The sequence below is a fragment of the Ovis aries genome, chromosome 13 (genome assembly GCF_016772045.2).
Source record: "Ovis aries strain OAR_USU_Benz2616 breed Rambouillet chromosome 13, ARS-UI_Ramb_v3.0, whole genome shotgun sequence".
Taxonomy (NCBI): Eukaryota; Metazoa; Chordata; class Mammalia; order Artiodactyla; family Bovidae; genus Ovis; species Ovis aries.
In genome coordinates, this window is record NC_056066.1 from 68,252,716 (window position 1) to 68,396,894 (window position 144,179).

The window sequence follows — 144,179 nt, forward strand, 5'->3', positions numbered from 1 at the left end:
TTTATTTGGATGGTATCTGGAATAGTCTTTGTATTATTAGAAGTTAAATTGAATGGGAAGATTAGACAGTTGTTTTAAGAAGACAGATGTCTCATCACCCACCCAGGTTAAAAGATAAATGGTCCAAAAATGAAATTATATCCCTTTAGTTCTTTAGTCAAGAGGAGAGTCCTCATTCTAATGGGTAACAAGAGTCCCAGAGGCCAGGACTGGGCCCAGGTTGGGCTTGTAGTGAGAGAAGAAACCACGGCAGACTGAGCCTTGTCCACTGATGCCAGAGTCTGATGTGGCTGCCACGTGTGCATGTCTGTGCAGACTCACATCAGGGAAACAGTCAGTTCAGAGGAACTAGCCAGGCATCTCTTCAATGAGCCTATTAGGATGGTGACTTCTTTTTCAGAGAACAAAGCCCTCTTAAATTTGTTAGTTTATTTGTTCAAGAGACAAGTAAATGGTTTTGAAAAATCTGTGTGAGATTTTAATCTGGTTAATTGTCTTTAAATACCTCTTGCCTGGGGATATTAACCTTTTCAATACTAGAGTTAGTCAGGAAAATGCAGGGAATGAGAAATCATTTTATAAGATAATAATGATAATATTTATGTACTGGGGACAAAACTAAGACCTTCCAAACATTGATTCATTCAGCTCTTAAAGCAACTCTCAATGTAGGTTCTACAATTATCCCCAAGAACCAAAGACTCTGAGAATTTAGGTAGCTATGCAGGGCTACAACTAGTAAGCATCAGAGCCACAGTTCAAGTCCAAGAGGAGAAACCAGGATTCACAAACTGACTGGGGTTGGGCTTACCCTGAAGGATATGACCTCTAGGATGAGGATGAACAAAATCTGGGTTCTCTTACCAAAGGAGAAGAAAAATGGCTGGACAGATAATTGACAGTGTTGCTAAAAGTGGGAAACAGTATGGCACCCATTTATTCAAGGTAAGGTCTGAGGTATTGATGCCAAGGGCTGTGAGAATGCACAGTAATTGGAACTTTTGTATATTGCTGGCAGGAGTGCAAAGTTGGTCCAGCCTCCCTGGGAGATGGTGTGGTGGTTTCTTAGAAAGTTACACACTCACCATGGCACTTAGCCCCACTCCTAAGTGTTTACCCAAGAGAGATGAAAAGAGATGTTAACCCTAAAACCTGTGTGTGAAGGTTTATAGCAGATTTATCATGCCAAACTGGTAACAACCCAAATGTCCTTCAGTTTGTGCATGGATAAACAAGCTGTGGTATGTCTACACAATAAAATATTGTTCAGACATGAGGAGTGAATAGCTGATACATTTAACAACATAGATGAATCTCAAATACATTCTGCTAACTGAAAGCAGCAAGACTCACAAGGTGAAGCTGCATGATTCCAACCAGCAACAGGCAGGAAAAGGCAAAACCATAGGAACAGAAACCAATCAGTGGTTTCCAGGGATAGGGGTAGGGTTGTCTACAAACAGACACAAGGGAATTTGGTGGGGAGTGGCAATGGAGCCATTCTGTATCTTGATGGTGGTGGTGGTTACACAACTGTGGATTTACCAGATTTCATTGAATTGTACACCAAAAGGTAAATTTCACTTTATATTAAAAATGTACCTTAATAAGTTTCGCTATGGTGAAGTCATGGGTATTTGTATCTTGGGATACCCGAAGAAAGACTATCTCCCAAGCTGTTATCTGAAGGAGCCACCCAGTTCAGAAGGACAGTATGCAATTCCAGAAAGCAGGCAAAGGGGGTTCCATGGTAAGCCCACCAATCAGACCTCATGCCTGCCTCACAGAGTCCGGGCTTTTGATACCAAGATAAAGTCTGTACCTCATGTGTGGTTGGTCAAGTCCTTGTCAAGAATGGTTCAGGAACTGGAGAAACGCTGAATCTGCAAACAGGTGATGAGATAAAGTCCAGCTGAAGCAGTCCGGAGAAGCAAAACCTGACAGCTGATGTCCTGACCGAGGGCCTGTATTTCCCAGTCTCCCCAGTATGAGATACAGGCGATGATGTAAGATAAGAAACAGAGATACAGGCAATATGAAGCAGGGATGTGCTCAGGCACTCTCCCTGTTGGGACAGTATTTCTATGAGCCAACAAGGCGTGACCATTTCTGACCAGGAAAGTGCCTTCCGGTAACAAACTAACTTCTATGCACACCACTCAATACGCTTGCTTCATCTTAGTCAGTTAAATTCTCCCTATTTCCCTTCTCCAGTAACTGACAAGAATCTGTTTTCTCTTTATTCCATGTGAAGGAGAGGGATTTTGGAGGCTGAGAGCGATACGATTGGGATTTGATGTCGCCATCCTCATAACTCAGGTTCGCCACTTCTGTCCCCATGACTGCTGGGCCTTGGGAAAACCTCTAACCTCAGATTTTCCCCAAACGCATAATAAGGAGAAGGGTCTTTACTTATTTATGATGAACTCTGTTACTTGCATGAGAGATGTTCCAATGTAAGTGTTATTACAAGGTCCAATTTACTGTCCAGAAAGGAGCAATCCTGATAGAAATCTTTCATTTAATTAAAATTGATTTTAAAATTGCCTGATCAATAGTGAGTTAAAAATTCATCCTGGCTCAGTGAGGGGTGGGGGAGAGGTCCTGAATGTCTTGAGTGGAGGGGTTTTGGCTTGAGAGGCGGGCTGGGCTTCACTGGCCTTGCTTAATTGGCCAAAGTCTGGTGCCTTCCCCTGTGGTCCAGATGGCCAAGCCCTCCTTGAGAGAGAGAGGACGCATGGAAGAATCAACTCTCATTTCTTGCTTTTTGAGCAGGAAAGCTCTAAAAGTGCAACCAGCCATTCTAGTTAAGCCTGAGCCATTTCATTTACTGGGAACCAGTAAAAAATTTTACTTCCTTACTTTTGGACACATTTCCTTAAAAGTTGCCTCCTACAGGTACTGAAGGTCCTTTCTCTGTATCCAGTCACTTCTGTCAGAGAAACTGGCACTGTGTCCAGCGCTCCTAACCCCTCCCCCTCCACGTGCCATCATCTGCTGAAACTTGTCAGTTCAACACCTGCCTTGTCTGTCCTTTTCCATCCCCATGGCTCCTGCCTTGGGTCAAACCCCCTTCACCTCTCACCTGAACATTTTAATAGATGCTGTGCTCGTCTCCCTGGCTATAGTTGCCCACCTGTCTAATCCACTCTCTGTGCTCTGACTTGAGACATCTCTTTGAAGCAAGGTCATCTTGGGTCACTGCTCCTCAAAAGTCTATGATGATTCCAATCTTGATGCAGAATTAAGTCCAAATGTCCTAGAGGGCATCCTGAGACATCTATAATCAAGCAAGTAATGCCCTTTCCAGCAAGTAATGTCCTTTCTAGCAAGTAACATCCGCTACATGTCTCCCAGGAGGATATTATTCTCTCCTCTCCTTCCAGATTCCACCCTCAGCACTCTGAGAACCCACCACACTCTCCCAGTCTCTGTGGCTGTGCTCACACTAGTCTGTCTCCAACATACATTTATTCTCTTGACGAGCGTTCATATGCTATGTGAGTTGGGGAGACGTGGTGTGTCTGATGGAGGAGGCCCCTGCTCTCCTGGAGCTGACATTCCAGTAAGGAGGTAAGCTATTTGAAAGTAGATAAAGAAATGAAGTAGTAGTAGTGTTATGAAGACTGTAGTAGTGTGCTTTAGTTGCTAAGTCGTGTCCAATTCTTTGTGACCTCGTGGACCGTAGGCCACCAGGCTCCTCTATCTATGGGATTCTCCCAGCAGGAACATTGGAGTGGGTGGCCATTTCCTTCTCCAGGAGATCTTCCCCACCCAGGGACTGAACCCACATCTCCTGTGTCTCCTGCACTGGCAGGTTCATTCTTTACCACTGTGCTACCTGGGAAGCCCACAGAATGTGGTACTTTTGTGAGTGAAGTCAATATGGTGAAGATAATGCAGGCTGGAGGCAGGGCTGAAGGTGTGGTATCCAGTCATGGAGGCAGGATGAGATTTCAAAGTGAGAGCCTTTAACCTGAATTGGGAAGGATATGGACATGGGTTGGGGGGTGGTGTTTTTAAGACTTGTTAGCAGAGCAGGCCACCCCACTCCAGTACTCTCGCCTGGCAAATCCCATGGACAGAGGAGCCTGGTGGGCTGCAGTCCATAGGGTCGCTAAGAGTCGGACACGACTGAGTGACTTTACTTTCACTTTTCGCTTTCATGCATTGGAGAAGGAAATGGCAACCCACTCCAGGGTTCTTGCCTGGAGAATCCCAGGGACAGGGGAGCCTGGTGGGCTGCTGTCTGTCTATGGGGTCACACAGAGTTGGACACGACTGAAGTGACTTGGTAGCAGCAGCAGAGCAGGCAGAGGGGACAGTGATTCTAGAAAGCCAAGGTGGGAGAGACAGTATACTCTAGGAAATCCAATGCATTTAGAATATAGGGATTCTTTTTTTTTTTTTTTTAATATCAGGGGATGAAGGTGGGAAGTCAAGTGCCAGGTCATGTGGGACTATGCAGGCCATGGAAGGGGTCTGGATTATACCCCAACTGTGTTGGTTTCCTGCGTGTGTGTGCTAAATCACTTCAGTTGTGTCTGACTCTTTGCAACCCTATAGACTGTAGCCCCTCAGGCTCCTCTGTCCATAGACTTCTCCAGGCAAGAACACTGGAGTGGGCTCCCATGCCCACCTCGAGGGGATCTTCCAGACCCAGGCATTGAACTTATGTCTCTTCGGTCTCCTGCATTGACAGGCAGGTTCTTTTACCAGTAGTGCCACATAGGAAGCCTCCTGGGGCTGCTGAAACAAAGTATTACAAACCAGGTGACTTAAAACAGTAGAAATGTGTTGCGGCCCAGTTCTGAAGGCTGGCAGCCTGAAATCAAGGTGCTGGCAGGGCTGTACCCTCTCCAAAGCCCTAGGGGAGACTTCTTCCTTGCCTTGTCCAGCTTCTGGTAGCCCAGGCACTTCTTGGTGACTACATCTGTTTCCAAACACCCTTTTTCTCATAAAGACACCAGTCGCATTGGACTAAGGCCCACCCTAATGACCTCATCTCCACTTCCTTAAATCTGCAAAGAATCTATTTTCAAATAAAGTGATGTCACTTTCACAGGTTCTGGGAGTGAGGACATCAACACACACACACACACACACACACACACACACACACACACACATATATATACACTGTTCTTCTTCTTTTTTTTTTTTTTCATTGAGGAGGTGGGGAACACAATTTGACCCATAACCCAAAGTGATAGGGGAAGCTTTTAAAAGATTTCAGGAGTGGGCAACTCTTTCTATTTCACTTTGAGGATAATCCCTTTGGTTTCTGGTAGAAAATGAAGCAGGTGAAGCCAGGGATTAGACTTCCAGGTGTGAGATGATGGTGGCAGCTGACTTGGAGATAAGTGGGTGTATCCAGACATGTTTGGCCCCAAACAGACAGGACCAGTCGTGCACATTCTAAATGTAACTTACATTCTAAACCCTCCACGATGCCCTGCAAGTCATTCCTGTTCTTTGTGCTTCCCTAGCCTTTGGCTGTACCTTTACTTGACCTGTATTCAGTCTTACCCAGTTTTAGAATTATATACAGTGCTGCCTCTAGGAAAAAGGGAGCAGCTGTTAAAAGCTGCACTTACAGAGCTGCTTGGAAGGCTAAGAGTTTTTCCACAAGGGAGGGGCCTTGAAGGTAGAAGGAATAGCAGGTTCTGGGTTTAAAGGGAAGGAAAGGTTAGTCTGGAACCAGGCTGCCTGCTGAGGGGTTTTACATTGATCACCTGGGAAAGATGTTCCTGAAGATCGAGATAGCACATAACGTATGACTGTCTCGGGTTTGGGTCTTCCCTGGTGGCTCAGTGGTAAAGAATCCACCTCCCAGTGCAGGAGATTTGGAGACACAGGCTCAATCCCTGGGCTGGGAAGACCCCCTGGAGAAGGAAAGGGCAACCCACTCCGGTATTCTTGCCTGGAAAATCCCATGAACAGAGGAGCCTGGCTGATTACAGTCCATGACGTTGCAAGGAGTGGGGCATGGCTGAGCACTGCACTGCAGAGTTATATATGAAGGAAGACTGTCAGGAGTGAAGGCCCATGTTATATAGGAGGGCACTTGGCTAAATGAGAAAGAGGGAAGAGATTGCACACACCGCTGTCCTGAAGTGGGATTGTAGAAGAGTTGGGACTTTCATGGAGAGACTTCCTGGGCCAAATCCAAAGATTCACATCTGAATATTGTGGAGAGGGGAAGTAGGAAGAGCCCAAGGATGTGGAGCTCCTTAGACACCCAGGAGTGAGTAGCTGGGGGCTCAGGGGGCACAGCGCTGCTCAAAAGGAAGAAGAGAAAGGGCTTATACTCTCTTTTGCTTATACTATAGTCTGCCTAGTGGTCATCTGAGTTAAATTCACCCATTCCAGTCCATTTTAGTTCGCTGATTCATAGAATGTCAACATTCACTCTTGCCATCTCCTCTTTGACCACTTCCAATTTGCCTTGATTCATGGACCTGACATTCCAGGTTCCTATGCAATATTGCTCTTTATAGCACTGGACTTTGTTTCTATCACCAGTCACATCCACAGCTGGGTATTTTCGCTTTGGCTCCATCCCTTCATTCTTTCTGGAGTTATTTCTCCACTGATCTCCATTAGCATATTGGACACCTACTGACCTGGGGAGTTCCTCATTCAGTATCCTATGATTTTGCCTTTTCATGCTGTTCATGGGGTTCTCAAGGCAAGAATACTGAAGTGGTTTGCCATTCCCTTCTCCAGTGGACCACATTCTGTCAGACCTCTCCACCATGACCCACCCATCTTGGATTGCCCCACGGGCATGGCTTGGTTTCATTGAGTTAGACAAGGCTGTGGTCCTAGTGTGATTAGATTGACTAGTTTTCTGTGAGTATGGTTTCAGTGTGTCTGCCCTCTGATGCCCTCTTGCAACACCTACCATCTTACTCGGGTTTCTCTTACCCTGGGCGTGGGGTATCTTTTCACGACTGCTCCAGCAAAGTGCAGCTGCTGCTCCTTACCTTGGATGAAGGGAATCTCCTCACTGCCACCCTTCCTGACCTTCAACGTGGGATAGCGCATCTAGGCCCTCCTGCGCCAGCGCAGCCACCACTCTTTGGATGTGGGTTGATCTTCCAAGCAGGCACCCCTGGCCTCGGGCGCAGGGTGGCTCCTTCCTGGCCGCTGTCCCTGGCCTGGTAGGCGAGGTGGCTCCTTCAGACCGTTGCCCCTGAGCTCGGACACGAGGTGGCTCCTCCTGGCCTCCTCCCCTGACCTCGGACTCAGGGTAGCTCCTCTCAGCCGTGCTGAGTGCTCTGGCCATCGCAGTTACCATTATATCTACTACTGTGGGCAGGAATCCCTCAGAAGAAATGGAGTAGCCTTCATGCTCAGCAAAAGAGTCCAAAATGCAGTACTTGGATGCAATCTCAAAATGACAGAATGATCTCTGTTCGTTTCCAAGGCAAACCATTCAATATCACCATAATCCAAGTCTATGCCCCAATCAGTAATGCTGAAGAAGCTGAAGGTGAACGGTTCTATGAAAACCTACAAGACCTTGTAGAACTAACATTCAAAAAAGATGTCCTTTTCATTATAGGGGACTGGAATTCAAAAGTAGGAAGTCAAGAAACACCTGGAGTAACAGGCAAATTTGGCCTTGGAATGCGGAATGAAGCAGGGCAAAGACTAATAGAGTTTTGCCAAGAAAATGCACTGGTCATAGCAAACACCCTCTTCCAACAACACAAGAGAAGACTCTACACATGGACATCACCAGATGGTCAACACCAAAATCAGATTGATTATATTCTTTGCAGCCAAGGATGGAGAAGCTCTATATAGTCAGCAAAAACAAGACCGGGAGCTGACTGTGGCTCAGATCATGAACTCCTTATTGCCAAATTCAGACTTAAATTGAAGAAAGTAGGGAAAACCACTAGACCATTTAGGTATGACCTAAATCAAATCCCTTGTGATTATACAGTGGAAGTGAGAAACAGATTTAAGGGCCTAGATCTGATAGATAGAGTGCCTGATGAACTATGGAATGAGGTTCGTGACATTGTACAGGAGACAGGGATCAGGACCATCCCCATGGAAAAGAAATGCAAAAAAGCAAAATGGCTGTCTGGAGAGGCCTTACAAATAGCTGTGAAAAGAAGAGAAGCAAAAAGCCAAGGAGAAAAGGAAAGATATAAGCATCTGAATGCAGAGTTCCAGAGAATAGCAAGAAGAGATAAAAAAGCCTTCTTCACTGATCAATGCAAAGAAATAGAGGAAAACAACAGAATGGGAAAGACTAGAGATCTCTTCAAGAAAATTAGAGATACCAAGGGAACATTTCATGCAAAGATGGGCTCGATAAAGGACAGAAATGGTATGGACCTAACAAAAGCAGAAGATATTAAGAAGAGGTGGCAAGAATACACAGAAGAACTGTACAAAAAAGATCTTCATGACCTGGATAATCACGATGGTGTGATCACTCATCTAGAGCCAGACATTCTGGAATGTGAAGTCAAGTGGGCCTTAGAAAGCATCCCTATGAACAAAGCTAGTGGAGGTGATGGGATTCCAGTTGAGCTGTTTCAAATCCTGAAAGATGATGCTGTGAAAGTGTTGCACTCAATAAGCCAGCAAATTTGGAAAATTCAGCAGTGGCCACAGGACTGGAAAAGGTCAGTTTTCATTCCAGTCCCAAAGAAAGGCAATGCCAAAGAATGCTCTACCACACAATTGCACTCATCTCACATGCTAGTAAAGTAATGCTCAAAATTCTCCAAGCCAGGCTTCAACAATACGTGAACCGTGAACTTCCTGATGTTCAAGCTGGTTTTAGAAAAAGCAGAGGAACCAGAGATCAAATTGCCAACATCCGCTGGATCATGGAAAAAGCAAGAGAGTTCCAGAAAACATCTATTTCTGCTTTATTGACTATGCCAAAGCCTTTGACTGTGTGGATCACAATACACTGTGGAAAATTCTGAAAGAGATGGGAATACAGACCACCTGACCTGCCTCTTGAGAAATCTGTATGCAGGTCAGGAAGCAACAGTTAGAACTGGACATGGAACAACAGACTGGTTCCAAATAGGAAAAGGAGTACGTCAAGGCTGTATATTGTCACCCTGCTTATTTAACTTCTATGCAGAGTACATCATGAGAAACACTGGACTGGAAGAAACACAAGCTGGAATCAAGATTGCCAGGAGAAATATCAATAACCTCAGATATGCAGATGACACCATCCTTATGGCTGAAAATGAAGAGGAACTAAAAAGCCTCTTGATGAAAGTGAAAGAGGAGAGTGAAACAGTTGGCTTAAAGCTCAACATTCAGAAAACAAAGATCATGGCATCCGGTCCCATCACTCCATGGGAAATAGATGGGGAAACAGTGGAAACAGTGTCAGACTTTATTTTTTTGGGCTCCAAAATCACTGCAGATGGTGACTGCAGTCATGAAATTAAAAGATGCTTACTCCTTGGAAGAAAAGTTTTGACCAACCTAGATAGCATATTCAAAAGCAGAGACATTACTTTGCTGACTAAGGTCTGTCTAGTCAAGGCTATGGTTTTTCCAGTGGTCATGTGTGGATGTGAGTGTTGGACTGTGAAGAAGGCTGAGAGCCAAAAAATTGATGCTTTTGAACTGTGGTGTTGGGTAAGACTCTTGAGAGTCCCTTGGACTGCAAGGAGATCCAACCAGTCCATTCTGAAGGAGATCAGCCCTGGGATATCTTTGGAAGGATTGATGCTAAAGCTGAAACTCCAGTACTTTGGCCACCTCATGCGAAGAGTTGACTCATTGGAAAAGACTCTGATGCCGGGAGGGATTGGGGCAGGAGGAGAAGGGGACGACAGAGGATGAGATGGCTGGATGGCATCACTGACTCGATGGATATGAGTCTAGCTGAACTCCGGGAGTTGGTGATGGACAGGGAGGCCTGGTGTGCTGCGATTCATGGGGTCGCAAAGAGTCGGACAGGACTGAGTGATTGAACTTCACTGGTAGTGTGCCTGTGGGATAATCTAGGACAGGCAGGTATATCTGCTTTATATCTTGTGATGAATTGTTATCACATATATTTGTAGCTCTGGGGTCATAAGGAGAAGGTGAACAGCCCATAGATTCTAGCACTTTTAGAGCAGACAGTGGCCATAGTGGCTGTGGTTAGACGTTACCCTCAAGCACAAGCATGGAACCCTGATGAGCAATCAGCACAGAGGAACCAGATAGATCTGCCTATGTGATCCTGCAAGAAGCTTGTTGGATGCCTGAGAAAATCTGGGAGAAGCTAGTGGGCATGGTCATTTGCCATGTCCAGGGCATGAACTCCCTTTGATGCTGGGCATTCCCCACTGTACGAGACTTGGGGAAAGACCCAGCCTTCCTCTGCCTAGAGAATCACAAAGGACATGTACTCACTATCCCTGCTTCTTTTAAGGCAGTGCTGGGGTGCATGACCTCTGCTAAGCCAGATGTACTGTTTCAAGGCTTTGTACCGGGATGTGGGGAAACTAAGACACAGTGGCAGCAGAGAAGCTACTTTGGGGTGGGTGGTGATGGCAATAGCAGCAGGAGAAACATCCAGTTCTAAGAGCAGAGGAGCTGGCAGCCTTGCTGTCCTCAGTGTTTTGTGGGGGTGGTAGTGGGGTTACTGAAGTATGGCCATAGGTTGGACGAAAAGTGCTGCCCACTCAAACCATAGCAAATCCTTAGAACCTGTGGGTGTTGCCTTGTATGGTAAAATTGGAGATTGATGTAAGGATCTTGAGAGGAGGTATTTATCCTCTATTATCCACCTGAGCCCTAAATTCCATGAAATGCGCTGTTATAAGAAAGAAGCAGAGGGTGTTTTAAGAGAGCTACACGGAGGAGAAGGTGATGTGGCCAGCATGCAAACACTGGAAGGACATGGCTATAAGCCAAGAAGTGCCTGGAGCCACCAGAAGTTGGAAGAGGCAAGGATTTTCCCTGGAGTGTTGAGGAATTTTTTCAACTTGAAACACACATTAAGTTTTGACTTCTGGCCTCCAGGACTGTTGGAGAAAATATTCCTGTTGTTTTAAGCTACCACATTTGTAATACTTTATTAAAGCAGCTAAGAAATAAATATAGGCTGTATAGCCAACCTTCCTCCTATTTGATTTCTATGCTTGGTCGTTCATTGTCTGATGGACTCTTGGTTCTGTCTTCCCTGATTTGAACAGAGGTGATGACAGCTTTGGCTGTCCCTGTGCCTTTGGCTAAAAGGCACGAGAATGGAGAGCTTGCTGTCAGCCCCTCCAGCTGGCAGCCTATCACGTGTTTTCTGGACTGAGTTTGGTGTCATGTACTGAGATGTGAGTGTGGCTTCAGCATGTGAGAGGGAATGACTCTGTGGTCTGGGACAACCAAGAGGAGAGCATCATGAGGGTTAGAGCTGGTCTGTGCAACCGGAGTATGTGGGTGTGAGCTCGCGGTCTAGCACTCACCAGCTGTGTGACATTGAGCAGGTCATTTAAGCTTTCTGAGCGTCTCCATCTACGGGGGATCTTGGTTAAGGGGCTTGTCTGAGTTTATGCAGATAGTAAGTACAGTAGTCCAGCTTGGATCTGACTGATTTATTAATCATTTGTAGGAAAATATTTATTGAGCCAGTATTTTGAGCAAGTTATTGTGCCAGATATGGAGGGGGATGTTTTTACTGTTATCAGGGAAGGAAGAGCTTAAACAAGTAGTCATGAGTGTGGTGCTACTATAAAGGAGAAGCAGAGGGGTCTTTAGCTCCAATACTCTGGCCACCTATTGCCACGAGCTGAGTCACTGGAAAAGACCCTGATGTGGGGAAAGATTGAGGACAGGAGGAGAAGGGGGAGACAGAGGATGAAATAGTTGGATGGCATCTTCAACTTAATGGACAACAGTTTGAGCAAGCTCTGGGAGTTGACGATGGACAAGGAAGCCTGGTGCGCTGCAGTCCATGAGGTCGCAAAGAGTAGGACATAACTGAGCGACTGAACAATGAGAGGGATCTTTTGGAAGCATATAGAAGGGAAGACAAGAAATGGGGATAAAAAATGGCTTAACTAATATTCTAAGATCCTCTATTTTATCTATTATTATCTAAAATGCAGAAAAGTTTAAGCACAAAGCTGCTAATTTCAGTGTTATTCACATAATATCTGGAAGTTGGAAGCAACCGAAGTACACACCACAAGGGAATAACTAAATAAACAATGTCAAATTGTGGCATACAATAAGAGTCACTTAAAATGGTGTTAATTGAGTTTCTAATGTTATGAGAAAATGTATAGTAAATGTGTAAAAGAATAAAGGTCATGAAGTTGTTTTTACAGTGTAATCTCGCACATACTTGGGAGGATGAAAAGGAAAGAGCCTAGGTCATTTCTGAGTGGTTCTGGAAGTGGTGGCTAATTAAAAAACTTTTTCTTTTATTTTCAAACATTTCCTAAATTCTCTAGCAAACCGAAGCCAAAATAATAAATAAAGCCTCGCGAAGTATTCCTACTTTTGTTGGGCACCTACTCTCATGTCATGACCATTTGAAAGAGTGTCAGTCGCTCGGTTGTGTCCAACTCTGCGAACATATGGACAATAGTGCACCAGGCTCCTCTGTCCGTGGGACTCTCCAAGCAAGTATGCTGGAGCGGGTTGCCATTTCCTTCTCTAGGGGATCTTCCCAACCCAGGGACTGAACCTAGGTCTCCGGCATTTCAGATGGATTCTTTACCATTTGAGCCACCAGGGATGCCCTTATGACCATTTATGTGGCACTAAAAGATTTAGGAGGGAATCAGAATCCATGTCGAGGACTTACCTGGAAGGACCTGCCACCTTTTTCAAAAACCCAAACAAGTACATGCTGCTATAGAAAATAGGGTAGTGCTAATGGATAATTAAAAAAAAAATCAGGCAATTTATTAAGTTTGAATGTTAACAACTTGCCTTAAATAAGCATTTATGACAAGCTAGATTCTGTTGTAAGCACTTTTCATAAATCATCTCCTTGTATGGTGGGGACTAACGTTACCCCACCTTGCAGATGTGACTGTTGAGGCTAAGAGAACTGAGAACCTGAGCAGATGTCACACAACCAAGAGGTGGAGTGGTATTACAATCCGTGCATGTTTGATATCAAAGCCTGTGCTCTTCATGACTCTGCAATGTCTATGAACAACTTCGTAGAGAAGATGGAAGTTGAAGTTGTCCTTAACAGATGGTAGAATTTATAGAGACACAAAGAAACTACTGTGGGGGGTGAAACATGGGTGAAGCAGGTTTCCTCTGGACACTGACTGGGTTCTACTCTGAGCAAGGTGCAAAGGAGAAATGTGTGGCACCATCTCTAGGGGGCACATTCATTCAGTGAATGCTTGTCCAGTTCCTGCCACATGCCTTACACTGTGTGGAAGGAGAGTCACGGGCCTTGCTCTCATGGAATTTGCAGGCTAGTGGGCAATATTGACACTAAATATTAAGAAAATCTATGAAGGAAAGGAATGTTCTAGTTGAGGAAAGTGAAATGGCCATAAAAATGTCACCAGTGAACACATGTATCAAATGATGAACAGCAGAAAGAGGCTGGGAACTGGCTTCGGGGCCTATATTAAAGGCTGACTTTCAACTTGACAGAGGACATTTGGGCTCCATTCACAGCAACCCTCAGAACAGATCAAAATATTGTTAATAAAAGCTGGAAATTTCCACCAGGCAGTTTGCTTAGCTTCATCTGAGTCTATATCTCCTAGTCCTTAAAAATGGGGATAATAGTATCTAAGTTATGGGGCGGTTGTATGAATGGAAGGGGATACGGCACATGAAGAGTCTGGCATAATAATCATAGCGTGATTTATAGGAGTGAAAGTGTTAGTCACTCAGTTGTGTCTAACTCTTTGCCACCCCATGAACTGTAGCCCGCCAGGCTCTTCTATCCATGAAATTCTCCAGGCAAGAATACTGGAGTGGGTAGCCATGCCCTTCTACAAGGGGTCTTCCCAACTCAGGGATTGAATCGGGGTCTCCTGCATTGCAGACAGATTCTTTATGATCTGAGCCAATGGGGAAAACTTTAATCTTCCATCACGTGCCTGGCACAGAGCTCCTAAATCCTTGGACTTTCCTATGATGAGCTCTATAAAGGTGTCTTGAGGTAACCTAAGGCTGAAAGCTGGTTGCCAGGGAACCAACCAAGGGATGAGAGGGTTGAAACTTTCAGTACCTACCCTATCACCCCTCTGGGGAGGGTGGAGGAGATGGAGGTTGAATCAATTGTCAGTGGCCAATGATTTAATCATTTATGGGTATGTAAAGAAGCGTCCACACAACCTCAGAAGGACAGAGATTGGAGAGCTTCTGGGTTGCTGTACATGTGGGGATGTGTGAATGATAAGTCTGGAGAGGGCATGGAAACACTATACCCCTTTCCCCATGCCCTGCCCTATGTATGTCTTCTATCTGCCTGTTCCTCAGTTATATCCTTTTACAACAAACCAGTAATCTAGCGAGCATTCTAATAAGGTAAAATTTTTCTGAGTGCTGTGAGTCGCTCTAGCAAATTAATAGAACCCAAGGAGGGGCTCTTGAGAACCTCTGATTTATAGCCAGTTGGCCAGAAGTACAGGTGACAAACCTGGAGTAGTGACTGGCATCTGGAAGGGATGGGCGGGCTTGTAGGACTGAAGCATGAACTTGTGGAATCTGATTTATCCCTAGGTAAGCAGTGTCAGAATTGAGTTGACCTGGTTGATCTGTAAGACACCTGGTTGGTATCCGAAGAATTGCTTGTTGGTATGAGGACCATCCCCCATCAGAATTGGTACCAGAATCTGTTTAGCCTGGTGTTTAGAAAGTGCTTAACAATGTTGGGTATTATTATTGCTTTAGAAAGACGAGCTACAGGCATGGGAGGCATTGCAGCTTAGAAATCTATCTTTGCTTTCCTTTTTGCTGATAAGAACGTGAACTTTCTCCTGTTAGTTTTTGGTCCCTCATGGAATGATAAGTGGTAGATCCATTCCCTCACAACTAATGCTCCAGGGAGTTGGTATCTGCTAAGAAGAATTTGGGCCAGACATTATGTTTTATTATTTTGATGATGATGATGTTATTGGTTGTGTTTGTAAACCTTCATCCCATTCATATATTCTCTGCTCATCTTCCAAAATTGGCTTTGCAAACAAAAGCACACAGATAACCACCAATCCATAAAAATGACTATAGCCAGAGTGTCATTCTTTGTCTTTACCTGACCTGGGTAGGCAGATCATGGTGACTACAGATCTTCAGGTAGTTCCCGCCTTTCAGAGGGCACCTGGATCCCGATTCACCTTGGGTCAGCATACATCTGCCATTCAACAAACATGGTCTATATGGTTTGGTCATAACTAGATCAGACAAATAAACCAAAATAGCTTGCACAGAAAAAAGACTGGAAGAAAATGTAGTCAAGTTTTTCTCTAAAGTTCATTGTGATGAAGAATTGCTTGACAACAACGCATAAGTTTAGTTTTTCTTCTAAAACTTTCTAGAATGAGCCTGTAGTGTATTTATTTATAATATGGAACAATCCCTTTATGCATAAAAGAAAGATTAATTAATTGAAAGAAATTAATGAATTTCTAGGCTTCCTTGATGTCTCAGTGGTACAAAGTCTGCCTGCAATGCAGGATACGTGGGTTCGATCCCTGGGTCGGGAAGATCTCCTGTAGGAAGAAACAGCTACCCACTCTAGTATTCTTGCCTGGAGAATCCCATGATCAGAGGAGCCTGGTGGGCTATAGTCCATAGTGTCACAAGGAGTTGGGGACACCTGCAGTAACTGAGCATGCATGCATAATTGTCTTCCACTGCCCAGAGGCAAACGTGAGAACTCCCTGGAAGAGGTTAGCTGGAGAGAAGTACCAGATGATTTTTTGCTCTCAGAGACTGATTTGTTGGTTTCACTTTTTGAGAATGTTATGCCAACCTCTCTGACTTACATCCTGATGCCCTGTTCACCTCTCACCAGCAACAACTTTAGGGGCAAATGACAGGGGATGCTACATAAGTTAGTATAACCCTCAGTGTGAAAATGATTTGAACTCCAGATCCCAGGCAGGTATTTGGGATTGTGGATTTCATCCCATGCTCTCTTGTTCTGCTCTTTGTAAAGAAGGTGAGTTGCTCACTGGTATTAATCTCTCAGTCCTGTACATCCTTCTGGGCTCTATGCTAAAGAGGAAACATTTTTAACAGAAGGGGCTGCGGGAGCAATGCTGGCTGGGGATATTGCCAGGGGTCAGAGCAAAGCAGCTGAGCTGACTCAGCCTCTGATAACACATCTCCTATCGGCCCATTTGCTTATCCACAGACTGACTCCAGGACTCTCATGTGACCAGGGGCAGATTCACTCAAGGCCCTCAAAACCTCAGCCCGATTCTCTTCTCCCCCATCCCTGCCACGTAATTTCTCATGGTGGAAAAGCAGGTTGTGTTTATTTAGATAAAGATGTATTACTCTAATAGAATTACTAATTATGTCCCAACAACTTTTTCCTTAAACAAAACATTCCGCAGTTGGGGCTGGAAAGCATTAACGAGAGGAGGAGGAGGAGGGAGGAGGCCAGGGAAGGCGTGTTTTTCTTTCTCCCTGATTGATGATGGCGTGATAATCTTGGCCAGCTCACAAGTTGCTCTTTCCCGTGGATAACTGGATCCTGCTTTGGCAGCTCTAATTTGAAGCAAATTTTGCTCTAATCAATCTCCTCCTCCGTGTTAATGTTTATTAAAAGTCAGTCACAGCACATTCAGAGGCCTCCAACACCCCGGCCCCCGCCCCCAGGGCCAACTCCAGGTTACTGGGAGGGAGATGGCAGCTCCTACCTCTGCCTGGCTTTTCTGAAGCTTGCACGAAATAGGAGGATGGTGGGATGGGAACTGTGGCTCCCTAATGAAGTCTGCAGACAATGCTGATTGGGGAGTTGCTGGGAAGGCAGATGCCACTTAAGGACACAGCGATACCCAGAGTCTTCCCATCTGAAATTCTTTGGGGGAAGATGAGGATAAGAGACTGATTACATTGAAGCAGGAAGCATCGCAAACCCTCATTGGCTTTCCCCCTTATCTCCTGCCTACGTCTTCCCTTAGCTCTTTCTTTCTACTGGGAGGAGGATCCCTGCCATCTTGCCTACTCATTTAGCCAACTGTCTTAGGTTGGGCTTCCCGGAAGCAAACCCTGAAATAAGAATGTGAGTGTAAGTAGTTGATTTGGGATGGGGTACCAGGAAACACTCCAGCAGAAGTGGGGGGAGGGCAAAGAAGAAGAGAGAAAAATAGAAAGTCAACATCTCCTTTGACAGATTTTGAAGTCTTATTTTACTTTGTTAAAACAATTGTTTTAATCTATTTATTTGTTTTTGAGGCCATACATGTAGCTTTCAGGATCTTAGTTCCCCAACCAGAGATTGAACCCATGCTCCTCTGCAGTGAAAGTGCCCCTGAGTTCTAACTACTGGACCACCAGGGAATTCCTTGAAATCTTATTTTAATTGGCATTTCTTTGCTACTGAATGTTTTCCTGCCTTATCTGTTAACCACTTTTTTGTCTTTTTGTGAGTACATGTATATTTGTGATTGTGTATCCTGTTTATACTCTTACTCACTCATCTGCTGGAGTCTTAGTGATTTCTTATCAAATTGTATGAATTGTTCATATATCAAAGGCACTTATAATTTTTTCTATTTTGAAATAACTCTAAACTTACAAAAAAGTTTCAGATAGAGTTTTAAAAATAATAAGATTCTTAAAAAAAAAATTATGTGGAATTCTTGCAAATGTTGCCCTCAAGTTCAGTCTATCTTTTCAGTTTTAGGATTTTCCTTCAATTTGAGACCTAAAATTTGAGCTTACTGGGCATTCTTTTTGGGGTTGATCAATTCTTTTTTTTTTTTTTTTCCTTAGTTGAGGTATAGTTTATTTGGTGGCTCAGCGGTAAAGAATCTGCCTGCCAAGCAGGAGACATGAGTTCCATCCCTGAGTTGGGAAGATCCCCTGGAGAAGGAAATGGTAATCCACTCCAGTATTCTTGCCTGGGAAATTCTATAGACAGGGGAGCCTGGTGGGCTACCTTGCATAAGTTTGCAAAGAGTCAGGCACAATTTAGTGACTATACAACAGTAACAACAAAATAGTTGACTTACAATATTGGTTTTAGGTGTACAATATAGAAATTCAATATTTTTATAAACTGTACTCCATTTAAAGTTATTAGAAAATATTGACTATCTTCCCTATGCTGTATATTACATCTTTGTATCTTTATTTTATTCCTAGTAGTTTGTACATCATAATCCCAAATGCCCAACAAGTTATTGTTGGGGGCAACTGGGCTTATTCTTACTAGAAATTTCTGAGAGACTACAGAGCTCCTGCCTGGAGCACCCAGGATTGAGGGCTCTGGGGTATTTTCCACTAACTTCTCTCCATCACTAACTGAGGGTTGTTCCTGAGGAATTCATTCCTTGGCACCCTGGCCTGTCCTGCGCATGGAGACATGCCCAGAGTGGGAAGATAGAGTGTATGTAGGTGTCACTACTTCTCCCATTAAGCACAACAAAAAATCCTGGACATTGTGTATAAAATAAATACACGGATATTTGGAAAGAAGAGAAGACTGGCTAAAACCTCAGAACCCGAGGAAGGACATGGTGGTGAGCTCCTTTGAGTTTCTTTCCACCTCATATACTCTAGACATGGCGGTGAAGAAGCTGGAAACATCAACACCTGCTCTCTCTAGCCAGAGGCCAAGAAGACACAGACTGTCAAGATGTAAAACTTTCAGACAATAACTGCTTCAGTCAAACACTACAGAGGACGACACAAAGGCTGGTGGGGAGCATAGACTCCCATGCATGGGTGGCAGTAAGAGGTGTCCCAGTACCTCCACTGGATTGATGTCAGAGGAGATCAGATGGGGAGCTGGTCCTTCCATCCCTGCCAGTCTGTCATGGATACCACGCCTTCCACTGTCATCTCCATGGAAACCTCATCAGGGGTAGAATCCCTGTTTCTGCCCAGCTTTTGGCTATTACAAATAAAGCTGATACGGACATTCATGCACAACTGTTTGTGTGAATACATGTTTTCAGAGATGAGGAAATGACAAGGAATACAAAAGAGAATTCTGTCAATAAACTGCTTGACCCTAGATCAAGCTATTCTTGAAGCCATCTACACCCCTTTAAACTTCTTGGTCACTAAGGAGTTTGCATTACTTGTTTTACATTATTAAATGCAGTGACTTTTGAGCAAATGAGTTTGAACTGGGTGGGTCCACTTCCATGTGGATTTTTTTTTTCAACAAATACATACTATAGCACTATACAATCTGCAGTTGATTGAATCTGCAGATGAGGAAACATCGGTATGATGGTTTCCTCATCATAGAGAAAACTCTATCTCTATAGAGTAAAACTCTATCTCTATCTCTATAGAGGATAGTAGGCCCTCTCATCAGTAGAGAGGGCCTACTATAAAGTTGCATGTGGATTTTCAACTGTGCAGAGGGTCAGCTAAGTGAAATAAGCCACACACAAAAGAACAAATACTGTATGATTCCCATTTACATGAGGTATCTCAAGTAGTTAAATTCATAGAGACAGAAAGTAGAATGGTGCCTGGCAGGGAATAGAGGAAGGAGGTAGTGGGGAGTTGTATTTTAATGGATACAGTGTATCAGTTTGGGAAGACAATAAAGTTCTGGGGATGAATAGTGATGAGGTTGCCCAACAATATGAATGTACCTAGTACCGCTAAATTATACACTTAAAATGGTTAAAATTTAAATTTTATATTATTTTACTACCTGGCGAGTGAATAGGTAAACAGATAATTAACAAAGAGCAAGTTGACATTTCCAGAAAGATCGGGACTTTCTAAGATAAATCAGGATACATCCAAAATCAAATAGCCGCCATCATGACATCTTTCAAAATCCATCAGGCAGCTCTAAAGGATGCTTTGAAAAAAGATTCCGATCTTTAAGGGGTGTCTAAACCTTCTTTCATGAGAAGCTGAAGGTATGAAAGGGAGAATGATAAATTTACTATACAGAAGAGAATGTCAGAAAATTCTAAGGAGAGTCAGCCTGAGTTTTTGGGTAGACATTGGGAACCGAGAGTGTGAGAGCTTGTGCAGCAGGTCCTGGAGGAGACAGTATGGTGGGAGCTTGGGATTCATCAACATACAGAGGCCACATAGAATGAGTGAAAAACCAAGTTTTGAAATCAGTGATTCATGTGACTGAGTCAAATATTAAAAACTCTCGAAAAATAAGGAGATGAAATATACGCTAAACTCACTGACAAAGATTGAATAAATGATGTTCTTAAAATTATATGCAAAGTCTCTAAACTGATAAAACTTTACACAGAAAAACAAAACAAAGACAGAAAACAGAGATAACAGCTTCTATGGGTACTTCAAGTTCTCTTAGCATTGCATCAAGGGGGAAAAAAATTCTCACCAAATATTTGAGTTAGAGAGAATTTACCCTGTAAAGGGCTTCCCTGATATCTCAGTTGGTAAAGAATCTGCCTGCAATGTAGGAGACCCCGGTTCAATTCCTGGGTTGGGAAGATCCGCTGGAGAAGGGATAGGCTACCCACTCCCATATTCTCGGGCTTCCCTTGTGGCTCAGTTGGTAAAGAATCCACTTGCAATGTGGGAGACCTGGGATCGATCCCTGGGTTAGGAAGATCCCCTGGAGAAGGGAAAGGTTACCCACACCAGTATTCTGGCCTGGAGAATTCCATGGACTGTATAGTCCATGGGGTTGCAAAGAATTGGGCATGACTGAGCAACTTTCAGTTTCACCCTGTAAAGTAGAAAAGAATCTTTCAAAACCAGGTGACAAGCTCAGCAATGTACATGATGAGCTGGGCACCTATAACACGCAAGTCAAAATTCTTTCAGAAAAATTTGAAACCATCTCTGGCTATTACGGAAGCCAGCTTATTTCCCATGAGAGAAAAGCTCAGATAATGAAAGCTCTGTTGGCTGAAAGACACCTTCATAACTTAAGAAAACAGTATACATCCCAGAGACAAAAAATATTGAGAGATATTCAAAGGTTTTGAAAATTATTCTTATATCTTTTTGAGGCAAATGAGCATTTGGCAGAGGTCCACTAGGACTGCCAAGGAACCTTCTAGATAACCAGATTCCTGATCTGGAGGAGCATCAGGCTGTGAAAGGTGGGGATTCAGTCTCCAGCCTGATGTGTGATAAATGCTATTTTCTCAGATCCCTAGGAGAAAGAGCCCTGATCAGGTCAGTTCTATCCTGAAAAGGAAGCTCCTCCCTGAGGAACAAGAGAGGTGTCCTGGTGCTTTAGATTCATCCCTCCTACTAGAACAGATGAAGAACTGACGCTTTTGAACTGTGGTGTTGGAGAAGACTCTTGAGAGTCTCTTGGACTGCAAGGAGATCCAACCAGTCCATTCTGAAGGAGATCACCCCTGGGATTTCTTTGGAAGGAATGATGCTGAAGCTGAAGCTCCAGTACTTTGGCCACCTCATGCGAAGAGTTGACTCACTGGAAAAGACTCTGATGCTGGGAGGGATTGGGGCAGGAGGAGAAGGGGACGACAGAGGATGAGATGGCTGGATGGCATCACTGACTCAATGGACATGAGTCTAACTGAACTCTGGAAGTTGGTGATGGACAGGGAGGCCTGGCGTGCTGCTATTCATGGGGTTGCAAAGAGTCAGACACGACTGAGCGACTGAACTGAACTAAACTGAACTAGAACAGAGTGTTGGTGGCTCAGGCTCTGATCTTCCACCTTATCCCCTTGTCACATGTTAAATGTTCCAGAGGGACCCCAGGAGGCGGCTCCTGAGAAGATACCTCTTTTCCTCCCTCCCCTCACATTCTAGACCAGAGAGAAATCCTCAGCCAATCTTTCCCATAGAGGGACTCTTGGCCTACACATCCTCACTGGCCCCAACAAGGCCTCTGCACAAACGCTGTCCACAGAACTGAAAGCAAGAGTGAGTCATCTCCAAGGCTGGTGGACTACAGTCTGTAGGGTCACAGAGAGTTGGACGTGAGTGAAGCAACTGAGCATACGTGCACGATAGTTGATTTACAATGTTGTGTTAGTTTCAGGCGTATAGCAAAGTGATTTAGTTATCCATATACATATATTCATCCTTTTTCAGATTCTTTTTCCATACAGGTTATTACAGAATATCTAGCAGACTTCCCTGTGCTACACAGTAGGTCCTTGTTGGTAATCTATCTTATATATGGTAATGAGTGTATGTCAATCCCAAGCTCCTGATTTATTCCTCCTCCACGCCCCACCCCCCCCCCCCCACCACACACACATTTCCCCTTTGGTAACCCTAAGTTTGCAGGGATTGTTTATTTTAGAGTAAAGACAGAATTCTTGCTGTGTTTCTGGATCATCTTAGTGGATATATTAACAACAAAAATGCTGTGTGTTGTCTGGCCTGTCCTTTGATACAGAGGGAGCCTCATTTACTACTGACCTTTCCTTCCTGCCCAGCACATAATTGGGAGAATAGAGAAATAAAACTGGGTGAATCCAGTGGGAAGAGCTCCTGAGATCTCAGACCTGGGCAAACTTATAAATAAGGCTGCCCTCTGCCTCCCCGTGCAGGTTCCACACACCTGCGGGTACCTCCTGGGGGTCCCACCTTGGATCCTGGCTATCCCTGGCTGGCCACCTGGCTTGACCTAGAGACTGCTCCATCCTGTGTGTATGCGGGTTTCAGGCTGCCTGACCATGGCCGGCCTGTGTTTCCTAATTCTCCACAGTAATATGAATCATGCGGATGGCTCGGGAAACCCAAGGTTGTGGAAAAAGCAGGAGCTGCTGAGGGTGGAGACATGGGAGGGTGGCCACTGGTTTCCTCTGCTGCAGTGTTGAGTCTCAAAGGGAGAGTTGCTTTTGTGTTAAAGGGAGCACTACGGGGTCTCAGGGATCCATGTCACGCCATCTGAGTGGAGAGACCTTGTAAAGAGGAGGCAGGCGCATATAAGCACTGACAATCAGCTCTTGTAAGGGTGTCATAACTAGCACTCGTGGGGAACTCAACTCACAAAGAATGGAGTTCCATACACACTTTATATCTTCTCCTAGTTTATCCTGTTGACCCCTTTATGGCTGCCCTGTAAGACAGACATTGCACTTAGAGGTGAGGAAACTGACGTTCTAACAAGTTCTGAATCACACAGTATAGAGGGGTGGCTGACAGCCGGCTCCCAGCCAATGTCTGAGAACTAATCTTACTTCTGACACTTCCCAGTTGGGTACCTTTGGACACATGACTTAATGCTTCAGGTCCTGGACAGTCTCATCTGTGAAACAGATGAAGGATGCTGTGTGCTGGGCACAGAGTAAGCCCTGCATGTAAGCTGTTGTTTCTATCATCACATTCAAAGAAAGCAGCAGGCCTGACACTGAATCTGAGACATCTACCCTCATATCCATCCACTTTCTACTCTTTGAAAAACTGTTTTGCCTGTGTTTAATCTGTGCTTGGTTTACCAGTTGCTTCTAAATTTGCCTTTGCCTTTTTGCTTTAGGATCTGCTTCTGGGAGAATCCTGACTAAGGCACTATCCATCTTCTCTGAGCTTAGCCAACGGAAGAGCACAGTATCCTAAAGGACTAGGTAAGAAGGGGGTGAGACAGTTTTGGAACTTCTGACAAGTTCTGGTTAATGGCTGTGATAGCATTTAAGTCCCTGTTTCCAGGGAGTCTGGCTCTTCCCAGAGAAATTTGGTTCAACTCTGCAAACATTTCTCCTACTCATTAAGACACCTACCACTAAAACATCTGGTCAATTAAATTCAAAACAGTCAAACTAGTTGTTGGCATTGTATGGCCAAACATCTGGACCAACGGCATTTTAATTGAATGTTTTGATGTCATGTGGTCTTCTTTTCAAAGCCAGTCCCCAAATAGAAGTTACATACCTTAAATTTCTAGGCCAAATTGTCTGGGCTGGGTTTGCTGTCTCAATCCACTTGCAGAAAATTTGCTAAATTCTGATATTATAGTTACAGCAATGGTATATCTTGGATTTTCCCCAATAGCCCTGATTTCTTTTTTAAAATCCATCCTTTTGCTGGCCAGTTGACACATCCCAGTTTTTTGTCACAGTCCATATTTACATGGAATCCCCAAAAGAATGAGAAAGCCTACATCGAAATTTTGGATCTGGTTCCATTTACTCTAAAACATACAATGACACTTTTCATCAGGTGTCCCATTGATAAAACAGAGGAGTCACTGTGTCATTTTCTGCTGCTGGGGGAAGGCATTCTGGGTAAATCTACCATGTGTTAGAGATGTGTGAACACACACACTTATAAACACACTGTGTCTCTGTGTTCAAGAACACACTATTGTCATGAATCCTTGCCAACCCCTTGTAGATACACAATACAATATCAGTGCCTTGGACTGTGGGTCTAGTGGTTTATACAGAGGGGTGGCTCTGCAGGAGTAGCCTGGTGGCTGCTAAGGACAATGCCGGAAGGCACCTTTTGGTCGACTTCTCAGACTGCAAGGGAGCAATCCAGCTTCTTTCCACATCTCACTGTTTTTCACCCCGAGAGCCCACACAACCCCTGTTGAAATCCCTCTTGTCATGCTTTCCTGACCCAGCCAAACCCTTTATCCTGGCACAAGAAGTCTCTGGCAGAGGGTCATGTAATGCTTAAAAAAAAATTTCTCTCAAACACAAGAAATGAAAAACAAAGACGAAAGCCCTCTGTGGACATCTGTTCTGATGCGGCAGCCAACAGCAGGGCCTGCGTGGTGCCAGCGCGGTCGCATGGCCGCAGACCACAGGCAGAGTGTGTGCGGTGCCAGCACTAACGATCCGGGCTTCCTGCAGAGAGATGCTAGGCCGTTCCCCTAATTAGGATCCGCTTGGGGCCGCCTGAGCTGGGGCGGTCAGGACTTTTCTGTGGCCCTTCTGTCCCTCCGTGGTCTTCCTCCTGTGCAGCAGAGTCCCATCGTGAGCATTTTTCATCGTAGCCCATTTAAAGTAACAGAGAAAGAACAGTCGGCTCCCGGGGATGCGCTGGAGGAAGGGATGCGAAGCCAAAACTCATAGCACCGCTGATGGAAGACGTCCCGGCCACGCCCCCTTGGAAGGATGTGTTTAATATCTTTACCTGTCAGGGGCCAGCAGAAGACCCTGCCCTGAGTGGCGCCCAGAGATCCAGCCACTGTTACGGGAGACCCAGCCAGGGCACTTTCTCAGTTCCTAGACCCAGCGCGTCATCAGCCTCTGGGTGGAGGTGACCCACGGGTCTGACCCTGGCCCGCAGATGGGTGTGGACCAGACCACACCCACTTATAGAATGGGAGGGGCTCTGACTGCAGCACAGCCTGGAGAAGGATGCTTCTCCCACAGCCTAAACATCTCATGGAGGAAGTTTGGAAATTTGTGGATTTTCCATGAGTGCTTTGGCTCTGATTTGGGCTCTTGGGAGGCAGGAGGAACAGGCGGTCAGAAGAAGTGTATATGGGGTCATCTGGAGGAGTTAGCAAAAGGTGATACATGAGAATAATTCTGGACCACAGCTCAGAGGCCTTGAACAAGGAAAGCAAGATTGGGAGCCGACTTGAGGCCGGCCTCATGTGTGCCTTGCTTACTGTAATGGCGTCAGTGCTTAGCTAAGTGAGGTGCAGGCTAAGTGAGCTCATCCATGAAATGGGCATCATGGGAGTGGCCACCTTTAAAAATTTTGGGGGGCCTACCTCTCTGCATATGGATTCTTATTAAATAGTTCACAGACCAGGAATTTAATCTGTGGCCTCTACACTGAAAGGTGGATCTTAACCACTGTACTGCTGGAGAAGTCCCTTAGTGGCCACCTTTGAGCTATGTGGGTCTCAGTTGCTTAGCACTGAGCCTACACAGGTTACTACTACTACTGCCACTGAAGTTAAACACTGGAACAGGGGGCAGCAGATGTTTATTGTAAAGGCCTGGAGAGTATATATTTCAGGTTTTGCAGTACCTGCAGTCTCTAAGGCAAATTACTGAACTCTACTGTTCTAGCATGGAAGCAGCCATTGACAGTCTATGGAGACATGAGGGTTGCTGTGTTCCGATAGAACTTTCTTTATAAAAATAAGCTGTGTGTTTGATTTGACCTGTACACCATGGTTTGTTGACACCTGTTCTGGGAAGTGAAAAAGGTGAGGAAACAGCTCTCCACAGAGAGAATACAGACATAAATATATCTAGATTCAAGGGAAGTTCATAGGGCTTCCTTGCTAGCTCAGTGGTAAAGAATCTGCCTGCAATACAGGAGATGCGGGTTCGATCCTAGGGTCAGGAAGATACCCTGGAGAATGAAATGACAACCCACTCCAGTATTCTTGCCTGGGAAATCCTTTGGACAGAGGAGCCTGGAAGGCTACCGTCCATGGGGTCTCAAAAGAGTGGGACATGACCGAGCAATTAAACAACAGCAACAACAAAAGGAAGCTCATATATATATATACATGGAGAACACTTCCTTCCCTGATGAACCTGGTGAATTCAAATACATAGCCCTACGCCTGGGAGACTGATGGCATGAAGGATGCACAGAGCAACCTCCCTACAGCTCCTGAGTTGCTGCCAGAAATAGAATTTACACATATCTAGTCTTGACTAATCCACATGGGCTCAGTAAGTGAACAGATTATTCACGTATACAGTCAGTGGTGGGTGGAGGCATTAGAAGCTTGGCTTGCCCCTTGGAGTTCCCTGACATGTGTATTCATGAAGGCCCCAGATCACTCTAGAGGAAACTGGAAGTTAGGAGACTTTGAAGTGAGATTAGGTCCATATGTACGCACTCAACAAACCTTGCCTCCTATCGGTTAGGTGCCAGGTGTTGTACCACGTGGGGGACATAAGGATGTAGATAAGATCTTATCTCAGACTTAGAAGAGCTCTCAGCTTAGTTATGGGGACAGACAAGAATGGGGAATTAATTACAATGTTGTTGCTCTTCAGTCGCTAAGTTGCGTCTGACTTTTTTGTGATCCCATGACCTGTAGCCAGGCTACTCTGTCCACGGGATTTCTCAGGCAAGAATACTGGAGTGGGTTGCCACTTCCTTCTCCAGGGGATCTTCCTGATCCAGGGACTGGACCCGCGTTTCCTACTTGACAGGTGGATTCTTTACCACTGAGCCACTTGAGAAGACCGATACCATGCAACCGATGAAAGGTAGGTGGTAGGTCCACAGGGGAGGGAGTGGTCATCTGGGCTTGGGTTGATTATTTCCCAGGAGATGATGTTTGAACTCCATGGTGGAGGATCATCACACTTGGGCACATACGCTGTCTTTAGAATTTATTTTTTTCTTTGCAGGGAGGATACAGTAGGGAAGTGTTGGGAGAACAGTTTTCCTTGGTTCTCCCACTGAGACATTTAAAAGGTAAGGAGCACAGTGTCAGGAAAAATGCCTTTTCTCTCAATCAGTGTGGTTTGTCTGACTCTAAGCAGGCTTTGGAATGAAGAAGCAGGGAGGGTGAAATACTGAGTAGAAAGTGACTCTTGTCTCATGACTTTGATGTTGATTTATAAGTCCATTCTTTTGTGAGAAGAATAAAATTCAGATGTTGATCAAAACATGTAACAGGATTTATGCATGTGCTAAGCCGCTCAGTCATATGTGACTCTTTGCAACCCTGTGGACTGTAGCCTGCCAGGCTCCTCTGTCTATGAGATTCTCCAGGCAAGAATACTGGAGTGAGTTGCCATGCCCTCCTTCAGGGGATCTTCCTGACCTGAGGATCAAATCAGCATTTCTTACGTCTCCTGCATTGGCAGGTGGATTCTTTACCACCAGCACCATCTGGGAAGCCCTGTAACAGTATTTATGCTGCAACCTTAAAGGTAGATGGGTGCTTGCCTCATGATGAAGAATAAAGATCTTGTGACTGAAGGTTTCTATTTAGGAAATTTAACAACCAAGGATAAGCTGACTATTTTCCTTGGTTTTGTCACCTGCTTCCTTTGGCAGTACCTTCAGGTCATCTTTAAACTCATCATCAATGACATCTATTCTAAGCCAACAATGGCTGTGTTACTCTGGCTTAAAACCATCAACTGGAGCCTTTTGTCTGCAGAATCAGTCCCGCTAAGGCTCTGTACAGTCTGCCCCTCCTGCAGTTCTAGTCATACTAAACAGGTATCATGTCATGAATATCCACCATAAGTTACATTCTCTCAGCCATTTGCTGATATGAGCTGTCTGAGCTCTACCATAATTGGAGGGAGCTCAATCAGCTTGGTTGTATGGAGAAGCAGCTGAGGCTCTGGGAGATGGAATAACTTGCCTGAGGTCCACCAAGTAGTCATGTAATTTAACCAAAGATCTGCCTGAACCCCACGTCTGTGCCTCTTCTCCAATATCTTCTGCCTAGAGCATTTTTCATCCCATCAGTTCAGTTCAGTCACTCAGTTGTGTCTGACTCTTTGCGACCCCAGGGACTGTAGCATGCCAGGTTTCCCTGTCCATCACCAACTCCCGGAGCTTGCTCAAACTCATGTCCTTCGAGCCAGTGATGCCATCCAACCATCTCATCCTCTGTCTCCCCTTCTCCTCCAGCCTTCAGTCTTTCCCAGCATCAGGGTGTTTTCAAGACTCAGTTCTTCGCATCAGGTGGCCAAAGTATTGCAGTTTCAGCTTCAACATCAGTCCTTCCAATGAACATTCAGGACTGATCTCTTTTAGGATGGACTGGTTGGATCTCCTTGCAGTCCAAGGGACTCTCAAGAGTCTTCTCCAACACTACAGTTTAAAAGCATCAATTCTTTGGCGCTCAGCTTTCTTTATAGTCCAACTCTCACATCCATGCATGATTACTGGAAAAACCATAGCCTTGACTAGATGGACCTTTGTTGGCAAATAATGTCTCTGCTTTTTAATATGCTTCTAGGTTGGTCATAACTGTTCTTCCAAGGAGTAAGCGTCTTTTTATTTCATGGCTGCAGTCACCATCTGCAGTGATTTTGGACCTCTCCCCAAATAAAGTCTGTCACTGTTTCCACTGTTTCCCCATCTATTTGCCATGAAGTGATGGGACCGGATGCCATGATCTTCGTTTTCTGAATGTTGAGCTTTAAGCCAACTTTTTCACTCTTCTCTTTCACTTTCATCAAGAGGCTCTTTAGTTCTTTACTTTCTGCCATAAGGGTGGTATTATCTGCATATCTGAGGTTATTGATATTTTTCCCGGCAATCTTGATTTCAGCCTGTGCTTCATCCAGCCCAGTGTTTGTCATGACGTACTCTGCATATAATTTAAATAAGCAGGGTGACAGTATACAGCCATGGTGTGCTCCTTTTCCTATTGGAACCAGTCTGTTGTTCCATGTCCAGTTTTAACTGTTGCTTCCTGACCTGCATATAGGTTTCTCAAGAGGCAGGTCATGTGGTCTGGTATTCCCATCTGTTTCATCCCATATCCCTCCTGAAAAACAAAGCATTCCTCAGGGTTTAGTTTGAACATGTCCTCAACTCTCTAGCCATTTTGATTTCTCTCATACTTTCTTTGCTGAGTTCTAGACGGAGGAGCCTGGTAGGCTGCAGTCCATGCGGTCTCGAAGAGTTGGGCATGACTGAGTGACTTCACTTTCACTTTTCACTTTCATGCATTGGAGAAGGAAATGGCAACCCACTCCAATGTTCTTGCCTGGAGAATCCCAGAGCTGGGGGAGACTGGTGGGCTGCTGTCGTCTATGGGGTTGCACAGAGTCAGACACAACTGAAGGGACTTAGCAGCAGCAGCAACAATATCATTTTCCTTTCTTTCCTTGTTTTTTTTTTTTTTTTTCCCGCAATCATCACATACAGCATAAATACTGCTATATCTTTCTCATTTCTTTGCCTCTCTGTTTCTTGTGATCGACTGTGAGCATCCTAAGGATTTCTTTGATATATGATCTCTGTGTATATTCCTGGGCCCAATGGAGACCTGGTACACTGAACATGGGTCCACTGAATGAATGAAATGAACAATGTGTTTGAGGATGTGTATTTGCATCAGATCTTTCAAGTGCAGAAATAACAACCTTTAAAGCCATCTGCTAATGGAGACTGGATGCTGCCTGTAGAATGAAGGAATATTCTTCTCTTGTTATGTAGTCTGAGTGGGGGCTGGAGCGCTGGACTGCTTGGGGCTGGTTGTGCTCTCCAGCCCCTCAGAAATCTCTCAAGTCCATCCTAAATGTTTAAATGAAGTAAAGTGGTTGGCTTTATAAGTAATAGAAGTCAATTGTGTTTGCAGCATCTAATGCAGGAACAGCATTAGATGGCTGAGATGGGGCCAGCGCTGAGAACTGCTGAGTGGGCAGGAGGCCTGATTTTCAGCCTCCCTCTGCATCCATTTGTGATAATCCAGGTCTGGCTTTCAACCAGTCACTCTCTTAACGAGACTTGCGTAAGACAGCCTTTGCCCCCAGCACAGACATACCCTGAATCAGGAGTTCATTTACACAGATGTCTAGAAACTCCCGCACATCTACACACACTCACTCACATTCTTTCTAAATACATGTTTTATCTTCCTTGTTATCAATGCTCTCCTAACGGACTGGCAAACATTCAGACAGAAATTGAAATATTTAAATAGACGGGGTGGGGGTGGGCACCTACACCCCCTTACAGAATGAACTTTCAGTGGAAAGACAGAAGGAAGTCAATATTCTGCCTTGCTTCCATGAAATCTGAGTTCTGGAGAGTAGCTTGCTCTGGGACTAAGGCTTGAGGGCTGAAAAAAAAAAAAAAAAAAAAGAAATAAAACACATTTGTTCTGTCTTCATTCTTGTTGTTTAGCCACTAAGTGTGTCTGACTCTTTCGGGACCCCGTAGAAGTAACCTGCCAGACTCCTCTGTTCATGGGATTTCCCAGGCAAGAATACTGGAGTGGGTTGCCATTCCCTTCTCTAGGGGATCTTCCTGACCCAGAAATTGAACCCACATCTCCTGTTTGTCAGGTAGATTCTTTACCACTGAGCCATCAGGGAAGCCCTCTACCTTTCATAGGAGAGCTCCTATCCTTCCCATTTCAGACTAAGATTGGCTTGCTATTAGGATGATAATAATGAAGACATCAAAATAAAGATAAATGTGTATTGTTTCATGACATTGTTGAAAGACTTTACAGCAATGTGTACTATAGCCATCATGACAGGCCTAACTGATTGGTGCTTTTATATTTCCATTTCACAGATGAAGAAACTGAGGCTTAGAGGGGCTTACAGTTTGCTCAAGATCACAGTGAGTAAGATGCTCAGCCTGGAATTAGGTTTATATGTATCTGCCCCAGAGCCTGTATTCTTAAGTGCTATATTTTATAGAACAGAAAAGCTGGCTCAAATCTCTGAATGAAATTCTAGGGAACCTCCCAGGAGTGAACTCATCCTATAGAAATAGGATGTCAGGTTTACCAAGCTTTGTCCCATGAAACACTGAGGAAGTATGATTTAGGGACTTATTTGAGGGTACCTGCTTGTGTGAGTGTCTTAGATTTGTCTTTGGGCTCATCTCTCTGTAATCTTGTGCTGGGAAGCTATGATGAGTGTGAATGGATAAAATTGTTTGACCAGAAGACGCCAGGATATATAGGACCCGAGCAAACTGACTGTGGAGCTCCCCTGAAAGAAAGTGATAATAAGAGGAGAAGGGGAGACATTTGCTCCCACTCTGTAAGCTCTGGGACCCAGGATGACAGAGTAGGATCTCAGGGCCCCGAGAGTGGATAGAAGGGCCCTGGGGAAGACCTCACCATGTCTGGCAGAAGTAACCGTACTGTTAGCAGAAGCCCTGTGGCTTGGGGGAAGTAACAGTCACTGAGGACAATCAAGAAACGATGTGGGGTGGGAAAGAGGCCTGGAGAAGAGTAAATTTGCAGACATCAGTAGCTAATGATGTCCTTTAATTAGCACATGAGAAACACTTTTTTTTTAATGGGTTCCCTCAAATCCTTTGGAGGGGGCCCTTCTTTCCAGGAAATGCGAGTTTTTAAATATCAGGTTGCATGTGCCTGTTCAGTCATTCAATTGTATCTGACTCTTTGTGACCCCATGGACTATAGCCCACCAGGCTCCTCTGTCCAAGGGGTTCTCCAGATAAGAATACTGGAGTGGGTTTCCATTCCTTTCTCCAGGGGAACTTCCTGACCCAGGGATCAAACCCATGTCTCCAGCATTGCAGGTGGATTCTTTACTGTTTAAGCCACTAGGAAAGCCCCAAATATCAGGTTACACTGGTTTATAAAAAGTTTTCCCAGATAACTCACTTATCACTGGTGGTGGAATGCTGGCTGTAAATTCTTTCTCTCCCTGCTGCCAAGCCCTCACAGTGTAAGGTGGCTATGCTCCTACGGAGAGGCAGACTCGATTTTCCATCTTTTTAATGGGCATGAAACCCATACTTCAAAACACAGAGAGAACCATTTTATCCCTAATCTAGTCTCAAAACTTCCGCAGAGGGACAAGTAGCCCCTTCTTCTAGATGAACCTACATAAATATACGTGATCATTATGACCATCTTCACACCTAGGGTGACTCTAGAATTTAACTTACAAACAGGACCTTTTTGAGAATAAAAAGGATGCTGCTAATAACTCTGCCAGAGATGTCCAAGCAAACTGAAGCATATGGCTTCTCTATCCCTAAGAATTCCTAATATGGAGGGAACACTTGGAGGTGACAAAACCTTTTGAGATAATTTATTTCATTTTATGTAAAAATCCTACACTGTAGTTCATCTTAACACCCATGCTTTATCTGAAGGGCTCTTTAATCTTCAGAGAATCGAAGTGATTTTTTGATGTTCCTGACGCTAAGTAGGCATTCAATAAATGCTTATTGAACTGAACCGGTAGTTCAATGGATGGATGGGTGAATGCATACAGCAGAGCTCGTGAAAGTAAGGAGTGCAGAAAGCCTAATCACGTCAAATTGCATGGTGTTTTCAGGGAAGTATGAATAAAACAGAAACACCTAGATGGATGATTCTCAGACTGGTCCCGGAACACCAATGTCCTCCACATGAGGAGATATTTGAGTACCCTTGTTCAAGATCAGGTCTTACCCTTAGATTCCTAATCTTTTAAAGTGGAATAAACCTTCACAGAGACGGGAGGACCAAAGATAATGCAAATAATATGTTCAGCAGGGTGAGTGACACAAAGAAGAAGAAAGATTATAGCAAACATGTCTTGGTCCTTTATTATGTTCCCACATCGTGGAAATGCAGGGTGTGGATGAATCTCATTCGGTCTCCTCCTTGTCCGTCTAAGTCAGTTACCATTTATAATTCCCATTTCACAGATGATGAAACTGGGGCATAGAGAGGAAATGTTTTTGCCCAAGGTTAGTCATTCAACCACCAGATGGAAAGGTGACCTCGCATCTCTTTTGTCCATTACAGCACTGTTGCCCCTCCTGCCCTGCACACGGCAACCATGGTTCATTTTATAATCGTGCTCCCCACAGTGGACACTGCTTATTGTATCTGTAGCATTTTTAATTTGAGTGAGTGGATCTCAATTTTTTTCAGCCACATGATCCTTAACAAAATCACAACTGAAACAGATTTGAACAGCCTAACAGGTAGAACAAAGTCAAAGCAGAATTTCTCCGATTGAACCCTTCCTGCGCCTTCTGCATAAAACCCTTTGCCCTCTGTTGGGCACAGTTGGAAAATATTCGTCTAAAACACAGTTGAGTGGATTTGCTGCCTGGCACATCTAATTTTATTGTCTTCAGTGACCCTAGCCTTTCTTAAAGGATCTGAAGGCATGCTTAAACTCAGATGAAGAAGCCCTGGAGCATCATAGAGGGTGGGACAGGATAGAATGGAGCAGTCATCTTTCTGAGTCTTGGGAGGTAAAGCCTGGGCTACCGTGGGGTTTCTGGGGAGTCTGCAAGATAGATTTCCAAGAAAACTCATTCTTACAAAGCCAGGACTTCTAAAGATAGCACTGGCTCAATGGCAATGAGGAATGACCTCTCTTGCCTCCTTCTCCCACCCTCACTCCAATTAAATCTTTTTCCTTCCTCTCCACCTGTACCTGGGGTTCTCTCCAGGCTGCAGGCAAATGTGTGCATTAATCACACATGGATCGGCCGGTGTGCTGGGATGGTGGGAAGCAGCTGATTTATGAACCAGCCAAAAGTGTGGGGAGGCTGGGAGTGGGCAAGGCAGGCCCAGCTCCGGGACCATATGGGAGCCTTTTCTCTAGGCCTAGACCCATATGCTCTGCTGCAGGTCCATATGCTGTGTGGGCTGGTCCCCTCCTTTGCCAGAGTCAAGGCTGCCTGTCTGCTATAATGTGTAGGGAGCTGGATTTGCTGTGTGCCCTCCTGGCATTTAAACACACCTCCTCCCATAGTGTGAGACCTTAAGAGTGAGGTCTTGGAGTTCTTGTAGACAGAAAAAGAGCCACATGTTTGCCCTTGTCAATATCAGTTATTGTCATTTGCTTATTTAGGGACTGTCCACAAAAGACAGATGAGACCAGATTATTGTTCCTTTTTTTTTTTTTTTTTTTACTAGAAGAGGAAATTGAGACATAGTACTAGAACCATAGGATGCTATTACTAGTAACTGGTCTCCATTTGCCACCTGGAGCAGATAACTCAGTGCCTACGATGCTACTGGAAGCACAGTAGCATTCATGGGACCTGGGTACCTCCTCAGATTTAAAAACCATAATTGATTCTTTCAGATGTATTTCTGTTTAGTAAGCTCTAAAGTTCGTACTATTTTATCACTATATATTATTTCCTTGGTACATTTTTTTCTTTGAAGATATCAATAGCTGTGGAATATTTTATCACTTTAAAAAATATTTTTAGAGTTGATCAAATTCCCATTCTAGTGGGTCTGACCTCAATGATAAGATCTAGTAGTTTGGAAAGACAAGATTTTATTAAACAGACATTTATATAGAGATAGATGGGCCCAATATGGATCTAAATATGTTGCAGTAATTAACATATTTCATCCTATAACAAACTTATATAATGGATAGATACTGTAATTATTATTATTCCCATTTTTACAGATGGGGAAATCAAAGCACTGAGAGATGAAATATTAATAAAATAGCCCCAAGGCTATTGAAACATCTGTCCCAAATTGAAAGTGTTAATCGCTCTGTTGTGTCTGACTCTTTGCAACCCCATGGACTGTAGCCCACCAGGCTCCTCTGTCCATAGAATTCTCCAGGCAAGAATATTGAAGTGGATAGCCATTCCTATTTCCAGGGGATCTTCCCAACCCAGGGATCAAACCTGGGTCTTCCTGCATTGCAGGTGGATTCTTTAACATCGGAGCCGCCAGGGAAGCCCTTCATTGTGGTGGAAAATTCCTTGTGTAGAAACTACAGAGCCAGGAGGCCCACAAACTGGGACTCTGATTTGTGTAGGGTCTTCCCTTGTTCCTCATTTCTAAGGAGCCTCCTGTCTGGCAGATCAGGGTTTAGGATTTGGAAATCAATGTCAGAATGGAAGGGCAGAGGGATAAGGCCGAGCCCTGGGATCTGATGGGTTCTACCTGGCTGCTGGAGCACTTTCATCCACACCAGAAGTGAATCTGATGTGCCTGAGAGTTTACATCCTCCAGGTGGGCTTGATCCAGTGACTGAAGAGGCGCAGAATCAGCGAAGCTCCTATTCCCGGGGAGAGGCTGGCCTCTGTTAGCGTGCTTTACACGGCAAGCTTCCCTGGAAGATCAAGGACCAGACTGTGGGACTTGGCCGGAAATCACACTCTTGCTTGGTTTCCCTGCTTCCCTGGCCTGCTCCCTCTCCCCTGCCTGGATTCCCTGGGGAGCGCTGCCTTTGTAAGTCACTTGTATGCACATTCCCTGTCTCAGGGTTGTCCTTGGAGACCTGACCCCAGACTCACTCCTTAAAGAGATTTGGGGAAAGTCTCTAAGGAGAGCTTGAAATCAAGGAGCTGCCTGGCCAAAAAGACAAGGATATATTGGTGGAGGGAAAGGAAAAATAAAACACGGTAGATTTAGAACTGCAACTTATCATTTCTCTCCATTTTAATGACTTTGTAAAGTGAAAAATATTGGGGAGATGAGGTTCCTCACGTGCCTGCTAGTGAATCTTATTGGGCTCCAATAAGATTGGAGCCTCATGGCTGGTGGCAGTGGTGGTGCCCACATAGTTCTTTCTAGCATCACAGACTAGCAAATGTTCTGTGACCTTCCCTTTTTCTCTCCTTGGTGTTTTCCGGTCTCTATACCTATGAACCAACTCACTGGAAAAGACCCTGGTGCTGGGAAAGAAGGGGACAATGGAGGACAAGATGGTTGGATGGCATCATTGACTCAACGGACATGAGTTTGAGCAAACTCTGGGAGATAGTGAAGGGCAGGGAAGCCTGGAGTGCTGCAGTTTATGGGGCTGCAAAGAGTTGGATATGACTTGGCGACCAAACAACAACAACAACAACAACAACAACAACTCCCTATGAAAGAGGTTGATCTGTCATCAGACTCTGTCGAAGTAAGTAGGGAAGTACACACTGATCCAAAAGAGTTACTAAAAAAAATTAAATTAAATAATCCCCTTTTAATATGGAGAGAGAGAGAAACATAGATAAATATTTGCTTGTATTTTTAACATTGTATTTTGTTGCTGTGGATCATGTATTTCAGTGGATCCATGATGTCCATGTGTTAAGTAAAGGTTCTGTAATCCCAATGCCTATCTGACTTTAAAGAGAATTTCCAGCATTGCCTCTGATAGCCCTTTGTCCCATCCCCCCTCAATAGCCCTAATCTAAAATAGTGGCCATAATAGGGGTAGCCATCCCCAGGGTCGAGCTGGAGTTGGCCTGTATTAGTTCACAAGAGTCTATTATTGACTTTCCAGGAATTGTGCAAACTAGTTGAGGTCCTATTGGTGGCATGAAACTGACCAGGTTGGGACTATTTACACCATGGAAATTGGCAAATGCTACAAGTCAGGGTACACCTTCTCCATACTGCCTAAGAAAGCTGACTGTTCATTGTTTCCCAGCGCATCACTGGAAAGTGCTCAACACTTGGTCTGCCCACCTGCTGTCTGCAGGACCGATGTACTGGCTGGGTGAACAACGGGGAGGCCAGGGAAGTGTCAGGATCAGGATTGCAGCCAAGTGCTCAAGGTACTCCCTCCCTCCATCCACCGTGACCCATGTCTCAGTCTTGAGGGCTTTTCCACCTGCCAGCAGGCTGATTCTTTTATTCAAAAAGGAGGTGTCTGGTCGTCTTTCTACATTTGGAAATATGTACTTCATGAGGTAAATGAAACAATATCTGCAACTGGCATTTTTTTTTCCTTTGAGACTATGTGAATATTTTGAAACTTTGGTTTCACCCTTTTGTTGAGAGGGAAAGAAAGCCAGTCTGGTCCTTGGCTTGTGAGTGCTGAAATTTGTGATGGGCAGACTGAAAAGCATCCTCCTTGCTAGAGCTTGGGCCTCAGCCTCTGGTGAAGAGGACAGGGGTATGAATGTATATATGTAGCATCACTAAGCTTTCATATTCATTCAGTAAACATCAGTCTTGTAACAGCCCAGCATCGAAGATGAGCATGTAAATAACTAATAATAATAAAAAGCTTTGTAAAGCTTGTGACCTTATGAAGCGTGCATGCTCAGTTGCTAAATCGTGTCCTACACTTTGCGACCCTATGGACTGTAGTCCCCCAGACTCCTCTGTCCATGGGATTTCCCAGGCAAGAACACTGGAGAGGGTTGCCATTTCCTCCTCCAGAGGATCTTCCCAACTCAGGGACTGAATCTGCATCTCCTGCTTGGCGGGTAGATTCTTTACTACTGAGCCACCTAGAACTGGGGGTAAATCAGGATCCTTGTGACCTTATATTATATGCTTATTTTAGGCACATGGCGTAGTGTAGTAGAACCAAGCTGAGGCTTTAAGTTGAACAGATTTGTGTTTGACTTTCAGCTCAAACGCAAAAATTGAAAAAAGTGGAATAGACAATTATATGTACACTGTGAGTAAAACTGTAAAAATGATGTCTACATGGGAACAGGCTCTGGAGTAAACACAAAAAAGGAAAAGAGCTTTGGGGTCCTGTGAAACCTCAAGAAAGTTATTGATCTTCAGTTTTGTCATCTGTGAGATGGGCATACTAATACTCACCTTTCAGGGAGGGAATAGGAGCTTCAAATACAAATAAAAGGGGTGAAATCTTTCCAGGAAGAGGAAACGTCTTATTATGGAAATGTGGGGAAGGATTCACTTCCAAGGCTGCCCAGATGGCACTAGTGGTAAAGAATCTGCCAGCCAGTGCAGGAGAGGAAGGTTCAGTCCCTGGGTGGGGAAGATCCCTGGAGAAGGAAACAGTAAACCCACTCCAGTACCCTTGCCTGGAAAATCCCGTGGACAGAGGTGCCTGGCAGGCAACAGTCCATGGCAAAAATACGCAGAAGAACTATACACAAAATTTTTTAATAACCTGGATAACCATGATGGATAACCATGACTCACACACCTATATCCTGGAGAGTAATATATCCTGGAGAGTCAGATATCCTAGAGAGTGAAGTCAAGTAGGCCTTAGGAAGGATTACTACTATGAAAAAAGCTCAAGGAGATGATGGAATTCCAGATGAGCTATTTAAAATCCTAAAAGCTGATGCTGTTAACGTGTTGCACTCAATATGCCAGCAAATTTGTAAAACTCAGCAGTGGCCATGGGACTGGAAAAGATCAGTTTTCATTCCAATCCTAAAGAAAGGTGATGCCAAAGAATGTTTAAACTACCATACAGCTGTGCTCATTTCACATGTTAGCAAGATAATGCTCAAAATCCTTCAAGCTAGGCTTTAATAATACATGAACCAAGAACTTCCAGATGCACAAGTTAGATTTAGAAAAGGCATTCATTGGATCATAGAAAAAGCAAGGGGATTCCAGAAAAACATCTACTTCTGTTTCACTAACTATGCTGAAATCTTTGACTCTGTGGGTTATAACAAACTGTAACAAATCCTTAAAGAGGTTGGAGTACTGGACCACCTTACACCTGTCCCCTGAGAAACCTGTATGCAGGTCAAAAAGCAACTGCTAGAACTGGACATGGAACAATGAACTGGTTCCAAATTGAGAAAGGAGTATGTCAAGGCTGTATATTGTCACTCTGCTTATTTAATTTATATGCAGAGTACATCATGTGAAAAGCCAGGGTGGATGAATCACAAGCTGGAGTCAAGATTGGGAGGAGAAATATCAACCTCAAATATGCAGATGATACCACTCTAATGGCAGAAAGTGAAGAGGAACTAAAGAGACTCTTAATGAGGGTAAAAGAGGAGGGTGGAAAAGCTGGCTTAACTCAACATTCAAAAAACTAAGATCATGGCATCTGGTTCCATCACTTAGTGGCAAATAGAAGGGGGAAAAAGTGAAAACAGTGACAGATTTTATTTTCCTGGGCTCCAAAATCATTGTGGACAGTGACTACAGCCATGAAATTAAAAGATGCTTGCTCCTTGGAAGGTAAGCTATGACAAATTTAGACACCATATTAAAAAGCAGAGACATCACTGCCAATAAATGTCCATCTAGTCAAAGCTATGGTTTTTCCAGTAGTCATGTATGGATGTGAGAGCTGGACCATAAAGAAGGCTGAGTGCCAAAGAACTGATGCTTTCAAATTGGGATTTGAGCAAACTCTGGGAGACATATAACAGGGAACCTTGGAGTACTGCAGGCAGTGGATTAGCAGATTCGGACATGACTGAGTGACTGAACACCACCACATGGGGAAATACGACGCGACAGAAATGTAAAAATTGGGCGGATATTTAAGGGATTGAATATTTAAGCTTTCTAAGAGATCAGTGAAATTTTGATATCTTCTGAATATCAAGGCTATATGTGGAGAGGAGCAAGATTCTAATTTCTCTAACTGTAAAACCCTTGGACATTCTCCCATTAAGTCAGGCTTCAACCTTTGTGCAAAGGGAATATGTCCTACATCACTGTCTCCATCTTCTCTTTATTTCTATTTCTTCAAGTTCAAGCACAAGAATAAGAAGATGCCAAGAGAACACTAGATTCTTCCTTCTTTGGGGCAATTGACAGTGCTCACAGAGGCAGGACTAAGCCTCTCTGAGCATTTCTGAGTTGCCCTTTAGGGCAGCCCTTTTGTGACGTGAATGCAATGATGAAAGGCCACAGATGTGCGGCTCTAGGTGGAATACCAAGAAGGGACTGGATTATTTTGGGAGCTTTCTCTAAGTTCAAGGACTGGACTCAAATCTCCAGTGGTATAAAAAGTCTCTCTGGGAGATTGAGATTCATCCTTTCTTTCCCTGCCCCTCCACTCCTTTCTCCCATCCACGGATCCCACTGTATGGAATGTCCTGCTGGAAAATCTCACACTGTAGCATTTGGAGGTATCAGCTTTAAGAAGCTTAGTATCCTTCTTTAGGTATTTTATACATGATTCTAAACATAATCCGTTCTGCCAATTGTAATATTTTCCCCTGGGAATAAAAACACAAAAGGATACCACAAATAAGGGTCTGCCACCCTGCAAACTGCTCCTTTTGGTTGAACTCTTTCATCTTTTATTTTTAAGGTTTTTTTTTTTTTTAATTTACTGTGCAACGGCATTATAATGGCAATAACGAAAACCGCAAATAAAGCTGTTTTCATTTTTCATGTTTACTCCCGACCCTGTTCCCATGCAGACATAATTTTTATAGTTTTACTCACAGTGTACTTGTATTCTGCTTTGTGCATTAAACACTATATCATAAACAAATGTTGAGTTTCTTTGTCATATTGCTAATAAACATTTTTATTGGCTGCATACTATTCCATCAAGTTGGTATAATTTTATTTAATCATTTCTCCATGGATATTTATGCTACTTAGAATTATTTTTAATTATACATTAAGCTCACACAGAACTACATATCCTCACACACAGTGCTTTTATCATTTTTTGGTGTTTGTTTTTAAAAGATTACAGTCTTTGAGTAAAATTCTCCAATTTTGCAGAATGATCTATAAATATTTCTGGGTACAAGCTTACAGTGTGACCAGCAATATTTACCAGCTTCTTCAGATATTTGTTCCTGTTGGATTATTACCCACTCCAGTGTTCTTGCCTGGAGAATCCCAGGGAAGGGGGAGCCTGGTGGGCTGCTGTTTATGGAGTTGCACAGAGTTGGACACGACTGAAGCGACTTAGCAGCAGCAGCAGCAGAGGTAATTATTACTAAATGTGATTGAGCTAGGAAGATCAAAGAAGAAGCAGGCACATGCTGGGCCAGACATAACAGGCACACCAAGCTTGTAAAAGCGTAGGATAGAGGTGTGACATCACATACTTCTGTCTGACGGACATGACACATTTGAGAGTGAATATGAAACGTTTTAGTCCCTCACGTCACGTTACATCACGTTTAGTCTCTAAGTCGTGTCCGACTCTCGCGATCCCATGTACTGTAGCCCGCCAGGCTCCTCTGTCCATGGGATTCTCCAGGCGAGAATACTGGAGTGGGTTGCCATGTCCTTCTCCAGAGGATCTTCCTAATCCAGGAATTGAACCTGGGTTTCCTGCATTGAAAGCAAATTCTTTACCAACTGAGCTATGAGGGAACGTGTCCAACTCTTTGTGATCTCATGTACTATAGCCCTCCAGGCTCCTCTGTCCATGGAATTTTCCATGCAGGAATATTGGAGTGGGTTGCCATTTCCTACTCCATGGGATCATCACAAAACAGGGATTGAACTCGCGTCTCTTGCGCCTCCTGCATTGGCAGGAGTATTCTTTACCACTGCGCCCCCTTCATAGTAAAACTGCTTAGAGCATCATCACAGCGCCCCCTGCCGCCCAACTCTACAATGTAACCTTCTGATGCATGCAACACAATGAATGTCATGGGAGCAAAACATTGGCCGAGCCTCCCAGTCTTGAGAAAAGGCTGGCGGACCCGTCAAGACAGTTACAGACTGGCAACGAGGGGGTGCCCATCCTATGGGACCGGTAGGATCAGATAAAGACTGTAGCCATTGCTTGACCTTCCAGCCATCGCTTAACCCTCCAGAGGTACAGAGAGAGCTGGCTTCTTTGGTCCTCTGTCCTCCAGTGCCCCGCAGAAAAATGATTCCTTCCAAGTCTGGCTAGGTTAGGAAGGAGTTGCTAAATTTCTGCTGGCCTGTGACCTCAGTGATTCTAGTCCTGTGAGATGCTGAGTACAAGTGGCTGAATACGTCTGAGGCTGAGATTTGGTTTACCATTGGTAATTTTGTGTGTATCTTACTTTTACTATCTTTTCCCCTGCATTTTCTTCTTCCTCATTGCTAACTTGATCAAGTTTCTCTAACCCTAAAAGATTTTTTTTTTAAGTTATAACCCTTCTCTGTTTCCTTGACTTTACCCTCAAAATGTGGACATTTATTTTTTCTTTTCAATTTGTCTTCCATGAAATGCTGAGTAAAAATAAACAGTTGGCATGCTATTTGACAAAGAGATGGCTAATTAGATGGTAGATAAACTGGGCAAATTCTGTTTATTTCGTCCTGCAAAGATCTCAGACTATCTCTTTCTTCAATCTCTTCTCTTTCAGCTCATAAGGGTCACGTTTGCTATTTGCTTGTTTCCCCTCTGATCTCATAGTAGCTGTCCACCAAGCAAAGTGCGGCCACATGGTGCCACGATACAGAGTCGAGAACGTATTATTTACTAACTCCATGCTGCTTCCACAAGCAGTTATTGGACAGAATTTAAACTTGTTTTCAAACAGTTTTGTGAATCAATAGGACATATTTCCTTCTGATCTTTTTTTCTTTTTTAATGAAACTCTGTTTCATTAATCTTTTTCTGCAAGTATTTAAATTGAAGTGTAGTTGATTTAAAATGGATTAGTTTCAGGTATACACCAAAATGATTTAGTTTATTCAGAATATATATATATATGTGTGTGTGTTTCTATACATCTATCTATATATTTTATATATTCAGATTCTTTTCCCTTATAGATAATTGCAAAATATTAAGTAGAGTTCCTAATGCTATACAGTAGGTCCTTTTTGACTATCTATTTTATATTTAGTAGTGTGTATCTGTTAATCCCAAACTCCCAAATTTATCCCCCTGTCCTTCCCCTTTGGTAACCTTAAGTTTGTTTTCTATGTCTGTGCATCTATTTTTGTTTTGTATATAAGTTCATTTGTATCCCCCCGCCCTTTTTTAAGATTCCACACATAAGCCATTTCTATACAGTGGTTTCTTCATGCAAAAAGAAATTTTCAGATTATATAAAGACTTTTCCAGATTGTGTATATTTTCAGAAAATGTATATTTTCTGATTGTATATTACCCAAAATTTTATTTCAAAATTCCGTTGGCTTTGACAGCTTGGTAAAGATGGTGACTGCTAAACTTCTTGACTGAAAAGTTACTATTTATTTTTTCTCTTTGCAATGAATAAACATCTTGATGGTAGAGATAACAACTCCATCTCATTTTGTTTTCTGTTAAGTAAGATGACATCTTTTCTTTTCCTTGTCTTTTGAACCTAATCTTTGTCTGGTGGGTGGGCTGATTATGTAAGGGCAAGCAGAATATTCAGTTATTGTTTGGGGAGTTTTGATGTCAGGACACAGGCCGTGATGATATGTGAAAATCAGAAGAAGCTCATCTGACACACTTTGGGAGCATCCTGGAAGAAATTTAGGAATGAGAAGAACAATTTTATCTCTAAAGTAGTTCTTAAAAAACTATCAAATTTTTAAAATGTATTTCTGTATTTATTTTTGGTTGTCCTGGGTCTTTGTTGCTGCACGTGGCTTTCTCTGGTTGCAGTGAGCGGAGGCTACTCTATTGCGGTACACGGGCTTCTTGTGGCGGTGGCTTCTCTTGTGGAGCACCAGCTGTAGGTGCACGTGGGCTTCAGTAGTTGTGCAAGTGGGCTCAGCAATTGCATTGTGTGGGCTCATAGTTGCAACTTGTGGGCTCAGTAGCTGTGGCACAAGGCTTAGTTGCCCCATGGCATGTGAAATTTTCCCAGACCAAGGATCGAACCCATGTCTCCTGCGTTGGCAGGCAGATTCTTATCCAGTGCATCACCAGGGAAGTAGTTCTTAAGACCTCTGAGCATCAGTTTCCTCCGGCTGAAAATATGGATAATAATAACCCTCAGAGGGATGTAGTGAAGATTAACATCAAATGCTGCCCAGACATTTCCTCGCACAGCGCCCTGAACAAAATCAGTCTCATGACATCGTCATTGCCCTTAGGATTTTAGGAAGGGGCGTGCTCAGATCCTGGGCTTCACTTCCTACTTCTGCCGTGCGTGGGGATTCCTTGCTCTGTCCACCTCTTGCCATTTCCTAGAACCTAAAACATGAGCGACTGAGAGGAAATTGTTGCCTGTTTCCTGCAACATGCAGCTCTGATGCAAACTTCTTTTAAATTCGCACTGGTGAAAAATGGGCCTGCATCCTACTGTGAATTTAAATACTTACAGCCCAGGAATAAACGGATCGCATGGCTCATTTATCTCGCAGCCATTAATTAATGGTGGTTAATTGTAGTTATGAGCTGTTGAATTCCAGACCCTTGTACCCATACATTTTCTTTAATGTAGGCAGAAAACCATGGAGGCAGTCAGTTAGGAACTGGAAACTTACTACCCCACCCTTGCAACTTCATCTTCTCAGTTCTATCCCTTATTGCACTGACTCCACAGGCTGGCCCAGGTTGGGGGCTGAGGCTCCGCCATACATGGCTTCCTGGGACACTCCCTTCAATGATTATTGTCTACCCCACTCCTGGGACAGACCTGCTTAGCTGAACTTTCTTTATATGTTCTACCTGTGAGAAGTAGGGCTTCCCAGGCAGTGCTAGTGGTAAAGACCCCACCTCCCAGTGCAGAAGACACAGGAGATGTGGTTTCCATCCCTGGGTCGGAAAGATCCTCTGGGGAGGGCATGGAAATGCACCCCAGTATTCATGCCTGGAGAATCCCAAGGACAGAGGAACCTTGTGGACTATGGTCCATAGGGTTGAAAAAGTCAGACACAACTGAAGTGATCTAGCATGCATGTACGCACTGTGAGAAGTAAATCTGTAACAAAGATGAAAAAACTTTTTTAAAAAATCTGGCAACTTTAGAGAGAGATTTTCATGTCAGATAAGATCAGATCTTTGGCTAGAAGGAAAATTATGCTTTTGAATATTTCTGTTGTCTTATCCATAGAGGAGTCTGCTGGAGAAGAGCCTGGAACGGATAAATTAAGACATGCCTAAATGGAGAAGCCATCCTCAGACTCTTTCTAGTAAGACTTCTGGAGCCGTCAGTAGTCTCACAGCTCAATAGTTAGCACTGGATTAGAAGTGTGATGGAATTGTAAGGTGGTCTGCAAGATTCCTACGCTATGGGTGATACACCCTAGGTAATATTCACTCAGGACTTCCCTGGTAGTCCCTTGGTTAAGACTGCTTCCAGTTCAGGGGGCACTGGTCAGGGAACTAAGATCTCACATGTCACACCAGAGCAGCCAAATAAATAAATAAAATAACTAAAAAAATATATAATACTCTCCACAAGAGTGTGGTGGGTCTGACCCAATCAAGGGAGCCCTTTTAACCAAGGGGCTAGAGGTTAAGAAACAAAGTCAGGGAGATTTAAAACTGCAGCAAATGCTGTCCTTGTTGACCTTGAAGGAGCCAACTACCAACTTATGGAAAGGGCCATGTGGCAAGGGCCTGTGAGTGGCTTCTGGGAGACAAAGTAACCTCTGGTTGACAAGCAGCAAGAGGACAGGGGTCCCCAGTAATACAACTGTTAGGAAGCGAACAGCCTCAGGGAATTCAGAACTGAACTTTCCCCAGTTGAACCTCCAGATGAGGACACAGCTGGTTGACACTTTGATCTCTAGCCTTGTGAGCCCCTGAGCAAAGAACACAGCTAAAATGCACCAGATTCCAAAGCTATGGAGACAGGGAGATAATAAATTTGTATTTTTCTCAGCTAATAAATTTGAAGTGATTTGTTCTACAGTAATATATTATAAATTCAGGGAATTTGTGCTATTTCCTCAACTTACCAGGGTTATTATCACACCCAGTACTTTTTTTTCCCATTAGAGTCAATTGTCTATCACAGCACACAGAATTTGGGCTGATGGATTCCTCTTCTTGAAAATCTTGAAGCATGTCATCCTGTGCTCTAAAATGGACAGTGGCTTTTCACTGCTTACAGAATCAAGGGTCCCCTTGATCACATCAGTGATGTTGGAAGGAGGACTGACTTTTCCTGGGAGGGGATAGTGGTGCAACTGTTAAAATGCACCAGTGGTGACCTGGGCTGGGAAACTAGTACAGGATGACACATTGGTGAATATGATACCTGTAGATTTTTAAGATGTTTAAGGGATATAATAATTTTAAGGACAATGGACTGGGATGACTGGCATAATTGATGCATTACGAGGGGGGAAAAAAAAATGAAGCTCTGAAGGTGATTAGTCACCAGTATAGCACAAAGAATGAAAATCAGAGGACCTCCTCAACCATAAAGGAAGTTTCATCTCTGGCAGCTGAAGGGCAGAAAAAGGCTGATAGTTGGGTCTAGAACACAATGATAAGGGCTGTAGGTCTCCAAAGGAGGTTACATCTTCAACCCTATTGTATCTTCTGTGCTGAGACATCAAGATGCTCACTGGGACCTCTCTGGTGGTCCAGTGGTTAAGAACCTGCCTGCCAATGCAGGGGACATGGGCTAAGTCCCTGGTCCGGGAAGATTCCACATGCCGTGGGGCAACTGAACCCATGAACCACAACCACTGAAGCCTGCACATTCTAGAGCCCGTGCTCTGCAACAGGAGAAGCCCCGGCTGACCACAAATAGAAAAGCCCACGTGCAGTGACAAAGACTCGGTGCAGTCAAAAAGAAATAAATAGAAATGTTTAGGAGAAGGAAATGGCAACCCACTCCAGTATTCTTGCCTGGAGAATCACTTGGACAGAGGAGCCTGGCAGGCTGCAGTCCATGGGGACACAAAGAGTTGGATATGACAAAAGTGACTTAGCAGCAGCAGCAGTCCTCACTAAGAGAAAAAATGCTCACAGAGGATGCATTTGCTTCATTACAATATGAGTTACACTTCAAACACTTTTGTCCCTTTGGAATGTCCTCTATATTTCCTTCTAGGTATAATGGGTTTATTAAAAAAAAACAACAACAGAGAACTCTATTGGTGACCTGCAATCATATAGAATTTCCCTGGATTAGTTCTTCTTAATCTATGTGTGATGATGCTCTGATTAAAAGCAAATTTAGCATCTAGTGAAACAGAATCAGGATTCTAGCTTTTGCTATTTCCTTGGAAAAGTTCACTATAATATCTGCGCGCGCATGCACACACACACACACACACACACACACACACACACACACACACACACACACATACTATGGCTACATGTTTGGGAACCTTTAATTTCCTCCCAGAGTTCTTAGGAGGGCAGATGCCTTTGCAGCCAGGCATGCCATAGGTCATGACCTAGTGCCCACGTGCTACATGCATGTGGGCGTGCTCGGTTGCTAAGTCTTGTCTGACTCTGTGACTCCATGCACACTAGCCCACCAGGCTCCTCTGTCCATGGGATTCTCTAGGCAGGAATACTGGAGTTGGTAGCCATTTCCTTCTCCAGGGGATCTTCCTGACCCAGGGATCGAACCTGAGTCTCTTGCGTCTGCTGCGTTGGTAAGTGGATTCTTTACCACTGAGTCACCTGGGAAGCCAGCCTACATGGTGTGGGGGATGCCAAAGTGCCAGCTATAAATTATTGCCCTGTGATCTGAGCCTACCCTGCCTAGCTCGTCCTACTCAACTCCCTGTTTGCTTCTCCGAGCTCAGGCCGGGAGAGTGCCCAGTTCCCCGGAGGAGGGGTAGCCTCTCGCTGTGATGGTATCTAATTGTTTCTAGATTGAGCATTTCCCTGGGACAGCAGTCCCAGCCGGTGTTCCCTGAATTAACACGCTCACTGAAGGATTGAGGATGGTGATTAGACTCGACAGCATCCGTTTCGGTGGGACAGTCGCAACGCCACACAGCTACGTGGGACGGTGAGGAGATTTATTTGTGTGGAATGGAGACATATGGGCGGAATCATCCGCTCCCTTTCCCCTGTAATTAAAACATCTGGGAGCCCCAAAGGGCTGGGAAATGAGAAGAAAACAGCGCACAGCTCTTCCTTGCCCAGCTCTGAACAATACAGCTGTGGGACTGTGACATCAGAGGTGCCAACCACCTGGCCTGGGCTGGTCTGGGAACTGCCAACTACCCAAAGGCCAGATGAGTTGCAAATGTGACTTTGAGAGGGGGGTCTTGTCTTTGGTGCTTTGCTGTATTTTTGTCTGAAAGTGCACAATCTAAGTTTTTCTGAAGATGTTTTTTAGAGTGTTTTACAAAAAAAGTGTGTGTGTGGGGGGGTGTTAAATGAAAGGGAAAATGTAGGGCTCAATTTAGGGGCTGGTGTAGATTGTGACAGGTTTTGGTCATGTGATGAGCTGGGGGGGCATGGAAGCTGTTTTCCCCAAGTTGGAAGGAGACATTGTTTTTTCTTAGGTCCTCTTAGCCAGGATCCCTCATCTCAGGCCCCTCAGCAAATATGCTGCTCTCCGCTTTATTTAGAGGGGACTGAGGGGTGATGGTTTAGCAGAAGAGCATCCTCAGGAAGCCTGGATTGACTAGAACTAGGGACCAGTTCTTTCTCTGGGACTCGCTTCTTTGTTTCTCTCCCACACACTCCCCTACACTCCCCTCACCTAGCAGCCCACTCAGGACTCCATCTCCCCAGCCATTCAAGCAAGGAAGCTTTACAAAGCACCATCATCTCTCAAGTGCTGCACTTAGTGATGGGGACAGAAGTGAGAGCTCTCAAATAGGTCACTTGATCTCACATGAGACAGAAAACAATTCAAAAAGGCTCTTGATAAGAAGCTGAGTAGTCTGTGTCTTATGAGTATGCAGAGGAGAGCATGGGCCTTTGCCTCCTCCATCTTGATTCCTGAATGAAATAGTGGTACCTGTTATTGAAGTTTCTGTTCTGCACATCACACGGGGAGCCCAGTGCCATCAGCAGGAAAGTATATAGGTGTGTATTTATTGAGTACTTCTTAAGTGCCTAGAGGCTTCTCGGGTGGTGCTAGTGGTAAGGAACCTAACTGCCAGTGCAGGAGACATAGAAACACGAGTTCAACGAGTTTGGTCCCTGGGTCGGAAGATCCCCTGGAGGAGGACATGGTTACCTCCTCCAGTGTTCTTGCCTGCTGCTAAACTGCTGCTGCTATGTCACTTCAGTCGTGTCCGACTCTGTGTGACCCCATAGATGGCAGCCCACCAGGCTCCACCATCCCTGGGATTCTCCAGGCAAGAATACTGGAGTGGGGTGCCATTGCCTTCTCCGATTTTTGCTAGTTCATTACATATTTGATTTCTTTTCATCTTTAGAGTAACTCTTTGAGCTGGGTATTATTCTGTCCATTGCACAGGTCAGGAAACCAAGAAGCTAAGTGAAGAGAGTGGCCTGGTTAGCATCTGGACCCTCGAGTGCTTAAATCAAATGGGAGTGTTTTTCTGTCTCACTAAGCTGCAGTTTTCTTGGACTTTATCTTTACTGCTGTGGAATAAGCACTCTTTGGGAAACCCATGACAGCTTGAAGCCCCTCTGTGACTCCTCCTGCCCTTGACATTGACCCACCTGCTCACCTGTCACCAGCACTGCCCCAGTTCTTTGTCTCAGAATCTGGTTTCCTGGACTTCACTTAGCTTATGTAACCTCTGTCCTTGCTGAGCAGGGTTCTTCTGCCTCCGTCCAGACTCCACTGGGCTGTGACTCAGTTGAACGCCTGGATTACATCTTCTTTGTCTCTGAAACTTTTAAATCTGTTTGTCACTGTGGATCACAGGACCTGACACACATGTTTCACATCTGTAAAGTGAGTCAACTGCTTTATGGATTTTCCCCACCATAGCTTCTTACCATCAGTGTATTTATTCATCCACAAGAACAACTGCCATTGGGCCAATGTCCCTATCTTTATCCCAATGTATTGCAAAGCAGGAGACCTGGGTTTGATCCTTGGGTCAGAGAGAACCCCCAGGGGAGGAAATGGCAACCCAGTCCAGTATTCTTGCCTGCAGAATCCCGTGGACAGAGGAGCCTGACAGGTTGTGGTCCATAGGGTCGCAAAGAGTCAGACAAGACAGAAGTGACAGCACGCATGCCCTGTCTTTATGGCAATTACAGCCCAGTGCCTGCTTGAAATAATCTCTATTTGTAAATTGCCTTTGGGAGGCCAGCTCTAGCTGGGTGGCATTCCCTTTATCTGGTCCTATGAAGCCCTGCCCAGTCTCCTCCTAAGCAATCACTTCCCAAGACAACTAAGTTTCCAGGACCCCTTAAGAGAGAACTTATCTGTTCACCTAACAGAGGATTACATCTCTGGAATCCTGGGGAGAGTCTGAGAAAGCCCTCCTCACATGGAGTGAAAAAGCCCTACCATCAACGTTGAGCCTAAATTTGTCCCCAAGATTCAATTAAGACCAAATCCCTTCCTGATGAAAGAGTCTGACATCCATTCAGGCATAAATATTTATGCCTGATAGACTTTTTCCTTAACAGCAACACAATCTGCAGTGACAACATTAAAAATATGAATACATTCCTGGTGAAGACTCCATTATCAGTGCTAATAATAACTTAACAGTTTCAGCATGTGTCACAGGCGATGTATGCAAATGGGGGGCTCGTCTGTCAGAAGCACTTGGAAGTGGACTGGCGGGTTTGTCACACGCCTTGGTTGCAGCTGGTGAGACCTCATTTCACAGACAGCGGTCCTGTGTACTCATTTGCCAGGATAATGCTCTGCGCTCATGTATCACCCTTCATTCAAAGATCATGCATCAGCTTGGCAGACTCTGCCGGTGCCTCTGCGAAGCCAAAACATCTGGATGAGAAGTGAAAAACCCAGTCTTTCAGCAAGTCAGCACAGCCAGACATCTTCCTCATATATTTGTTTAGTGCCTACTGTCTTCGACGGATGTTTCATCTACACGCTGTCAAACATGCAGATGAAAGACAGATTCCTTTCCCTAATTCAGCTAAAAATTTGGGTACTGGGAAAACACAATGCTTCTTATAACATCTGCGACATCTGTTATTCGTTTAAAGGTTTTGGTTTTCTTGTGGGCAGTTTTTCTTGGAATCAAGCTAAGCTTGTGCCAGAAGGTGGGTGCTGTCTGGTTTCTATCCTAGTGTTTTGAACCTCTAGGGTTTCTAGAGATATGGATACTTGAGAGTAAGCATCGTTTTTCTAAATGACACTCTTCCAAACTATAAACATGAAATCTACTTTGGGATTTATGGATAAATGACATCGTGAGCCTGAACAGCTTACTCTAGCATCTATGGTCTTGTTAATTACCAATGGGATGTAACAACAAATTGTTATGTCTGCAATGAAAGTGAGGGAAAGGTGACATTTATAGGTCAGAATTATCAAAGAGTTCCTGCTAGATAGAGTTCAGAGGAGGAAGGATTGAAAGGTGAAAATACATAGCAGTTGCTTCCCACATGTGAAGCAAAAGTCTATGAAAACAGGACCTAGACAGGAAACTAGCAGAGTGACTCTATCAATGGATAAGAAATGATTGAAAGGGAAGACTGTGGATATTTGGGGAGGCTGGTCTGAATCCCACCAATCACTCTGGGTGGTCATGCCAAGCACTAGAAACCTATTCTTGGCAAGGAGGCTGGACAAAGGACACTGGCACCAGCAGTGCCAAAACCCAGTTGTGTAACTATTGCTGTCAGAGAGGGTGGGCCATGTGAAACTAACTTTTGTCCATTTTCAAATAAAGGAAACTATCCAGGCTAATGGTGACGTGATGAAATAACTTGGGCCCCATTTTCACTTGCACCATACTACTGGATTTCTGAACTGGAAGAATTCATGAAAAATAAATCTAAGAGCCAGATAGGAACCTACACCATTTGCCCAATCTATCTTGGCTCCTAGTGCTCAGGGTGAGCAGAGAGAAAGTTCTTCAAGCGTAGGAGAGGATAGATAATGTCCAAAAAAAGTGCTCAGTCCTCAGTTGCTAAGTCGTGTCCACCTCTTTGCGACCCCATGGGCTATAGTCCGTCAGGTACTTCTGTGCATGGATTTCTCCAGACAAGAATACTAGAGCAGGTTGCCATTTCCTCCTCCAGGGGATCCTGCTGACCTAGGGATCGAACTCGCTAATCCACATCTCCTACGGCTCCCGCACTGGCAGGTGGATTCTTTACAACTGAGCAACCTGGAAAGCCCTAATGTCGAAAAAAGAGGACTTAGAATTAGAGAAAACATCTGTCTTAAATAGTTATTCTAAGAAGAGAAAAGTTCAGAAAAGTTAGAATTTGCATCTTCAACAATATTCTAGAGGATAGTGCATGTAAAAAAGTGTGAGGAGGCAGGAAATGATATAAGACTCGTAAAGAATGGATACAGGTGAAATATAAGATTGCTGGGTCTAAAACTACAGCTGAGTCACTACTAACCCATTAGATACTCAGAGCATTGTCCAACAGATGTTTCTGTAATGGTGACAATATCTATTCAGCACACTTGTTTATATAAAGGATCAGGTGGTATTTAAGTCTTTGAAGGTGATATATACTCCATTGCATATTCGTCATGTTTTTAAGCAAAAATTTTTAAGAATAAAGAACCTTTCAGCCAATGGGCCTTTATAATTATGATGTAAAACATTTTTGTGCATGCAAAGCCCATTATTGTGTACACTATGGGTTTAATTGGAAGGACTGATGCTAAAGCTGAAACTCCAATACTTTGCCCACCTCATGCGAAGAGCTGACTCATTGGAAAAGACTCTGATGCTGGGAGGGATTGAGAAGGAGACGGGGACGACAGAGGATGAGATGGCTGGATGGCATCAGTGACTTGATGGACGTGACTTTGAGTGAACTCCGGGAGTTGGTGATGGACAGAGAGGCCTGGTGTGCTGTGACTCATGGAGTCTCAAAGAGTCGGACACAACTGAGTGACTGAACTGAACTGAACTGAATGGGTTTAGTATGAAATCAGTAATTCCATTCAGAGGAATTGTATCATACTAACATGAAAAAATGTTGGAAGAAAAAAATTTAAGCTTTTATTAACACGATGTAATGATTTTGACCACTACAACAGCTTCATTGTTTTAATGTTTCTATCCATCAGGCAGTGAATCTCCATTATACAAAAGCAGAGGAAACTGAATGAAGCAAATATCTTGAAAAAATTATAGAAGAATAATGATGAGATAAAAGAGGACAGATCCAAGGAAAATTCTAGGATGATGGAAAAGAAAGACAGAGGAGATACAAAATAAAGGAATGAAAGAAAAAAAAAAACCATTTTAGGTCTTAAAAAGTGTCTTTGTTAGTTGAACTGACTCACCGTGATAGCATTATCAAAAGGTAAATAAAAGGCAGCAATGCTGAGATGTAGCCTAATGAAATTATTTTGAATTTGAAAGTTAAAATAAATTTTGCAACAAGCCCTCTCGCATGAAAATAAACAGATTATTTAGAGAGGAACAAATACCAGAATGGTCTCAGATCTTCTGGGGAACTCTAAGTGCTTTAGACAATGGTTATAGAGTTTTAAGGAAAAAATACTGAGATTTAACAAATTTTACTTAGATAAAATTGATATGCCTGGGTTAGAGCTAGAGAAATCCATCTTCAGAAAGACAGGTGCTCAGAAAGTCAACACTCATTTAAAAAGAAAAATTCTCATATAAATAACCTTGTAGAGAATGTTCCACATAGCAAAAAAAAAAAAAAAAAGCTACAAAACAAGAAGAAAAAAAAACCCCAAGAATAAAAAAAATCATGGTGTTAAAGAATTGGAGGGAAACAACAAAAACTGCGAAATACAGAATTAAGCATAAAATTTATTTTTACTATGGTTATAGTATATATGCACTTGGCAAAATCAAGAAATAAATGATATAAAATTTATTTTATGCCAATAAATGGTGACACATTGATTACATCAATCAAACTCGGACCTGAATGAGAAAAAGAGAAAGTAAACTTGTTCAAACTGTCTCAAACATGTCCATGTTTGTATGTGGACTTATTTAGGTCACTTTTATCCAGTGTTTATTTTATGATGTGCTTTTGACATGGGTTTTCTCTACACAACAGGCTTTCGTATCAATCATATGATGATGTTAGAAACAACTTTATCAGGAAATATCATCAAAGGTGGCAGCTTTCTTCCTGAATTTGAGAATGTTTATTCTAGAAGATCTCTGTCTTTTCCTCATGAGTTTCTGGCCTAGTGAGAGTCGTCCTACCCTTATAAACTGAAGCATTCTGACTTTATGAGATACTTCAGTAGCAATTATTTGGTTTCCATCATTTCTCTCATCTAACAGTAATAGATCAGTTTAATTCTCAAATTATTTATGTTTTCATATATCTTCAGGGGAAAGTTAAAAGCACCATAAGATATTCAATGAGCTTCCCTTATTAATGGGTGGTCTCATTCAATTGATAAAGTAAGCCCAAAGGTCATGTAAATATACAGGAGACCAAAGTTTGTCTAATCCAAAGACTGAAGGAAGGGAAATTTTAGCCATAGCAGATTTGTCACTGTGTGAGCTAAACATCTGGGGCATCATACTCATGCCCCGTCACTCAGTTGTGTCCAGCTCCGTGTGACCTCATGGGCTGTAGCCCGCCAGGCTCCTCTGTCCATGGGATCGTCACGGCAAGAATACTGGAGTGGGTTGCCATTTCCTCCTCCAGGGATCTTCCCGACCCAGGGATCCAACTTGCTTACCCACATCTCCTGTGACTCCTACATTGGCAGGTGGATTCTTTACCACTGAGCCACCTGGGAAGCCCAAACATCTGGTACAACTCTGAAATTTCATGTACTTTCTCATTCTCTACCTTTCCCCAAAGAAACAGAAATGAAGCATTCAAAGAGTAAGGGAATAAATGTATCAGTTATTATAATAAAGGCAAATGTTTCAAATCCTTTTACTAAAAGATAAAGGACCTAGTAAAATCCTTTCACTAAAAGATGAACTAAATTAAAAAATAATCCAACTTTGTGCCACCTACAGGAGTTATATCTAAATGTTCACTAACAAATGTTAAAACTCAAAGTACTAGAAAAGATATTCCAGGCATACGCAAACAAACAAAAAGCAGAGACAGAGAACTGTTCAAGCTGGTTTTAGAAAAGGCAGAGGAACCAGAGATCAAATTGCCAACGTCTGCTGGATCATGGAAAATGCAAGAGAGTTCCAGAAAAACATCTATTTCTGCTTTACTGACTATGCCAAAGCCTTTGACTGTGTGGATCACAATACACTGTGAAAAATTCTTCAAGAGATGGGAATACCAGACCACCTGACCTGCCTCTTGAGAAATCTGTATGCAGGTCAGGAAACAACAGTTAGAACTGGACATGGAACAACAGACTGGTTCCAAATCGGAAAAGGAGTACGTCAAGGCTGTATATTGTCACCCTGCTTATTTAACTTCTATGCAGAGTACATCATGAGAAACGCTGGACTGAAAGAAACACAAGCTGGAATCAAGATTGCCAGGAGAAATATCAATCAGATATGCAGATGACACCACCCTTATGGCAGAAAGTGAAGAGGAACTAAAAGCCTCTTGATGAAAGTGAAATAGGAAAGCAAAAAAGTTGGCTTAAAGCTCAACATTCAGAAAACAAAGATCATGGCATCTGGTCCCATCACTTCATGGGAAATAGATGGGGAAACAGTGGAAACAATGTCAGACTTTATTTTGGGGGGCTCCAAAATCACTGCAGATGGTGATTGCAGCCATGAAATTAAAAGATGCTTACTCCTTGGAAGAAAAGTTATGACCAACCTAGATAGCATATTCAAAAGCAGAGATATTACTTTGCCGACTAAGGTCCATCTAGTCAAGGCTATGCTTTTTCCAGTGGTCATGTATGGATGTGAGAGTTGGACTGTGAAGAAGGCTGAGCACCGAAGAACTGATGCTTTTGAACTGTGGTGTTGGAGAAGACTCTTGAGAGTCCCTTGGACTGCAAGGAGATCCAACCAGTCCATTCTGAAGGAGATCAACCCTGGGATTTCTTTGGAAGGATTGATGCTAAAGCTGAAACTCCAGTACTTTGGCCACCTCATGCGAAGAGTTGCCTCATTGGAAAAGACTCTGATGCTGAGAGGGATTGGGGGGCAGGAGAAGGGGATGACAGAGGATGAGATGACTGGATGGCATCACTGACTCAATGGACGTGAGTCTGAGTGAACTCCAGGAGTTGGTGATGGACAGGGAGGCCTGGCGTGCTGTGATTCATGGGGTCGCAAAGAGTCAGACACGACTGAGTGACTGAACTGAACTGACTGAAAGTATAATTTAAGGCACAATGCAATGAACAGGATAATGGATAGTTTGTGCGATAAAATGTGTGATCACAAATTATGCTGTCATATTTTGTTTAACTGTATTTCATATATATCATTATCAAATGATATAAAAATGTTTAAAATAAACTAAAAAATTTTAAATACAATTACATGGGATATGAAACAAAACAATTCCATTTTTTCATAGATCATGAAGACAAAGGTGTATTTATGGAATTTTCTATTAAAATTTATTAGGCTCAGTATAGGAGTGTTTAATATTAGGTTGCATAACAAAAAAATTATTTCCAATGTCCACAGAAATATACTAAAATTTAACATATTCTTGACCATGAAAGTGAAAGTGTTAGTTGCTCTATTGTGTCTGACTTTTTGTGACTCAATGGACTGTAGCCCGCTAGGTTCCTCTGTCCATAGAATTCTCCAGGCAAGAAGACTGGAGTGGGTTGCCATTCCCTTCTCCAGGGGATCTTCCTGACTCAGGGATCGAACTTGTGTCTCCTGCATTACAGGCTGGTTATCATCTGAGCCAACAGTGAAGCCTTTAGCCAAGAAGAAATCCTCAATAAATTCTCATGAGTAGAAATTAGACAGTTCCTGTTCTCTAACCAGAGTACACTAGATTCTAGAAACTGAAAGAATAGATTTGAGTGCAAACTGCTTGGAAAGTGTAGAAGAAGAAAAATCCTCAATCAAAAGCTAGCATTAACTCTTTAGAAAACAATGGACTTAGTGCATACGTAACCTCATGGGATATAGTCAAAACTACACTGGATAAGAAAATCATAATATTACTATCCAATAATCAAGAATTAAAGGAAAATATGCAACTTGAGAAGTTATTTGGAGGTTGGCAAAATCAGCATGATAGTAGCTCAAGAAAAGAAAGTTTAAAAAGAGTTTTGAAAAAAGAATTCAGGGGACTTCCCTGGTATGCCAATGGCTAAGAATCTGCTCTCGCAGTGCAGACGTCCCTGGTTCAATTCCTGGTCAGAGAACTAGATCCTAAATGGTCTGAAAAAAACCTGGTGAAGCCGAATAAAGATAACAAATATTTTTTCTTTTTAAAGAAAAAGCAAATTCAAGGAACAATAAAAAATTTAGATTATGTACAAGCCTAATCAAGACAAATCAAACACAGAATTCCTTGGTAGTCCAGTGGTTAGGATTCTTCACTTCTACTGGGGGGTGAACAGGTTCGATCCCTGGATAGGGAAACTAAAATCTCATGTGCTGCATGATGTAGCCAAAAAAAATTTTTTTTTTAATTTAGAAAAGAATTAAAAAAAAAAAAAAGCAAACAAGGACATTTTACAGATGGGAAAAATGGAACCCAACAAGGTGAAGGAACATGACTCAAGTCATACCACTCTCACAATGGTTCAGGTGAGAGATGATGGTGAATTGAATCAAGATATTGGCAGTAAGACCACAGATAAGAGATTCCTTAAAGAGGTGGACCGAGACCCAGGCACCACCTTCTTGGAATAGGTAGTTGATCCTTTGGTCTCGGTTTTCAGTTGTGTTATGATAGCACTGACCTTGGAATTACCGAAGCCTGGGCACAAAGCCTGCCCTCGGCAACTTCCTTGCTGTGTGGCTTGAGGCAAGTTACTAAATTTCCTTATTGTCAATTTCCTCATCTAAAAAAATTAGGTTAGTAATTATTCTTGCTTCATAATGATCTCGTGAAGATTAAGTGAGGTAATGAATGGATGTAAAATTTTACATAATGAATCCTTAGTAAATTTTTGCTGTTGTAATTACTTTATTATTAGTGTTACTAAAAGTGGGGCCTGGCTGCTTGCCACTCAAAAGCCGAGAAAGAGACAAGGTCGGTGGAAAGGAAACTTTGCTTTGTTTCAGAGGCAGGCAAAGCAGGTAGGTGGGGGGCAGAATCCTGTCCAAAGGCCAACTCCTGCCCCTTCAATGACAATCAGTGAGCGAGAGCTTTTATAGCCAGAGGGAGACGGCCACATGAAGAAAGGGTAGTCAGCTCTGACAGTCATCTTGAAATTGGTCCTGCAGTGGTCTCATCAGCATTATCTTGACTGTTTTAAGTACAGTTAGTCTTCAGTTCCAGGGTCCATCTGTTTCCATTTCTTTAGGGCCAGGTTTTTGGAACCATGGAAACTTTTGACTTGGCTACAACCTGGTCATCATGTAGTTAACTTCTACCTGGAGGATGTTTCGATATCTACAAAACAGCTCACAGGACATGGCTCAGAATATCATTTCTAGGCCCTTGAGGAGGAACAATAAGTCCTTGACTTTGTTTAATGACTAAACTATTATTATTTGATCTTGCTTGACTGTTTTCCTTTGCTTCTTCATTTTCTCACTTCTTTGATTAAACTTACTCTCTGGTTGGACTTCCCTGGTGGTCCAGTGGTTAAAACTCTGCACTTCCATTGCAAGATGGAGCAGGTGGTGAGGCTAAAAAAACAAAAGACATTTAAGCTTATCCTTTGGCTAAAGTTTTTCTGCAGACAAAAGGCAGATAGGGGACCTGGGGGGAGGGACCACAGGGTCATGTTCTGTCTGAGAAGCAGTGGGAGAACTGGAAAGGAGATTAGCTGACAACCACAGGGAAGTGGCCTTGAGAGGCTGCTTGATGGTTCCTTCTCTGAGGCAAGAATGATGGAAGGTCAGAGAGGGCTCAGCAGAGAAGGCATGAGCGTTCCATGTTCCATCTGGAGTGAGGCAACCAGTACGCATTCTAGGTACTCCTTCCTGACCACAATCCTCTAGACTCCTGTGTCTTGCTTTCTTTTTCTTTTTCTCCTTTTGGAGAAAAAGTTTCTCCCTCTGTACCCCAAAGTTGTTTCTCTCTGCCCCCACTTCCTCCATCCAGATTCCTCCTTCAGTTCCCGTGACATCTTGCAGCCCCATCCCTGTGTTTTTCTGTGTCCCACATTTCTCTGACATCCAACTCCAAAATGTTTACTAAGAATCAGCTATGTTCCCAGCAGGAAGAAAGCATGCATGCTCTTCTCCTCATGGAGCTTATCCCTTTTAGCAGAGGAGACATCACACTCTCCTCCGGAGGCTCAGTGTTGCTTAGTGGCTGTTTAAAAAGCTATCTGAGCCACTGATTCCAGAAGGGGGTGATCTTAGAAGAAGGGAAGGAAAGTGAAATGCAGAAACTTCCATTCTTAGACTTTTAAGATTTTATTACTGCATACTCTGTAGCAGGTACCCCATGAGGAAACAGACATACTGAGATAAGATGACATAGTCATGTGCTGTCTTCTCTGGACACTTTCATTCCACTGGGAGAAATAAGCAGAAAATTGGTTAACAGATTAACAAAGTAACTGCAAATTGTGAAGCACATAAATGGCCAAGAGAGAGAATAAAAGGAATCAAGGCTGCTCTCCTTACAAGGGGAGGTGGTTAAGTTTGTGTGTGTGTGCTTAGTCACACAGTCATGTCTGACTCTTTGCGGTCCATGGACTGTAGCCTGCTAGGCTCCTCTGTGCATAGAATTTTCCAGGCAAGAATACTGGAGCGGGTTGCCATTTCCTACTCCAGGGGATTTTTCTCACCCAGGGACTGAACCTGTGTCTCTTATCTCCTGCATTGGCAGGCAGGTTCTTTACCACTAGCACCATTTGGGAAGTGTAAATATTTACTTTTCAGCTCTTCAGACCAAAGAATAGATTAAAAACATTAAATTGAGGACCTCTAGCATTTCTTTAATGAAACTTTCACTTTGGAGTGATTTTAGGTTTATAGCAAAGTAGCAAAGACAATGGACAGAGAGTTTTTGCATGGCCTTTCCTAATGCTAACACCTTATAGAGCCAGGGTGGTGTTGTTTACTAGCTTAGTAGTGTCCGATTCTTTATGACCCCATGTACTGTAGCCTCCCCAGACTCCTTTGTCCATAGGATTTCCCAGGCTAGAACACTGGAAGGTGTTGCTATTTCCTCCTCCAAGGGAACTTCCCAACCCAGAGATCAAACCTGTGTCTCCTGTGTCTCTTACATTAGCAGGTGGATTCTTTAGCAATGTGCCACCAGGGAAGCCCATAGCTAGGCTACTTGTGTCTAAACTATGAAGCTAAAGTTGGCACATCACTAATAACAAAACTGCCCACTTTATTTGGATTTCACCAGCTTTTTCACTGTTGTCTATCTTTCTGTTCCAAAATCGAATGAGGGAGAACATATTGCATTTAGCCTAACATCTTTGGAATCCTTATGTATCCATGCCCCCATGATTTATTTAGCACACAGATATAAAAGCAGATACTGAGAGTAAAGCATCCTTTGCATAGGTAGTCTGTGTACTCACATGCACAGAGAAATCCTTAGGAAACTGGACAGCCATTACTGCGCCAGCCATTGATGTCAGCCAGGCCTGTTGTATTTTTCAATTCATCTCCAGTGGGCATCTGAGACAGATCCTGCTTTCCCACCCGAAGTCTCTCTCCAAATTCAATTCTTTAAGCAAAACTGGCCCTGGAATACAGCATTTATAAATTACCTATGAGGGCCTGTAAACATCAGATTGCTTTTTTTTTTTAATTTAATTGCCCTTTTAAATTTTTCATCCAGAGACAGGGCGAGTGGGGGAGACATGCGGGAGGTATACCGGTGAATTCCAGAATGGTTTCCGTCCGTCAAATGGACAGCCCGCCCAGAAAGATTAACCCAGATTCCCCCAAAGAAATCTGTGTCAAATTGATGCTGAGTTGGGCTGGCATCTGAGGAGAATCTTGACATGACAAGACTAAGCCTCTCAGTGCCCCAGGGCTCTGGGAGAAAAGACTTTCAAAGGCTCACCTGTGCAGAGCTCAGCGCTGAAGTTCTCTGCATCAGGCATTCAGCAAGGGAGGAGGTTGGGGCAAGGGATGTGGAGGTGTTATTACTCGGGAGGGATTTCCCACCTGATTGCACTGGATTTGTCACTGATGCTTTATCACACCGCACGCTGGCTCTGCACTTGCCATAGAGGAAAGCTGCGGCTGACTGGGTACAGACGATGTAGTCCACAGCCCAGCTCGGACACCCACCTGCCACCAGATGAGTAACCCAGTGTTCCAGATTCTCTGGTCCCTGACAAGACTTGCATCGAATGCTAATGAACCTCTTTCCCTCCTGGACTTCTCCATCTTGATTAACTCCCCCTCAGAGCATTTTCACTTGAATGGGTGACCTCCTCTGCTAATTCTTGTAGAACTGCTTCGAGCTTCCTCTATACACACTGCTGTATATGAAATAGATAATTAATAAGGACCTATAGCATAGGGAATGCTACTCAGTACTCTGTAATGGTCTCTATGGGAATAGAATCTACAAAAGAGTAGATATATGGATATGTTTAACTGATTCACTTTGGCACACCGCTGAAACTAACACACTATTGTTAAATCAGCTATACTGTGTATCTTTCTAAGAGTTTCTCTACAAGCAAAATGACTGATACCAAGTATTTGCTGCTAATCAGGGGCCTAGGAAAAGGATGGTTTGAGACAGAGAGACACACTGAGAAGATGGTCCAGGACCTAGGAACTATTTTGTAAAAAAGTATTTATTTTTGGAAGTGTGGGGTCTTCGTTGCTGCATGCAGGCTTTGGTCATGGTGAGTGGGGGCTACTCTCTAGTTACAGTGTGAGGGCTTCTTGTTGCAGTGGCTTCTCTTGTTGCAGAGCACGGGTTCTATGGAGCCTGGACTTCAGTGGTTGTGGCACATGGGCGCAATAGTCGTGGTTTCAGGTGTCTAGTACACAGGTTCAGCAGTTGGGGCACACGGGTTTAGTTGTCCCATGGCATGTGAAATATTTCCAGGCCAGTGATCAGACCCACGTCTCCTGCATTGGCAGGCAGGTTTTTTACCACTGAGCCACCAGGGAAGCTTGAGGAACTTGCTATTTTTTGAGTACATCACTCCTTTCCACTCTGAGGCAGATAGCCAAGGTCCAGGATGTGCGCCCCGCCGCCCCCCCCATCTCCGCCTGCCACCCCTAACTCAGCCAGAAAAGGAAGCTCTAAGACTCAATTCTGAGCCCTGACTCAGGCCACTCTAGTGAGCTTTGTTTGTTTGAATCAGGTTTATGGTGTGTGCAGAACTGCAGTGGCCCCCGGACACACTTACTCCATCTGTCACTCTACATAGAGGGTACAATCTTTTTTTCTAGTTTCTCCCAAGCAAGGAGTGGATGGTGAATCACTTGTTCTGCGTTTTGAGCTGAACATCAGACTTTAAGAAAAATCCAGCATCTTTAGCTACCATTACAATTGTGATTGGCATTTCAGGAGTTTACTGTAATATTAACTATGAAGGCATCACCCTTGAAATGAAGCATCCAGGATTGCCCTGGGTTACAAACGGGGCAACCATGGACCATATCTTGATGCTGAATGTGTTTTATTTGGCCACATAGAGTTAGCATGATTAGCTTTGGATGGGACACATACTCTCCAATAAGCCATAGTCTCCACCACTCCCTATTGTTTTGTGCCCCGTCTGCTGCATAGGTTTGTCTTATATGTGATGGGTTGAATGGTGGGTCCCCAAAGATATATCCGAGCCCTAACCCCAGGAACCCATGTTTGTCACCTCATTTGGAAAAAGGGCCTTTGCAGATATAATTAATATAATTAAGTCGATGTGAGCTCATCCTGGGTTTAGGTACACCCTAAATCCAATGGCAGATATCTTTTCTTCTAAGAGAAAGGCAGAGGGAGATTTGAGACAAAGACACGCAGAGAAGGTAAAGTGAAGATAAACACAGAGAGTGGCATGATCCTGTCACAAGCTCAGGAAGACCTGGGGCCTCCAGAAACTGAAAGAGTTAGGAGAAGAGTCTTCCCTAGAGCCTTTGGAGAGACCACAGTCTATCAAGACTTGATTTTGGATTCTGAGTTATTAGGGGATAAATTGCTTTTGTTTAAGCCAACAGGTTTGTGTTAACTTGTTCTGGTAGCCATAGGAAACTAATACACCCCTCTAGTCACAACACAGAGCTATGTTTCTGTTTGTTTACAGTGTGTGTGTGTGTGTGTGTGTGTGTGTGTGTGTATGATTTGTGTGAGTATGTATTTAACTGCCTTTGATATTCACCTGGCTGCTAGACATTATTCTCCTGTGTTTACATCCTTCTTCTTCATCTGTATCTTTTCTCTATCTTTGGGGTGTATGTGATTTTTGTCCATCCAGCACCCTCTTCCCCTTGCTTCAGAGACTGAAGCCACCACTTTGATAATTGGGACACATGGCCCAGGCTGGGTCAGTTCTGGTTCCCCCTATCTTCACAGCCATAGCGATCAGTTCAAAGACAGCATGTGATTCGTCTTTGGAGTCATTCCCTGGACGTTTCTAACTTGAACTGACAGGAGAAAACTTTTCCTCTCTAGTCACAGAACTATCAGTTTGCAAACACTAGGAGTCTCACTGACATTTTGCAGGAGTCTGTACAGGGAAGAGGCAAGAGGCCGATGTTCAGAAATGAGGGATGGGAAGCGGTAGTGTTCTGTTGCTGTGTTAGTTCAAATTGAGTTTTTCCAGTCACCTGTAACTGAGAACTCTTAGAATAATAGATCCCTAAGTATTGAACATGTTGGGTTTTCCTCTGTGGTCTGTTTTTTTTTTTTTTTTTTTTCCCCTCAACTGGAGAAATGGAAGTGCAATCCCTTGTTCAATGATTTTGCTCTGGCACACACATCTGGTTATTGGATGCCCCATTCTAACCGAACATGAACAACGCTGAACTTGCCCATTGTCAGTTGTTGTTGGTAAATGGTGCCATCAACTACCTCCCTGCTCAAGCCAGAGCTATTTCCATCTTTTCTTTTAAAAATATAACTGTTTTTTTTAAAAAAAAAAAAACAAAAAAACATTCATTTATTTGGCTGGGCCGGGTCTTAGTTGCAGCACGAGAGTTCTTTTTCAGTTACAGCGTGTGGGATCTAGTTCCCCAACCAGTGATCGAACCTGGGCCCCTGTATTGGGAGCTGAGTCTTAGCCACTGGACCACTAGGGAAGTCCCTTTTTTCACCTTTCCTTTCACCATCTTTTCACTCACATCCGGTCACCTCCACATTTCCATTTCAAATGATCTCTTAAGACTCAACACAAAATCCACCTACTCCAAGAGTTTTCCGCAGGACACCTACCTCAGGCTTCCATTCAGGCCTAAGTGTCCCTGTACCATGCTTCCCTGCTATTGGTATTTAGTTGCTCAGTTGTGTCTGACTCTTCACGATCCTGTGGATTGCAGCCCACCAGGCTCCTCTGTCCATGGGGTTTCCCAGGCAAGAATTCTGGAGTGGGTTGCCATTTCCTTCTCCAGGGGATCTTCCCAACCCAGGGACTGAACCCAAGTTTCTTACTTGGCAAGCAGACTTTTTACTGCTGACACACTTGGGAAGCCCTCTACACTTTCCTATAACATGCATATTTCTGTCTTAAGTTTCTGTAATTGATTTTCTGAAGGGGGAATTCCTACCATCTCACATCTAGAAAAGACCAGTGGAAGTCTCCATTTAGGAGAATTCATGAAGGAAGTATGCACTCAGGTCTTTCGCTTTGAGTAATTAACCACAAAGATTTTTGAGTGCCTCCTAAACGGCCCATTCTCTGGTATAGACCATGCGTGCAGTGGTGGGCAGAATCAGACATAGTTTTTTCCTGTTGTGGCTTATCCTCTAGAGCAAGTACGGTAGACCACGCAGAGATGCACCATCCAGATTCCTCCAAGGAAGGACAGGAATGTGGTCAGCAGAGGACTTCCAGCTCAGCATCTGCCTCCACTGCAAAGGGCTGCTTCCTCACGGTCATGCCCTTCCAGGTGCAGCCGTTAGCAAGTGGGTGACAGTGAGCAAGCCACTCGACCTCTCTGAACCTCAAACTCCTCAACTGTAAAAGGGCCTGGTGATAGAATAGTAATAGTGCTCAGTTGCTCAGTCGTATCTGGTTCTTTGTAATGCCATGGACCATATGTAGTCCTCCAGGCTCCTCTGTCCACAGAATTTTCCAGGCGAGAATACTGGAATAGGTTGCCATTTCCACCTCCAGGGGATCTTTCTGACCCAGGGATCAAACCTGGGTCTCCTACATTGCAGGAAGATTCTTCACCTCTGCACCACCTGGATGATAACAATTTCACTCACTTCACTATTCAATCATTTTACTTCTTCCTGAGTTTTTCATGGTTGGGGGATTCAATCAAGCAATAGATTTAAACATACATCAGAGTGCCCAGGTTTGCTCAAGTTCAAGTTTCTGAGAGGGAGAACTTCCTTAAATGTTGCATTGTCCCTTGCCTTACCCTACACTAGATCCTTTCAGGAATATCATCGTTGTCAATCCATATCAATATTTGTTTCTTGTTCATTAAGATCCACTCAGTTCCTCTCTTTTCTGTTTCCTTCAACAGAAATAATTATTAAAGATTCTATTGGTATTAGTCTAGAGCAGTTCAGTTCAGTTCAGTTGCTCAGTTGTGTCCGATTCTTTCTGACCCCATGGAAAGCAGCACGCTAGACTTCCCTGTCCATCACCAACTCCTAGAGCTTACTCAGACTCATGTCCTTAGAGTCAGTGATGACATCCAACCATCTCATCCTATGTCATCCCCTTCTCCTCCTGCCTTCAATCTTTCCCAGCATCAGGGTGTTTTCCAGTGAGTCAGTTCTTCACATCAGGTGGACAAAGAACTGGAGTTTCAGCTTCAGCATCAGTCCTTCCAAGAAATATTTAGGACTGAATTCCTTTAATATGGACTGGTTAGATCTCCCTGCAGTCCAAGGGACTCTCAAGAGTCTTTTCCAACACCACAACTCAAAAGCATCAATTCTTGGTGCTCAGCTTTCTTTATAGTCCAACTCTCACATCCATACATGACTACTGGAAAAAACATAGCTTTGTCTAGATGGATCTTTGTTGGCAAAGTAATGTCTCTGCTTTTTAATATGCTAAGTCTAGAGCAGGGGTTGACAAATTGTGACCAAGGGCCCAATTTAGCCATGTGTGCTTATTTACATGTTTTCTATGACTGTTTTTGCAGCAGAGTTGTATTATTGCAACAGGAAAAAAAAAAAAAAACCGCTCACAAAGCCTCAGACATTTACTATCCGATACTTCACAGACAAGTCTTAGCCACTGGACCATCAGGGAAGTCCCTTGTTCACCATTCTCTTATGGGCCTTTGATGCTGAGGGTTTGGACAGGTCCAGTTGGGCATGTGGTTAGAAACCCTCTCCCTCTAAACCCAGTGACAATGCTCCTTTGATGGGATAATGAAGACCTTTGCCTTTTAGATTAGGCTGAACAGAACCCAGCAAGTCAAGTCCCCCTTTCTCTTTCCTCTATTTATCATGAATATGTTGAACTTCTCAGCTGGCAAAGGGTAAAATAGTTGATAGCAGATGAATTAGATATCAATTAATTTCTAAAGCAAACCTAATGGGCATTTAAGAAGAGAATTTAATGTCTCATTTACTCTCTATAGCTACCTTGTTAAATGCCAATTAAGTATCTAAATATTTCCTACTAGCTTAATGAATTATAATAAGTAATAAGTGATTACCACTTTTTCCTAAGATCTTGGCACTCTAGACCTCTAGTGTAAGGATATTGGATTTTTTTTGTCCTATTTATGATACAGATAAGACACACTACATACTTCTTAACGAGTGTTGGCTACCATATCTAGTCATAAAGAATACAATTTATAGTTAATTTTGAAAATAAAAAAAAAGTATTGAAATGCACACAGCTAGAGAACTAGCTGAGTAATAAAGATTTTTACTTGGAAAATTAAGGGAGTGCTTTAAAAAGGTTAACTACAAAAATAACTGATATTTTTTTTACCTATCCTGCAAACCATTTCTAAGTACTGAAGCAGAGCGTGTGTTATAGACTCAAAACACGAGTGGATGCGAGTGTGGCTGTGATTAGTCTGGTGCACAAAAACCTAAAGCCAGGCTGGACAGGACCCTGGACCCCAATACAGATGGGGAACGTGGAGGAGGCCTGGCTGGGGGTCTAGTCCTTCAGAGTTGTCTTGGTCCTTCTGTAGGAACAGGGCAAACACCAGATGTGCTCAGCCTGGCTTTGACATCTGACAGTGCCCTGTGGGGCTGGGAAAGGCTGGCAGCACATGTCCATGGGACAGTTTTGGGACTGCCCTTCCACTCTAGGAAGATGCTGTTCCTTGGTGGGGGCGGTGTGGAGAGTGAAGAAGTAGCCCCTGAAAATGGATTTTTGGAGAATGATGGGAAGGGGTAGGTAGCCCTGATCTGAGCAACACAGGGCCCTGAGCAGTCCCCTCGAGCACATCATAAATTACGCATGCGTGTCTTTCAGACTAGGTCCTGATGCAGGTGGCACCAGACCCAAGGTCAAGGGTGTGGAATTTGGAATCAGTTAGACTTGACCTTGAGGCTCAACTTGCCATCTACTTATCAGGTGAGTTTTCAGGCAACAACCTCTGAGTCTCAGTTTCCTTGTTTGTAAAATAGGGATAGTTTCTCCCTTAAGAGTTTCTTATGATGATGAAAAGAGATAGCTTATTGAAAGCATGCAAGAGCTTGCAGATACGGATGGTAGCCAGGTTGCTTTATTTCTGTTTCTGAGAATGTCTGGTTTGGGACTACTCATTTGATACCTTTTCCTTCCCAAGGGAATTGGTGCAGTTATAAGTGTCCTGAGGCTTGGACGAGTCCCATGCAAAGAGCTTGTGTGCCTTTTCTAACAATGTGGACACTGTGTACAACCTTTACGTCTCAACCTTAAGAGGGAAAAGGCCCATTTTATTGCCCCAGAGATGCAGAGAAGAAGCAGTAGTTGCTACATGTCAACCATTACTTCTCCCCAAACCCCCTCTTCAGGAAATACCCTGCTCCAAACATACTGCAAGGCCGGAGGAGCAGGAAGGCTCTCTCAACTGGGCATACGGGGGTAGTCCCACCCTGATTTGCAAGGACAGCCTGCTCTTTGATGAGACCGTTCATTCCAGCCCTGACACAATTACTGTCACTTATGCAAACAGTTATGAGGCATTCGGATGACAAATGTTAGGCAGCCATTCAAGTCACGTTTTTGAAAAATACTTTTATTACAGGAAAATGCTCATGTTGTGGGCATGAAAAGAAAAAAGAAAGAAACAAAACAAAACAACACAGGAAGCAAATCAAAATCAGCAGAGACAATAACCAGAGTGGATCTCTGAGTTCAACTAGGCCTCTCTTCTTTCACCTTGAGGCTCATGTCAGCAAAGTATCAAAGGGAAAACAAAAAGAAACAAAGCTACAGCTAACTCCACACATATTGACCAGCAATATGGGCCTCTATTATGCTGGCTGGGATACTAGGGAAAATATTGCATTGCTTATCATTTGGGGAAAATTCAGAGCATGTAGAGGTGTTTTGAAGATTAAATTAGTGAGTGTATATGAATTTCATAGATCTTTGTCCTAACTGAACAGTTGTTTACTGTTGTTATTTTTGCTTTTATTAACATGTGGATAAATTGACTGTCTCTCAGCTTCTTCAGCCTTCCTCTCTACCCATAAAAATGGCTCTTCTATTATAAAGAAGGAGAGGGAGGATTTTTGAATCATTCTGACTTAATATCTATTTAAATACTGTTGTAATAGGTAGAAAAAAGTGCTTGGGAGGAAATGCGTGTGTGACAGGCAGAATGTATGTGTGAGTTTGTCACTCAGTCATGTTCGACTCTTTATGACCCTATGGATGGTAGCCCACCAGGTTCCTCTGTTCATAGGATTCTTCAGGCAAGAATAGTGGGGTAGGTTGCCACACCCTCTTCTAGGGGCTCTTCCTGACCCAGGGATCAAACCCACATCGCTTATGTTTCCTGCATTGGCAAGTAGGTTCTTTGCCACTGCACAACCTGGGAAACCCAATAGGCAGAATAATGGCCCCCAAATGTCCACATTGTAACCTCTGAAACCTGTGAATGTGTTACCTTGCATGTCAGAAGGGGCTTTGCAGATGTAATCAATCAAAGACCTTGAGATGGGAGATTATCCTGGATAATCTGGGTGAGCCCAGTGTAATCACAGGGGTCCTTATCAATGAAAGGAAAAACAGGACAGTCAAAATTAAAGAAGGAGATATGACAGAGATGAGAGTAGAGGCTAGCGTGATGCTGTTGCTGGAAGGTGACTATGAACTAGGGAATGTGGGCAACCTCTTGAAGCTGGAAAAAGCAAGTTATGGTTCTGCCCTGGAGTCCCCAGGAAGAACTCAGTCCTGCCAACATCTTGACTTTCGCCCCATCAGGCTTATTTTCAGGCTTTTGACCTCCAGAAGATAAGATAATAAGTTGAAAGTACAAAGGAAAGTATTAGTTGCTCAGTTGTGTCTGACTCTTCGCGACCCTATGGACTGTAGCCCACCAGCCTCCTCTGTCCATGGAATTCTGCAGGCAAGAATACTGGAGCATTGCCATTCCTTTCTCCAGGGGATCTTCAAACCCAGGGATTGAACTTGGGCCTCCTGCATTGCAGGCAGATTCTTTACCATATGAGCCACCAGGGAAGCCCAAGATAATAAATTAGTGGGTGGTAATTTGTTATAACAGCAATAGGAAATTAAAATAGCATCAAAGCTATGGGTGAAAAGATTGTATCATAGATCTATGAAAAATTTTAGTTTTATTTCTCTTGAAACTGTCTCTGTTTTCCCAAGGAAGAAGGAAAATGTGAGTTTAAGAAGTTAATGATCAATTACAGATGCCTACCACATGACAGTTCTAGCTTTTTTTTTTTTTTTTAAATTTATTCATTTGGCTGCAATGGGTCTGAGTTGCCACATGCAGGATCTTTGGTGTGGTTCACAGGCTTCTCTAGTTGTGGCGGGTGAGCTCAGTGGTTGCAGCACATGGGCTTAGTTGTCCTGCAGCATGTGGGATCTTAGTTCCCTGACCAGGGATGGAACCCGCATCCCCTGCGTTGGAAAGTGAATTCTAAACCACTGGACAGCCAGGCAAATCCTGCCAATTTTGTTCTTATACAGCTGTAGAAAGTATCCAACCATGCAGACTGGAGTTACCACTAATGTATGCTCATCACCCATCACTAAGTTTATCATCATTCCTGGCCTCCACCCACACTGATACTGAAGCTTCTCAGTCCAAGTTCTCCACATCAATGTTACTCAAACTGTACTGTGTATTTAAAGCAAAGGGTATGGATCTTGTCAAAACGCAGATTCTGTCTTCATTAGTGAGCAGGAAAATGCAAACCCCAAAGAGGTACTACCACACAGCCCTGGAATCATGAAAATTAAGGAGCTGAAGGAGAATACAAGTGTTACTGAGGGTGTGGTTCAATGCCATCTCACATACACTCCTTGTGGGTACGTGGAATGGTAATACCACTTTGGAAAACTGGTATTTGCTTAAAAAGTTAAGCATACACATGGCATATGATCCAGCTGTTTCAGTCTCAGGTATTTACCCCAAAGAAATATTTTCACAAAGGCTTAACAATGAATGTTTGTAGTAGCTTTATTCAAAGTCAAAATCAGGAAACAATGATGTCCCTGGTGGTCCAGTGGCTAAGACCCTGTGCTCCCAGTGCTGGGAGGGTCCCCATTCAATCCCTAGTCGGGGAACTAGATCCCACAAGCTGCAACTAAGACCCAGTGTGGCCAAATCAATAAATAAAGATAAATATTTTAAAAATCCAGAACATCTTAAATACCCATTAATTGGTAAATGGAGAAACAAAACAAAGTACATGTACATCATGGGATGGTACTCCATGAGCAACTAATAAGGTCAACTGCAATGGTGAATCTCAGAAGCATTCTTCCCAGTGAAAAAAGCCAGCCCCAAAGGGGAGCATATACTATATGATTCCATTTACATAAAATGTCAACTAATCTATAGTGACAAAAAATTCAGACAAGTGGTTACTGAGGGCCAAGGAAGCAAGAGGGAAGGATCGCCAAGGGGCACAATCTTTTGGGGTGATGGAACTTTTTAGGGTTTTGATTGTCAGGGTGGTTTCATGTGCATTGATGACTGCCAAAATGCATTAAATTCTGCAGTTTAAATGGATGTGAATTATTCCACAATTAGTTGATAAAGAAATCAAAAGTACATTCTGATCCAGAGGCCTGAGCTGGGCAAGCCAGCAGCATTTGTATCAATGTGCGTACTAAGTCATTTCAGTCAGGTCTAACTGTTTGCGACCCTATTGACGGTAGCCCACCAGGCTTCTCTGTCCATGGGGATTTCCCAGGCAAGAATACTGGAGTGGGTTCCCATGCCCTCCTCCATAGGATCTTTCTGACCCAGGAGTCGAACTTATGTCTCTTACGTTTCCTGCTTTGGCAGGTGGGTTCTTTACCACTTGGGAAGCTCGTATTTGCACTAATAATAGTTCCCAACTGCTGGTCCCAAGACTACCCTGTAAGGAGGAGGGCTGTCTACTTTTTACCTCCTCCACTTGAAGTAGATGTATTTATTTTCCTTTCTTGCTAAGAAAATATAGATCTTCAGTTGGACATTCCCTTAATTTCCTATCTCCTACTAGTCATATACTATAAACTACTTGAGTTTGTTCAGCAACTTGAATCTATAGAGGGTAAAACACTTCAAAAGGTCTTTCTTGTGCTTTTGCAGTGGGCTTAGCATCCCACCTCTCACCTTTTCATCCTATCACTGGCTTAAGCTCTAAACGGAAGCGCACATGATTAATGACAAAACTTGCACTGGGATTACTGTGCTCCCACTCTAAATCTTTGAACAGATTTCTAACCTTCATGGAAACATCAGTTTTCAGGCATGATTAGGAGACAATAAAAATGTGGCGTGGGGGACATTGAAACCATAGAGTTAATACTTTTTGACCACAAGGATTAGAAATAATTTAAGACCAAGCAGAAAGGCTGTTGGCCACCTTGTGTTCTTGCTTGGTGATATCCACTGTGCACTGGTCAGAGCTGAGTTTCTTTGGAGGTTGCAAGGCATCCATATGTAAAATAATCTCATGGACAAAAACCCTTCACAAATCTTCACATACTTGACACTCTGGAGAATAAGGCTTCATTGAGAAGCAGTTTCTGGGTGGTCCTCAAGATTCTCTCTCTAGCCAAAAGACTGTTTCTTTTTCTCATTACAGTTACATCCATGTGCAATCCGAACACGAATCTTGACAAAGTAAGAAGTTATAGTTTAGGAATATGAATGGTAAGTAGTGAAATTAATTCTGTATTAGTAAGTTTCAGATTCCTCATATACTGGTCCAAACAAAATAAACAAATAAGCAAACAAACATGAGAAAATCACTGGATATAACTGTAACACTTTGTAGATTTCATGAACTGCTTTCCCTTTTAGACCAATGTGTCTTAAAATCTTTGGTCAATCATTGAGAAAGGAACTATTCATGGCTGTCTTTAGGTCTGCATTTACTCAAAACTTACACCACACACAAAAGATGTTCTGCCTTCAGTATCCAGATTGCATCAATTGCATGTCTGTTCCTCTAGCTGTTTATTCAGCATAGTGTCAGTTTCATAAATTCATGGCAACATGGAGAATGTAGGGAATATGGTTCTCTTCCAGGACCATCAAGTTTAATGTATATTACTTAGTGCTTAGCTCATAGTAGCGAGTCAATAAAGGTTTGATTTCTGACAAAAGAATTGACTTTCAAAGGTTTTAAAAATAATCTTTTAAATCTGGTACAAGATTGAACAGAAAGATTGCTAAGGCTTAGTTTAGAAACCGAATGACTAAAGTGACCTTTTTATAAATGCCAGACACCATTTTTGTCTTCCTGTTTGGAAAAAAAAAAAAAGCAAAACCAGAGTCACCTGGCTAAGTGGCTTCCTAAGTGTCTCCCCTCCTCAGCTCCTCATGACTTTATGAAACAAACAACAACAAAACTCCTCTAAAGCTAAACTAACGTGAAATAACCCAGAGTTTGAACTTGTCGCATGACTGTCGCTTTAAAATTTAATGCGAACTCGGGAATAGATTTGTGAACAGCAAGGTAAAGCAAAGGCCATGAAATATTGATTCTGTACATTTTCTTATGCATTTTATTCTCCAATTTAGTAAATTTTTCATCCCGCCTGCACTTAGAGGCTGCCTATGAAGTCGTTACCACCAATTGTATTAGCTGTTGTAAATAAATAATCATCGCTTGGGCTGTCTGCATGACAGGAGGTGGACAGGACCCCACTTCTTCGGAGCACAAACTTCCCACAGCCCAGTCCAAAGAGGAGGAAAGGGTTGATCACCATTTTCCACACGGCACAGCAGCAGACGCTTTCTAAAGGAAGGAGGGTTTTAAACAAAGCAACAATGAACATTTCAGCAGAAATAGCACTATATGCATCATGATAATTGCCTGTTTTGGTCTGACAAAAGATGGCACTGATTTTTATTATTAAAATCAGAACATGATGATAGAATGTCAGGACTTGTGTGATTCTTGGACACACCTTAAGATAAGAAGGAAATATTTCATAGCCCACTTTTAAAAAGTATAGTTGTAGCTGGGTCACCCAACTCTTTGTGACCCTATGGACTGCAAGCTGTCAGGCTCTTCTGTCCATAAAGTTTTCCAGGCAAGAATACTGGAATGGGTTGCTATTTCCTATTCAAGGGGATCTTCCTGACCCAGGGATGGAACCTGTGTCTCCTGCTTGGCAGGTAGATTCTTTACCACTGAGCCCCCTGGGAAGGCACGGGTGTAATATAGTGATTCACAATTGTTAAAGGTTATACTCCATTTATAGATATAAAATATTTGCTCTATTTCCTGTGTTGTACACTATAACCTTGTAGCTTTGTGTGTGTGTGTGCCTAATAGTTTATCTCTCCGAATTTTCTTCCTTTGTATTATCCCTCCTCTTTTCCCTCTCCCCACTGGTAACACTAGTTTATAAAGATGATAGCTGTGTCTCCTTCTTTTTTGTTATATTCACTAATTTGTTGTATTTTTTAGATTCCACATATAAGTGATACCGTGCAGTGTTTGTCTTTCTCTGTCTCACTTATTTCGCTTAGCATAATGCCCTCCAAGTCCATCCATGCGGCTGCAAATGGAAAACTTTCATTCTTTTATATGGTTGAGTAGTGTTTATATATATATGCATATGTATATGAGTATATATATCACATTTTCTTTATCCATTCATCTGTTGATGGACACTTAGATTGCTTTCACAGCCTTACTTTAGAGGAAATAAAATGCAAGACTTTCACCACTAACCCCAACCCCGTGCACTCACTCATTTCATCAATCACATGAAAGACACAACACCATTGTCTTTATTCCATCGTCAGCTTCTTTTTCCTAGACTACATATTTACACACCTACTTTCCATATCTGATAAGATGGGAGAGCCCAAAGAAAGATGGAAAACAGTTCTGAGGGAAAGTTATGCATGGGAGGATCCAGTGTGGTTCCGTCTCTTGTGAAAATGCCTGTGATTCTTTGTACAGTTTTGTACATGGTCACAACTTCTCTGTTATTATGTCAGATTAGTCATCTCTCCAGTTTCCAGATCACATGGAGCGGAGACTCATAAGGGACTGAAGACCCCCTGGGTCCCAAATGTCTGACTCCACTTTTCCCCAACACAACAGGAAAGGAGGGGGCGTAATATCAGGCTGAATATTTAGCCTTGAAATAGATGAAAATATACCTCCTCTTGATGTAATGAGCAATGTGGTTATACTGTTAGGTGAATAACATGTTCCCTCATCCTCATTTTTCTCCCTGTTTTATATTGATTAAAGTTATACGTGCTTGCTAGTTGTAGGGAAAACTTGACCCCTGCAAACAATGAAGATTAGTTGAACTCGCCACCCCTCTGCCACCCGCCAGAAAAGCAAAAACACAGGAGGAGCATAAAAATCCCGAGTAACATGTTACTTTAGTTCCTACTTTGGTGTACATTTTAATAGTCTTTTAGTTGTCTTTAAACCCTTTTAAAGCTGTTGTTAGTTCCGATGTTCACTTTTTATTTATTTATTTTTGGCTGTGCTGGGTCTTGGTTGCTGAGCGGGCTTTTTCTCTAGGCACGGAGAGCGGGGGCTACTCTCCAGCTGCCTCGTACACACTTCTCACTGTGGTGGCGTCTCTTGCTGTGGATCACAGGCTCTAGGGTGCTGAGCTTCAGTACTTGTGGCTCCCAGGCTCTAGAGCACAGGCTCAGTAGTTGCGGTGCACAGGCCCCGTTGCTGTGCAGCATGTGGGACCCTTCAGAACCAAGGATCGAACCTGTGTCTCCCGCATTGACAGGCAGACTCTGTACTGCTGATCCACCGGGGAAGCCCTGCTGTTTACTTTCAAATCTTTCAATATTTGACTCATAGGCTATCTAGATGTATGGTGCCAAAGGAAAGTAAAAAGATATTTCATTGCCTAAATGGGTCCAAGTAGGATTTTTTTTTTCTTTTTCTAAGTTTGGTAGGTTTTGTGTTTGTTCAGGAAGTCTGCATATTGGGATCTATCTGACTCTGTAATCATCTGATCACACTGCAGATTGTTGCCTTAAGCCATACATTCTGCACAGGTGTTCACGTCCACATGCTGTCAGCTTAAGACAAAAACGGTGTCCACACAAGAGAAGCAAGTTTCATTAAGCAAGATTAGATGTTTCAATTAGACATCAAGGTGAGCACACACATATATCTCCTCTTAAACTCTTTTTAAACTCTCTGCTCCACTTCTAGCCAAATCCTCATTCGAGAAATAACAAAGGGAAGGAGTGGGCAGGGGAGAGCTGAAAACTAGGAAATGGCCCAACACAACTATGGGAGACTGAGAAAGTATGGGTAGACATAGGACACAAGGCATTGGACTGAGAAATACACCCAGGGTTCAACTTATAACTCTTTCTAGGAAAGGGCATTCATATCACAAGTGACATACAGGGATTCTAATGGAATCTTACACACTTACCTGGAATAGTAAAACCTGCATGCATGGACAGGCCACGTGGAAGAGGGTGACCTCCTTTCTTCATAATTAAATTGATTTATTTTTAATTAATGGATAATTGCTTCACAGTATTGTTTCAGTTTCTGCCGAACATCAGCAGGAATCAGACATAGGTATTCCTATGTCCCCTCCCTCTGGAACCTCCCTCCCATCTTCCTCTCCATTCTACCCCTGTAGGTTGTTACAGAGCCTCCGTCTGTGTTCCCTGAGTCATACAGCAAATTCTTGATAGCTATCTAGTTTACATATGGTAATGTATGTTTCCATGTTACTCTCTCCATACCGCACCCTCTCTTTCCTCCCCACTCCATGTCCATAAGTCTGTTTGCTAAGTCTGTGGAAGATGACCTCCTAAAAATTTGGGCTTCACTTGAACTTTAAGGATCAGCATCTTTTGAGCCAGTAGCCTTTGAGAGTCCAGGATTAGTGTGGTAGCCACATGAAGAAGAAAGGGGCCACAGTGGTCAGAACTTGTGCATCATGGAAAGATTTGGGTGGATACCCTGAGGGAAATCCTCAAGTTTTCCTAATTAGGCATAGGAGGTGCTGAAGGTAAAGGAAGCTCCCCTGGTGGCACCTTGGCTCTGTGACTTGCACTGAAAAAGATCAGAAGCTTCTGCACCAGGGGCCCTGGGAAGACCTAGCATCAAGTAACTGCCACATCAAAGAAATCCCTCCCGGGGGATTAAAGAGGCATTTCCTCCAAGTGTCAAGCAGTAGCACCAGGAAGGAGCCTGGGCATCGCCAAAGTTTACATTGGAGTAGAGGCTGTGCCAAATTAAAAGTGAATGCAAAACACAGAGCTGAGAACAACAACAGCTTCACCAGGCATGGAAAGAATTGCTGCAGAGATAAATATTCCTGTGAACACTGCTCACAGCTCAGGCTTCCTCCCAACTCCCCTCCGGCTGCTCAATAACAATGAGAGTGTTATAAATTTACACCGAAGAAGCCCTCCAGTTGGAGATCTGTGAAGCCAAGAACAACCAAAGGGAACCAGAAGGGGAAGCAAAGACAATTTACTCAAAATGTTTATGGAAAAACACCAGCCCTGCTTACATATCCCATGGCTTAAAGATGAATATCTAAGGCGGCACCATCAGCTCTGTGAAACATTTCAAATTACAAAAGACTGAGAAAATGCATGCAATATGCTAGGGATGGTAGAAACAAAGACGATGTCGAGAATGTCTTCTCGTGTTTTTAATACTGTGGAAGAAATGGGGTCTCTGAAAACAGGGGTGAGAAGTGAAATAATAATAAGATTTAAGTGAAAACAGACATGGGCAAAATGTAGGCGGTGTGAAAAAGAAGATTATATTACCTAAGAGAGAGGGATATAAGAACAGACTTCAGTATCTGTTTTAGGAATCCTAAAATGAAAAGGCAGCACTGCAAGGGTTAAATATGTGCATGCATGCGAAATCCCTCAGTCATGTCAGATCCTTTGCCGTGTGGAGATGTGGACCTTGATCTAAATTGATCAAGAGTGATTGGAATGGGGACTTCCCTGGTGGTCCAATGGCTAAGAATCTGAGCTTCCAGAGCAGGGGGTACAGGTTTGAGCCCTGGAGGGGGAACTAAGATCTCTCATACTGCATGGTGCAGCCAAAAAATAAATATAAATAAATCTGAAAAAAAAAGTGTTATTAGAGTGGAGACCCCGGTTCAATTCCTGGGTTGGGAAGCTCTGCTGGAGAAGGGATAGGCTACCCACTCCAGTATTCTTGGGCTTCCCTTGTGGCTCAGCTGGTGAAGAATCCACCTGCAATGAGGGAGACCTGGGTCCGATCCCTGGGTTGGGAAGATCCCTTGGAGCAGGGAAAGGCTACCCACTCCAGTATTCTGGCCTGGAGAATTTCAAGGACTCTATAGTCCATAGGGTGGCAAAGAGTTGGACACGACTGAGCGACTTTCACTTTCACTTCAGAGTGTGGAGGAAAGAGCCAAAACTAGGATGATGATGAGAAAGAAGAAGCGAGGACCAGGAGACAGGAGATGGAACAGATCTAATTTGTTCCTGAAAAAGATCCAGGAAGAAAAAGGAGAAAGCAGTAATCAGAGATATAATAGAAGAGACATTTCTGAGCCAAAAAGGAGAAGTGAATTTTTTTGAAAAGCCATAATGTGAGCCTGAGTGAAATACCTAAATATGTTCGGTAATTTTGCTTTTATCTTAAGGAAAAAGGAAGAGAGAATGAGGTGAGCATAAGAAGGGGTGTGTGTTAAGTTGCTTCAGTTTTGTCCAGCTCTTTGCAACCCTATGGACAGTAGCCTGCCAGGCTCCTCTGTCTGTGGGATTCTCCAGGCAAGAATACTGGAGTGTGTTGCCGTGCCCTCCTCCAGGGGATTTCCCCAACCCAGAAATCAGGCCTGAGCCTGGCAGGCAGGTTCTTTACCACTAGTGCCACCTGGGAAGCCCTTAAGAATGGGAAGGGTTGCTAAATGGAAAGAATGAGAAATGCAGCCAACTCTGGACTTCTTTTCTGCCACCAGAAATGTTAGGGGAAAACGGAGTAAAGTCTGTATTGCTTTGTTGTTAAGAAAGCTGTGATGCAGGACATCTAAGCTCAGCCCAGATTCTGTTCATATATAAAAATAAGAAAAGAAAAAAGGAAGAGAGGGGGAGAAGGAGAGATTGATTCTAATTGAGACCTTGATACCATTTCTGTTACTTCCAATCCATTCTCAAAGCATCCAGATTGATCTTAAAATGTATAACAGATCATGTCACTTCTCTTTCCCATCAATGCTAAAACAAAACAAAACAAAACAAAACAAAAATCAAAATGCCCATAAAATCTGCCGCTGACTAACTATCCGGTTTCACCTGCAGCCACAGTTTTCTTTGCTCCCTGTCCTCCAGCCACCCTGGCTCCTTCTCATTCCCAAATGTGCCAGTCAGCTCTTTCTCACTAGGTGGTTTTCCTGGATATTAGTCACTCTGCCCAGATTCTGCTGCCTCCAGTATTCCCCCTGCTAACTTCTATTCATCCTTCAAGTTTCATATACACGCCACTTCTTCAGAGTTGCCTTTCCTTGGCTCCTAGTTTAAATTAAGTGAAAGTGAACGCTAGTCATTCACTTCTCATCTGACTGGTTTGCAACTCCATGGACTGGAGTCTGCCAGGTTCCTCTGTCCATGGAATTCTCCAGGCAAGAATACTGGAGTGGATAGGTAGCCATTCCCTTCTCCAGGTGGTCTTCCCCATTCAGGGATTGAACCTGGGACTCCTGCATTGCAGGCAGATTCTTTACTGTCTGAGCCACTGATGAAGCCTAGTTGAAAGTAGCTGACCTCATAATATCCCATCTCTTAGGACTGCATTTTTTTTCTCTATTATGATAAAGTTCATACTCCAAAAGGAAACAGTGTACCCAATAGGCAGTTACTACCCACTGACCCTCCTCTTGGACCCTGGCAAATACCCGTTGTGTTCTGTCTCTATCAATTTATCTATTCTGGATATTTTATGTAAATGGAATCATGTAGTTTATAATCGTTTGCTACTTTTTTTTTTTTTTTACTTAGCATAGCATTTTCAGGTTCATTCAGGTTACAGCGTGCATCAGTACTCAGTTCCTTTTTCAAGGCTGAATACTGTATTGTATGTATCAATATGTGCCATAATGTGTTTATCATTCATCCTCTGATGGGCGTTTGGGTTGTTTCCACCTTTGGGTATTGTAGATAGGGTTGCTATGAACATTCATGTATAATATAAGCACCTGATTGAGTCTGTTATGAGCTGAATGATTGTGTTCATGATGTGATGATATTAGGAGATGAGACCTTTGGGAGATAACTAGATTTAGGCTAGGTCGTGAGGGTAGGGCTCGTTTTATGGGACTAGTGCCCTTAGAATAAGAGGAAGAGCCAGAGAGCTTCCTCCTGCCCTGTGTGGTCACAGTGAGAATGCAGGCATCCGCAAGCCAGGAAGAGAGAGCTCACCAGAGCTGACCAGGCTGCATCCTGATCTCAGAATTCCAGCTTCTAGAACTGTGAGAAATACGCTTCCATTTTTGAAGGCACCCCATCATCAGTATTTTGTTATGGTAGCCCTAAGGGCTTCCCTGGTGGCTCAGATGGTAAAGCATCTGCCTGCAGTGTGAGAGACCTGGCTTCGATCCCTGGGTCCGTAATATCTCCTGGAGAAGGGAATGGCAACCCACTCTAGGATTCTTGCCTGGAGAATTCTGTGGACAGAGGAGCCTGGCAGGCTACAGTCCATGGGGTTGCAAAGAGTCAGACATGACTGAGCCACTCACGCTTTCCTATGGTAGCCCTAGCTGACTAAGACAGACCCTGCTTTCACTTCTTTGGAGGCCCCACACTCTTTTAATCTGTTGCTCACATTCATATCCCTAGTGCAATTTCCGTTTGTATTATTCTTTCTTTAGTATCTGCTTATCTGTACTATGGGCGTCCCTGGTGGCTCAGATGGTAAAGAATCTTGCCTGCAAGGCAGGAGACCTAGATTTGACTCCTGAGTCAGGAAGATCCCCTAGAGAAGGGAATGGCAACCTGACCAATATTCTTGCCTGGAGAATTCCATGGACAAAGGAGCCTGGCAAGCTCCAGTCCATGGGGTCGCAGTCAGACACGACTGAGTGACTAACACTGACTGACGAGCCACACAATATATCAAACCCTTTGGGTTCTAGGAACATTTGTGCTGTTTGCCACTGTCGCACCTGGTGCGATGCTGAACCACAAGAGGTACCTGTTCAATGTGTGTGAACAGATGAGCGAATGAGGAAGTCAGTTGCCCAGATTGATGCATAAGCTGATAGAACTTGAGAGTAGGGTGTTGAGGAATCTGGAAAGAGACCAGTTTTATTTATGTGGCTCTAAAGCAGCCTTTCACTGTCATGAAAGAGCTGTCCCTCTCCAGTGACCAGGAATTATTTTATCAGGCACATTCCAAACTCTAAAACCTTTAGAAGTCGTAAATTTAGGGGAAAAAAAGTTTTGGTTATATTTTTCCTGTTCTACTATAGACTCAGTTTGGTTCTGTTCACAGCAAAGACCCAGATTTTTGCTAAGAACTCCAGCTAGAGGACTCCCAAGGAACCACAGGCCACAGCCCAAACTTTTCTCTCTGGATCTTTTCAGAGAGGCAGGGTCAGATGAACATGGATGACATCCAAGGTCGCTCATGCTGGTCGTTGAGATGCTGATGGCTGAAGTTGAGTTTGGTTTCCATTGGATCTCTTGATGGCTTTTCAATTTTTCTGTGTGTCTGCGCTATTTGTCATGCCTGTTGTAATCTGCGCTGTCCCAGAGCAAGCATGCTGTGGGAAGTGAGGGATGTATTAAGATGTAGCAGCTTGGGCATCTTTACCCCCCACTCAATGTCTCTGATGCCATGCTCTTGGGTCCACTTTTGTCTGTCTATCTCTATCTATGAATCTTGTCTGTGTCTTTCTATTTTGACTTTGCTTTTCTGCTTTCTCTCTCTATTTGTCTCTTCTTCCCACCCCTCTCTCTTTTTCCCCATCTCTCCTCGTCCTTGTCTGTCTCTCCTAAGGGACGGAAGCATGTACCCCACACGCCACGTGTCTATCTTGCTCTCTCCCTTCAGGATGGCTGTGTTCCCTTTCAATAAACTCCTTCCTGTCTCCAAATGGCTGGTCCTATCTCCTCTGCAATCAGAGGGGACCGGAACTGGCTGTGATGAATGTGAGGAAGTCTTTATAATGAACAGGATCTCTCTGCTGTTTACACAAACACTTTTGGAGGCACAGGGAAGGCAAGCAGACCATTTTGCAATTAAATGTAATTAAACATGGGGGAGTGAGTAGAAAAGAGGGAGTGGGGGCTAAGTTATAGGATGAGGGGCGCTGGGAGCCAGCAGATTAACACACGGGGGACATGGCAACCCACTCTAGGATTCTTGCCTGGAGAATCTCTTGGATTCTGATGGGCTACAGTCCATAGGGTTGCAGAGAGTCAGACATGACTGAAACGACTTAGCAGCAGCAGCAGCAGCAGCAGGCTCTGTAATTATGCCCTGACAGTTTCTAGGGGCAGGGCTCTGAGCTGGGATCCAAGGAGAGGGAACTTTTTGGATAGCTGCTGCCCTGCGTGAGTTGGGTTTGGTGCCACAGGGACACAGTGGGCTGTGAAAGCTGCAAAAAGGAGACTAAGGAGGAGGAGATCTTTGAGGTGTGGTGATAAGCTTAAGCAGAGCCTTGAAGGGAGAAATCGACTTGGGAGAGAGAAGAGCTGGAGAAGGAAGGGCCTTCTAGACTACAAGGACAGACTAAGCCATAGCTCAGATCAGGAAGGTCTAAGGTGCTTGCAGGGCTGAGAAAATGCTCTGATGGTAATTCATCTGAGTAGGCAGGCAGGGAGAGAAATGGACAGGTGGGAGCTGTGAGGGCAGGAGTAGTGTGTATCATGTACACCACCTGGCTCTCACTCTAGGGAACCAGAGATGCTTTGAATTTCTGTGGCTCGGCCCCCTAGAACCTTCTGCGATGGTAGAAATATAGATGTGATGGCAGCCACACGTGGATACTGCAGATCTGAGCTCTTGATATGTGGCTAATAGGAATTTTCATTTCTTTTTTGAATTGTAATTCATTAAGGCATACATTTCCATAGACAGAGGAGCTGGTGGGCTACAGTCCATGGGGTCACAAACAGTCAGACATGACTGAACAACTTGACTTGACTAAGGCATGCATTTAAATGCTTCCTAGAGGGAGTGGCTAGTGTATCAGCCCCGCTCTGAGAAGTCAAGGCCAGCATCTCTGGAGAGATCCCATGACCATCTTTTTGGTAGACCAGTCTGGGGCCAGAGTGTGATGAGAGGGTTGTGGATTTGTGGGGGAGAATAATTAGCTTGCTGATGTTTCAGGACCAGAGATGCTGAATGTGATTCAGGGCACTGGCAAGGACGTGTCACACTGAGAGTCAAGTTTGGGGCTGAGCCCTGGAAGGGGCAGGACCACTGCAGCTGGGGTCCCATGGCAAGCTGCAGATATGTCCCGATGCTGGTGGACCCCGTCAGCCTGCGATCCAGCTTGGGGATGTGATGGTGACATCATGCTTGTGCATGTGTGTCCAAATGTACATGTGTGTCCAAATGTGCATGCTCAGTCTTGTCCAACTCTTTGTAACCCCGTGGACTACAGCCCACCACGCTCCTCTGTCCATGGAATTTTCCAGGCAATGATACTGGAGTGGGTTGCCATTTGCTACTCCAGGGACTCTTCTGGAGCCAGAGATCGAACCCCAGACTCCTGCCTCTCCTGCATTGGCAGGCAGATTCTTTAACACTGCATCACCTGGGAGAGTGACACTGAGAAGTTCTCTAATGGTAGCACAAGAACCAAAGGAAACTCCTAGCTCCAGTGTCCTGAGGCCCAAAGGTGCCTCTCCTACTTCTTTTTCTTAAAAGCATATTTTATCTTTTGATGAAAAACAAAGTCAGTCTATGGTAAAAAAAAAAAAAAATTAACCAAATCCAAGCAGACTTTTTGTTTGCTTGTTTTGGTAGAGATTGACAAAACTAATCCTAACTTATTCCTAGAAATATAAAAGTCCAGAGATAGCTATGATATCGAATAATATCTGTGAAGCAGGGGGAGCAGTGGCTTGCTGTTCAGTATCCATATATTGATAATATTTATTTTAAGGGTAATTAAAGCAATGTAAATTTGGTACAGAGATAGACAAATCAATCAAAGGAAAAGATAGTGCAGAAAAAGCCCTTAACATACTCAGAAACTTGGTACAAGACTGCAGTGGCATAACAAAGAGTTGTAGTGAGGGGAGGGGGTACACTTTATTCAGTAAATGCAATGGGGAAAATGGCTATCTTTATAGGAAAACAATTTTTTTGTCTCTACTTTAGCCCATACACAAACATCAAATCTTCAAGTAATAAATACTAAAATAATAGAACTTTTAGAAGAAAATTTACAGGAATATCTTTGTGATCTTGAAGTAGAGAGGTTATTCTTTTTTAAATGAACAAAAAATGCAAAGCATAAAGGATAAGATTTATAAATTTGACTAAATGAAATAGAGTCTTCCATATGCCAACAGACATTTGTATAAATAACTGACAAAAGGTTCCTCTCTTGAATGTAAGAAATATTCCTATAAATCAACAATATAAAGACAGAGAGTCCACTAGAAAAAAAAATGCACAATGGATACAAGCAGAAAAAGCACCGAATATGAAAGTCAAACAGCCATACACATATAGGAAAAATGCTCAACCACATTAATAAGTCATAGATATGCAAGGTAACATGAGACATCATTTCCCACCCATTATGTGATGCCCGTTTTCGCTGAGTACGTGAAGAAAGGGATGCTCTCACCAACTGCAGAGTGACTGTAAGTGGGTAGGTCTCATCTAGAGATCAATTTAGCAATAACGGGTCAAATTGAAGATGTGCATACTTTATGCCCTGAAACCTCAATTGCTGGGTAAATAATCTTTTGCATATGTGAACAAAGAAAGAAGCATTGCTTTCAAATAAGGACCATTGGATTCACCAACTGCGACAGTGACATATATCAATGACATCCTATCAATATCAACACATATCAATACAGTAACGACAACCAGTGGAGAATGGATAAGTAACTTGTAATCGGGGATGAGAGGTTACCGATCAAGATATAGGTCGCTGTGCAGGCAGTATCTGTTGAGAGATGGGATCGCTGCCTAGTAAATACACCTGCATGCATTTCTGGTTCTTCGTTTTCTTTTTCTGGCTTCCACATAACTGGATTGGTGAGCTCGTTCACCTGTTCATCTATGAAACATGGCTAGGCATATTTAGTGACAAATGAAGCCTTGAAAAGGGACATTTCCCCCCATTGAGTCTGTTCGCAAATGGGCTGTAAATTCCATATACAGCTCCAAAATAAGAGGCCAAAAATAGTCCAGACATTGGCAGCCTCACTGAGACTGCGGCTTCCCGCGGGGGCTGCTTCTGAGAAGACAACTTCATTTGGACAGATTTGCGCTGGTGTGTCTGTTAACAACATGGTCTCCTTGGTTTACAGACTTCTTGAAGATTTCCCAGGGCTTGGAGAGATGTTTGCACAAACTGGCTTCCCAAGATAAATCCCAAGTCACGTAGCCAGGGGCTGGCATTAGATTGAAAGACAGTACAAAGGAAGCTCATTAAAACCTGGCCAACGTGATCCAATAGAGCCAGGCATCGCAAGTAGAATCAATATAATATTACCTCCAAGAGGGCAGAGATTTTTGCGTATTTTGTTTTCTGCCGAATCCCCGAATCTCATTCCTGGCACAGGGGACGGGGTTTGTAAATATTTGTGGAATGAATGAACTGAATTCTGTTCATCCAGCATTTCTTGAATTGCTACTATGTGCTGAGTTGGGGGCCAGATTTGCAAAGTACTCTCAGCCTAATAGAGGAAAGAAATTTGAAAACAAATAACCACATAAGACTCTGTGTTTCCAACGGTGGGGGCCTGGGTTCAATCCTCGGTCAGGAAATATTTTGGCATGGCCAAAAAATTAAAAAAAAGAAAAAGAAAGAAAACAAATAACTATAATGGAATATTTTAGGTGCTATCATCAAAATGTGTGAAATTGCTGGGAGAAAAGTGACCAGGGTAAGATTAACTGTGATGGTAAAAGGAGTAGATGCAGAAAGGGGGTGATGTTCCAAGGTTTTGAAGGGGAACAGGAGTGTTCAAACAGGCAAAGAGGTATTGAGAGGGCATTCTAGGTCGAAAGGGGGTCAAGGAATCCCAAGAAAATGCCTGTGTTGTGTTCAACTCTTTTCAACCCCATGAACTGTAGCCTGCCAAACTCCTCTGGCCATGGGATTTTCCCAGGCAAGATATTAGAGTGAGTTGGCATTTCTTCGTCTAGAGGATCTTCCGGACTCAGGGACTGGACATGCGTCTCTGGGGTCTCCTGCTCTGGCAGGAGATTCTTTACCCACTACGTCACCTGGGAAGCCTGGAAAATGTCTGGAGCTGTGAAAACCAGAGGCATATGTAGGGACCACCTTGAGGAGTTAAAGGAGCAGCTGCCTAAAACAGAGGCAAAATGAGGCTTTCTCCCAATGAGCTACCGATGAAAAAAAAAAGCATCACACCTACCAAGTTTCCAGGCACCATGTTACAACAGCAAATAGCGTAGATGAATCTTGGCAGCTTGAATAATCTCCGGTGCAACATGCACAAAGGTGCTGTCTTGTCTGTCTTTGAGTTTCCAAGGCCTGAAATATGCTTGGCACAAAGCAAACACTCCATAAATGTTGGCTGAACACGGGAAAGAACAGTTCAGAGGAGTTTGCTAAATCAGGATGACAAATAAAGCGGAGGGGGAACTTTCCCAGGGGCTGAGACTCTGAACTCTCAAGGCAGGGGTCCGGGTTTGATCCGTAATCAGGGAACTAGATTCCACAGGCTGCAACTAAGAGTCTCCATGTCACAACTAAAGATCCTATATCCTGCAGCTAAGATCCTGCACAGACAAAGAAATTAATCAATCAACATTAAAAAATTAATTAAAAAAAGAAAGGGTGGGTTTAGGCTATACTTTTATGCAGAGCAAAGAAGAAGGGGAAGAGATAGAAATGGCATGGGATTTGACATTAACTTGCCCAGGTTCCAATCTTGGTCCCATCCAGTGTAGATGGGCTAGGATGAAACACTTGAAATCCACAAGCTTCTGTTTCCTCATCTGTAATACCTAGATTAAGAAGGCTAGTATAGCCATCTATACAGCAAAGGCTTACCTGATCTGTGTTTTTGGGGGGTGGTTTTAGCACCTGAGACAGCTCAGTGTTTAAGAGCATCCTTTGCAGTTAGATAGACCCAGTTTGAAGTAATGCTCCACTACTACTAATGTAAATCTGGGTAGTGTTGGGAAAGCTAGTTCCCTTCTTTGTGGCTCAGTCTCCTCATATGAAAAATGGAGATAACAATTGTGTGTACGTCCCATGTTTGGGGAGGAGCGGAAAGTGTCGTCAGTGCCAAGTACCTACAAGATCTCTTAAAAAAATTTTTTTAATCCTTTATTTTTGGCTGTGTTTGGGTCTTCGTTGCTGTACCAGCTTTCTCTAGATGCAGCAAGTGGGGGCTTCTCCTTGTTGCAGTGTGTAGACTTCTCATTGCAGTGACTTTTCTTGTTACAGAGCACAGGCTGTGGGCATGTGAGCTTCAGTAGCTGTAGCTCAGGGGCCTAGATGCCCCACAGCGTGTGGCATCTTCTTGGATTAGGGATCAAACCCGTGTCCCCTGCATTGGCAGGTGAACTCCTAACCACTGGATCACCAAGGAATTCCCTACCCAGCCCCGTTAATAATTGGAGTTTGATAGTTGATTCTAGGTGGGCTTGAGATTTGCTATCTCAGCTACTAAACTGTGATGCCCCTTCAGGTATATAAACTACACAAGCACTGCGTTGGCTAGATATGGCTGTGTATCAAATTATCACAACGTAGTGGCTTAGAACAATGCACACTTATTATCTTACAATTTCTGTGGGTACAGAGCATAGGCAGGGTTTAGCTGGGTTCCTACTGCCATCAAGCCGTCAGTCAGGGCTGGAGCCTCCTCTGTTGGGGAAGAATCGGCTTATGCAGTTGGCAGAATTCAGTTTCTTGCTGGCCATTGGCCGGAGGTTGCCTTCACTTTCTTGTCTTGTCTGGTGTTCACAAACTTCATCAAGTTCAACTGTAACTCTTCTTCTTTGGGGTATAATCCAGAGTTAATGCTGCACTGCGACTCACCATTTGGACATTTTCCCTGGTACAAGAGGTGAATACTTTTGTTAATAAAATAAGACACAAACATAATTAAAAAATTATATATAATCTGTGTCTCTTTTGCTGTCTCACATACAGGATTATCATTACCATCTTTCTAAATTCCATAGATATGTGTTAATACACTGTATTGGTGTTTTTCTTTCTGGCTTACTTCACTCTGTATAATAGGCTCCAGTTTCATCCACCTCATTAGAACTGATTCAAATGTATTCTTTTTAATGGCTGAGTAATACTCCATTGTGTATATGTGCCAAGAGAGGGTGGGATGATTTGGGAGAATGGCATTGAAACATGTATAATATCATATAAGAAATGAATTGCCAGTCTAGGTTCGATGCAGGATATAGGATGCTTGGGGTTGGTGCACTGGGATGACCCAGAGGGATGGTGGGGGGAGGGAGGGGGGAGGGGGGTTTAGGACTGGGAACACGTGTACACCCGTGGTGGATTCATGTTGATGTATGGCAAAACCAATATAATATTGTAAAGTAAAATAATAATAATAATAATAAAATAATTATATATATATATAAACGAAAAGAAATAAGAGAGGGAAAGATACTTAAAAAGATAAAAGAAAGTCACCTGAATTGGGTTCCCAGTCCTTCAAAGGAAACCTTGGCTGTGAAGAAAGGCTTAGTCCTTTCCTTGCACAAATTGAGGAGAGAAAAGAACTTGGAGCCGGAGGGACGTCTCTGATGGGCGAGTGACTGGGATTCTGAGCTCTCAGTGCAGGGGACTTGGGTTTGATTCTTGGTCCAGGAACTAGATCCCACATGCTGCAACTAAAAGCCTGCATGCAGCAACGGAAAGATCCACATGCCACATGCAACTAAGACTTGGGGCCACCGAATAAATGAATACACTAATTAATTAACTAAAAAAAAGAACTCTGAGCCAGAGCTGTGGGTTTGTGAGATTCTGCTCTGAACTCAGTTGTGTTTGAGGACAGAATGGGTTGTCACCTCAACTTGTAAGAGGCCTTTAAGGACAGGTAGTCTCTAAATTTTAGGAAAAATCAGCCTTGTCTTGAAATAGACACGTGCCTAAAAGTAGGAAGGACTCTGTCTTCCCTTTGAGTGGCTGGGACTTGAGGAGAGCATGGCTTTGTGGCTGAATGGATTTAAGAGATGATCAGCCTCACGTAGCCCCAAAGAGGAGCAGAGGCTTCTCAAGTACTATCTCTCACCGCCCTGAGTACCCCCAAAGTCCAGATGATGGCAAGCAAGACTGACCAGCGTCTTGTACCACTTACATGTTCCAAAGGACCTTGGGAACAGGTTTTCATGGGAGGGGGCAACATCAATGCTTGGGTGGATGAAGTCTATTGAAATCAATGAGAATTGATTTAGAGCGTGGGGGCGACCATGTTAAAATCTCCTACCTCTTGATAGAGCCTCATGAATATTAACAAGGTTAAGATCAATAAGGAGCTGATTTTCAGATGCAAACCTGACTTCATGTGTAGATTAGAGGAAGGGAATGATGATCTGTCTTTCTGCACTGTTCCCACTCAATGCTGAGTGGACCTAAAATCCAAAAACCCAATTGACACCTGCAAGAGGCAGATCTCATCACGCATTTTCACATTTCACCCCGTTGGACACCTCTTCTGCCTGTGCTTTGATCTAAGGATGTTCTGTGTTTGAGGTGTGTGTGCAAAAATTATGTGTATGTGTTTATGTGTGTTTATTCTTTTATTGATTCATAAGTCTTGGTTCAGTCAGTCTTCCCCATCATTATTTTTGATCTTCATATTTCATTTCGACTTTTACCATGACCTTGTAATTGCTCTCTTTGCTTTCGATCTCATCCCTCTTCAATTCATCCCACAACACCCCACGAAAACGATTTATCTGAAGCTCTGTTTCGGACAAGTCTCTCCTCTGCTCAAAAATCTGTCAGATCTTCCCCACTGCCTTTAGGATGATGTCCTAATTCCTTAGTGCCCTATTTAAAACATGTCATGATTTAGCCCTAACTGCATTGATATCCCCACAAAGACATTTCAGCCAGGATATGAAAGATGGGAATGAGCTAGACCTGGGAAAACATGAAGGGAGAACATTCTAAGAAAACGTTATAACAAATTTAAAGGCCCCGGGGTGTAAAAGACCACAGAGTATTCAAAAAACAGAAAGACAGTGTGTTGCCAGGCTAGGGGAGAGGACAAGGGGTTCGTAGGTAATGACCAGTCAGTTATGAAACACCCTTTCCTATTTGGGTCTGTCCTGAACATTCACCCAGGGGCTTCCCTGGTGGCTCAGATGGTAAGAACTCACCCGCCAATGCAGGAGACGTAAGAGATGTGGGTTTGATCCCTGGGTTAGGAAAATCCCCTGGAGGAGGGCATGACAACCCACTCTATTATTCTTGCCTGGAGAATTCCATGGACAGAGGAGCCTGGTGGGCTACAGTCCATGGGGTCACAGAGCCAGACACAACTGAGCGACTAACACACACTGCACATTCACCGAGGATTTATTATGAAGGAAGATTCCAGGTGTTTTGAAGGGCATGTTAGTCATTACCCTTGTGATGCAGGTGGTGCCCTAGGATATTTTTATATCATGACTATGTTCCCCCAGTAAAGAAACAGCTTGGCTAGAGGCTAGGATCCCTTAGTTCAGTGGGAGTGGGTGCGAGAATTCTGAGAGTCTCTTTTCTCAAAATTCTTTTTCAAACCATCTATAGGACTGGGTTAAGGGTCTGTTGACTTCTGCTGGCCAAACTGGGAGCCTAGGGCCAGAGCTCCTCCCCCGTATTTCTGAAAAGTCACCTTCCTTCTCTGATATCTTTGAGTGAGGTCAAACACTTCTCAGAACACCATTTATTGGGAATTTCTTGTGCCCTGAGCGTGGACTGGGTCACGGTCACTTAGCTGCCTTCCATTATTGACTGACCCTTTATCTTCCACTGAGATTTATTAGGACTTGAGAGACAGGGGCCCTGGTACTTTAAGACACGTCCTGCACTTTATTCTATGCCCAGGTCTCCCCCACTGCTGTCTCCTCTGGTTCTCTAGCAGCACAACGATGCAGAGCCATAGGGTATGTGCTATTCTTCTCCCCCTTTTGCAGATGCTGAAACCAAGGCTTAGATTTGATAAAGGATGCCCCCTGGTCTCACTGGGAGTGAGAGATAGAGCTGTGAATCTGGCTTCCTCTGCCTGATGAACACACACCTATTTCCTTTCTTCATGTCTACTCCAGGGTTCCAAAATAAGAGCTCACATAACAGGAAAAATGGATTTCAATATAAATTCATATCCCTTAACTCAGACTGGCCCTTACCATTTCCTGCACTTGTGCAATGGCTCAGCTCACACGCCTGTTCTTCTCAAGGACTACTACTTCAAGCCTTTCCCACTTTCCCCAAAGCTTGGATCCCAGCTCCTCATCCAGTGATCTCAGCTCCTGATTTGTAAAGCATCAGCTCCGTGCTCCTCACCATCCAATTATAGGACACACCAACAGGCTAAGGGCCCTTCCCTGCTTTCCGGCCTCCATAGTAGAGACACAGGGCCCATTGCCCTGGTCCCGCGTGGGGATCTGAATCTGTGACTGCTCCCCACCCTCTAATTTCTTCTTCTCCCTTACTAGTGAAGTGAAATTTGTTCAGTCCGACTCCTTGTGACCCCTTGGACTGTAACCCTTCAGGCTCCTCTGTTCATGGAATTCTCCAGGCAAGAATACTGGAGTGGGTTGCCATTCCTTCTCCAGGGGATCTTCTCAACCCAGGGATCAAACCTGGGTCTCCTGCATTGCAGGCAGATTCTTTACCATCTGAGCAACCAGGAAAGAGCATCTCCCTTCCTATGTTGATCCACAAAGGAGCTCTTGACCTGGACTTTGTCCTTACCTGAGTTTCCTTTCCCAACTCTAGCCTCCCCTTCTCCTCCATCTTCTTATCCATTCTACTGTCCGATACCTCAATCAACCCCCAGCCCCACCTGAACAAACAACCGTGGGCGTCCATATTTTTCTGGTTTTTTTTTTTTTTTTGCCCTCACCCCCTTGCTCCTCAAAATTCTCTCTGATTTATTCAATATATCAAATCTGTCTTATCTATATATTCTATTAGTATCTCATCTATCATTTATCTACCTATGTACCTGTCATCCATCTATCTTATTTATCATCTACTTATCAATCTTTCACTTTCACTTTTAATCCATCTAATCTATCTCTAGATTAAAGCTAGTGGAGGTGATGGAATTCCAGTTAAGCTATTTCAAATTCTAAAAGATGATGCTATGAAAACATTGCACTCAATAACCCAGCAAATTTGGAAAACTCAGCAGTGGCCACAGGACTGGAAAAGGTCAGTTTTCATTCCAATCCCAAAAAAGGCAATGCCAAAGAATGTTCAAACTATCACACAATTGCACTCATCTCACACACTAGCAAAATAATGCTCAAAAATATCCAAACCAGGCTTCAACAGTATGTGAACTGTGAACTCCCAGATGTTCAAGCTGGTTTTAGAAAAGGCAGAGGGACCAGAGATCAAATTGCCAACATCTGTTGGATCATCGAAAAAGCAAGAGTTCCAGAGAAACATCTACTTTTGCTTTATTGACTATGCCAAAGCCTTTGACTGTGTGGATCACAACAATCTGTGGAAAATTCTTCAAGAGATGGGAATACCAGACCACCTGACCTGACTCCTGAGAAATCTGTATGCAGGTCAGGAAGCAACAGTTAGAACTGGACATGGAAACAGCAGTCTGGTTCCAAATTGGGAAAGGACTATGTTAAAGCTGTATGTTGTCACCCTGCTTATTTAACATATATGCAGAGTACATCATGAGAAAATGCTGGACTGGATGAAGCACAACCTGGAATCAAGATTGCCAGGAGTAATGTCAATAACCTCAGATATGCAGATGACACCACACTTATGGCAGAAAGTGAAAGTGAAAGAGGAGCATGAAAAAGTTGGCTTAAAACACAACATTCAGAAAACTAAGGTCGTGGCATCTGGTCCTATCACTACATGGCAAATAGATGGGGAAACAATGGAAACAGTGAGAGATATTATTTTTTGGGCTCCAAAATCACTGCAGATGGTGACTGCAGCCAGGAAATTAAAAGACACTTGCTCCTTGGAAGAAAAGTTATGACCAACCTGCTGCTGCTGCTGCTGTTGCTAAGTCGCTTCATTCGTGTCTGACTCTGTGTGACCCCCAGAGATGGCAGCCCACCAGGCTCCCTCGTCCCTGGGATTCTAGACAGCATATTAACAAGCAGAGACATTACTTTGCTAACAAAGGTCCGTCTAGTCAAGGCTATGGTTTTTCCAGTAGTCATGTTTGGATGTGAGAGTTGAACTTTAAAGAAAGCTGAGCACTGAAGAATTGATGCTTTTGAATTGTGGTGTTAGAGGAAGACTCTTGAGAGTCCCTTGGACTGCCAGGAGATCCAACCAGTCCATCAAAAGGAAATCAATCCTGAATATTGAAGGTGAAACTCCAATACTTTGGTCACCTGATGTGAAGAACTGACTCATTGGGAAAGACGCTGATGCTGGGAAACATCGAAGGTGGGAAGAGAAGGGGACGACAGGATGAGATGGTTGGATGGAATCATTGACTCAAAGGACATGAGTTTGAGTAAACTCTGGGAGTTGGTGATGGACAGGGAAGCCTGGCATCCTGCAGTCCATGAGGTCACAAAGAGTCAGGCATGACTGAACAACTGAACTGAACTGAACTCAATCTATCTCCAACCTAATGCAGTTTCTTTCCATCTTTTAATCTATCAATCCCTCTGAGTTCAAGCCTGTCTCAGCCCAAATTACCAAAATCACATCCACCTTTTCAAGGACATAGTCCATATAATTTCCATTGTTCTTTTAAATGTAGTTTAGTTTCACAGTTAGTACATTTTCAGTTTTAAAATGTTCAAATGGTACGAAGCAGAAGTCACTACTGAACATGCTTTCCACTAGCAGGCTCACTTCCCGCCCCAGAGGTGAACCGCTTATCTAGTTTGATGTGTATGTACACACACAAGTGCATAGTGGCGTGCGGTTTAGTTCTGTAGTATCTTGCACGTGCATGAGTGTATGCTAAATCACGTCAGCCGTGTCTGACCCTGTGACCCTACGGGCCATAGCCCAGTAGGCTCCTTGGTCCATGGGATTCTCCAGGCAAGAATACTGGAGTGGGTTGCCATGCCCTCCTCCCAGGGATCTTCCCAACCCAGGGATCAAACCCACATCTCTTAGGTCTCCCTGCGTTGGCCAAGCAGGTTCTTTATCACTAGTGCCACCTGGGAAGCCCATACTGCCCTGCACAGCAATACATTGATGGTGACCAGCACCCACTCATGAGAGCCAATGTGCACGTCCTTCCAATTCCACTTTCAGTAGCGTCACATTGATAGCTTGTAGCTGACCGTGGTGGGAGTATTTACATCATGGGAAGAAGCAAACTGCAAGTCAGGGTTTTTCTTCCCTGATGAGCCAGGTATTAAACGTATTCTGCTGAGTATAGATATTGTCTTCTGTCTGTTGGTAGACACTCGGTTTATTTGCTTAATTGTTGCAAACTGTTTAACATTGCGGACATGTACAGCTCATTTTGTCATTCCCTGAATAAAGTGTGTTCACATTATATTCTTGTTTTCACTTGCACACACAATGCTTCAATGAACCACACGGTTTTTTTTTTTTTTTTTTCCTTCATTTTTTGGACACATCTGTGAATACTTTTCTCAGAGAGTTACTTAGTAGTAGTACTCTTGGACTGAAGCAAATATAAGTTTTCTATTATAATGGACAAGGTTAAATTGTCCTTCAAAATAACCACTAATGTACACTTTCATCAATAATAGTACATGTCAGATCTTGGAAACTGGCTAGTTCTTGAGGTAGATAAAAGAAATTGCTTTTATGCTAAAGTATCACTATTAGTAAAAATATAATGATAAGGTGATGACAATGATAAAATAATTTTAAAAGTCGTCATGAGTAATCATGTTCCATATATGGCTGCCGGTTGTCCAAAAAAATTATATTCTAAATTTATATCTTCTTATTGCAGGAGATGCGGTTCCTAAAAGTCACTGAACTAATTAATTGGGGGTTTGGGTTTGTCCCGATACTCTGACTGATTAAAACTATTCTCTTATGGATTCTAATCTTTGGACACCCCCCGCAAGTGTTAACTATAACTTTTTTTTTTGTACAGGACATTTAATTTAATCATGGTGACCTAAAATCATACTTTCCCTGTAATGGTTGTAAAGTACCATTTCCAGCCACTCAAGACGAAGTGTTTGGGAATAATTCAGGTGCCTCATCTAATGCCCTCACTTACAGACCTCCGGCAGAAAATGGGGATTGTGCAGTTTGTTTTTACGGGCTGTATTGATCTGATCTGCAGAATTTCTTTCCTCCACAGCTAAATCAGTAAATCCCACACTTAGCTGGCATTTTGCTACAGTACTTTTAAGAAGAGTTGAATTTGGAGTCATGAAACGATATATTGTCACTGTTAGTGATTCTGACACATCGCTATTAAAGGGAGTCTATAAAATTCTTGCCTGTGTGTGGAAAATCACTATTGCCAAACATCAGGGATGAGGTAACCCTTTTGAAAATAAGATATACCTCCTTGTATTCCACTGGACATCTCTTTAGCAGCCATCGAAGTGAGTTGTGTTTTTAAAGGGCACGTTTGGATTTTTCAAATTATAGGTATCACAGAATTTTTCTTCCACGATCAACCATAAACTTCTCTCTCCCTCTTCAGACAGGAGTTAGTAATGTAAAAGGCTCCTTCTTATCACATGATCTAAACTTTACTGAGCTGTTACTGTGTGCCATTGTGCTCTTTGTGACCTCGTGGACCATAGCCCACCAGGCTCCATTGTGCATGCTAGGTGCTTTTTCATTATTGTTCGCTGAAAAAAAGTGCAAACCTAAAATTTGAGAATTATGTCTTATTTGGTGGACAAGTTGAGTACTTAAGCTTGAGAGTCAGCCCCTCAGATAGCTCTGAGGGACTATTTCAAAGAACTAAGGGAGGAGACAAGAAATATAGTTTTTGCAAAAACAGATAAACAGGTAGTAAGAACATCAAAAAGATTACTGTTAATTAAAGAAAAAGACATCTCAAGTTAATGAATTTAGCCCTTTTCTACATAAGGGAAGCTGTTAAGAGTCTGAGCTCATTGAAATAATTCTTTTGATATGCACCTTAAGTATCAAGGGCCTCTAAAAAACAGTATCCTCTCTCTCTTTTTTTTTTTTCCTATCCTGAATCCTCTTAGGGTGCTTAGCCAGGGGAGATTACAGTGGCTGAAGGCTTGATGGCTGCAATAGCATTTGTTTAATGATATGGCAGGTGACATTCTCTGTCCATGTTATTATCTCATTTAATTTTCACCACTACCTTGTGAAGCTTCCCTGGTGGCTCAGATGGTAAAGAATCTGCCTGCAAAGCAGATTTGGAAGACTGAGCAACTAATACTTTCTCACGTTCTTTCGCTTTACTACCTTGTAAAGTATATCTCATTATTACTCCCATTTCGCAGATGCTGAAACTGGAACTTAGCACATCGGTCAAGCCAGAAAGCTAGTAAGTAATGAAACCAACCCAATTCTCTAGGCCAGGGTACTGGAGTGAGTAGCCTTTCCCTTCTCCAGGAGATGCCAGCAAATCTGGAAAACTGAGCAGTGGCCACAGGACTGGAAAAGGTCAGTTTTCATTCCAATCCCAAAGAAAGGCAATGCCAAAGAATGTTCAAACTACTGCACAATTGTACTCATCTCACACGCTAGCAAAGTCATGCTCAAAATTCTCCAAGCCAGGCTTCAATAGTGTGTGAACTGTGAACTTCCAGATGTTAAAGCTGGATTTAGAAAAGGCAGAGGAACCAGAGATCAAACTCAACATCCGTTGGATCATCGAAAAAGCAAGAGATTTCCAGAAAAACATCTACTTTTGCTTTATTGACTATGCCAAAGCCTTTGACTGTGTGGATCATGATAAACTGTGGAAAATTCTTCAAGAGATGGGACTACCAGACCACCTGACTTGCCTCCTGAGAAATCTGTATGCAGGTCAAGGAGCAATAGTTAGAACCAGACATGAAACAACAAACTGGTTCCAAATCAGGAAAGGAGTACATCAAGGGTGTATATTGTCACCCTGCTTATTTAACTTATATGCAGAGTACATCATGTGAAATGCTAGGCTGGATGAGGCACAAGCTGGAATCAAGACTGCTGGGAGAAATATCAATAACCTCAGATATGCAGATGACATCATCCTGATGACATCATCATCCTCCTGATAAAAGTGAAAAAGGAGAGTGAAAACGTTGGCTTGAAACACAACATTCAGAAAACTAAGATCATGACATCTGGTCCCATCACTTCATGGCAAATAGATGGGGAAACAGTGGAAACAGTGAGAGACTTTATTTTGAGGGAGCTCCAAAATCACTGCAGATGGTGACTGAAGCCATGAAATTAAAAGATACTTACTCTTTGGAAGGAAAATTATGAGCAACCTAGATAACATATTAAAAAGCAGAGACATTACTTTACCAACAAAGGTTTGTCTAGTCAAAGCTATGTTTTTTTTTTTTTTTACTTTACAATATTGTATTGGTTTTTCCACAAAATAAATAAATAAATAAACCCCAAAGCTATGGTTTTTCCAGTAGTCATGTATGGATGTGAGAGTTGGACCACATAAAGAAGGCTGAACCAAAGAATTGATGCTTTTGAACTGTGGTGTTAGAGAAGACTCTTGAGAGTTCCTCGGACAGCAAGGAGATCAAACCAGTCAATCCTAAAGGAAATCAGTCGTGAATATTCCTTGGAAGGACTGATGCTGAAGCTGAAATCCAAATACTTTGGCCACCTGGTTCGAAGAACGGACTCATTTGAAAAGACCCTGATGCTGGGAATGACTGAAGGCAGGAGGAGAAGGGGAGATGGTTGGATGGCATCACTGATGTGATAGACATGAGTTTGAGTGGGCTCCGGGAGTTGGTGACAGACAGGGAAGCCTAGTGCGCTGCAGCCCATGGGTTCACAAAGAGTTGGACATGACTGAGCAACCAAACTGAATGAGGCCAAAATGAATCCTATGGGGCTCCAGGGCACAAAAGCCTTTCTATGTCCTCTCTTCTCTGAGTTCCCAAAGGCAGATTCAAAGAGTTGCTAATCAGGGAAGGGAGGGGATGTGGAGATAAGAGAGCAGTCAAGAAACAGTAGTGCAGCCTTGGAGGCAAAGTCCTGGTTCTTCCTCAAGGGATGCATGTCATCTTTGAGCTCTTCTGCAGAAAACCCTCACCAAACGGAATGTGTTAACTCCTTGATGAAGTACTCTTCATTCCAGAGAAGGTCACAGTTCATCCATCATCACCTGATGCTAGGTGATCTCTGGGCTGAAGGAGCGAGGGCTCTGCACCTAGCCTGACTCTTACCAGCAACACTGCTGGACTAGCAGACTCCTCAGAGCCCCTCTCCAGGATGGGGACACACAAGTTTGAGGGCATTAGCCCACTGTGGCTCCAAGGTTTAATCCAGTGTTAGGATACAGAGGGTGAATTTGGCTTTAGTAACAGAAGTTAGATAAACACTCAGTCGTGTCTGACCCTTTGCGATCCCATGGACTGTAGCCTTCTCGGCTCCTCTGTCCATGGAATTCTCCAGGCACGATACTGGAGTTGGTTGCCATTTTTTTCTCCGGCGGAATCTTCCCTAACCAGGCCTTGAGCCTAGGTCTCCTGCATTGCAGGCAGATTCTTTACCAACAGAGACACTGGGGAAGCCCAACTCAGGGTCAAACCCAGGATTTTCAACTTATGGTACTGAGAAATGGAGTATTTCCTGCAATATCAGTAGGCACGAATGTCACAGTCATCAGGGATTCCGGCCCTCCAAATGTGAATTTCTGAACCCTCAAGGGTACCCAGAAAGAGCAATGCCTACTACTGCTTCCCCTCCTCCGTAGAGTGAGCACTGAGGAACTGGGGGTGGGAGTGGGGGTGGGGTAGAGAACGTGAAAAAACTGCAGTATACTGGCCCCAGATAGCTGAAATATATATGCAAGGAATGATTTCAGTGAGCCCAGACTCTTGCATCTTTCCATACATAGAAAAGGGCTAAATTCTTTAACTTGAGATATCTGGTTTTCCTTAATCAATGGTAATCTTTTGATATTCAGACTACCTGCCTCTTGTTGCAAACTTCTATATAACCTGATTCCTCCCTCCCATCTCCAACCCTCCTGCCTCCTTGGAGCAGTTCTCTCAGGGTTACTTGAGAGGCTGTCTCCCAAGCTTGAAATTTCTAAAAATTCCCACCAAAGAAAATATAACTCTCAACTTCCAGGTTGTGACTATTTTTTTTAGTGGACAATACCCAGTCCTCTCCTAAGGGGAGCACCTCTAATTTCATTTCTCTTTGGGTCCTGACAGGTCCATAGAGTCTTTGAAGAGCAGCCCTGATCAAGAGTGAGAGCAAGGGGATAGAGGAACAGGAAAGTCTCAAACCCCGGGATGAGCTTCTTTGGTTTTTTGGATAAGAGACTCTGCTGGGCTGTCCCCCTCCTCATCCCTCTGAGACTCGGGCAGTAACTAACTCACTGATCATTTCTGCTTTTTCACCTTAGGTAGGCAAAAAGCCATTAAAAAAAAAAAAAAAAAGGAAAAAAGAGAAAAATGAAAGAGAAAACACATACGCATCCCTCATAAGCATTAAAAAATAGTATTTCAGGGAACAAAGAAAATGCTTGATCCCACAGGCAGCCCTGCTTGAAAGACATCTTGTTAAGCCAGAGCTTGTGCAAAAGAAAAAGACTGCAGTTTTCCTGGGTTTGATGTTTATCTCCAGCCGAGCACCGCCATTCAAACCAATCAAAGCTCGACTGGGTTCAGAAATGCCACACCAGCACATTCTGAATTCCTAGTCCCCCCAAAACGCTGTAAGTGAAAAACATCTGCATCTGAACCAAGACGGTTAAGAAGACAGGCACAAATGCTAACGCTGGGTGTCTATTTTTGGTCACCAGCTTACTGAAGAGCAGAAGCAGGGAAGAGAGTGTGCTTTCCTTTTATTTTTCCATTTATTGTTATTTTTTAAACCTTGGCAAAATATACACAACATAAAATCGACCATTTGAACCTCTTTCTAAGTGTTCTGTTTAATGACATTACATGCAGTCATGATGTGCAAGCGTCAGAAACATCCATCTTCAGAAACTTTTCAGGTTTTCAAACAGAAACTCCATACCCAGGACTCCCCTGGTAGTCTAGTGGTTAAAAACCCATCTGTCAATGGAGGGGACATGGGTTCGATCCCTGGTCCAGGAGGATCCCACATGCCTTGGGACAGCTAAGCCTGTGCTCAAGAAGCCACTGCAATGAGAAGACCATACATTGCAACCAGAGAGTAGGCCTTGCTCTCCGCAACTAGAGAAAGGCCATGCACACCAACGAAGACCCAGCAACAACCCGAAATAAATAAATAAAATTTAAAAAGAAAAAGAAACTCCATGTCCATTAAACTGGGGTTTCCCAGGGGACTCAGTGGTAAAGAAGAATCCTGCAAATGCAGGAGATGGGGGTTCAATCCCTGGGTGGGAAAGATCCCTGGAGAACGAAACAACAACCCACTCCAGTATTCTTTGTTTTTCCTAAAGATCTATTTACTTATTTGACCATGGTAGGTCTTCACTGCTGCCTGCGGGTTTTCTCTGCCCTGGTTGCAGTGATTGAATGTTGCTCTTGAGTTGTGGTGTGCAAGCTTCTCTGCGGTGGCTTCTCTTATGTGGCACGGGCTCTCGGTAAGGGGCTTCAGTACCTGCTGTTCTCGGGCTAGAGTGCTGGCTTAGTAGTTGTGGGGAACTGGTTTAGTTGCTCCTAGGTATGAGAGATCTTCCCGGACCAGGGATTGAACTGGAGTCCCTTGCATGGCAAGGTGGATTTTTAACCACTGGACCACTAGAGAAGCACCCCTCCTCCACCCCCACTCCAGTATTTTCGCCTGGAAAATACCATGGACTGAGGAGCCTGGTGGGCTACTGTCCATGGGGTTGCAAAAGAGCTGGACACAACTGGGTGACTGAGGACACGCACACTTCCCCATGATCCTTGGCAACCACCATTCTATTCTCTGTCCCTGTGAATTTGACGACTTTAGGTACTTTGGATAAGTGGAATCACACTGTTTGTCCTTTTGTGACCCATTTATTTCACTTAGCATAATGCCTTCCAAGTTCGTGCTGTAGCATGTGTCAGATGTCTTTTCCTTTTATGGCCGAATAATATTTCATTGTGTGTACAAACCACACTGTGTCTATCCCTGTGTCTATTAATGGGCATTTGGACTGCTCCTACCTCTTGGCTACTGTAAATATTATTTTATGAACTTTGTGTACAAGTATCCATTTATGTCCGGGCTTTCAGTTTTGGGGGGATATAGACCTAGAAGTGGAACTGGTGGGCCCATGTTAAGTCTATGTTTAATTTTTTTGAGAAACTGCACACGCAAGAGTGTGCCTTTCTTAATCTTTCTTGAGTTTCTTTTCTAACGAGCTCAGCTCCCTGGGAAGTCCTAGGTGAGGGGTACACCGGAGAGGTCATTGCCAGAGGAGTGCTGCTACTAAGGGTCTTCCAGGGAAAGATGTGCAGTGAGGGTGGCTGTCAGCATCCAACTGGTGAAGAAGATGCCTGCAGGGAAAGAGAGCAGCTGTCTCCTGGGGTCAGAGATTGAGCGGCAATTGAATTCATAAAAAGAGGGCATTTCTGGGAGCCTTCAGTTCAGTTCAGTTCAGTCACTCAGTCGTGTCCTACTCTTTGCAACCCCATGAATCGCAGCATGCCAGGCCTCCCTGTCCATCACCAACTCCAGGAGTTCACTCAGACTCACGTGCATCGAGTCAGTGATGCCATCCAGCCATCTCATCCTCTGTCGTCCCCTTCTCCTCCTGCCCCCAATCCTTCCCAGCCTTGTAAATGTTAATACCAAAGAGGCTGTGTTTAATCCCTCAGTCAGGTCCAACTCTTTGTGACCGCGTGGACTGTAGCCTGCCAGGCCCCTCTGTCCGCAGGGATTCTCCAGGCAAGAATACTGGAGTAGGTTGCCATGCCTTCATCCAGGGGATCTTCCCAACCCAGGTCTCCTGCATTGCAGGCGGATTCTTCACAGTCTGAGCCACCAGGGAAGCCCACCAAAGTGGCTAAACTGGTAGAAAAAACTATGTATAAGGCAAAAGTGATTACTTAGGAATAGATATGGCTTTTCTTTTAGGAAACCAACAATGATGATTTGTTGATGTAACCAAGTAGGATTCTAAGGGGCCTTCCTGGGGCAGGCTTTCCCCCATATCTTCTGCTTTATCTCCTCTCTGAGGAGATATCCTCTCTCTGAGTTGTTTTACTGATGTGGAAAACTTCTCACCAAACAGAAGATGTTAACTACTTGATGACTATGAGTACATAGCCTAAGGCCTCCCGGTACCCAGGGCCTGATAATGTTAACTCCTGTGAAACCACCCTGTTTTCTCACCATCAACCAATCAAGGCATGCCAGTCTTCCCTGGGGGGTGCAGGGATGGGAGATTGCCAGGTATAGGGGGGAAATACATCAAGTTGGCTCTTTCCTTACCAGGGGAAACAAGCAGAGGGGCATACCTCACACCACTCCTTGGAGAAGGAAATGGCAACCCACTCCAGTATTCTTGCCTGGAGAATCCCATGGACAGAGGAGCCTGGTGCGCTCCATGGGGTCACAAGAGTCGGACACGACTTAGTGACTAAACCACCACCACCAGCAGCTGGGGCCTAGGGGTCTGTGCTATGAACATCATGCTGCTCCTGCTAAGTCGCTTCAGTCATGAAGGACTCTTTGCAATCCCATGGGCTGTAGTCTGCCGGGCTCCTCTGTCCATGGGATTCTCCAGGCAAGAATACTGGAGTGGATTTCCATTTCCTCCCGACCCAGGGACTGAGTCTCTTATGTCTACCTGTATTTGCTGGTTCTTTATCACTAGTGCCACCTGGAATACTATTTTTTAATTCCTATCTAGGAAAATTTGGCAAATACTGCTTTACAATATAAAACTTCTTAATGATAAATCCAGAATGCTATGTTATTTCACCATACTCTTAGAAGGAAAACAATTTGCATCCTGTCTCCTTTGCTTTTTTATATATAAAAAAAAAATTCTGCCCTTCATCAAGTACTCCCCTACTTTCAGCACACTCTTCTGTTATCTTGTCAGTTACAACTCCTGCAGAAATAATTATGATCTGAATTACCAATGTATTTGCATATGAGCTACCACATTTCTGGGACATCTTCCCAATGTTGATTGCTGCTACTGCTGCTTCTGCTAAGTCACTTCAGTCGTGTCTGACTCTGCGCAACACCATAGACAGCAGCCCACCAGGCTCCCCTGTCCCTGGGATTCTCCAGGCAAGAATATTGGAATAGGTTGCCATTTCCTTCTCCAATGCATGAAAGTGAAAAGTGAAAGTGAAGTCACTCAGTCGAGTCCAACTCTTTGCGACTCCATGGACTGCAGCCTACCGGGCTCCTCTGTCCATGGGATTTTCCAGGCAAGAGTACCGGACTGGGGTGCCATCACCTTCTTCTATGTCGATTGAGACCCTAAAAATGTGGAGGTTACAGTGTTAGGCATTTTCCCTATATTGTATCAATTTTTTTTCTCATTAGTTCTCTGTATCTGTGAGCCTGTTACTTTTTAGAAATTCATTTATTTTATATTGGAGTATAGTTGATTAACCATGTTGTGTTGGTTTCAAATGTAGAGCAAAGTATCATTTAATTCTCAAAGCAACCCCGAACGTTGGTTTTATCATTCCCATTTTTCCCATAGCAAGAAAAAGAGTGTCCCAGAGGTTGAATAAAGTTCCCAAAGCCTTGATGAGCTATTAATCACACCAAGGTGTTAGGCTTGGCAATAGCTCTTCCAAGTGGTACCCAAAGCCAAAGACTCAGATGTTGCTCTTACACTCATAAGTATCTGTAACTGAAGACTTTTTCAGTTGTAAGTCACAGAAAACTCAATCCAAATTGGCTTAGGCAAAAAGGGAATTTATTGGCTTATATAACTCAAAACTCCATGAGTAACAGCCTTCAGATGTGACTCAATATAGGAGGTCAAATGATGTCATCAGTGTGTATATATACATATCTATGTGCCTCTCAACTTGAATAAGTGATTTTTCTGTTTTGCTACCATCCTCAGGTAGACTGTCCTCCCGTCAAGTGGCTGCTAGCAGCTCCTTCTAGCTTTATGTCTGATGGAAACGCGTCCTATGTGGCCATTGCCAAATAGTCCGGAGGGTTTTCCTCATCAGAGAGACTTAGGACATGTGTCCATCCTTAGCTGCAGCCTGGAGTGGCTGTTCTTTGGATTCTGTGCGCCACCCAGTTGAGAGTTAATCCTCTGAAGTCTAAGAAGTAGGTACTATATTATATCCATCGTACGGAAGAGGAAGCTGAGTGATAGGAAAGTGAAGTGACTTGTCAGAGCCTGTGTTAAAGGTAGGATTGAAACCCAGGTAGACTGCATCCTGAATTCTTTCTGTCTCCTACCAATACCTCTCGAGTGCGCAAAGCTTATGTCTTTGCCTAGGGGCTTCTACTGTCATTATGACAGCGAGAATACGTCACGCAGCGTGTCATAAGTATTAGGTGTTACCTTCCAGGAATGGCATTACTCTTCGGTGCTGATCCTGACAACAGGGCCATCACACACATCACACCGGCAAGTTGTGTACTGGTAGTCAGGATTCAGCATCACTGCTCTCCTATCCTGGGTGATCTCGCAAAAATCTCTTGCCTTTTCTGCATCCTATACTTCTCCTTTGCATACCGAAGGCATGAAATAAATGCCTGTGATGGAACATTACCCACTGTGCCAAGACTGAAGAACAAAAAAGGCCCCGGAGAACATTTTTGAGATCCTTAGAGAAGTCAGATTCTCATCAGGGGATGGAAACTTATTAGATAATTATGTTGAGCCGTGTACACAGAAAGATATCAGGACAGGAGCCAACTCTAGGAACCAGGAGTTAAAAATGGACTTGAAGTATTCACATATTAGGATTGATCAGGGGAGAGAGAATGTTCAGGGCAATGAAGTATGTCCCTGAGGCACATGCGTCTTTGTGAGGTTGCATCTGAAGGTTAATTCCTCCAAGTCCCACCCATAATCTGCTTCTTTCAGGAGACAGAGACTTCGCCTGCCTCATAGCTTTGCTGCAGGCAGTTAAAACTAATTACACTGATGGGAAATTTTCATCTACATCAGAAAGACAGAGAACTTCTTTCAGATGTGGCAAGTGTTAGACACACTTGCTGCTTTCACGCCTACTCCCTCTGTCTGTGGAAGACAACACTAATCAATTGCTGCCTCTTTCCCACTGGGCTTGGACAAAGCTTCAGAGTCTGCAATACAGCCTTCTAATTTGGCTACCTCATGCGATGAGTTGACTCATTGGAAAAGACTCTGATGCTGGGAGGGATTGGGGGCAGGAGGAGAAGGGGACCACAGAGGATGAGATGGCTGGATGGCATCACCGACTCGATGGACGTGAGTTTGAGGGAACTCCGGGAGTTGGTGACGGACAGGGAGGCCTGGCGTGCTGCAATTCATGGGGTCGCAAAGAGTAGGACACGATTGAGTGACTGAACTGAGCTGAAGCAGCCAGTACCAATCCATTAAAGGTGGTGCTTAAGATGCCACTGATTTCTCAAACTGGCTTCTGGGTTGTCTCATCTACAGTCCTTTTTAGAACCTAACCTTAGGATTCTCCAGTAGTGGGAGGCAAAGTGGTCTGAGCCTTGATTTTCAGACCCAGTTGAGATAATATGAGCTGCAAAGACACAGGCAAATATAGAAGTTTTGGGCACGTGCCCACAGAAGGGTTGGTAACAGCACCTGTTTAAGGCGGTTGCTTTGGGTCAGACTGGGATCATAGGGAGTCTCTTAGACATGGCCAGGGATTCTCCCACTCAAATCTGTCTGGATATACTATAAATGGACTCCCACTGTCTCCTCAGGCGTCTGGTGTATCATTTCAGCTTCTTGGCTTTCATTCAAAATAGATCTTAGGTACCGACAGGATCTTGTCTACCCATCCTTTTTCATCATCCATGTATCATTATAATCCACCAGTTTATTAAGAATTAATAGATAATGGGCTGGCCCTGTTTCCGGCCCTCTTCAGCTATGTTTCAGTGGTCCAGGGAAAGGACCGCAAGTGAGGGAGCACCCTGCCTCCCTATTTATATTTAATCAGATGTTAAGAGTGCAGGATCTCCAAGTTGCCAGGGTCTTAACTCTTAAAGGGACAGTCTTTTGTTGGAAATACAATAATAGTGAGTGTAAGGAAAAAAAGAGCAAATAAGACATTTGCCTGATGTTTTAGTAGTCATCTTGCCTAAAGTGAAACCAACACAGACTATAAACTCTGGTGTGAGGTTTGATCTTTTAGTTTCACGTTGAAATAACGTGGAAAAATGTGAGCCTTAACAGAAAAGTTTAGGTTGTCACTGTGACTGCACCATAGTAAAAGTGGGCTATTAATTGTCTGCTCTACAGAGAGAGGGTGGTACAGAGAAAAGAGATTTTCGGTCTGGTATATGTGGATTTGAAATATATATGAACTTGAGCTTCATCACACAATATATATGAACTTGAGGACATTACCTTACTTCCCCTAAGCCTTGGTTTCCTTTCCACAGAAGCTGGAACAACTTGTTATTCTTTAAATTCTTCAAACGACATTTCTCCAGCAAGACAAAGGAACCAAGATATTATGTGAGTCAGAGGCCATCTTATTGAAACAGAAATGTAGGAGATACTGTATATATATACACACACATATATATATCAATGACGAGAGCCAAGATAGAGCAATTAAAGTCTATTTTAAAATCAACTGAACAAATTGGAAACTGGGGACTAGATTTTATTAGGGCACTTATAGTTACATCCGGAGAAGGCAATGGCACCCCACTCTAGTACTCTTGCCTAGAAAATCCCATGGATGGAGAAGCCCGGTGGGCTGCAGTCTATGGGGTCGCTAAGAGTCAGACAAGACTGAGCGACTTCACTTTCACTTTTCACTTTCATGCATTGGAGAAGGCAATGGCAACCCACTCCCGTGTTCTTGCCTGGAGAATCCCAGGGACGGGGGAGCCTGGTGGGCTGCCGTCTATGGGGTCGCACAGAGTCGGACATGACGGAAGCGACTTAGCAGCAGCAGCATAGTTACATCATTTCTACTGCAGGACAATGGATTCTCAGATGTCTACCTAAGGGGAGGCTGAACAGAATAAACAGCAGTCTTGAACTCATTGTAACCCTAGGGTTTGCCCATAGATGTGCTGGTCAAACTACAGCAACTTTGCTTTCCAGATAATGGTAATCATTTTGTGTCATTGAATTCAAATCATACCTAAGAAGGCCAGGACTACTGCTGGATAAGAAATAATACACTTCATAATTGGACATGAAAATTTTTTTGAAGGGCAGTTGAATGGACTAGGTGGGCAGACATAGGATTTTAAGCCTGGATATTGCTCATCCTGGGAGCTGGGACCTTGCTCAGAGATGTCCACGTGCATGAGGCTCAGAGTTAGGATACTCACTTCTCTCTCCAGATGAGTTTATCCTCTTCCCTTTAGTGGGCATGAGAGCCAGGTTGCGTATTTCTTTCCTTTTCTTTCCAGCTTGGCTACTAGGAAGCAGAAAGCAATTATATGAGGCTCTTTTGCTTTCCTCACTCTTGCTCTTTTTGGAAATAATTTTCCCTCCCATGTTATTTATTTTTTTAAATCCCAAGCTAATGGTTCTGGTTTATTGGCTTTGTAATTAAAAAAAAATTATTTGGCTGTCATTATGGGAGATGGTATAGAGATTCCTTAAAAAACTAGGAATAAAACCACCATATGAGCCAGCAATCCTACTACTAGGCACGTACTCTGAGGAAACCAAAATTGAAAAAGACACTTGTACCCCAGTGTTCATTGCAGCACTATTTACAATAGCTAGAACGTGGAAGCAATCTAGATGTCCATTGACAAATGAATGGATAAAGAAGCTACGGCACATATATACAATGGAATAATACTCAGCCATAAAAACGAACATGTTTGAGTCAGTTCTAATGAGGTGGATGAACCTAGAGCCTATTATACAGAGAGATACTGGCACATATACATGGGAGAATCGAAAAAGATGGCACTGATGAATTTATTTGCAGGGCAGCAATGGAGAAACAGACACAGAGAACAGACCTATGGACACGGGGGGAGGGGGGGAGGGAGAGGGTGACATGTATGGAGAGAGTAACATGGAAATTTACATTATCATATGTAAAATAGATAGCCAGTGGGAATTTGCTGTATGCCTCAGGAGACACAAACAGGGGTTCTGTGACAATTTAGAAGGGTGAGGTGGGGAGGGAGATGGGAGGGGGGTTTGAGAGGGAGGGGACATGGGTGTACTTATGGCTGATTCTTGTTGATGTATGACAAAAAAACACAAAATTCTGTAAAGCAATTATCCCTCAGTTAAAAAAAAAAAAGATTATAACAAAATACCATTTCAAACCCATTTAGTTGAGAGAAATGAAATCTGTGTCCATGCATGAGAGCACCTGGTCTACAGCATACATTCTAAAACACAAAAAAAATTATTTGGCTTTGCTGAATCTTAGTTGTGGCATGTGGGATCTTCATTGTGTCGTGGGATCTCTAGCTGTGGCACAGGGGGATCTAGGTCCCTGACCAGGGACCAAACCCAGGTCCCCCGTACTGGGATCTCAGAGTCCTAGCCACTGGACCACCAGGGAAGTCCCCTGGCTTTGTGAGTTTTCAGGCAGATATTCATTCATTCAAGCATGCATGCTTAGGCTGAAGCAGTGGAGTCTGACTTGAGTAGGTTAGAATATCAGTTTTCCTGTTTTTGTCATTGTGCAAAAATGTTACTCAATAGCTCTGTCTTCCCCCTTAAACTGGGATATTAATAGGAGCAGACTCACAGAGCCATTGTGAAGATTCAATGAGATGCCGTGATAGAGTGCCAAACCCAGCGCCTGGCATACAGCAGCACACCCTCAGACCATTTCATTTCTCATCCGCTTACGAGTTAGGATGTTGGCAAATGATAAATGCAATAAATAGATGCTTGTAACACAACAATGGCGGTGACAGCCCTGGCTGGCCTCCTGAACTACTTTTTTCCACTTGGGAAACTATATACCCTGGGCTTCTCAGGTGGCTCGGTGGTAAAGAATCTGTTTACCAATACAGGATACTCAGGTTCAACTCCTGCATCTGGAAGATCCCCTGGAGAAGGAAATAGCAACCCACTGAGCTATTCTTGCCTGGGAAATCCCATGGACAGGGGAGCCTGGCAGACTACAATCCATGGGGTTGCAAAGAGTCAGACGTGACTTAGTGACTAAACAACAACTATATACCCTATATTCCCAAACCCTGAGAAATCTGAGTCTGTAGAGATCTGTCCACAGGCACTGGATGCTTCCTGGTTACCTGTCTTTAGCCAGCATAGAACAACATCGTAAACCAGCAAATGCCAGACAGCTTTCCCACTCGGTCGGGGGGCTGGGGTTGGGGGGAAGGTGGGGTTGCGTCTCGTGGATTCCCCCTTGTGAATGGTAATTGTGCTTGCACTGCCAGTTCAGACTTTCTCTATTTAGCCTGCACTCCAGTCTCACCGGTGATTCTCCTGAGGCCACCGATGAATGTGGCTTAAATGGAAAATGTTGTTTGTGCATGCAGCGTCAATGAAGATGTTATTAATACAGTCTCAGAAGACAGCTGCTGCCAACCTGCTGGAGAAAGTGCAGCCACAGACAGAGTCTGATGGGTCATCCCACAGTTTCAGGGCTGGGAGGCACTTTGAAGTCCTCAGGTCCAGCCTATTTGTGATCTTTAATGCCCACTGTCCTAGGGCCATCTCACTTGGGCTCCAGTGGCTCCAAGGGAAGGGAATCTCTCCTTAATTATAGCTCCTATTTTGGCTTTTTCCATCTCTGGGAAAACCTGTTCATTACAATTTTTTTTTTTTTTACTTCCTAGCACTGGCTTCAAATTTGCTTTATCAGAATATCGTCTCATTGATGCTAATTCAGATTCTTGTCATTACAAGGTACAACTAAAAGCTCTCTTTCCTGTGGTAGCTTTATAGATCAGAAGAAGACCGCTGTGTTTCCAGGGAGATTTCTCCACTGGCAAGTTAAGCATTCCCAGGCCCCCTTATCTGACTCATATCCCATCTCCACCTTGGACAAGCTGTGGGATGTTGGGGAAAATATCTAACCTCACCCAAATCTCAGTTTTCTTAAGTAAAAATGGAGCGTGCATATTTATATATGTCTATTTAAAACTGTATATAGCTTGGAGACAGGTGAAGTTAAAAGAGCTAAATTATAAGGTTCTAGACAATGCCTGGCATCTAAGAGGCACTTAATACATATTAGTGATCATTCAGTTCAGTTCAGTTCAGTTCAGTCGCTCAGTTGTGTCTGACTTTTTGCGACCCCATGAATAGCAGCATGCCAGGCCTCCCTGACCATCACCAGCTCTCGGAGTTCACTCAGACTCACGTCCATCGAGTTGGTGATGCCATCCAGCCATCTCATCCTCTGTTGTCCCCTTCTCCTCCTGCCCCAATCCCTCCCAGAATCAGGGTCTTTTCCAGTGAGTCAACTCTTCACATGAGGCGGCCAAAGTACTGGAGTTTCAGCTTCAGCATCATTCCTTCCAATGAATACCCAGGACTGATCTCCTTTAGGATGGACTGGTTGGAACTCCTTGCAGTCCAAGGGACTCTCAAGAGTGTTCTCCAACACCACAGTTCAAAAACATCAATTCTTTGACACTCAGCTTTCTTCACAGTCCAACTCTCACATCCATACATGACCACTGGAAAAACCATAGCCTTGACTAGATGGACCTCTGATGGCAAAGTAATATCTGTGCTTTTTAATATGCTATCTAGGCTGGTCATAACTTTCCTTCCAAAGAGTAAGTATCTTTTAATTTCATGGCTGCAATCACCATCTGCAGTGATTTTGGAGCCCAGAAAAATAAAGTCTGACACTGTTTCCACTGTTTCCCCATCTATTTCCCATGAAGTGATGGGACCGGATGCCATGATCTTCGTTTTCTGAATGTTGAGCTCTAAGCCACCTTTTTCACTCTCCTCTTTCACTTTCATCAAGAGGCTTTTTAGTTCCTCTTCACTTTCTGCCATAAGAGTGGTGTCATCTGCATATCTGAGGTTATTGATATTTCTCCCGGCAATCTTGATTCCTGCTAGTGCTTCTTCCGGCCCAGCGTTTCTCATGATGTACTCTGCATATAAGTGATCATTTCTGTTGCTGTTTGTCACTGGGCTTTGAACATAATACCCCAGGTGTGCTCTGATTGCCCCAGAGATGATTCCCAACTCGTCAGGGTCTATAAACTTGTGAATGGTCTGGTCTCCGCCTACCTTCCCACCCTCACCTCTCATTGGTTCTTTCCTTGCTTGGCCACACTCCATTCATGTTCGTATTCTCCTATGTCTGTGCTTGTGCTAAATTCTTTCCTACCTTGGGGTCTTCACTTCTGTTGTCCTCTCTTTGTGGTATGCGCCTCCTTCTCACCTGGATGCCCATAATTTTCATCATTGTTCCTTTCTCATCGTCATGTCACACTTTTCTAAACCCCACTTTCCAAAAGAAGCTTCCCTTGATCTTCCATCTAACAATTGTTTTCAATATATTTCTCATACCATACCCTGCCTATGTTCCTCATAACAGCCATCAAAATATGCAAGTATATATTTGCCTGGGTGTTCAGCTTGTTTAATTTTTTTTTCCACTGCTAAAATGTCAGCCACAGGAACACAGAGACAGAGTCTTTTTGTATATTTTAAAATATTTTTTCTCAACATGCTATAATGGAAAAATCTAAACATAAAGAATCATTGAAAGAACTGTAAAATGAACCTCCATATACACATCCCTTATATCACACAGTATTTTAACATTATATCTTTAACACATATTTATCCATCCGTGCCCTCTCCCTCCCTCCATCCATCATTCTTATTACTTGATGCATTTCGGCCTAGCGTGAAGACATCAGCGTACTTCGTCCTTAAGCACTGCAGCATGCCCATCGTTACGAACCACAGTTCAATATTCATTTATGATTTCTTCTTTTGTTCTTGAGGTAAGATGCACATAGAGTTAAAAGCACAAGTATTAAGTGCACAGTTTGATGAGCTTTGAAAATGTAACCGATATAACTCAAGGGGCTTCCCTGATAGATTAGTTGGTAGAGAATCTGCCTGCAGTGCAGGGGACCTGGGTTCGATCCCTGGGTCAGGAAAATTCCCTGGAGTAAAAAAAATGGCAAATCACTCCAGTATGCTTGCCTGGACAATCTCATGGTCAGAGGAGCCTGGCAGGCTACAGTCCCTGGGGTCGCAAAAGTTGGATATGACTTAGTGACTATATAACCCAATATAACTCAAGTCCCTATCAACACAGAAAAGTTTAATGCCACCCAAAAAATGTTTCCTTGTGTCCCCTCTTAGTTAAACTTCAACTCCATTCATCCTTGAGGCAACTGGCATTCTGATCTTTTTTGATATTGATTAGTTTTTCTTTTTCTAGAATTTCATATAAATGGACTGATAAAGTATGTATTCTTTTTCGTAGGACTTCTTTCATCCAACATAGTGCTTTTAAGATTCTTCCAAGTCGTGACATATATCGATAGTTCATTCTTTTTATTGCTGAGTAGTATTCCATTGTATGGATATATGTTTATACCGCAATCTATTCTACTGATGGACATCTGGGCTACTTTTTCTTTCTGACTATTATGAACAAAGAGGTTCTATGCATTCTATTACATTCTATTACATTCATTTATTTTGTTTTTGGTGATAAATAGAGGCCACAGTTATTTGATTACATTCATTTATCTTAGGTAAATAGCTAGAAGTTAAGTTTCTGGGTCACTAGATAGCATATTGAAAAGCAGAGACATTACTTTGCAATGTAATGCAAAGGTCCATCTAGTCAAGGCTATGGTTTTTCCAGTGGTCATGTATGGATGTGAGGGTTGGACTGTGAAGAAAGCTGAGCACCAAAGAATTGATGCTTTTGAACTGTGGTGTTAGAGAAGACTCTTGAGAGTCCCTTGGACTGCAAGGAGATCCAACCTGTCCATTCTGAAGGAGATCACTTTGAGCACCTCATGCGAGGAGCTGACTCACTGGAAAAGACTCGGATGCTGGGAGGGATTGGGGGCAGGAGGAGAAGGGAACGACAGAGGATGAGATGGCTGGATGGCAACACGGACTTGATGGATGTGAGTCTGAGTGAACTCCGGGAGTTGGTGATGGACAGGGAGGCCTGGTGTGCTGCGATTCATGGGGTTGCAAAGGGTCGGACATGACTGAGCGACTAAACTGAACTGAACTGAACTGAACTGAACTGAAGTTTAGTTTTATAAAATACTGCTGGAGGGATTTTGCTGGTGGTCCAGTGGTTAAGAATCTACCTGCCAGTGCAGGGGACATGGGTTCAATGCCTGGTCCAGAAGAACCCACATGCTGCGAGGCAACTAAGCCTGCACACCACAACTACTGAAGCCCTAGCACCAGAGCAAGCGGACCCGCTGCAATGAGAAGCCAGCACATTGAAACTAGAGAGCAGGCCCCACTTGCCACAACTGGAGAAAGCCCTCACACAGCAATGAGGACACAGTACAGCCAAAAATGAATAAATGAGTAAAATAAAAAGTAAAACATGCCCAAAGTCGTTGTCCAAGAGTTTATTTTATTCACTAACATCACCCGGCTAGTAAGTGAGTCTGGCATCAAATTAGTGTCTAATAAATATTTGTGAAATTAATGAAAAGAGATCATAAATATTAGCATAGTGACTATTCTAACCTTTTCCTACTATTTTACTAGCTAAGTGTGACCCTTCGAGAATCAGTTATGTTCTATGGGTTTCCAATTTCATTCTATCTGGGAATAATAAAACGTGCCTTAGACATTACTTAAAAGATTAGAACACAAGAGCCAAGGATATGGTGGGGAATTTTAGGAGGTGAGTGGCACTTCTTATTTAATATAACTGTGCCCTTTCTTCTGTCCCCTCTTTCTCACTTATCACAGAAATATTGGCAAAGGCAGTCAGGGTAGATGCCAAGACTTAGGAATGGGAGGAGCCAGGCAAAGCGAAAGGGCAAGAAGCGCTTGAACCAACCCATCGTCCCTCTCCAGGGCAGATTAATGTTTCTGTCTAAAGTTGGCATTTATATACTTGACTTCTCCTACATTTTCTCCCCTTCAGATTTAATGTCTAGGTTTGTCTGATTTTCAAACTGGGTTATTTGAATGTCAAACTTTCGATAACACTTTAATAGAGGTGTCCATTAACCCATGCTAAATTAGAGCCCAGCGTCTCTGGAAATACATGTGACATCCACATGAATGCCAAATGCCTTCATTAGGCGCAGCACTTACGCGATGAATACCAAATGCAGAGCCCAACTCAGCAACTCAGACTCGGTTCCCAGGAGTTGCCAACACATCTTTGCGTTTCCTCGGCGGTACCAGTCAGCCCTGTTTGCTGTTTATTTCCAGATGATGAGACGTGGCAATTGTGGTTTTGGCTGAAATAAATGCACAGCATCCTAATCACCAGATTCAGGGATAGAGCAGCAAGGAGGCTGGGGTGGACCACCAAGGAGTCCGCAAGAGGATGCGCACTTAGTATGCAAGACAGAATCCAAACACTTCATAAAAGGCGATAACTTTCTTTGACCAATGAATATATTATTTATAAGTGATTCCAATGCCTCCTTCTCTCCCTCCTTCCTTCCCAGTCCTCCCTGCCCCCTACTTCACAGTACATTGTAGCACTTGTTCCATGATGAAGCCCCTCATGATAAATAATTTATAAAGCAATTTACAAGTACATTATTTTTAGCAATAAGATAAGACCTGGGAGAAAGTGTTTTACTCACACACACACACACACACACACACACACACACACACACACATCATGACTTACAAGGAACTGGTTATCAGGACATCAGTGAATAGTGGGGGCTGGGCCAGAGGCAAATGTTTATAAGCCACAAAGCTGGGCTCTTATGCAAGAGCCTGGAGAAGTGTATAAAGCACATTTGCATAAAAGGAAGAGAAAACTCACCAAAAAGAATCTCCTTCTCATCTTTCTTGGTACACAGCTGCTAAGGTCCTTCACATGGCATAAGTCTAAGTACAGAACATTTTCCCTACAATGTCTAACTTCTCTTGAGCTGCCCATTGACCCAGGTTCAGTATTAAGAGTTTTCCATTAAGATAAATGACCTCAGTTTATCTTCAGTATCTCTATGAGGCATAAATTATTACTCCCATTACAGGGATGAAGAAACTATGGCTGTCTCCAGGCTCCGATGTTCCCCCTTTGAACGTCAATCCAGTTAAAGCCGCTCATTTGTTTTCATTCACTCACTAACACTCGACACCTGTTTGGAACCTTCCTCTGGTCTGTCAGGTATTGTGCTGATAGTTGTGAGAGTGAAAGTCACCCAGCCATGTCCGACTCTTAGTGACCCCATGGACCATGGAATTCTCTAGGCCAGAATACTGGAGTGGGTAGCCTTTTCCTTCTCCAGGGGATCTTCCCAATCCAGGAATCGAACCTAGGTCTCCCGCATTGCAGGCAGATTCTTTACCAGCTGAACCTCAAGGGAAGCCACAGGGGAACTGCTGACAGTTGGGAGGTGTCCATGGATGATGCAGCTAGAACAGGGCCATCTGAAAGAAATGAAATGCTAGCCACATATGTGATGTCAAAACTTCTAGGAGTCATATTATAGAAAAAGTAAGAAAAAGGTGGAATTAATTTTAATAATGTATTTTCTTTAGCTCGGACATGATTTTGAGCAAACTCTGGGAGTTGGTGATGGACAGGGAGGCCTGGCGTGCTGCAGTCCATGGGGTCGCAGAGTTGGACATGACTGAGCGACTGAACTGAACTGAACTATTCCTAATCTATTTTCTTGGGCTCCAAAATCACTGCAGATGGTGACTGCAGCCATGAAATTAAAAGACACTTGCTCCTTGGAAGAAAAGCTATGACCAACCTAGACAGCGAATTAAAAGGCAGAGACATTACTTGGTCGACAAAGTCTGTCTGGTCAAAGCTATGGTTTTTCCAATAGTCATGTATGGATGTGAGAGTTGGACTATAAAGAAAGCTGAGCACTGAAGAAATGATGCTTTTGAACTGTGGTGCTGGAGAAGACTCTTGAAAGTCCTTTGGACTGCAAGGAGATCCAACCAGTCCATCCTAAAGGAAATCAGTCCTGAATGTTCATTAGAAGGACTGAGGCTGAAGCTGAAACTCCAGTACTTTGGCCACCTGACGCGAAGAACCGGCTCATTGGAAAAGACTCTGATGCTGGGAAAGATTGAAGGTGGGAGGAGAAGGAGATGACAGAGGATGAGATGTTGGATGGCATCCCCTTCTTGATGGACATGAGTTTGAGCAAGCTCCGGGAGTTGGTGATGGACAGGGAAGCCTGGCGTGCTGTAGTCTATTAGGTCGCAAAGAGCTGGACACGACTGAGCGGCTGAACTGAACTGAAGTGATACTAAACATTCTATTTCATGTACTGAATATAAACATCATTCATGAGGTAGTCTAAAGTTCTTTTTGTTCAGTCTCCTAAACCCAGTGTGTATTCCTTGCTGACACGTCTCAGTAAGGATTGGCCACGGGACCAGTGCTCAGTGTCTACGTGTGACTTGTGGCTCTTGGACCGGGTGGCACAGACTTAGAGGAAAGCAATGGGGGCTGATGCAGGAGGTGAAAAAACCACTAGAGTGTGGCATTTGCTCTCAGAAAGATTCGCACAGGGTGGGTGTAGGTGGTGAAGTGAGGAGCTCAAAGCCAGGAAGGTGAATTCAGCCCAAGGAGCGTGAAGGAGGCTGGGATGGAGTCAGGTTGGAAGTCTGGAGCCATCGAGATCCACCCTCTCTGAACTTGAGTTACCTCTTACTCCCCTAGTGATGAACGTTCTGATTTCTTGCCCAGCTGTTTCTTGATGATTTTCTTTAAATGGATTCAATGAATATACTTTTAAACATGAACAGATCCATTTAACTCTGGAATTTTTAAACTTTTTTTCTTTGGGCCATGGTATGTAGGATCTTAGTTCCCAGACCAAGAATTGAACCCATGCTTCTTGCATTGGAAGTATGGAGTCTCCACCAAGGAAGTCCCTAACTCTGGAGCTTTTTAATATTACCATTAATGGACAATCAGGACAGACAGTTATAAGTAAATTAACCATAAAATAAATATAAAGCAAAGAAGACAAAGTTATTCAATTTTAGCCCTGTAGTTTTGCCTAAGCTTTCAGGTCAACTTTATCTTCGCTAAAAAAAAAAAAAAAAAGAGGATTCTTCAAACCAAGATGGAGTATGAGGGTTATGCTTTTTCTTTCTATTAAAACAACCAAAAAAAAAAAAAAAGGATAAAATCTATGCAGTAATATTTTTCAAGACCTGGGCAAGAGGCAAAATGAGGTGAACTCTGAGATTGCCCCAGCTTCCTGTCTAGGGAATAATCTGCCTGCCAGTGAGAACTGCTCTGATCCCACTTAACAAATCTTAGAAACAAGACCTCCAAGGACCATACTGTTTCCAAGTAATTTAACTTCATTCTAGAACGAAGCTAAAGAATATTTATAGGAATGTAAAAATCACCAGATTGCAGTGTAGGGAGGAGAGCCCAGGTGGAGTCTGATAGTGGAGGAGACAGAGCTGAAGAGTCCAGGGAGATGAAGGCAGCTAGAATTCACAGAGCAGAGTGCCAGGGGGCTGGGGGGTGGGTGAGAGCTTCAGAGGGAACCCCAGGTATTGGCAGAGGGCTCCCTTCTCCCCAAACACTAAATTAAGTAGTGATCACCACACTTAGATGAAGAAGGGATTCAAGTTAAGAGTACCCTGTGTGAGGACTGCCTACTCCCATCAGCCAGACTGGAGACTCATGATCTGTGGAGCAAGGGGTTAAACACACAAATGGCTTCTGTGACAGAAGCAGGGACTCAGTACATCTCTGATCTTGTGTGTGCAGGTGTGCTAAGTCGCTTCAGTCGTGTCCAACTCTTCGTGATCCCGTGGATGGTAGCCCACCAGGCTCCACTGTCCATGGGATTCTCAAGGCAAGAATACTGGAGTGGGTTGCTGTGTCCTCTTCTAGAGGATCTTTCCAACCCAGGGATCGAACCCACATCTGTGGCCTGCATTGACAGGTGGGTTCTTTCCCACTCATACCACCTGACACGCCCTCTTGGTTCTTACCTAACCCATTTTAGAAACAAGAACCCAGAAAATTAAACTGCTTCCAAATAACCTCACTATATCCAGGAACAATCTAATATTTTTAGGAATATAAAAATCTCCAGTCATAACAAAGTAAAATGGACAATGTCTTGCATCCAATTAGAGATTACTGGGCATGCAAAGAAGTAACAAATTATGACCCATGTTCAGGAAAAAGATAAACTGAAGCCCAGCCAGAACTCACACAGATGTTAAAGGGAGCAAACATATTAAAAAAAGTTGTGATAAGTGTATGCCAGTTGTGCCTCAGTAAGCTCAGTAAGTCTTTTTTTTGGAAGAGGGATTCAGTACGTGGTCAAAAATGTTTGTCTACTACTAAACTGTCTTCTCAATAAGATGAGAAGTAGAGAGAAAGAGATGAAAAGAGAATTTCTTTCTCTCTATGTGAGTCAGGTGTTGCTCAAAAATGTGGCCAAGTGCCATGTAAATCCATCACCCAGAGTGACATGCAGGAGCACCCAGGCCTGGGAAAGTTCTTGGTCAGCCTGTGCCTAGGACTGGAGGAAGAGGATCCTGGGACTCTTTCAGAAACTGCAAAATGCCATCTAACTGGAACATATAGTGCAAAAGGAAGACCAGGGAGGGGTTTCCCTGGTGGTCCAGTGATTAAGAATCCATCTTGCATTGCAGAGGACACCAGTTCGATCCCTGGTTGGGGAAGATTCCACATGCTTCAGGGAAACTAGGCCTGTACGCTGCAACTACTGAAGCCTGTGGGCTCTAGAACCCATGCTCCACAGCAAGAGAAGTCACTGTAATGAGAAGCCCTCATACCACAACTAGAAAGTAGCCCTTGCTCACTGCAACTAGAGAAAGCCCACACACTGCAACTAAGACCCAGTGCAGCTAAAAATAAATACTTTAAAAAAAGAAAGACCAGGGAGAGGGGACTGTTGCTGTAATTGAAAGCTGATCTGAGATTTTAAACTCTTCTGGCCTAAGTGAGGTTGGTATATCAGCTCAAATATTGGTCAAATCCCCACTCCTGTCTGTTCTTTGGAACTTCTATAGGCTAAATAACCCCTTTGAACATCCTTTCCCTCAGAGATAACATAGGAATATTAGCCCCTGTCTACAGAGATGATTTGAAGAGATTAAATTTTATAACGTAGGGCTCTCACTTCTTTTTCTTCATTTACCTCATAGAGGTGAGCACCATCTGAAATTATGATATTTTGATATTGCTGATATTCTGTACTCCTTATTTTGCCATCACCCGAGGAGGGATCTTGTCTCTTCTGTTCAAGGTTGTATATCTCACACTTCGTATGCATAGGGCTGGACCACTAGCAACCCTCAGTAAATATTTGTTGAGTGAATGAATGAACTCAGGGAGCATGACACTATATCTGGAACATGATAAATGAACATTAAAAAAATGTTTATTTAGGTTCTTAGGACAAGGTGATGGCATCAAAGTTATGAATTTCTTCCACCAAGATCTTTCTAATTTGTCAAATGATAAGTGAAGCAAGGTAGCTGGTAGTCTAACTCTGAGTTCTACCAAAGTTCACTGTTTCATCCAAGGTCAAGAAAACTTTTTCTGCCTTGGGCCAGGTTGAGTCATCCCAGATTTAAGGAGAGAAGCAAGTAAATAAAATGTTCTGTCTGATCTGCCTAGATAAGCCACAGTCCTGGCCCCAGGAACTGGCCCCCTGGAACGGTCCAACAGACCATGGCACAGAAGAGAGAGTTAATAATAAATTATAACTATGGCTCAGTAACCATAGGCAGATCCTGCACCCACTCCCCCAGCCCACATGTTCACTCGCTGACCTGTTTTACCCCATGGGCTTAATTGGCATCAAAGAGAAACAAATTCAATAAAATGTTTCCCTGAGGTGGGAGTGAGTTCAATGATTCATTCTCATTCATTTCTCTGTTTCTCTTCTCCCTGCCAAACGGCTGATCCCAGCTGACGGCAGAACAAAGGAAGGGTGCTTTGGAGAAGTCTTCCTGTTTTACTCTGTGCCTTAGCTCTCTCACAAGACTCAAGACTTAGTCCTAAAGCTTTCCAGGACTTAGCGATAAGGCCACTTGGTTAACGGTACCGTTTGTGTCCTCCGAGGAGTAGGGGGCACCGATGTGGGGCCTTGTCTCTACCCTTTTGTTGCCCCGAGGTGGCCATGAAAATGCTGTGCTCACATCCCCTGCTGTGGGGGGTGCCGTTGACTGATGACTTCCAGCTGCAGCGTTTCTGGATCTGCCCCAAGAGTGGCACGTTGGCCAGGCTTCCCATGAGACACCCATGAGTCACTGCAGTAGGGGTGCTAAGGCAGGCTCATTCCTGCAAGGTTTCAGTTCAGCTGAGTTCAGTCGCTCAGTCGTGTCTGACCCTGCAAGGTTTAAGACTCCTTTAATGAGTGACTTTTTTTTTCAGCTTTACTGAGGTATAACTGGCAAATAAAATTATAATACAGTAAGTCCCCTATACATGAATCTTCAAGTTGCAGACTTTCAAAGATGCGAACGTGCGTCCCATCACCGTCAGGTGTGAGTGAAACTGCAGCTTGCCCTTCATCTCCTATTGCTGACGATCCTTCAGCTCTACCGTCTCCCACCTCCTCTCCCTTCTCCAGTCAGTAACTCTTCTTGACTGTTCACTCAATGCCAGCTCCCGTGTGCCAGCTGTTGTACTATAGTACTGTACTTTTCAAGATTCTGTACTGTAAGTTTAAAAATGTTGTCTTTATGTTTGGTTTTTTAAAATGTATTATTTGTCTGAAAAGTATTAAAACCTATTACAGTACCGGTGGCTTAGAGGTTAAAGAGTCTGCCTCCAATGCGGGAGACCCGATTTCGATCCCTGGGTCGGGAAGATCCCTTGGAGAAGGAAATGGCAATCCACTCCAGTATTCTTGCCTGGAGAATCCCATGGACAGAGAAGCCTAGTAGGTTACAGTCCACGGGGTCGCAAAGAGTCGGACACGACTGAGCGACTTCACCTCACCTCACAGTGCAGTACTATATAGCTGGGGCTTCCCAGTATCTCAATGGTAAAGAATCCGCCTGCAATGCAGAAGACGCAGGAGACTGTGGGTTCAGTCTCTGGGTCGGGAAGATCCCTTGGAGGAGAAAATGGCAACCAAGTCCAGTATTTTTGCCTGGAAAACCCCATGGACAGAGGAGGCCAGCAGGCTATAGACCAAAGGGTCACAAAGGGTTGGACACGACGTAGCAACTATGTGCTATGTAACTGGCTGTGTTAGTTGGGAACCTAGGCTAACTTTTTTGGACTTACAAACAAACTGGCCTTAGGAACATACTCTTGGAATGGACCTCATTTGTATGCAGAGAATGTCCAACGTGATAGTTTGATATATGGCTGCATTATGAAAGGATTCTCACTATCCAGTTAATTAGTGCATCTGTAAACTCACGTGTTTCCCTTTCTTGTTTTGTTTCCAGGGAGAACACTTAAGTTCTACTCTCTTAGCAAATTTTGGTGTTACAGTACAATATCTTCAACTATGGACACCATGTTGTATGTTAGATAGACAACTGGTGAGAATTTGCTGTGTAGCACACGGACCCCAGTGTGCCCTAGCATCTCGGTGCTCTGTGACGACCTGGAGGATGGGGTGGGGGAAGGGGAAGGAGGTCAGGAGGGAGGGAGCGTATGTATAACTATGGCTGAGTCGTGTTGTTGTATGGCAGAAATTAACACAACACTGTAAAAATTAAAAAACAAAACAAACACAAGAGGGGCACCAGTCAGATTGGGTTAAGGCCATAAAAAGCCCACTTTAGCTTAATTATCACTTTAAAGACCTTATCTCCAAATATGGTTGTTTTATGAGACACCAGCAGTCAGGACATCAGCATGTGGATTTTGGAAGAACACAGTTCAGCCTATAATCCAGGAACCCAGTCATCAGCTTTGTGTGGAAAGCTAAGTAGCCCGAGGTGAGAGTGTATCTAGACTCCGAGGCAGTGGTGAATGGCTTGGCCATATGGTCAGGGACCTGGAATGAAATGGCCTAGATAGTCTAAGCCAAGGAGAGGCTTGTGGATGGACGTGGGAGAGTGGGCAGAAAGCCTAAGGATTTTTGTATCACACCTCAGTCCCAAACAGAAAAGCATTAACTGTGCAAGAAGCCCTGGAACAACCAAGTAGACAAAAATGACTCAGCCTGGTGACATTAAACAGCTTTCGTTACTGGCCACCCCAGAGCTGAGCGTGTGGACAGAGTAACCATGGTGACAGATGGGAGTTTACGATGGACCCAGTAGTGTGAACTTCTGCTTACCCAAGCCAGTCTAGCTGCGGCTGCCTCCATATGTCCAAATTTCCCAGCAACAACAACCAACACTGAGGTGCTATTTCTTGAGAAGAACTAATGGTCATTTGTTAGCAAATTGGTTTCATGTGGCTCCTTCCTTCCCAGAAGAGTCAGCAGATCTCCACCATCTCCGGGCAGGGATGGACACCTATTCTGGGTCTGAGCTTGCCTTTTCTTCCCACAGATCTTCAGCCAGTACCACTCACACGTGCTTAGGGACCAAGAAACTGGCTTCACAACAGAGGAGGTATTGGGGTGGGCTCTTATCATAGTCCTGACTTGAGAATTTTCTTGAAACTGCTCAGAAGTCTTGCTGCTTAACTCTTCTTAACTGCTTAACTCTTTTTCCTTCCTACCGTCCTTTGCAGATATCAGGTTGGCATCATGGTCTGAGGACTCTCTGTCTTCTCTAGCTCACTCTACTTTTACTTCCAATGCATCTCTTATATTTTGGATCCCGTCTTAGCACCTACTTTTCTAAGAACCTGAGCCAGTGCCAATTCCTTCTCAAGGGAGTAACTTACACATAGTCGGCTTCCATCAGCTGATTAATTCTATGTATGCCCTTTTATCACCCTAAAGGACTCTACTTACAAGTTCTTAATTTAACTGGGACTATTCCAAATGTATTACTAGAGCTTTATTTCACCTTTCCTTTAGGGAAAAAAAAAAAAAAGACCCACAGTTTTGGCTCAAATCCCTTGATCACAATAAAAATCACCAAATTCTTCTGTTAATGCATTAAACATAATTATATTTGAACTTTCTGTCTTGGGAAGAAATGAATATTTTGTGCTAATGGATACATTCAAATAATTTTAAAAAAACTTGCTTTTGTGATAGTAGCTTTGGAATCTCAGATGTTAATCTTGTATGACATCATATTTCATGGATTTTGTAATGTGTTCCAAATGTTACATGTCTTAAATTTCAGTGGTGACTAAGGTGATTTAATCATCCAGGAAACCCTGAATATCAATGTTTCTACTGTCTATTTTTTTAAAAGATATTTCACTTTTAGGACAATACACACCCAGAAGTATAAAACAGCAGTCAATGGGTTAACAGAAAGTATGTGTAATTACTTTGTTTGCTGTACTTGCCAGCTTTTGATTAATTTAGATTTAGCTAACTTCCAAATTTTGAGGGTTTTCAAAATATAGTAATTTTTGCCAATTCACCATAGTAAATAACTGACTTCCCCTGCTTCATTTAAACATTATTTCTGATTTCCCTTAAATACCTTATCATTATTCCCAAATTTGTAAACTATCACAAGTGATAAACAGATAATAAAAATAAAAAAATTTCCCCCTAAACATCCCTGATATCTTTCTATGTTTCTTGTACACACTCGAGACTCCTAGAAAATGGTGAGATTCTTGGGGACAGAGAATAGGGACCCTCGTGTTTCCGTGGTTCCCAGCAAAGCAGTGGACAGGTAGTTAGCTTTTAGTAACTGTTTCTCTTTTCTCTCTCAGATACTCTCCTTCCCATTTTGAGAAAAATCTTGCTTTGAGGAACTAGGACAGTAGTGATAAACCTCTGTTTCCTGCTTGGAGTTTGTACAAAGAGAAAATGAGAAAAATTTGAAAGTACCTGTTAATGCAAAGAGTCTAAGCTTTTTACTTTTTCAAAAATTCCTTTTATTCTTCAACTAAAACCCAATGTTCAGAAAATCCTGATGCCTGCTTCATTGTATTCTTCTGTGAATTCCCCTTTGGACCAAATCAGATGCTAGAAGGTCATTCCCATGATCTGTTTAGCATCAAGATAAGGTCAGGCATTAATTAATGTTGAATTACCAAAGAATTCCTATGGAAATGCATATGACATCTACATTATAACCATAATTAGCTAATTAACCAATCAATTATAATGATTAATGTGATCATAATGAATGTATGGCAAATGGTTATTAATTCCTAGAGTTCCCAAAGTGAATGCATTAATCACAGTTGAACCCATGGTGTAATGTGGGTGCCTAATTGTCTTTCTGAACTCTGGGTGTGATGTAATAACTTACATCTGCTTAGAACTTTTGCGGTTTATCAAGCACTTGACGTGTGTTATCTTATTTCCTTATAACTGACTTGTGAAGCACTAGAAGGAAAGTGTTATTGTTATTAGTATTGTTTCCATTTCACAGGTGGTGAAAGTTAGTTTCAGAGAAGTTGCAGATTTTTGCAGCATCACACTCACGGCATTTCCTCCTTCAAACAGCTCTTCCAACAGTCTTGATTGGTAGCTGGAGCTCTGGACATGAACACTTGTACTAGGGCTTTCCCTCTTTTCCCAGACCTTTTATTGCATTATACTGTCTGATGTTTTCTTAAAAAATTAATCAGCCTGTCATCATATCTAGATAAATGAGAAGAGAATCCTACCACTGAATGTGGGGAAACCCGAGTCACTTAAGAGAAGAGAAGGAGCTTTGAGGCTGGGATCCCAGTGCTTCTACTGTGTGGCTGGATGGGAAGGAGGGGTCAAGAATCACTGCATGATTTTCCTTAATTTTCCTCCAGTGCAAACCTTGTAAAACCGAGAAGCATTCCAAGTGTGTAGCAACAATTAACAGGTGTACTTGCTGAATTAGTATATGTAACTGAATGAAGAGTAAAACCAAAACCAATAAAACAAAACAAAAACCAAAATACTGAAGCATCCTGTGCAATCAGACACCAAGCCTTCGTGTGTAAAGAGATACTTTAATAAAATTTCTGCCATCCATTTTATTGATTATGATGGAAATATTTCAAACCAAAAAAGGCACAACTCCTCAGCTACAAAGTGTCTGTGTGAGTCACAGCCTCTGTGTTGGACTCCTTTCTCTGCTCAGGGCTCTGCCCTGTGGAAACTATATCCTCTGCTCACCCCTACATAAGGGTTCTTTCTCTTGCCAGTGAGTTAGAAATGTGATATCCAGTCTGTCAAAAATAACACATTACAAGAGGAAATCAAGGCCGAGTTGTTAATCTTTAAGAAGAATTTATGGTGGGCAGGGGGTGTCCAAAAGGGAATGGCTCATTCTGGATAAGACTCATAGCATCTGATGAGAGTAGAACGTGGAGGGAAATAGTAAAGAGAAAAAGCCTTACAGAAGGTAGATATTCGCCAGCAAGCAGTAGGAGACAGCATGGGACCAGAAGGCCAGTCGAAGGAGAGTTCATTCTGCAAGGACTACCTTGAGGACCAAAGAGGAAGGGAAAGGCAGCACGTGAGTGAAACCGAGACTGGCCGTAGCCAAACATCACTTTGAATGTCAACCTACCGGAAATGGTTTAACACTAAAGGATGTTTGACTTGTGGACGAACATTTGAGGTTTTGCTCTATTTCAAAGTCATTTATTCTGCAAAACATCACAGGCATTTGAAACTGACTCTGAGCCTGGGAGAGTTTTGGTAAAGATCTTGATAAATGACTTCAACAATTCTGGAAGAGGATATAAGAAGAGGCCCAGCAAACCAGGATGGCATGTGCAGCCCTGCCACAATCGGCTGGGGAACGTAGCTCTTGCTAGTTAAGGAAGGACTGTAGGTTCAGGTCAACTTTTTAAGGTGTGGATAAGTTAAACTCTATGTAGTTTCTCTTTTGGAGAAGGCAATGGCACCCCACTCCAGTACTCTTGCCTGGAAAATCCCATGGATGGAGGAGCCTGGAAGGCTGCAGTCCATGGGGTCACTGAGGGTTGGACACGACTGAGCGACTTCACTTTCACTTTTCACTTTCATGCATTGGAGAAGGAAATGGCAACCCACTCCAGTGTTCTTGCCTGGAGAATCCCAGGGACGAGGGGGCCTGGTGTGCTGCCGTCTATGGGGTCGCACAGAGTCAGACACGACGGAAGCAACTTAGCAGCAGCAGCTGCAGTTTGTTTTTAAATTCATTCTGTGGTTAACTCATTTTCAAATAATTATTATGTTGTAGGTATAAACAAAGTGGAACTACCTTTTATAAAATATTATATTAATTCATTGTTCAGTTTATTACTTGAGCATGTATTTCCCAGATGGTGCTAGTGGGAAAGAATCCACCTTCCCTGGTGGCTCAGACAATAAAGAATCTGCCTACAATGCAGGAGACCTGGGTTTGATCCCTGGGTCAGGAAGATCCCCCGGAGAAGGGAATGGGTGTTCACTCCAGTATTCTTGCCTGGAGAATCCTATGGACAGAGGAGCCTGGCGAGCTACAGTCTATGGGATCACAAAGAGTCAAACATGACTGAGCAACTAAGTAGTGGCCAAAGCAGAAGACATAAGACATGTGGGTTTGATCCCTAGGTCAGGAAGACCCCCCTGGAGAAGGGAATGGCCACCGCAACCCACTCCAATATTCTTGCCTGGAGAATTCCATGGGCAGAGGAGGCTGGCAGGCCACAGCCCATTGGGTTGCAAAGAGTTGAACATGACTGAGCGACTAATACATACACACGGTGATGGACACCATGGAGACAAAGATAAATACAACAGGTTTTGTTTCCATCAGAAACTCTTAGCTTAGGTATAGGGCAGGCAGATATGTAAGTGAACATGTGCCTTCTGTACCTGAATCCACCTGGCAAGGGTGTGCGTGCTCTGTGTATTCACTCATGTCTGACTCTGTGACTGTAGCCCACCAGGCTCCCCCTGTCCATGGGATTTTTCAAGCAAGAATGCTGGAGCAGGCTGCCCTTTGGTCCTCCAGGAGATTTTCCCAACCCAGGAATCAAACCCCTGTCTCCTGCCTTTCCTGCGTTGCAAGTGGATTCTTCACCTGCCGAGCCATTGAGGCAGCCTACCTGGTAAGGGCAGTCCTGGTTAAAATGTTCACAGTGTATGGAACAGAAAATATCTCCTTTATAGTCCAACCTAATGAGACTGATCCAAGTTGTTGTGCTTTAGTTTACGTAAGCATGCTGGGAGAAGCTTACCAACAAGGTTCACCATATTTAACTGATTCCAGAAAGCCCCATCACCAGCTGGAGTATGGAATCACATATAGTTTTTAGGAACATAAACAGTGAAGTGCAAGAGTGTATGTTTTAATTTTGTCCCCTGCCACATATTGGGTGAATTGCCTTGGATAAGTTAAATGTGTTATCCTCAATTTTCTTTTCTATAAAAAGGCATATTGATACTCATGTTAGATGGATGGTTAGGGATTAAAGAAAGTATAGTGTATATAAAGAGCACAGAAAAGTGCCTAGCAATTAATGTCCTTAGCCTGGATGCCCTAGAAAAGAATCTGAGACTAAGTGCTAATGTTTTACTGGAAGGTACAAATTCCAAGGCTGTGAGAGTGAGGTGTGGAAAAGTGGAAGCAAATACCTACATGACTATCACTTCACGAAGAGCCAGAACTGGCCATTCAGCCACCCCAGAGATTTCTTTTCCGCAATACCATGCTTCAGAACACCCCGGCAAAAAGGTGTGAGAGTCTCTTTATTTGCCAGATCTCTCCCCTCTTCTGCCATCTGTCAGTCAATCTTTGTCCAGCCTGGGTTCGGAAATGTTGAATGTTGAGGCAGTGGAAGGTGGTGGCGGCAGCAGTGTTGTTCACAGAGTCCGCATACCACGCTGGCACTAGGAATACCTCCTGTAGAATCCCCGTGCTGCGTAACTCCAGCTTGGGATATCTTATTTTTCCCCGGTGCCTGGTTTTGATTAAAGGCATATGTCATGTTCAATGACCCCTGCTCAGCACAACCCCTGGGTTCCCTTATGTAATCAGTTTGTTTAAACCATGTCTCCGATTATGTCAGGTCTTGACTGTGGCCCTAAGTACAAGAGTGTAATGGGATATATCTATTAAACAGATGTTGGACCTTAATGGACATGTTTTGAACAATCAATCGAAACGAAGCTTTCAAAAACTACTGTAGAACAAGAAAACATATCTGCTTACATTAAACAAAGCAATATGGCCTCTTACTGGTTCTCTAGAGCAGTGGTTTCCCCAGATGGGTTGTGCATCAGAATCAAAGAAGGGATATTTTACAATCCAGATTCTTGGGCTTCCGCTTACCAGATGATTTGATTCACAAATCTGGGACAGAACTTAGGCATCTGAATTTTTAAAGGATTCTGTGATATTATGATTTATAATAAGAAATTTAGGGTCCTTGTTTCTGGCATATAGCTCCTAAAACTCTTGGAATTTCCTTATTGATGAAAACCACAAAGATGTCCCTTGTTACAGGTATGAAGTGCCTTTTGGACCACACCTAAGGATGGGGGCTGGATGCTAGGACACCAGTCTTGTGATTGAAGGGTCAGAGCTTTCAGCCCCACCCCTGACTCTAGGGAGGGGAGATTGGAGATTGAATCAGTAACCAAAGGCCAATGATGTCAAACATACTGATGTAATGAAGCCTCCGAAAAGCCCAAAGGATGGAGTTGAGAGAGCTTTTGGACTGGTGAAATCAGGGAGGTGCCGGGGGACTGATGCATCCAGAGAAGGCATGAAAAGCCTTCATGCTTTCCCCACATCTTGCCTTATGCCCTTTTTCCATGTGGCTGTTCCTGAGTTATATCCTTTTTTAAAAAAACAGTGATCTAGAGAGTAAAATCTTTCCTGACTTTTGTGAGCTGCTCTCGCAAGTTAATGGAACCCAGGGAAGGAGGGGGTCATGGAAATCTCTCATGTATAACCAGCTGGTCAGAAGCACAGGAGACAACCTGGGCTTTCAACTGGTATCTTAAGTGGGTGGATTGAGTAGGGCTGTCTTGTGGGACTGAACCCATAACCTGGGGGTTTTGATGCCATTTCCAGGTAGATAGTGTCAGAATTGCGTTGAATTGTAGGACATCCAGTTGGTGTCCAGAGAACTGCTTGGTGATGATGGTGATTTGGGGGGAATCTCCCCATGGATTAGAACTGAGATCTATATACTTTTAAGGCCCTTGAAAATTATGATGTGTAGCTGGCTTTGGAGTCCATGAGCCTAGAGACAACCAGAGATGGTCATTTATAGACAACCAATGGTTATTAGAGACCAACATTTTCATTTATTCTTCATCCATTGATTTATTTATCGATTGGTTGATTGATTCTTCATTAGCTTAATATCCCCTGAGTACGCACAAGTCATTGGTCTAGACTCCTTTGGGATATAAAAGATGTTTACCTAAGACATGCTTCTTCTCTTAAAAGTCCTTGCTGAAAATGGGAAGACCAAATGTTTATTCAGCAGCCAGTCTGTTTCATGCACGTACTGTATACTTGTGTATTTGATACATCTTACAATAGCGGCAAAGAGGAGGTGGTGTTATCTACACTTCACAAGTGAGAATACTGAGTTTAGACAGGCTAAGGAAAACATATTCACTATTACTCTACTGGGCTTCCCAGGTGGCACTAGTGGTAAGAACCCACCTGCCAATGCAGGAGACATAAGAGATGCGGGTTCGATCCCTGGGTCAGGAAGATCCCCTAGAGGAGGGCATGGCTACCCGCTCCAGTATTCCTGCCTGGAGATTCCCATGGACAGAAGAGCCTAGTGGACTATAGCTCATAGGGTTGCAAAGAGTTGAACACAGCTGAAGCGGCTTAACACACATTACTTTTAGTAAATGCCAGAAGTGAGGAGATGTGTGCAGAGAAAATAAACATCCTGAAAGAGACATCAATACATCTTGTAAATCAGTCAAGATAAAAAAAAAATAAATTGAGAGAGGATTAATATAAAAGGAGGTCACATCCATCCTGACTTAGAGAAGACAACAGCCTAAGCTTAGAAGAAGGCAGGGAAGGACATTTTTGACAAACTAGACACTTAAGCCAGGAGTTTGCAAACCTGGCAAATCATCTTAATCGCCTAGGAGCTTTATAAACAGCTCTGATTCAGTGGGTCTTACGTGGGGCACAGCATCTGTATTAATTTAAAAGCACCTGAGGTTTTTCTGAATTATCAGCCAGATTTGGGAGTAAGTTACCTGTTTGCAGAATGGATAGAGGCAGCAAAGAGCTTTCAGGCACTTGGGCAGCACAGAACTCAACTCTAAACATACTCGAGTCATTCAGGAGTAATTTGTCGCCATTATCTCCATTCAATCCATCACCAAGTCCTACCAGTTCTGCCTCGGGTGGTCATTCTGATTCTACTGCCCCCTCTCCATCTCCACTGGTGCCCTTTGGATTCTGTCATCTTACTCCTGAGTTAACTACCTCTCATTTTTGCCCCTTCAATATATGCAGCCTCGACTAGATGGGAAAGACTCCGCTTGCAATGCAGGAGACCCGGATTTAATCCTGGGTCAGGAAGATCCAATGGAGAAGGGAATGACAACCCACTCCAGTATTCCTGCCTGGAGAATTTCATAGACAGAGGAAGAGGAAGCTGGTGGACTACAGTCCACGGGTGTGCAAAGAGTAGAACATAACTGAGCGACTACTACTTTCACTTTCACAGTGACTTCACCTCTCTCTCTAAAATTCAACTGACCATGGCATGTGATGGGCCACGACCTAGTTAAAAATTGTTCCCACTCCCCATTTCTGGATTCCTCAGAATGGCCTTCGAGGCTCTCTCAGTTTGAATTACTCCTTCATTCATTTGTTTGTTCATTTACAAAATGTGCTTCATGCCTGCGGTATGCAAACCCTATGCTGGACAGTGGTGATGCACTGATGAATAAGCCACGATTCCTGCCATTCATGAGCTCTCAATACAATGAGCAATTGTATTGTACCACTGTATTGTACATAATGTATTGTACATAAGCTCTCGATACAATGAACATTGTCGAGAGGTGAACTCCAAATGCTGGGACTGGGGAAGGCTTCCTGGAGGAGGATGTGATGTCTGAAGGATGATTAAGAGAAATTAATCAGGTAGAAAGGGAGGGGCAATCGTGATAGCGCACAGCAGGTTGACAGGGTGCAGCAGGTACAAGGACACGGCAGTAAGAGGGAACATAGTTTGCTCAGAGAACTGTTTAATAGTTCAGGATGAATAACATTTGTGGAAGGGGTAATTATTGAGATGTTATTAAGCTGGGATGTAAGCATGAGTCTAGGACTGATTGGGTAGAGAGGGTGCAACGCCTAGATCCAAATCTAGCTGGATATATTGAAATAAATGATGACATTTGGCATTTTACATGCAAAGGTCCATGCATTGACCTGGAAGCCAACTACACTCTAACATGCTGGGAGGATGTGGCTTAACATCAGAAGCACACACGGAACATGTCAGTGGTAGGAAGTGGCCCCTGCCCAGACTCAATCTTAGAATGTCTAGCTGTCCCAGGATATCTGGGTCCTCATGCTCAGGGTTAGGATTCCCAGAACAGATGGCACAAGGAAGAGTGGATGCCCGGAGGTGGGTTAGCAGGGAGGAGAAATGCTAAACTGTAACCCATGAGAGAATCTTGGAGGAACTGGAGCTGCTTCTCCCAGGAACATTTCTCAGCTAAATCTTCAGAGAACTGCCTTGTGGAAAAGGAACTGAACTCTGGGGCCCTAGGGGTCAAAGCTGAGTCCAAAGGGCAAAATCCTTAGTTCCTCAGATCTCTGAGGAATATAAGGAAGAACTTTCTTAGGACAAGAATGGTCTTCCTAAGGGGCCATAAAGGAGAATCATGTATCAGATAATGGGTAATACACTGCAGGGTTTCTTCTCTCGCTCTCTCTCTCTTTAAAACCATTTTATTCAGGTATGACTGACATGTACAAATATGTGCACCCATGCTCAGTTGTGTCCAACTCTTTGTGACCCCAAGGAAGGTAGCCTGTCAGGCTTCTTTGTCCATGGAATTTCCCAGGCAAGAACACTGGAGAAGGTTTCCATTTCCTTCTCCCGGGGATCTTCCCGACCCAGATATTGGACCGGTGCCTGCTGAGTCCCCTGCATTGCAGACAGATTCTTTACCTGCTGAGCCACTGGGCAAGCATAAAAAATATGCACATACATAATGTAAAGATCTCAATGAATGTGAAGGTAACTATATACCCTTAAAACCATAGCCATCATCATCATAGACATACCCACTGCCTCCCACAGTTCCTGCTGTCGACTTCATGATTATCATTACTGTTATAACAAAACTTCGCATAAGATCAACCCTCTTGGCAAATTTTACATATGCAATATTGCTAGCACTAGGCACTCTGCTCTGTAGTAGATCTTCAGAACCTACTGGTCTTGCATAACAGGGACTTTGCATCCTTGACGGTCACTTCTTCATTTCCCTCTTCCCACAGCCCCTGACCACTACCAATCTACCACCCACTTCTGAGTTGGACTATCTTAGATTCTAGATACCAATGAGGCCACACAGTTTTGTGTTTCCATGTCTGGTTTATTTCACTTGGAGTAATGTGCTCGTCCACGTTGTTGCAAATGGCAGGATTCCTTTCTTTTCTAGGGCTAACAGTCCAGTGCGTGTAGCGATCACATTTTCTTGATTTATCCACCAATGGACATTTGGATTGTCTCCATCTCTTGATTATTGTGAATAATGCTGCAGTCATCAAGAGACTGAAGATATCTCTTTGAGATGAGGGATGTAAGCCCAGAAGTGGGATTGCTATAACATTTCTTGCACTCACTAGATCTGATTTTCTGACCAAAGAAACTGCTTTTTAGTGAAGGAAGAATTGTGTAATATTTAGAGTGGTCAGGAGTTAAGAAGTGGAACTCCCTGGCTGTTCAGTGGTTAAAATTCTGTGCTTCCACTTCAGGAAGCACAGGGTTCCATCCTTGATCCTGAAACTAAGGTCCTGCATGTAGTACAGGATGGCCCAAAACAAAACAAAAAGGTTAAGAGGCTGTTTTAGCACCTGGATTGGCAGTTTTTCTGGAAAGGACTGGATAAAGATACTCAGCTTTGTGGGCTCCTCAGTGTCTGTGGCAACTACCAAAACAGCTTTTATAGCAGGAAAGAAGCCACAGACCATAGGCAAATGGGTGTGGCTGTTTTCATAAAACTTTGTCTGCAAAAACAGGGGTTCAATTCAGTTCAGTTCAGTTCAGTCGCTCAGTCGTGTCTGATTCTTTGCTAGCCCATGGACTGTACCACGCCAGGCCTCCCTATGCATCACCAACTCCTGGAGATTACTCAAACTCATGTCCATTGAGTCAGTGATGCCATCCAATCATCTCATCTTCTGTTGTCCCCTTCTCCTCCTGCCTTCGATTTTTCCCAGCATCAGGGTCTTTTCATATGAGTCAGTTGCAGATGGTGAGAGTTCTACCTCTGAAGTTATTTGAGCAACTTTGAGCATTTGCACTAAAATGATCCTTGTAAGAGAATATAACTGTAAGTGTAGACAGTCTCTGCAGAAAACTTGACTTTTTATTGAGAATACTTTCATTCAATTCTCCTACAAATAAGAAAATTAACTCCTATGCGCAAAGAAAAGGCATGCTTGCATACATGTTGGGTCACTTCAGTGCTGTCCAACACTTTGCAACTCATTGGACTGTAGCCCGCCAGGCTCCTCTGTCCATGAGATTTCCCAGGCAAGAATACTGGAGTGGGTAGTCATTTCCTCCTCCAGGGGATCTTCCCAGCCCAGGGGTAAAAAGGGAGTCACCCCCAAATGTAGAACTAGGTAGTAGACTTAGTTATGCAGGAAGAGATCTTTTCCCTTTACCTGAATGTTCAAGAGATGGGGGGAGGGGTGGGCAGCGCTAGTTTTTCTGGTCTGTAAAAGTTTTTAAACTTCCTTGCCTTTGATGAAAGTCTTTTCTAACGGGTTCTAGAGCCTTCCTCTGGGGTGTGGGTCTGCTCCTCTCAAGTAGATTAGCATGCGCATTATGAATTTGCTGTCATTGTCAGCAGCCTTGCTTTGCCAATTTCACAAATGTCTTTTCTTTCAGGAGCTGGAAATGTTCTCAAAACTGTCCTGAAAGCAAGTAATGCTTTCGGTCGTTGTCACCTTGCTGAGGAACAAGCTGCAACTCCGCTTTCTGATTTCATTCTCCTGGTGACATTTTTCACACAGGCTCTGACAGAGACAGCAATTATAAAGACATCCAGGTTGGCATTCAAGGATTCTTGAAGTTAACAAATTGTCCAGGAATAAATGACAATGAAGTTGGCAGACTACACATACCTTCATGAAAATGCAGGAGCCAGAGGATCAGAATGGAGCCTTAAGAAGCGGCTGCCCCTAACCCTGGAGGGGCATGGTGGGCTTACCCCAGTACAGTCTCCTTGGAAAGCAATCCAGCTTAGGGCAAGTGGGCTGTAACTTCTAAGAAGATTGGAATGGTAGAAAGATGTCAGAGAAAAACAATGAGGAAAATATATACTTAAATCCAATATAGCTTCTTGATTTGCTGATGACACCCAAGGGCAGGGAGGGTGTTAATTACAAGAAAATTCCATCCTGCGTACATTGACCATTTACTGTCTCCTGGCTGCCCATCGTCTGTCCTCTCTGCAGCTTGGTCAGGTCCCCATTCCTGCATTTTGGTTTCATCCCCTGGAAGTCCTCTTTTCCAGCTATTAAGGACATCTCTTTGTGTTGGCGCCTTGTACCCTGTTCCCTCTGTCTGGAGTTGCTTCCCCCAGCTTCCCACCGAGCGTCCCAGCTTTCCTACAAAGCCCCTATTCCTTTCCAAGGGAATCATCTTCATTCATGGATGAGATGGAAGCCCTGGGGCCCAGTGCCTCAAGAGTCCTGGGAAGATCTGGAAGCTTTGCCTTAGAATATAGAGGGTATAGGGAATTCAGGCCCAGGCCAATTCCTGGGGAAGATTTCTTATGGGATAGCTGAGTTTCTCATGAAGCAGGAAGCCCAAATGTGGACCACGAAGTCCAAATGGAGCGAAAGCAGTAACTTAGTGCTGCTAAGTGCTTACTGTGGGGAGGTGCAATTTTAGTCTCGTGCATTCACTAGGAAGGGGAGAGGGGTAGGGAGCAAGTGAGGAGGTAGGAGGTGGGCTGGAGGGAGGGATGAGGGTTACATAGAATGCAGACAATTGTAGCTGAGAGATTTTGAGTTTGATTGTCTTGTCCTCATTAGGGATAATAACGGTAGCATTTATGAAATGCTTTGTTCTTTGTTGTGTCCAACTCTTTGGAATCCCATGGACTGCAGCACACCAGGCTTCTCTGTCCTTCACTCGCTCTTGGAATTTGCTCAAACTTATGTCCATTGAGTCGGTGATTCCATCCAACCATCTCATCCTCTCACCCCCTTCTCCTCCTGCCCTCAATCTTTCCCAGAATCAGGGTCTTTCCCAATGAGTTGGCTCTGTACTTTACTTTGCTCCATTTAATAGTCATCAAAACCCCTGATGAGGAAGAGGGGATGAGAGCCATGGAGCCCAAGGTCATGTAGCTAAGAAGAGGTGGACCAGGACTCAAACCCAGCTCTCTGTATCCAGGGAAGATTCATCATCACTCTGCTTTACTGCCCAGAAAATGTGCAGCTCAGCCATCAAGACCAGGCAAGGGGTGTTTCTCAGCATCCTTCATGGACATGGAGTGTCAGAAGGCATTCTGATTTCCATCTGGGTGGAAGAGGTCGTTCTCTCCAAGTTAGGTCTATCTTGGTAAGAGAGCTAGACAAGCCATGCTGTTGGTAGGATCCTAGCAGTACTAGTGTCTCTGTCACATATCCAGTACAGGATGCAGGGGTTGTCACCAAAGAGACCCCCTGTAAATGGTTCTTGGTCATGCATGGAAGGACATCTTGGAGAATGCACTCAGTGTGGCTGGCTGTGACCTCCACCCTCTCTATCATCTCTACCTAGCCTCAGATAACACACACAATCCGCACATGGGAGAATGCTGATACAAAGATCTTCTCCAGTGTCTCAGGACATCTCTCTCCTTTGGTTTAAATGGTTCTCAGTGGTGGTCCAGTGATTAGACTCCCTGTTTCCACTCTGTTGCTGCTAAGTCGCTTCAGTCGTGTCTGACTCTGTGTGACCCCATAGACAGCAGCCCACCAGGCTCCCCCATCCCTGGGATTCTCCAGGCAAGAACACTGGAGTGGGTTGCCATTTCTTTCTCCAATGCATGAAGGTGAAAAGTGAAAGTGAACTCACTCAGTCGTGTCCAACTCTTTGCAACCCTATGGACTGCAGCCCATCAGACTCATCCGTCCATGGGATTTTCCAGGCAGGAGTACTGGAGTGGTGTGCCATTGCCTTCTAGAGGGCTCAAATTCAAACTCTGGTGCCTTGTAGAACAGCCAAAACAACAAAAAAAAACTTTTTGAAAAAAGTAATTAAAGAAATAAATGCCTCTCAACCTGGGTCTATAACCAGTCATTTCAACCCGTCACCCACCTCCTTCCCATCAGCCTCTTGTTCTATCCACTGGTCCCACCCACCCAGTCCACCTCCAGCTCAGAATCAAACCTGCCGTTTTCTCTCCCTGCTCCTACTCCTGCATCTCTATGACCTCTGGGAGAGAAAAAATATATACGTATGAACAAATGGTTGTCTTTATGAGTATATAATTCCAATCTCACCAAATTACTGGACTTTGAAATTCTTTCACTTCTTTCCCATGAACCACTGCAGACATTTGAGAATTTTTGGAGGGAGGTTGTATGATATAAGGGAGAGAAAAGGGGATGCTATTTACTTGGGGTTGTAGGTGATAAGCAGCTTCCAAGATGGTGCAGTGGAAAAGAATCCATCTGCCAATGCAGGAGATGCAAGAGACGTGAGTTCGATCCCTGGATGGGAAAGATCCCTCAGAGGAGGGCATGGCAATCCACTCCAGTATCCTTGCCTGGGGAATCTCATGGACAGAGGAGCCTGGCGGACTGTAGTCCATAGGGTTGCAAGGAGTTGAACACAACTGAAGCGACTTAGCATGTAGGTGATAGGTTTTAATATTTTGTACTAATGAATGAAAATATTTTTAATCATCCCCCCACACAAACTGACCCATAACGCCTGAATGACAGCATATTTTATGGACCTTTGACAGAGTTGCCGTGTTTATGACACTTAGTTGTTCTTCTCTGGCTGCCAGATGGGATATTTTGCTCAAAGCTACTCTTTTTGTCTCCCACTTGAGTATTCTGGAACTTCATTTGTCTCTGCGACGCATTTTGCATTCTCTTGTCTCAAAACTACGGGAGTAAATTTAAGAGCTGCCTCCTTCACTCCCTGCATGCGGACGTGCCTCCTTGTATATATATTCTTTATCTCTCCATAGTTCTCAAACGTTAAGTGTGAATCAGAATTACTTAGGAGGTTTCTTAGCACTCAGGTTGTTGGACCCCATCAGCAGGTTTCTAATTCATTGGGTTTGTGATGGATGAAAAATATGCGTTTCTACTAAACCTCTAGGTGATTCCAAGCCTGCTGGTCTAGGGACAGCCCTTTGAAAATGACTACTTGGCACTCATCCTTCCCTTCTTAACTTGGGTCAGACGATCAGGGGTTTCCTTTCTGTGGCTGCCCTCTTTAGCACTGGAGACACTAATAATTTCTTCTTGAATTACAGGTAGAGGGTTCATTACGAACCAAGTCCAGCAGCTCAGTCTTATTGATTCAGCAGTAAACAAAGCCGAAGTGGATCCTCCCTTCGGGGAACCCACCCTCCACCTGGGAAGAGACACATCGACGGGGGGAGAATAAACAGGAGTAACTGAAAATGGGCGCAAGTGCTGCTTTGGCCAAATTGATGACGGGAAAATGTAACCGAGTTTGTCTACGTGATGGAGAAACGAGTAAGTAGATATTCAATCTGTCTGATAAACAGCGAGGAGACTTTGTCTACTTCATACTGGGCATTTCAGCAAAGAATATTTCCTTTCCCTTTGCAAACTGGTCAGGAGTGCCCCATGGATGTCAGCTTGTTGTTTGCCTAATAGAGCCGTTTATGTCTCGATTTCACATCTCTTGAAATGTATTTCCAGGGGGACTCAACCAAAAGAAAAAGAGTATTACACATCCACACACACATACTCACACGGAGGAAGGTTGGCTGGGAGATACAGCAACCACCTTTGGCAACTCTTAAATCATCTGATCTTTCTGAGGCTTTTTTTTCTTTTTCTTTTTTTTTTTTTTTGCTCAGATGAGAAACTCAGAGCTCTGCAATCTTGGCCCCAGTGGAGATGGATGGAGGTAGGGGCAACACAAAACCAACATGAGGGGTTTTCCTGCAGCAGCCCAGAAAGCACTTGTGAATGTGGCAGGAAATGAGATCTTAAGTCAGTGCATAAAACAATCAAATCCATCAGAGCCTTGGAATGGCCCCTCCTAGCTCAGGGATATCGCAGTACTTTGTGTGCACCGAGGCAGTCCTGGAAGGAGTGACGGACCCAGTTCCGAGTCTGCTAAATCCGTTCTGGCAGCCGGAGGAATCTATCTGCAAAGCCAAGTCACATCATTTTCCCTGAGCTCATTTGACTGCAGGCTAAGAAGCTATTGCAGAAAACAAAGGGATGGTGATGGGGGTGCTGGAATAATGAATATTAATGAACTTAATTCTCCGGTTTGCAGTTGGTCTAGTGCTGGTAGGACACAAAGGCGATTAAAGAAAAATAAGTCCAAACTGATGTTTCAGAATGCTTGACCACCCTTCCATCCACCCAACCTAAGTTTGCTGGGTTCCTACTACATGCCAGCTACCAGGGCTTGGCAAAATGAAGCATACCCTACCCTCTGTCCTCAGGGAACTCAAAGTCTATAAACGCACAAGTGATCATGACAGTTCAGGGCTATGCTTTCATTATGGGAGACACACATAAAGTGCAGGAAACGTCAAGGAAAGTATCCTAGAAAATGTGACTACTTCATCCCCGCCCCCAGACACATCATCTGATTCTCCTTGAGGGATGAGCTTGGGAATGGATGAAGGCTGGTGCTATGAAGGTACAATAATTAGAACTCCCAATTTCCCAAGAAAGTCTGGATTGTATCCATATCCTTGTTTCTTCCCCCATTGTGGGTTACTTGTATGCCCCCCAAAGATATGTCCAAGTCCTAATCTCCAGCACTTGTGAAGGTGATCTTATTTGGAAATAGGATGTTTGCAGATATAATCAAGTTAAGATGGCATTATACTGGATTGGGGTAAGCCCCAAATCCAATGACTATTATCCTTATAAGAAGATCATATGAAAACACAAAGATGTAGAGAGGCAGGCACAGAGGGAGAAGACCATGCAAAGGTGGAGACAGGTGTGGGAAAGATGAAGCTGCAAGCCAAGGACTGCTGAAAACCACTGGAAGCCAGGAGATGCAAGCAAGGACTTTGCCCTAGAGTTTTCAGATTCTTCCTGCTGATTCTTTGACTTCAGGCTTCTTGCCTCCTGAACTGTGAGTGAGTAAATTTCTATTGTTTTAAACCTCCCTGTCTGTGACACTTTGTCACAGCAGTCTTGGGAAATGATGACAGGCCCCCAGCTAGAATTTTGATTCCGAATGTGTGGTGCCTGTATTTTAGTGTTTTCTCAGATCTAGAATTAGGCTGGGAGGAAGATAACTTCCAGAGGTTTTTCCTGCCCATGACTCCCTGCCAAAGTCTTCTTGGATTCAGTTTTGGATTTAGGGGTTCACTTCTGTCTCTATTTCTTTGAGCCCCTTTTTTGGCGGGTGGGGGGGCTGGAGGGTGGAGGCAAGAATACTGAAGTGGATTGCCATTCCCTTCTCCAGGAGATCTTCCTGACCCAGGGATCGAACCCAGGTCTCCTGTATTGTAGGCAGACTGTTTACCTTCTGAGCCATGGTGGCGCAGAGGTTAAAGCATCTGCTTGCAATGCGGGAGACCTGGGTTCGATCCCTGAGTCAGGAAGATCCCCTGGAGAAGGAAATGGCAACCCACTCCAGTATTCTTGCCTGGAGAATCCCATGGACGGAGGAGCCTGGTGGGCTACAGTCCACGGGGTCACAAAGAGTCGGACACGACTGAGCGACTTCACTTTTTCTGTCTCTGTGTGGTGAGGGCAAGACGGTGGAGAGATATTGCGGAGGCCAGGCACTCGCTAACGTCTGTGGACTGATGGATCTCATTTATGATGGATTCTAAGTCACGTCTGCATTTACCATTTCTCCAGAAACAGTTAACTGACGTCTCTGATTCAGAAGAGGCCTGGATCTCATAGCGGGTATGTTCAAAACTATTAAAGAGAATGATTTTCATGACTATAAACACTCCATTTGGGGTAGCACCCTGGATCACTGCTGTTTACAGATTCTATTAGCATATACTTTGGGGGAAATTTTTGCATTTTTATCTGTATCTATTAACATATTTGGATGCTTTGACTCTGTAATTCAACTTCAAGGAAACTACCCTGAAAACAACTCCAAAATGCAGACAAAGTTGTTACCACATGATGTCATAGTGGAACAAGAGCAGAAATTAAGCAAACTGTCCATGAGAGGAATGATTATTAAACAACTATAGTGTACTAATAAAATAGAGTATTATACAGCTACTTAAAAGAATGACCTTGAACGTTATAAAGCAACTTTGAAATGCTTGAAATATGACATTAAGTGAAAGGAACGTGTTTAAATGGTGACATGATGACAATGATGTTAAGTGTTCACTGAAATATGGTTGGAAGGAAATATTCCAAAAGGGTAATTTGTATTGGCTAGGCCAAAAAGTTCATTTGGGTTTTTCCATACCATGTTACAGGAAAACCCAAACAAACTTTTTAGCCAACTCCATATTTGTGTTTTCTCCGATGAAAGTTCTTTTTCCCTCTCTGCTTTTGAATTTGTTTTTTTTTGTAAAAAGCTTTTTTTTAAAATTTAAAATAGAAAACATACCTGTAGCATTATTTATTTATCTGTTTATTGATGAAAAATTGCAAATCATTTTGATCTGTTCTTTAGTTAAGCACTGATTGCTATTCCATGTGTACATGTTAAATAATCTTGCCTATTTCTACTAGGTATCCTCAATGAAATTACCTTTGTTTAAACTATAACCTCTGGCTACCAAATCCAGCTCATTGCCTGTTTTTGTTGATAAAGGTTTATAGGAACACAGCTACATCCATTTATTTAAGACTGTGTTATAACCAGAGTTGATTAAATCATAAGACCTGTGAAACCTAAAATATTTAATTTCTGGCTCATTACAGAAACTTTACCGGCCCCTGCTTTATCAGTTGGTGACTTTGACTCCAGATCCCTCCAATAGGTCTTTTCCTCTGTCATTCCGGATAGAAAAATGTAGTTGTGCTTTTGGAACAGACAACTGACATTAATGAATTCATTCATTCATTTATCCATGAACCCAGACTTTGACATATTTTATACTGGCATTTATGACGTGACTGAGTTTGGATTTGGTTGGAGGGCTACAATGGACTGCTAGAAAATATAGAATTCTTTATTCAATCTGAAGTTCAGGCCTCTGAACAACCCCTCCCCTCCATCTCAGCCACATAGGTTCTGGATACCTAACTCCCACCCTCATGCTAAATCCACCTCACTTCCTTAGAACAAAAGTCCAGGGTATTGGTGATGTTATTGTTATCCACTCTAACAGATACAATTGAATTCCATGAGCAATATAGTAAGAAGGTTGTTCCTCCAACGAGTGCATAGTCTAACCCAAAGCAATCCAAGTTCATTAAAATCACAGTTAACTGACTCTCAATTAAGTGTGATGATAATTTAATTAACAATGCCCACTTAATTGTCAATGGCAGGAAACTGAGGCAGGCAGGGCCCATGGTGGCTTGGGCAACTTATGGCAAGTCTTTTGCTTGAAATACGGTGAAAGGCTTTCTGAACCAGCCAACTCAGCGACCTCTGTGCACTTTGGCAAATGAAAGGCCTGGGAAACATACCCCAGGCTCTGCTTGGAAAATGTAATTTTGGTCTGGAATAATGATGCTAAAGTGTTTATACCAGGTGCCCCAAATGAAGATCCTCCTCCAGCATCCTTAATGATTGTCTTTCATTCATCCATTCACCTTCGCTCTCTCTCTCAACTCCTCCCTACTTCTTTTAAGCATCTGTCAAATCCTTGAAGTCAAAGTGTTAGTCACTCAGTCATGTCTGACCCCATGGTCTGTAGCCCATAAGGCTCCTCTATCCACGGAATTCTCCAGGTGAGATTATTGGAGTGGGTTGCCATTCCCTTCTCCAGGGGAATCTTCTTAAACTAGGGATGGAACCCCCGACTCTCATGTCTCCTGCACTGGCCGCCGCCTAGTTGCTCAGTCATATCTGACTCTTTGCGACCACATGGACTGTAGCCCTCCAGGCTCCTTTGTCCCTAGGATTCTCCAGGCAAGAATACTGGAGTGGGCTGCCATTCCCTTCTCCAGGGGATCTTCCTGATCCAGGGATCAAACCAGGGTCTCCGGCATTATAGGCGGACAATGTCTTCAGGGTCCCACAGATAATGAAGGGCAGAACCGAGATGCAGAACCAGAAGGTCTGATGTGCTTGCTCTTAAAACCTAGCGAATGAATCTGCCCGCCTGGCCAAGCACCATAGCAACCACTTGCATGAGTTATCTTAAACAAGAGGTCTTGGTAAGGAATTCATAACTAACAAGCTACCACTAGGAAGACTTTTGGAAAGGTCAGAAGGAGGGAGGAGCCACAAGTCCATATGTCTGTCAACCTTCCAGAATACTTCTCTCTGGAATCCATTGTGGCTGAGTGATACGCATGAAAATAATTCTGTACTAGGTTAAAAAAATGTTTCCAGACTCTTCAAAAATATTTCTCCAAGCAGTGACCCACAGACTAGAGACAGTGTCCCATTAAAAATGTAAATTCTTGGGTTCCAGCTTAGAGTTGGCTCTCTGGTAGGTCCCACCTGGGAATCTGCATTTTTAAACACACATCCTTATCAGGACATCCCTGATTGTCAAGATGCCAGCACCAAGCTGTGGTGACATTGAAAGTCTTGGATGGAAAATCTTCCTGGGATCTCGTGGCAGGGTTTGGGGTGGAGCTTGAAGGGGCTGGCGGGGTGGAACTGGGGAGGCTGCTCTCCTGCAGGTGTGCAAAGGGGATGGATTTGTCATGTGGCCTTTTCCGTGGGGATCCTTCTGTCTGGTGAGCCAGCCTTGTTTCCATTGTTCTTGATGACTGAGACTGCTGCTGGCTGTTGGGAAATGTGAACTCTGGAGCTTCTTTCAAACCTTGGGACAGGCTTTCACTCTGAACAGCCCCTGGAGCTCAGTTTGCAAGGCCTTTGTGGTCAGGGTTGCGGATTCCTCTGTTTAGGGGCAGCTGGAGCTCCAGTTGCCTTTTTCTTGGCCTTCTGCAGTCTTGTTAATGCTGGAGTGTGTGTGCTGGC